Source organism: Panthera pardus, unplaced genomic scaffold (assembly GCF_024362965.1).
Source record: "Panthera pardus isolate Hobbes unplaced genomic scaffold, ASM2436296v1 HiC_scaffold_7, whole genome shotgun sequence".
In the NCBI taxonomy this organism is placed as follows: Eukaryota; Metazoa; Chordata; class Mammalia; order Carnivora; family Felidae; genus Panthera; species Panthera pardus.
The window spans coordinates 46,626,046-46,770,224 of record NW_026527002.1 but is presented as its reverse complement, the minus strand read 5'-3'; the positions used below and the strand labels follow the sequence as shown (position 1 = coordinate 46,770,224).

At 43.1% G+C, this 144,179-nt stretch overlaps 1 protein-coding gene and 2 long non-coding RNA genes across 8 annotated transcripts; 2 read left to right on the top strand and 1 right to left on the bottom strand.

The window, feature by feature from the left end:
- The first annotated feature begins 37,671 nt into the window (after window positions 1-37,671).
- On the top strand, window positions 37,672-123,194 carry LOC128775258 (uncharacterized). 5 transcript variants are annotated; one of them, XR_008419871.1, is made up of 8 exons: window positions 37,672-38,189; window positions 42,490-42,741; window positions 48,545-48,672; window positions 76,619-76,779; window positions 103,432-103,557; window positions 113,847-115,134; window positions 115,764-115,967; window positions 122,641-123,194. It is a non-coding gene; the product is annotated as an uncharacterized LOC128775258 (long non-coding RNA). The 5 variants fall into 5 exon arrangements; XR_008419874.1 differs by lacking the exon at window positions 42,490-42,741 and having other exon boundaries at window positions 114,592-115,134; XR_008419873.1 differs by lacking the exon at window positions 42,490-42,741 and having other exon boundaries at window positions 113,847-114,727.
- On the bottom strand, window positions 110,413-115,027 carry LOC109277993 (uncharacterized). Its single transcript, XR_002085445.2, has 4 exons — window positions 114,920-115,027; window positions 114,292-114,421; window positions 113,386-113,491; window positions 110,413-110,535 (listed from the first exon to the last, which is right to left on the bottom strand). It is a non-coding gene; the product is annotated as an uncharacterized LOC109277993 (long non-coding RNA).
- Window positions 123,195-124,670: 1,476 nt separating the features above from the next.
- On the top strand, window positions 124,671-132,022 carry ZNF706 (zinc finger protein 706). 2 transcript variants are annotated; one of them, XM_019467972.2, is made up of 4 exons: window positions 124,671-124,932; window positions 128,834-128,970; window positions 130,907-131,014; window positions 131,715-132,022. In XM_019467972.2, exons 2-3 carry the CDS (start codon window positions 128,836-128,838, stop codon window positions 131,000-131,002), a joined length of 231 nt encoding a protein of 76 aa, XP_019323517.1. In that variant the 5' UTR covers window positions 124,671-124,932; window positions 128,834-128,835; the 3' UTR covers window positions 131,003-131,014; window positions 131,715-132,022. The 2 variants fall into 2 exon arrangements, with proteins under 2 accessions (XP_019323517.1, XP_019323516.1); XM_019467971.2 differs by lacking the exon at window positions 124,671-124,932 and adding an exon at window positions 124,992-125,284.
- Window positions 132,023-144,179: the final 12,157 nt, after the last annotated feature.

The following is a 144,179-nucleotide window of genomic DNA, read 5'->3' as shown; positions in this document are numbered from 1 at the left end:
ATACCCATGTTTATAGCAGCATCATTCCCAATAGCCAAAAGGTGGGAGCAAGCCAAGTGCCCATCGATGGATGAATGGATACACAAAATGTGGTCTATCCATACTATGAAATACTATTCAGCTTAAAAAGAAAGACAATTCTGACACACACTACAACACAAATGAACCTTAAGGACGTTATACTAAGTCACAGAAAGACAAATACTGTTAATAATTCTACTTACATGAGGTACCTGGAGTCGTCAAATTCATAGAGGTAGAAAGCAGAGTGGGGATTGCCAGGGGCTGGGGGAGCAGGTAAATGAGGAAGTATTTACTAGGTATGAGTTTCAGTTTTGCAAGATGAAAAGAGATCTGGAGATCCCTTGCACAGCAATGTGAGTGTACTGAATACTACTGTGTACTTAAAAATGGTTAATACGGTAAATTTTATGTGTGTTTTAAAAAATGCATATGTTAAAAGAATACAGGTTGATGAATTTTCACAAAGTGAAGACACTTGTACAACCAGCACTCAGGTCAAGAAATTCAGTATTACCAGCACCCCTTTATACCTCTTCCATACCCCTCCCAGTCACAATCCCTTCCCCAAGAGTAATGATATCCCAACTTCTAATACCATATCCTAAGTGCCATTTAATGGATCTACGATTGTTTACAGGCACATCATATTTTATCTAACCGTTCCCCATTCATTTAATTAGACTTGGAAAATGCTTTTTAAAAGATGCCTGATGGGGCGCCTGGGTGGCTCAGTCGGTTGAGCGTCTGGCTTCGGCTCAGGTCATGATCTCACGGTCCATGAGTTCGAGCCCTGCGTCGGGCTCTGTGCTGACAGCTTGGAGCCTGCTTCAGATTCTGTCTCCCTCTCTCTCTGCCCCTCCCCAACTTGTGCTCTGTCTCTCTGTCTCTGTCTCTGTCTCTCTGTCAGGGATGAATAAACATTAAAAAAAAATTTTTTTTTAATGCTTGAGATGCTTTGTGCATATGTCTTTGTTCACATCTCTCTTTTCTTAGAGTAGATTGATTCCTAGAAGTGGAATTGCCCAGTTCAATGGTATGTAATTTTTAAAGGCTCTTGATTCTTCTGGGCATCAGTACTTTTAGAGGTTTCCAGGGAATCACGATGTGCAGCCACAGTGGAGAATCACCGCCTTGGTTTATGAAATGCTTCAGATTCATTCTCTAAGGAACATACCTTGAGCCACCACTGGTAGTTGGTTGGACTTGATCCCAATCAAAATTCTTCACAGATGCAACAGATACTGACATGACAGTTAGGATATCTTTAGTGCAAGGAACATTGGCCAATTGCACATCACTTTAACAACATTGCTTGTTCTCACCAAACAAGAAACCCCAGGTATGTGGATAAACAAAGAATTTGGTTAGGAAGAGAGTGAAGCAAACGATATGTATAAAGCATCCCCTTTTATTTTATTATTTATTTATTTTTTTAACGTTGATTTTATTGTTGAGAGACAGAGACAGCGTGAGCAGGGGAGGAGCAGAGAAAGAGGGAGACACCGAGTCTGAAGCAGGCCTCCAGGTTCTGAGCTGTCAGCACAGAGCCCGACGTGGGGCTCGAACTCAGAACGGCAAGTGAGACGCTTAACTAACTGATACCTGAGGCACCCAGATACCCCTAAAGCATCCCCTTTTAAATAGCTTTTAGAACAACAAGTGTATGTAGTAGCCAGGGAGAAGGGGACACGGAGTGGGAGAAGGAAGGAGTCTAAGTAAATAAATCATAATTTCTCAGGCCAGATGCCTGATGAAGTATTTATAATTTATTATTTCATTTAATTTGACACACACACACACACACACACAGACATACACACAAAATATGTAATAGCTATTGCTGTATTTTACATGAGGTCCAAGTCAGAGATTTGAATGATGTGTCCAGGATCTTACAGTTTAGCCAGCAACGGCCAGGGAACCAACATAGTCTCAATTCTAGTGCCTTGGGCACTTAGCCTGCCCAGGGACAGTTTAGAGACACTTGCATCCAATGATCTCAAAGATTTATTTTAGATTTTTTCATTGACTTGAGTGCCATTTTCCAGTTTTATGTTAATGATCTACTAGAAGCAGGACAAAAGAATAGATTTGAAACCAAGGACATCAGCCGTAGCTTCAGGAACCATACAGAGATTAAGGACACTTTAGCAAAAGCTTTGGCATTTAGCCCACTAAGGCAGACTGTGGGCCATGGGATCCAAAGCCCCATCATTGCATGACTCTCCCTGGATTCTGAGCCCTCCAGAGTCCTAAGGCCACCTTCTTCCAGTGGATGGGGCTGGCATAAAATTCAATTGCCATTAACTTGTTTCATGATAAAAACCATGTGGTTGCCCGTGGCCCTTTTGTTTTTTTTCTTTGTTTCTTAAATATGAAATTTATTGTCAGACTGGTTTCCATACAACACCCAGTGCTCATCCCAAAAGGTGCCTTCCTCAATACCCATCACCCACCCTCCCACCCCCCCATCAACCCTCAGATTGTTTTCAGTTTTTAAGTCTTTTATGGTTTGGCTCCCTCCCTCTCTAACTTTTTTTTTTCCTTCCCCTCCCCCATGGTCTTCTGTTAAGTTTCTCAGGATCCACATAAGAGTGAAAACATACAGTATCTGTCTTTCTCTGTGTGACTTATTTCACTTAGCATAACACTCTCCAGTTCCATCCATGTTGCTACAAAAGGCCATATTTCTTCTTTCTCATTGCCAGGTAGTACTCCATTGTGTATATAAACCACAATTTCTTTATCCATTCATCAGTTGATGGACATTTAGGCTCTTGCCATAATTTGGCTACTGTTGAAAGTGCTGCAATAAACATTGGGGTATAAGTGTCCCTATGCATCAGCACTCCTGTATCCCTTGGGTAAGTTCTAGCAGTGCTATTGCTGGGTCATAGGGTAGATATATTTTTAATTTTTTGAGGAACCTCCATCCTGTTTTCCAGAGTGGCTGCACCAGTTTGCATTCCCACCAACAGTGCAAGAGGGTTCCCATTTCTCCACATCCTCGCCAGCATCTATAGTCTCCTGATTTGTTCATTTTAGCCACTCTGACTGGTGTGAGGTGGTATCTGAGTGTGGTTTTGATTTGTATTCCCCTGAGGAGGAGTGACATTGAGCATCTTTTCATGTGCCTGTTGGCCATCTGGATGTCTTCTTTAGAGAAGTGTCTATTCATGTTTTCTGCCCATTTCTTCACTGGATTATTTGTTTTTCGGGTGTGGAGTTTGGTGAGCTCTTTATAGATTTTGGATACTAGCCCTTTGTCCGATATGTCATTTTCAAATATCTTTTCCCATTCTGCTGGTTGCCTTTTAGTTTTGTTGGTTGTTTCCTTTGCTGTGCAGAAGCTTTTTATCTTCATGAGGTCCCAATAGTTCATTTTTGCTTTTAATTCCCCTTACCTCTGGGGATGTGTCAAGTAAGAAATTGCTGCGGCTGAGGTCAGAGAGGTTTTTTCCTGCTTTCTCCTCTAGGGTTTTGATGGTTTCCTGTCTCACATTCAGGTCCTTTATCCATTTTGAGTTTATTTTTGTGAATGGTGTAAGAAAGTGGTCTAGTTTCATTCTTCTGCGTGTTGCTGTCCAGTTCTCCCAGCACCATTTGCTAAAGAGACTGTCTTTTTTCCATTGGATATTCTTTCGTGCTTTGTCAAAGATTTGTTGGCCATACTTTTCTGGGTCCAATTCTGGAGTCTCTATTCTATTCCATCGGTCTATGTGTCTTTTTTTGTGCCAATACCATGCTGTCTTGATGAATTCAGCAAAGTTGCAGGATACAAAATCAATGTACAGAAATCAGTTGCATTCTTATACACTAATAATGAAGCAACAGAAAGACAAATAAGAAAACTGATCCCATTCACAATTGCACCAAGAATCATAAAATACCTAGGAATAAACCTAACCAAAGATGTAAAAGATCTGTATGCTGAAAACTATAAAAAGCTTATGAAGGAAATTGAAGAAGATATAAAGAAATGGAAAAACATTCCATGCTCATGGATTCGAAGAATAAATATTGTTAAAATGTCAACACTACCCAAAGCTCTCTACACATTCAATGCAATCCCAATCAAAGTTGCACCAGCATTATTCTTGAAGCTAGAACAAGCAATCCTAAAATTTGTGTGGAACCACAGAAGACCCTGAATAGCCAAAGTAATATTGAGGACGAAAACCAAAGTGGGAGGCATCACAATCCCAGACTTTAGCCATGGCCCTTTTGAACTCAGCTCAGAGCTTTTCCAACAACATGTCTCTCCTCTTCATGCTTCCCAGCCATAGAGTCCATCCATTTTTCTTTCTTGTTCTATAGCACCAAGAAAGACTTTTCTGGGCCCAGGAAATGGAGGAATCTTGTAAGTTAATTAAGATGAGCTGACTCAACACCAGTCAGAAGGAGCTGCACTTTCCTGGTCTGTTAACAGTATTTTTATTAACATCAAAACGTCTTTTGAGAAGGGCAAATTAACATTGCCATGAGAACTTCAGACTTTTCTGACGTTTTAGAGTTGACATTTTTAGCCTCAGGCTTTTCTCAACAAGGTACTAAGCATTTAATAAATTCTGGGATTAGGAGCTTTCTTCTCCAGAGAGCAGAATTAGCTGTAGTCTACAAAGACAGCGGTTGCCTAAATGTTGAATAAACCTAGAACGTTTTCCCCAGATATTCAGAACACACTTAATTCAATGCTGCCTGTTTCTCACACACTTCCTACAGCTGTTAGTGTGGACTCTTCTTCGTACACGTTCACAAAGAAACAAAAGAATCTCCAGGCATTTCTGAAGTGGGAATTTTATGTAAATTTTTTTTAGTATTCACAATTTTAAATGTGAATAATTCAATTTTTAAATTTTATGTATTTATTTATTTTTTATGTTTTATTTATTTTTGAGGGAGAGAGCGAGACACAGAACACGAGTGGGGGAGGGACAGAGAGAGAGGGAGACACAGAATCCAAAGCAGGCTCTAGGCTCTGAGCGGTCAGCACAGACCCCGATGGGGGGCTAGAACTCATGAACTAAGAGATCATGACCTGAGCCGAAGTTAGAGGCTTAACTGACTGAGCCACCCAGGCGCCCCTTAGATGTGGATAAAAGTGATGTGATCAGAAACGTCAATTTTGGATTTAAAAAGAAATGGCAGTTTAATGAGTCTAAAAACTAGATGTTCTTAAAAGAATCAGATGAGTCTAGAAACTGGATATTCATCTTAAAAGAAGAAAAAGAAATTATTTCCTTTTTGCAGAGACAAAAACACGCTTCTGGGTATTACTTTGTCTATGTCATATTGCTAAGTGGATTCAATCCATCATCGTCTCTGTTTGGTTCAGATAATGTCAGCTGCATTGGGAGCAGCACACTTAGACTTCCCATCAACTGAGGCAACAGCAGTGAGGACAGACTATCCAATACACAATACACATGCAGCCCTGGAGTTTTCAGTGTTGACCATCCATCCATCCAAATTCACCAAGGGTGACAGTGCATTATCCTTCAGAATGGTTTCCATTTATACATTCTGCTAGGCTATATGAACAGATGCCAAGTCCTGCAGAAAGTTACCACTCTTATGTACAACATGGTAAAGACCTATAAAAAATGCTATGCAAGCCTTTTTCTCTATATCAATTCTTTTTTAAGAATTTTTTTGTTTATTTATTTATTTTGAGAGAGAGAGAGAGAGCAAGAGACAGAGTGAGAGTGCAGCAGAGAGAGAGAGGGAGAGAGAATCCCAAGTAGGTTCCGAGCTGTCAGTGCAGAACCTGATGTGGGGCTCGAACTCACAAGCTGTGAGATCATGACCCGGGCCAAAACTAAGAGTCGGACACTTGCCTGACTGAGCCACCCAGGCGCCCCTCTATATCGATTCTGATTAAGGTTTTCTTTTTCAAGTTAAAATTTAGTTCTTTATCTAATTTTTAAATTTTTAAATTCAAAACTAGTAATTAATATCAAAAGAGATCATGTGGTTTTCATTTAAAAAAAGCAAGGTGTCTATTTTTACTCTGGGACACGTAATGAAATCTTTTTAGTTCTCAACACTGGCCAGATCTGCATCTGGAAGAACAAGTGTTTCCCTGCTCCTAAACGAGTGGGTGGAAAACGAATGGCTATTTAACACACCTAGTTCACCCTTAGCCTATGAGGTCAGCCAAGCTGCTGGTCTGTGCTCTTGAGAACGGTCCTGCCAGATTGGTCCTTGTGTTGGAATTTTTCCTACAATGTGACCAACTAAATCATAAGTAAAGGGATGCAGCCCAGCCTTCCCAAGGCCCCTTACCTTACCCCTCACCTCCTAACGGGCTCTGAGTCTCAGCTCTCAGGGCTTCAGCCAGTGGTGTGCTGGTAAACATTTCAACAGCAAGCTTTCTAAACAGAAAAGCTTTGTATTTGCTAATTCTATTGGTGTAAATAAACCTGCCATGGCTGATTTCAGTCCACCAACGTGAGATCACTGAACACCGAATTAGAGAGAGACGTGTGTAGTTGGTTCTAGCAAGCTGGCATGAGCTGGCTCTAGCACGTCTCTGGCTTGAGCCCTGGAGACCAGCTCCCTGGTGACTGTGCCAGAGGCCCGAACCTTTTCTTCCTGGTGAGCAGGGCGGGGGGAGGGGCCGGGCCCACCACTGACTTGGCCAAGCAGGAAAGTCCTCAAGGCAGATAGCAACTTTCCCGGGCCCGGGTGCCTTGTTTAACAAGCTTAAGGACTCTTCCGTCCTGCTTCTTCCCCAGAGATGGGAAGCAACCAGCATCAGGGAAGATACAGCTCACGAGTGCCGTTAGCGTGGAATTCCGTCCACCATGTTACCACCGCCGGCAGTCATCACCCAGAGCGTGGTTCGCAAGTTAAATGTGGTAGAAGTCACATTCAAATCACACATCATGGGAACTGGCTTGTCCAATTTGATCTATATTAATAGGCAAGAATGATTAAATTGTCCCAGAAAAGAAGAAGGAGAAGAAGAAGAAGAAGAAGAAGAAGAAGAAGAAGAAGAAGAAGAAGAAGAAGAAGAAAAGAAAGGATCGAGAGCTCCACCAAATGTCAAGCAAATCAGGGGAAAAGGTGTCGATTAGTTAGAAGTGAAGAACTTTATCTCCCAACCTTATCTTAAACCTACAGGTGGAGTGTGATACAGATTTAGGACACCCTGGGCATCACACATTCATCTTTTCCACATACATTTTAGCCAAATGATAAACAGGCCTTTTTTTCATCGGTGGAAGATGCATTTATGTTGACTTGCCTGGTGAATTTCCTCTACATTTTTTTAGAAGAGGGAATTGTGAAATGAATCCTTGTTGTACTTTCACAGGGTTCAAGGACTGCGTGGAGGAAGGACTTTAAAGTAGTTTGCCTATTTCTAAACTGTCTTATCAGGACTCATACTCTCCAAGTTCACTGATCCAATCAGAAGAGTCTACTTGGAAGCATGTTAACAATCTAGTGATGTTTATGTATTGAAAAGTATGTTCAAAACAGGGTGTGTGTGTGTGTGTGTGTGTGTGTGTGTGTGTGTGTGGGTGGGTGTGGGTGGGTGTTTCTTTAGATCTTAGTTCGTGAACCATATGACAAACTCAGTCATAGTAATGATGTTATGTGTGAATTCAAGTGGCATTTTCCAGCAGTCATGAATCAGACTCATTGCCACATTACTTTTGGTAGCATCCAAAAATAAAATCCGTTTTCTATAAGAAAGACCGGCCTCACTGGAGTTATGGAAAAGAGGCTCCAGAAGCATTTTTACCTGTCTTTTTTCTCCTATTCTCTTCTTTTTGTAAACAGTATCACATATGCAGGAGAGCTGTGTAAGGAATAATAATAAAGCAAACATCTATATACTTAACCACCTAAGTTAATAAATAGAAACTTACCTAGGATCGGCTACATGATTATGGGGCCCAGGCAAGATGAAACTGAGGGGCCTCTGACTCAAGAAGCATAAATAAAGTGTTATTAAATGTACTAAAATGTAAAGCTTTTTCCGTTCTTCCATATTTCTCCTCTGCTCGCGTGCACACTCATTAGTCCATCAGACTTCACGTACAAAACACGCCTTCCAAGATAACATCATCAAGAGTTTCAAACCACCACATCAGGCCATTAAACCAAGTAATCTCTCTCTATTCATTCAACTATGGATTTAAATTAGAGGAGGTGGTGGTTTTATTTCATCCAGCATCTCTCAGCGTTTGTAATAGGAGGGGCATGCATATTAGCTTAATCCATTATATGGTCAGAGACAGACTTCCAATTCTATGCTCTTTGTGCTGAAATAAAGCAGTTTGCCACACAAGACTAACTAGGTTTTCATAATAAACAAAATTTAAGCACCCAGTCATCAAGGCTCATTAGAATCCCATCATGCTCCAGGTCCCAGGAGGATCCCCCAAACAAAATCAGGCCTAGATGCCTTTGGCTTTAGAATTTGGGGAATGGTTATTAAAGAGTCAGATGTGGAACTGCACCCCTCTGTGCTTTTTTCATTCGTTGTCTATTAATTTGCAAAGCTGAACCAACCAAGCCAGTACCATGGATTTTGTGAATGATAATAAGCCTGAGATTATTAAAACCCTACATAACAGCTTGTAAATTAATGGGATTTCTGCCTCCTGTTCAGATTCTGTAAGATGTTACCTTGAGTTCATTCAGGTCCAAGCAGGGGTCTCTCCTTCCTTTTGAGATTCTTCTCTCCAAAGAGGCAAGGATCCAGACCCAATATACAGGCCGTGACCAAGTATACATGAGAGGTGATGTAAATGTGCCTCTTTAGGAAGCAGTGTATCTATCAAGCAGAGTGTAAGATATGCTCTCCCCTAGCTGTGTTGCCCTGATTGACTCTATTTAAAAGGTAAACCCTAAAAATACATGGATGTGGACTTTGTGCTTGGGAGGAGGATGGTAATCATTGACATTTACCAGACTTTTACTGTGCCAGGCATTTTACAAGTATTATAGCATTTAATATTTGCCAAAACCTATGAGATAGAGATGATTATGGTCTCCATTTTACAGAAGGAACTGAGAAGGTAAGTAAATTGCCCAGTTAGTAAGGGAAAGGGACTGGATACAAATGCCCATCCTACTGGGTCTTTATCTGCCTTGACTCCAGAGACTTGAAGGCCTAGTTTAAACTTCCATCGTGGGGCGCCTGGGTGGCTCAGTTGGTTAAGCATCTGGCTGTTGGTTTCAGCTCAGGTCAAGATCTCACAGTTCATGGGCTTAAGCCCTACTTTGGGCTCTGCACTGAGAGCCGGGAGCCTGCTTGGGATTCTCTCTCTCTGCCCCTCTTCTGCTCGCTCTCTACTCTCCCCCCAACAAATAAGTAAACAAACATTAAAAAATAGATAAACTTCGGGGCGCCTGGGTGGCTCAGTCGGTTAAGCGGCCGACTTCGGCTCAGGTCATGATCTCATGGTCCGTGAGTTCGAGCCCCGCGTCGGGCTCTGTGCTGACAGCTCAGAGCCTGGAGACTGTTTCAGATTCTGTGTCTCCCTCTCTCTGACCCTCCCCCATTCATGCTTTGTCTCTCTCTGTCTCAAAAAGAAGTAAAATGTTAAAAAAATTAAAAAAAAAAAAATAGCAAATCCTTATAAAAAAAAAAAATAGATAAACTTCCATCTTTAGTTTCAGCACTTTCAGAATTCTTTCCCCTAACCCTGTGGCTGTGTTCACTCCTTCTACCGTGGCAGCCATCACATTGCTTTGTGGTTGTTTGTAACTTCCTCTCCTGATAGGTTCTGAGTACTTTGAGGACAGATACAGAATCATATTCATCTTTGTCTCTGAACACTGGGAATGGAACCAGGCACTCATTAAAGGAGCATTGTCCTTGGGGCGCCTGGGTGGCTCAGTTGGTTAAGTGGCCGACTTCGGCTCAGGTCACGATCTCACGGTCCGTGAGTTCGAGCCCCGCGTCGGGCTCTGTGCTGACAGCTCAGAGCCCGGAGCCTGCTTCCGATTCTGTGTCTCCCTCTCTCTCTGCTCCTCCCCTGTTCATGCTCTGTCTCTCTCTGTCTCAAAAATAAATAAACGTTAAAAAAAAAAAATTTAAAGGAGCATTGTCCTCATCAGGGCCGTTTTGATTGTAAGTGACCGAAATTCAGTTCAAGGTAGTTGAAGCAAAAGGGGCTATTTAGAGTTTATGTAACAAGGAAAGCTGTAGTTAAAGAAGACTGTCTTTCCACTCTCATTTTTTGCTTCTCTGTATTTATAAGCTCTTCTTTTCTTCCTCTAAAGGCAGATAGACTTATTCCACACAGAGGAATCATGGCTGCAGTATCCGCTCTCACATATCTTCCCAGCCTGGCCAAAGGAGATAGCAGAGCCCCTACCATCACCACCCAAAGACATTCAATCCCAAAAAGTTTCCTTAGGGTAGCGAAGGTGTCTCCTTAGCATGGCCTGGGTCCCATCCCTAGTTCTAATGTGAGCTGAGTGGGGCGTTCTGGTTGGCAGCCATGGATAGAACTGAACAGTTGAAGCAGGGAAGAGGATCAATTTCCCCAAAAGAGAGGAGAGAAATATGAAGTTTACTGGAAGCTACCAGGAGTGTTAGGCAAACAAAACAATGTATTACTGCCCCAGGGCTCCAGTTTGGTTTTGTTGAACTGAAATGGCATTGGAACTGTGCCAGCCCCACCAGGAGAACTTGGCCCTGTATTCTCTTCTATCTTCATAGATCCCTTGGTCTTACCTGATGCTTCATCTCAGGGGGACAATGGGAAACACCTAGGTGTGATTCTTGGAAACAGTGTGCCATGAGGGATAAGAAGAAATATATCAGGAAATGGGAGAAACACCACACAAAGATGTTGTGGGGGACCATTTTGCAGGTTTCCCTCAGGAGGAGGCTAGGTCCTGGTTAATCCTATGGCTGAGATTTTACTTGAATAAATAACTATTTTTAAATCTGCCACTTGAGCTTTTAGCCTTGCGGTGCTTAATAAATCAATGTGCAATTTAATAAGCCATTGCAAACAAGGAAAAAACTGCCTCAACATTTATGATTGGAAAGGTAAGTAAAGTTAGCTTAATCCCTGAGAATTATATTCTGGGCCAAGGTGCCAGGAACAGATGGGAAAAGACAAGACAGAAAGAATGCATCTGTGGTACAAGGAGTGTACTTTTTCTCCGACAGGAGAACGCTTCTATCCTGGTAATCCCTAGCTGGTGGAGCTGCTCCTTTTGGAGGTGTGAAAGCAGATTCCTTTACCTCCCTCCTTCTTTCTTCCCACTGTCCACTGAGCACCAGGGGAATACGACAAAGTAGCCTTGAAAAAAAATCTTGCAATTACTTGGAGGGACATGACCCCAGACATACACAGGTGAAAGGGCATGAGAGTATTTGTTTTTGTTTTTGTTTTTTAATGTTTTTGAGGGTACTTGTTGGGATGAGCACTGAGCGTTGTATGAAAGTGATGAATCATGGGAATCTACTCCCAAAGCCAAGAGCATACTGTATACATTGTATGTTAGCTAACTTGACAATAAATTATATAAATTTTTTAATGTTTATTTTTGAGAGAGAGAGAGGGAGAGAGAGAGAGTGAGCATGAGTGGGGGAGGGGCAGAAAGGAAAGGGGACAGAGGATCTGATGTGGGCTCTGTACTGACAACAGAGAGCCCAATATGGGACTCCAACTCACAAACCGTGAGATCCTGACCTGAGCTGAAGTTGGACGCTCAACCAACTGAGCCACCCAGGTGCCCCTGGTATGAGAGTATTTGTAAAGCAAAGATGTCATTGGGTGGAAAATGGTTTTCCTTGGAATGGAAGGAGTGATGTCCTGGGGGTCAGGAGACTGGGGCTCTGGCCCTAGCTAGAGGCCTTGGAAAGTTCTGGACCTTCCTGCACCTTTTTTTTTTCTATAAAGTGGATAATGTAAACATATTGAAAAACACATATGATTCAGTAAATGTAGCCAATGATGTATTCTTGCACTTGGCTCTGCATATCTTTATGAGGTACCATTTTAAAACTGGTATTTAAACCTAGTATTAAAGTCAACTGACTTCAGGCTCAAGTGTCGAAATAAGATTTTAAGATAGTAATAATAAAAATATACTACTAATAATGGACTTTTAGTTACACAACTTTCAGTAACTTGGTATTGTATAGATAGCTTAAATTATTGTTAAAATCTTATTTTCCCTCTTCTCTCATTCTTTAAAAATATCCCTTTTTGTGTATATTTTGTATCATACATAATATAATGGCATAGCTGTATATGTGCATGATTTTAAAATAACAAATGCAAAGGCATGGGCACAAATGTTTATTTCAGTATTACTAGCAAGAGACACAATACAAAAAGTTTAGCAACTACTGTTCCAATCCAGGTAGATGCAAGCCCCTGGCAGGCCCTTCCCAGTAAGGCTCCTTTGGCATTTGTAGAGTCACTTTGGTTTCACTCTCCTAGGACCTCTCCAAGGTCCTTGAAATATGCTTTCATGATGAGGCTTCACACAGAATACAGTTTCCTTTTTTTGTTTTTTAATTTTTTTTAATGTTCATTATTTTGTTTTTGAGAGAGGGAGACAGAGTGCGAGTGAGAAAGCGGCAGAGAGAGAGGGAGACACAATCCAAAGCAGGCTCCAGGCTCTGAGCTGTCAGCACAGAGCCCGACACGGGACTAGAACTCATGAACTGTGAGATCGTGACCTGAGCTGAAGTCGGCCACTTAACTGGCCAAGACACCCAAGTGCCCCCAGAATACGATTTTCAAATAAAGTCCTCATTTTGCTGCAGGGCAAAAGCAGCCAATGCTCTTTCAAAACTCCCAAACCACAGTTTGCACCTTGGAAAATTGCATGCCTTTGGCACTTAGAATACCCCGTTTTCAAGGTGCTTCTAAGTCACCAGAGTAATTTAACAATCGTTTAAAATTGTCATGTGATTCTTCACCTCAAATGAGCAATCTCTCCTCAGTGCTCTCTATGGGGACCCAGTGTGCATCCTGAAATGCAGATAGCCCAAATGTCTTGCTCTACTGGAAGAGAATAGAGAAAGGGAATTTTCAAGTGTTTCTTATTCTGCAAAGCATGTGTCAGGACACCTTCTCTATATTAAGTGCCCCATACAGTGCTTGGCATATGGTAATCCCTCCATAAATGGCAATTATCGTTATCACTCAGTGACCCATGAATCCAGAGGGTAGCAGAAAAACATTTTGGATTTTAAAAATATAAAAAGAATCTAACTGAGGAAGTCAAACGATCAGTCCAGAAATAGAAGAGAGGAAAAAAGACTTTTTTATGAGCTTGGGTCAGGGCCAGGGACAATATTTTGTACCAGGAGTGCAGGAAATCTTTAACAGATATAATCGTATACTGTTCCCCAAGTTGTATGCCATCTGTTTAGGAAATGACCTAAATACATGAGAAAAAGCAAAATGATAAAATAACTTAATAGCATCTAACAGCAGAAGAAATAGCCCCAAGCACCATGCGATTAATTACCAGATAAATCATCAGAAACCAAAGGTGGGGAGCTCCAAGGCATTGGCATGCTCCAGAGCTGGGTCCTGTTTTAGGTGATTGGTCTATTGTGGCCATTTAGAACTGGAGCCATGTCTCATGTGACCCTCAGACCAACCACACAACTGGCCCCATATCAAAATAAGACCTTTTGCTGTTCTATTCAGCTCTACAGACATTAAGTACTTACTATATGCCAAGACCTGGGGTGGATACCAGGAATTCAAGGATGAATACGACTTGGTCCTGTCCTCCAGGAGCTTGTGGTCTAGTCAAGAAAACCAAAGTCGTCATTTCATTACAACATGGTAGGCGGAGTGGAAAATCAGCCTTAGCAATGGTACACATATTCAAAATACTCTCCTTTCCATTATTCATTTGATTCTGGAAACAACACTGAGAGGTGACGAAGGCAACCACTCTCATTGTTTTTTTGTTTTTGGTTTTTAATGATTATTTATTTTGAGATAGAGAGAGAGAGTGTGAGCAGGGGAAGGGCCGAGAGAGAGAATCTCAAGCAGGTTCTGAGTGCTGTCAGCATGGAGCCCAATGTGGGGCTCAATCCCACAAACTGTGAGATCATGAGCTGAGCCAAAATCCAGAGTTGGATGCTTACTGGGCTGAGCCACCAGGCGCCCCTCCCCATTGTCATTGTTATTAAGATCTTCATGTTGTCCATAAAGTGTACTTTCCTAATTTCCAGGTGTACTCCCGTAAGTAACGTCAGTTAATTAGCTGTTGGGGGCCCTACTGCATGCAGGACTTCATACTGGGGATTGGGTGTACGTGGGGAAATGCAATTTGGTTCCAGAACTTTAAAAATATAAACTAGAGTTGGTAAAACAGACTATTCGAATAAACACTTATAAGGTAAAAATGTCAAACAGGAAATGAGTTATAGTTAGTAAGTGAAAAATGTATTACTGGGAATGACATAACAGGGCGGGACATAACTTGGCTAGGAGACAAGGAAGCTCAAATCTGGTCTCAGGTAGCTACTCTTTCCACATCATCCACCTCTACAGAGACTGAGAGAGACAGACACACCTGGTAAACAAAGAAAGACAACAAATACTTTATTACTGAGTGGGGCTTTGACACAGCTCCTGTGAGGTGACTGGCTCAGGGAGAATTCTCTCACCAAAGTTTAGTTTCCCAGCTTGGCCTAGAACAGAGGAAAGAGGGTCTGATCTTGATTCAATCACAGGTCTTCCCACACACCAAAGGGAAGCACAACATTAAAATCTGGAATACTCTCCCACTGTTGCTTAACAGAGTTCTGGAAGCACAGTCCAGTTCGAAAAAGGAACAAGAGATACAAATATTGGAAAGTAAAGTGACTGTGATTTATGGATGGTGTGGTTATATTTTTAGAGAGGTAAAGAGGCTCACCCCAAAACTTGGGAGCTAAAGAGAGTATCAAAAGGTGGTGATTCATTAAAGTATACAAATAAATAGTTTTAATATAAATAAACAATAGCCTGTTGGGAAATATAATAGAAAGAATATCTCCTTTTACCATAGCAAGTGAGGAAGTAAAATACTAAGAAATCAATTGTAGAAGAAATGTGGAAAACGTATACACAGAAAACTTTTAAATAACTGAGCAATATAGCAGAAGATTTCCCTCATTCTGGAAACAGAAAATAATATAAAATCAAACCTCTCTGAATTAGTGCATACATGTTGTTAACTTCAATAAAATAGTATCTCGGAAGAGAAGGAATTTTACAAAATGCTACCAGAATTCAAAGAAATGAATACAAAGAAAACTTGGTGGGGGTGGGGGGGGGGGGCGGGAAGGGATAGGAAGAATAAGTGGCCCTAACAGATATTAAAGCCTATGAGTGAATAAAATCCCATGTTCTTCTAGAGAGGAAATGGCCAGATAATTCAATGGAATGGAAAAGAGAATTCACAAAGAAAACCAAACACATAGACTTATTTAGTACCTTCTGAAGGTAGTAGCATTCCAAACCAGTTGGACAAGTTAGATCACTTAATAAATTATGAGAAAACTGACTAGCTGTTTGAAAAAAATACAAAGCTCTATTCCTGCCCAGCGCATTTACCAAAATAAATCCCAAATAGGGCAGAAACTTCAACATTAAAAAAGCAAACAAACTATAAAAGTAATGAAACAAAAGACGATCTCAGAGTGGTGTAGCAAAACACAGGATCCAGAGCCATAAGGCAAGTATTGATAAATTGCACAACAAGATAGTCAAACTATGTATGGTAAACATAATCAAATGACAAATGACAAGCTGGAAGGAAACTATATGCAACATATTTCTTGAATGTATAAGCTTCTTTAGTTTACAAAGGGTTTTAAATTTTTCTTACAAAACCAAAAACAATCTGGTAGAAAAATAAACTAAAAATAAGAGCAGGTAGATGCAAATGGTTCTCATAATTTTTTTAAAAATTTTATTTATTTATTTTGACAGAGTTGGGGGGAGGGGCAGAGAGAGGGAAGGAGAGAGAATCCCAAGTAGGCTCCACGCCAAGTGGAGCCTAACCCTAACCCTAACCCTCCACCAAGTGTGGAGCCTGACGCAGGGCTGGATCTCACAAGCGTGCGATCCCGACCTGAGCTGAAACCAAGAGCTGGACACTTAACCGACGGAGCCATACAGGCACCCTGGTTCTTAAAATTTTTTAAATATAAAAACAAACAAAAAGATAAAAATGTTGCACCTAGCCAATTTGCAAAAACTCAACACATTTGGTAATGTTCGTTGTTGATGAGAATCAGGTTGTCTGACGTGTGGTTGTTGAAAGCATAAATTGGTACAACCTCTGGAGAAAAATGTGATCAAAATCTCAAAAGCATGTGCCTTTTGATCTGGCACGTTGCCAGACATTTAACCCAAAATATATTTGCAAAAGGACAGCCAGATATATTCTTAGTCATTCTTGCATTGTTTAAGATAGCAAAGTCTGCCAACAACTTAAGATGCCCACCAATAAGAGACTGGTTAAATGAGGTATAATGCATTTATAGGATGGAATACTGTGTAGCCATTTCTAAAAATGATACAGATCCGCACAAGATCTGTGTAGGTATAGCAATAATAACCCAAACAAAATTTTACGTTTACAAAGCAAAGCATAGACCTGTGAACATAACATAAAATCCTTTTTACATTATAAACTATTATTATGCACATCTTACAGATGAAGGAACAGAGGCACCAGAAATTTATCAATTTACCCCAAATCACACAGGTACCATGGAGTGGAGGCAGTGTTTAAAACCAGGCCGTTTAGGGTTCAAACTAAGTTAGTGGGGGTGAGGGTGGTGGGATCATACAATGAAATTCTGTGCAACGATGAAAAGGAACAAACCACACCTAATATACCATGACAGCCCAAACATGACATTAGGCAAAAGATGCCAGCACAAAGGAACCATCCCTGCACTGCTCCATTTACATACAGATCAAAACCAGGCAAAAACAAATCCAGGGTTAAGTCAAGAAGGTAGTTGTTTTTGAAGAAGAAGGAATAGGCAGTAGCTGGGAGAAAGCGTAGAGATGGCTTTTGGGCACCGGCATAATTTTCTTTCTTGATAGGAGTGCCATTAAGTGAGTGCTCACTTTGTGAGAATTTTGTGTTGTATACTTAAACTGTGTGCATTTTCTCATATCTGTGTGCATTTTACACCAGGGAGTTTAGATAATAAAAAGATTCGTCATTCGCCCACTCACTGATCTATCAGTAAGGCTTTGGTGAGGGTCAGCTACAATATAATTTAACTGTCAGGGAGCTGCAGTATAAGTTTCTTTTTAAAAAAATTTTTTTAAGTGTTTTTTATTTATTTTTGAGAGAGAAAGAGAAACAGTGAGCAGGGGAGGGACAGAGAGAGAGGGGAGACACAGAATCCAAAGCAGGCTCCAGGCTCTGAGCTGTCAGCACAGAGCCCGATGTGGGGCTCGTACTCATGAACTGCGAGATCATGACCTGAGCACAAGTCTGATACTTAATCGACTGAGCCATCCAGGCGCCCCTACGGTGTAAGTTTATTATGTGAAAAAACAAATGTTCTTGTCTCTTTTGACCCCATGATGCTGTGCAGAACGCTAAATAAAAAGCAAGTGTTCTGGAACCATTTTGTCATGGCGAATGGATTAGTCTTCCCTCCCTCATAACTTGCTGGTGAGTTTAGCCAAACCAATTTGTCTCTCTGGACATGTGGTGATCTCTGGAGTAGATGATCTGAAGTAAATTGTCCTTCCTTCGGCTTTGAAATTCTACTTAATTCAGTTAATTTTAGCTGAGCACGTTTTGTCTGTGCTATTTGTTGTGCTCAGGACGGGGAGCCACAGAAGCAAGCAATCAAACAGAAATGTGGGCCGGCCCTCCAGAAGCTCATAGCCTTGGGGCCAGCTCAGCAAGGGGCCATTATGATACCGAGACAGGGCTTTGGTGAGATGTTTGCCCAGATGCTGAAAGCACAAGCGAGGAGTGGCTAACCCAGACTCCCAAAGGCAGGCGGCCCACAGCTGCGACACCTGGGCCCACGTGGCCTGGGCACGAAATGCTGCTATGTGGGAGTGTTAGCCAGGCTGAGCCAGCAAGCCTTCTCTGAGGCCAGGAAGCGGGAGGAAGCTTCTACCAGGCAGCGAGGCAGAGGAAAGACGATCTAAAATGAAGGCTTGAGCGAACAAAATAGAGCTTTTTTTCATGCTTATTTTTCAGATCGTAGCCAATCTAATTGTCTGTGCAATAGAATGGTGGGGGGCAATGTGCGGAGGAATAGGAGTCCAGAGTGTGGCAGGCCCAGGGCAAGAAGGGCCTTGATTGCCATGATACAAAACCACAAGTCAATATTTACGCACCAGAAAGAGCTCCGTCTCCTCCTCCTCTAGTTACAACTTCCGGGAGTTACCCGCTGGCCGCTGGCCAAGCGAGGCCAGGTGAAAGCAGGGTCCAAGTGGAGAGTTTGGGAGCACCTGGCTGCCAGAGGCCTGAGGATCTTGCTCCAAAAAGTAAAAATCTAAGGGCTCTTCCAAACCTCCAGGGAATGCAGGCCCCTTGGGAATGTGGGTAATTAGCACACACAGAGTCCTGAAGTTAGCTGCACTGAGGAAAGCACGCTACCCGCTACCCGAAACTAGGGGCCTGGGTAGAAGTCCTCACCTTGGCTTTGTCAAATCGGAAAGCAGCCAGCAGATCCCCCTCCGGCAAAGGATCTGTTGATCCTGCTCACGCAACTCTCCCAAAGGCTACCCATCCTTTGAAAGAATGAAGGCTTGCTTTGCATTTGGTCGGGTTCAGCAAATGTAGCCATTTGCATATAGGTAAATCTCCCCGTATAGACACAAAGATCTGGCAGGTCTTCAAATTATTAAATGTTAGGCAGATTGAAACCTAGAGCTTATCCAGCACCCATCAGTAAAATCAATATGTTTCAAGATTTATATCAGAGGGGCGCCTGGGTAAGCATCCCGACTCTTGGCTTCAGCTCAAGTCATCATCTTGAGGTTTGTGAGTTTGAGCCCTGCCTCAGGCTCTGTGCTGACAGCAAGGAGCCTGCTGGGGATTTTCTCTCTCTCCCTCTCTTTCTGCCCCTCCCCTGATTGTTCTCTCTCTCTCTCTCTCTCTCTCTGTCTCAAAATAAATAAATAAACCTAAAAAAACCCAGATTTATATCAGAAAAGCAAGATCTGTGGTTATTTTAAGGGAATGGGATACTCTTAAGAGATGGAACTGAGAAAACATTTCGGAGAAACCCATTTCAGCAAAGCCTAGCTGCTCGCAAGCACGCCCTGCAGCTCCTCCCGGAAGGCACCCCCCCCATCCCTTCTGGGGGATTGGGCTCTGGTTCCCAGGCCCAGTGCCCTGGCCTGTTCTGCTCTTTGGAGCTGCTCTCTGGTCCTCACTGATGAGGAGGCACTGCTGGCCTTTAGGGGGCAGGGCTGAGAGACACTTCACGATGTCTGATGTCTGGGACAGACCGGCCAGACGAAGGGTCATCCCGCCTCCTGCGTGACTTTTGAGCGTTCACTACAGTGAACACTTACAAATCACAACTGGGAGTTGCACCGGAATATTTAAATTAGGAGATAAGACATTTAAATGATGAGAAAGGAAATGTAGATCATTGCTAAAATATTGAAAATCCCTATAAAAAAATGAAGCCAGTTTCCAAAAGTCCAGTGTGGATATAATCTTTTCAGAATACCTGTGGGGATTAACGGTGCTAGGCTTTTTACCTTGAGGCATCGACTTGGGGTGTGTGTGTGTGTGTGTGTGTGTGTGTGTGTGTGTGTGTGATGGGTACACTTTCGGTGCTGAGGACTTTCAGCAGGTGGAGGTGATCTAATACACAGAGCCTGATGAGGCTGCAGTTGGGACGCTCATGGAGTGATGTCAACGTCCAAGGTAGATTACCAGGGAGGCAGCTAGGTTCGTGGATTGAATGTAAGAGTGTTGAGGGTGCTGGGGCTCCCCTAGTGGGACTCACAGGGTCCTGCTTTGGGAAAACTGTGTGGCATGAGGGCAGGGACCACAGTGTCTCCTATGGACAGCTCTGGAGATGCTGAAGATCTTTCCAGTCCATTCTTAGCATGCATGAACATGGCCTGGATTGCTGGAAGGCATTGGAACTGGGAAGAAAGAGGGGAGTGGGGAGGGGCAGGGTGAGTAGGTACCTCAAATGGACTCCTATAAGAGCCTGGGGAAACCCAAACTAAAGACTCCAGAGCCATCCTCCACAGCTCTCCCTCCACGTTCAGTGACCAGCAAGGCATGGGGGTGTGTACTGGGTGGAATGGTGGCCCCCAAAAGATATGGTACCTGCAAATGGGACCTTATTGGGAGAAAGGGTTTTGCAGATGTCATTAAGTATCTGGAGACAAAGTCATCCTGGGCTACCCTGATGGGCCCTATATCCAGTGACACATGTCTGTATAAGAGACACAAGAAGAGAAGGCACAGAAGGGTAGAAGGCCATGTGCAGGTCGGGGCAGAGACCGGAGTGTTGCAGCCACAGCTAAGTAATGTATGGAGCCCCTAGAAGCTGGAAGAGGCCAGGGACAATTCTCCTCTAGAGCCTGCAGAGGGAGCACAGCCTTGACGACACTTTGATTGCAGACCTCTGGTCTCCAAAACTGTGGAAGAATAAATTGCTGTTGACTTAAGTCACGCAGTTTGCGGTACTTTGTAACAGCAGCCACAAGAAACTAACATGGGGCGTGTCTGGGAACCAGGCACACCCCAGGTTCGACTTTGTAATGCAGTGTGGGAACCCTGAGCTGTCATCAAAGCCACCAGGCGCTAAAAATGCTTTCCTGGGGGAAGCAAGGAGGGGTGATAGGAGGGATGCGAATTTCACATAAGGAAAGGGACAGGGTCCAGCCAGTCAGGGACTCATCCTGAGGTCAGTGCTGTCCGCGAGGCCGGGCTCAGTCTCGCAACACTGGCTTTGCTGAGCCTCAGTTGAAAGAGAGGGTCACTATACTGTTGGGCCTCAGTGAGGACCTCGCTAGTGGGATGGAATAGCAGTGTCCAGGCACAAGGTGGAAGCAGCACTGAGAGTGGCCAAAAGTTCAGGGGGCAGAGTGGCCATATGGCCAGGGATCCCCAGCTATACAGGTGGGGTGGGACCAGTGGCCACGCTTTGCAGCAAACACAGAGAACAGTGTCCCGTAGGCTACAGCCAGAACCCCGGGCCCAGTTGCGGGAACCAGCCCAACACCTGCGCGGAAAAAGGGCAATCCAAGGCGTGGCTGTGGTCCTAGGGATCCCAACAGAGGTGGGGGTCATGACCACACATTTACACTTTGGCTTACCTGGCATAAAAAATGATAGCTGGGACTGATGTATGCTGGCTTGGGCTAAGGGCTTGGCACGCTCACCAAAACCCTCTAATTCCCATTGTACAGATGAGGAAAACAAGGCTTAGGGAGCATGAGCGCCTGCTGGTGCTCCCTCCACATGTCTCGGCTGGGATCTGTGTGCAGGTCTGTCGGCCTCCAGAGCCCAAGGGCTCACACTGCCTCTCCCTGGAGGAAGAGTTCACTTTCATAGTCACTGCAACCACTCTTTGCAGCAAACCATTTTTTCTCTTTCCCCACTTTGGTAGGAATCTCTTCATCTCTATCTCATTACACACTTACTTGCCTTATGAAATGGAGCATTGCAGATACAACCCTTGCTCAGATGGATGGCTCGGGGCCTTTATGACTGGGCTGAGCACTGTGCAGTGACACCTTGGGGCTGTCTGTCCTAGCCCTGCAGTCCCAGGCCTTCAAGTCTCACCTTCTGTTCTTTTCGTCTTCCTGTTCCCAGGCTTCCTACCCTGATGGATGAACTTGAGTTTGTCTTTGCACCTGCCCCCAGCGATTGTTCTCTCTTCCACCTCTGCTGTGTACCTGAAAACTAAGTAGCCACATTTGAATTCTGTCTGCATTAAGAGTAAACAGTTTCTAATAGGAGCTCAGTGTCTCTCTCAGGCATAAGTTACATGAATTTGTCTCTATGCATCCACTGTACAACCATTTTGTTGGTGTAAATGCTCCCCTCTCCCACCCTGATTCACTTTTAGAATGGCATTTTAACAACTGAAATTATTGGATCGGGGAATCTCTAAAGAAATGAGATATTGCTATAATCTCCATCGTCACTTTCTTTAAGTGAGGAACCTACCTTTCTGTTAAGTGACTCTGAGCCCTGTGACTAGCGCCTACTTTCAGGAGTCCAGAGGTCACCATCAGGGTCCAGTGGCTCTACTGCGAGAGGGTAAGAATGTGGGTCCCGTTCCTCACTGAGGTTCCAGGACAAGCACCCTGACGTCTACGCAACCCCCTCAAAGAAGCTGCCTGAAATATTTGTGTTACCTTCTTCATGGGAAGAAATAGGATTCAAGAGTTCAAATTGTAACCCATTATTTTATTGTAAAATACAGTTATATCCACGAAAGTAAAGTCACTGTTGACCTCATCGCTTAAGAACATTAAATGTTCCTTGCGACCCAATATTGCCACCTGCTGACCAAAGCAAAAACAGTGAAATTGGGCGCATTAAACAGTATGTGCAGAATGTGTAACAGCTATATCACCTTTAAAGTGGATACGGATTACAGCAATTTGTGTCTCAACGCAAAAAACAAAAACAAAAACAAAAACAAAAACCTATGGGATTTCCCAACTTCGCCCAGGCAAGCATCAACGTCAGATTCCTTTTCCTTTCTTGACTTCTTTAGAAATATGCTTCCATGTAAAATAAGAAACCACAAGGTTATTTCTTTTTTAATGTACTTTAGCCCTTACAGTTAATCAATAAGAACCGTAAAAAGAAAATAAGAACAGATGCACTATCTGGTGATGAGCGGAACTAGAGAAAGCATGGCGTGTGCTGAAGAGAGACCTGCTTTCACGGTTCCCCTCTCCCATGTATTAGCCGTGTTAACCTGAGCCCCGGTTTCTTCATCTGTAAAATGGAAATAAGAATACCTTAGTGTATAGTCCTGCAGAACAACCCGCATTTACATGGCTCGTAGCACAAGTACTTTAGTTCGTGTTGATTTAGTCTTCTTTTATTCAAGAAAAAAATCATTGTGTTAACTAGGCACCCATCCACCATCGCTCCTCTAGAACTCTCTTAAAAGAAATACAATTTTAAAGCATAAATCCCCTACAAGACTCTAAAAGTAAAAGGAGAACTCAGAAGGTAGAATAGATCTTTGGCCCTTTCTTTTTAAACTTCATGGTTCTTGGACAATGATTTTCACTGAAAACTTATCAAAAAATAAAACTTAGTGAAGTAAGATTATACTCTTAAAAACGTAGATTTTACTTCTAAAGTGAAGCCAAGACTTTGATCTGAGGAAGCAGACAGTGAAAGAGATCTGAGTGCCTGACGGCTCCATGAGCCGTCAAAATCAGCAAGCCTCCAAGAGGGGACTAGTATGTGGGTCTTCAAAAGAAAAATGTTGCCTTCGGAGAGCCAAGATGACTTCCTTGATATCTTTATCTGTTATCCTGACGTGAAGTACCTCCTACTAAAAGTATTATAATCATTTATTTTAATTTAACAGATCAGTATAGTCCCTATTAATAGTGCACCAGTTAAGAAGGTAGATATTGGAGTCAGATTGATAGGCTCAGATTCCAGTCTTGAGCAAGCTACCCAAATTCCCTCTACCTTCCTTGCAGGGTTATTACTAAGGTTAATAAATCAGTGCATGCGATTGCATGCAGCTGGAACAGTGCTGGGCCCAGAGCAAGTACTCAGAAATGTTGATTATGTAAAGATATTTTGTAACATGGGAGATGCCATTCTGAGATTACTTGGATGAAACAAGTTCCCAAATGAGAACTCACATGTGAAGTGCTCAATATATGTTAGCTACTGTCCTATTGATAGCAGTATTATAATAAATAATAAATTGAAATAAAGAATCACCTCCCAGGCTTGTGCTAAATGCACAAAGGTCTGGAGGGGAGAAATGAAAATACGCTATTGGAAGGTCTGTGTACTATATGTGAAGTGATATAGTATCGCTGGAAGGTAGACGGATAAATTAAATATATACTCCAACTCCTAACACAACCACTAATAAAAGAAAACAAAGAATCATAGTTGATCAGCCAATAAATGGAATCGCTAAAAATATTTAAGGAATCCAGGGGTGCCTGAGTGGCTCAGTGGGTTGAGCATCCAACTGTTATTTCAGCTCAGGTCATGATCCCAGGGTTGTGGGATCGAACCCTACATTGGGCTCTGTGCTGAGCCTGGAGCCTGTTTAAGATTCTCTCTCTCTCTCTCTCTCTCAATCTCTCTCTCTCTCTCTCTCTCTCTCTCCTTCCCCCCATCCCTCTCCCCAACTCATGCCTTCTCTCTTAAAAAAAAAATAAAATATAAAATATTTAAGGAATCCAAAAGAAGACAGAAAAAGAGAAAAGAAAGAAGACCAAATGGTAAAACTAGAGAACAAACAGTAAGATGGTCAATTTAAACAAGCTATACCGATCATCATGTTACATGTAAATGGTCTAAATACGTACAGAGACTGTCAGATTGCATTCGGAGGGAAGACCCAACTGTGTAGGGCCTTTCATAAATACGCTTAAAATAGAAAGGCACAGATGGGATAAAACTAAAGAGATGGGGAAAGCTAGACCATGCCAACACCAGTCAAAAGAAAGTTGAGTAGCTATATTAATATTAGAGTATATTTCAGAGCAAAGAAGATTACCAGGAATTTTAAAAAGGCAATTTCTTAATGGCAAACGGGTCAGCTCCTCAAGAGGACATAAAAATCCTAGATGCTTATGTGTCTAATAATAGAGATTCAAAATACACGAAGCCAAAACTGACTGAACTTTAAGGAGTAATAAATCCACAATTACAGTCTGAGATTTCAATGTGTCCCTCTCAATAACTGATAGGACAGGTAGTGAGCAAACCAGTGATGATAAAGAGAGTTTGAACAGCATTAGCAACCTGCTTGACCTGACATTCATAGAACACCACCAACAGCAGAATAGACGTTCTTTTCCAGTGCACACAGAACATTTACCAGAATAGACCATATTCTGGGCAACAAAATAAGACTCAAGTATAAAAAGACTCAAGTCACACACATTATGTTTCCTGACCATGATGAAATTAAATTAAAAATCAGTAATAAAAAGATCTCTGAAGTCCCAGGGATGTGGAAACGAAGTAAAATAATACACTTTGACTAACCCCTGAGTCAAGGAAGAAATCAAAAGGCAAAATAGAACTTAATGAAGATGAAAACACAAAATGTATGGGATTCTGCTAAAGAAATACTTAAAAGGAATCTCATAGCACCAAATATTCAGAAAGAAGAAAGCTGTCAAAGAAAGGACTTCAGCTTTTATTTCAAGAAACCAGAAAAAGAAGAGCCAATGAAATCCAAAGAAAGCTGAAGGGGAAAATAATAATAAAGATAAGAATAAAAATCAATGAAAGAAAAAAATCTAGAGAAGTAATAGAGAAAAATTGATGAAACCAAAAGCTTTGAGGAGATCAATGAAATTGATAAATCTCTAGCGAAACTGATCAGAAAGAAAAGAGAAAAAACACAAATTACCAATATCAGGAATGAGAGAGGTAGCATTGCTACAGATCCTGCAGATATTTTAAAAAATAATAATGGGATAATATGAACAATTTTTTGAACAACTTAGATGAAATGGACAAATTCCCTGAAAAATACAAACTAACAACTCGCTCGAGAAGACAGAGAACCTGAATAGCCCTAAATCTACTAAAGAAATTAAATATTTAGTTAAAAATCTTCCTACAAAGAAACTTCCTGGCCCAGATGCTTGTTTAGTGAATTCTCTCAAACAAACACTTAAGGAAGAAATAGTACCAAATCGACATCAAATCTTCCAGGAAATCCAAGGTCTAAGGCTTCCCAATTATTTTATGAAGCCAATATTACCCTGATTCCAAAATCCGACAAAGACTTTATAAGAAAACTACAGAGGAAAAAAAGACGAAAGGAAAGGAAAGGAAAGGAAGGGAAGGGAAGGGGAGGGGAGGGGAGGGGAGGGGAGGGGAGGGGAGGGGAGGGAAGGGAAGGGAAGGGAAGGGAAGGGAAGGGAAGGGAAGGGAAGGGAAGGGAAGGGAAGGGAGAAAAGAGAAGAAAAACTACAGACCAAAATCTATCATAAATACAGTTGTTAAAATTCTAAATAAAATTTTAGCCATTCAAATCCAACAATACATAAATCATGACCAAATGGGGTTTATCCCAGATGTGGAAGATGGGTTTAATATTCAAAAATCAATCAACATAATTCACTATATTAAGAAATTAACAAAGAAAAGCCATATAATCATCTCCAAAAAAAAAAAAAAAAAAGGATTAACAAAACTCCAGTATTCATTCCTGAAGTCTGGGTCACATGTTATGGCTTCAAAGTTTCCTTCCTCTCTGCTCCTGAGAACTACCCCCACTCCCACCCCATCAACCACCACGGTCATCCTTTCCTACTGGCCTCTGAGAGTCCCGGCCCCTCTCTCACTATCTGCCCCAAGTGCCCACAGGGGCTGAGGAACCTGTTACTGTGAAGAAGGCAAGAAGAAAGATTGGGGAACAACTGGCCATCTGACAGCCATACAGTGTTCTCTTTAGTGTTTGGGTGTCTGCCAGTGGAGATGCACCATTTCTTAGTCAATTCTGTATCCCCAGAATCTAGCCCAGTGCCGGCACATAAGGTGCTCAGTAAATGCTTACTGAATGAATGGGTCACAGAGCACAAACCTTCCATTGTAAACTCAGTAAAGATAAAGTAAAATGCATTTTATGTAAGTAGTGCATTGAGGATACTCATTACCTTCATTCTAATCTCAAAGTCTAAATGAGTTCTCATTTCTTTAACAATGGAAACCTTTGCATTAAAGCAATAGACAAGAGGCAGAAAACAAAAAGACTATACTTAAAGATGAGCTTAATCTCCCCTTCTGAGTTCTCATTTCACCCTCCTCCTTTACTCAAGACAACCACAAACCCCTAAAACCTTAGAAGGAACTTGTCTTTCCGTTGCCACCAGAGTAATAGGCATGATTGTCTGCCTGTCCCAGGCAAAGGGTAGCACCAATCAAGGAGAGGAGAGGGGGGATGGAGATGAGGTTAATTTTGGTTTTACAGTGTCCAGGAACATGGTATTAAAGAAAACACTGCTGGTAGGATAACAAAGCAGGGCTTGGAAAAGCTTCCCCCAGGCTCTGCCCAGCTCCCTCACTCTGGCTCTAACTCTGGCTGTGTTCTCTCCTTTGCTCCTCACAGAGTTCAGTCTAGTGAGAAGGGTGAACGATTACAATTCAGAAAGATGGGTAACGTCCTGGGGTGTGACCAAGATGTTCAGGGCACAGCCACAGGTGGAGTGGCTGGGGGGCTCCATGGAGCTGGTCAAGCTTCAGAAGAGATTGGAGCGCGAATGAGAATTAGCCAGCCGTGGGATGAAGGCAGGGGGTGGTTCTAGACTTAAAAACAGTTAAAGCAGGAGGCAGGAGAGCACTGGCATACACACCCAGGGAACTCCTGATGGTTCAGTGAGGCCCTTGTGGAAGCTGCCACGTGGGGCAGGAGCTAGGCTCACCATGCCAAGGAATTTGGATCTCATCTCTTGGTGATAGAGAGACACTGACAAGTTTTAAGAAAAGGAGTAACATCATTGGGTTGGGTCATGGAGGCATTCTGGTATGAATGGCATAGGGGATAAAAGAGGGAAGACTAGGGACGAAAAGACTAGTGTAATCATCCAAGAGAGATAAGTGAAGGACTGGCCAGGGCAGTAACAGAAAGGAATGGAGTGGGGAGGAGAGACTTGGGAACTGAGGGGGAATCTGACAGGCTTTGAACAGTGATGAGCTCTAAGAGAGTGAGAGAGGAAAAGTGGGCAAAGGTAGTTTTCAAATTTCTGACATGAGCCATTTCAAGCTTGATGGTGCCATCACATTTTAGGGGAGCACGGTTGGGGAGCAGAGAGACTTCCATAAGTGGTGAGTCTGATTTTGTCACACTGAGTTTAAAATATCTGAGAGACGACCAGGTGCAGGTGTCAGGTAGGCAGTTGGATCCTCTGTCTAGCTCAGGAGAGATCCATGCTGGTGAGAGATATCTAACACCTGATATCTGTCCAAGGTTCCCAGGAAGCAGGCCCTGAGATGAGAATTCATGTGCAAGTGGTTTGATCAAGGAAGTGCTCCCAGAAGACACCTGTAAGGGAGCGGGAAGTAGGACAGGAAAAGGTAGGAAGCCAAGGGCATTGGTTTCCCAGGGCTGCCCTAACAAAGTGCTGCCATCTGAATGGCTTGTACAGCAGAGATGTATTATCTCATGGTTCCAGAGGCTAGAAGTCCAAGGTCTTGGCAGGTTGGTTCCTTCCGGGGGCTGTGAGGGAGAATCTGTTACACGACTCTCTCTCAGCTTCTGGTAGTTTGCCGGCAATCTTCGGTCTTCCTTGGCTTGTAGATGCTTCACCCCAATCCCTGCCTTCACATTCCCCTGGTATTCTGCACATGTGTACGTCTTTATGTCCAAACTTCTCCTTTATACAAGGATGTAAATCATATTGGATTAGGGCCCACCCTTCTCCAGTATAACCTCATCTTAATTAATTATACCTGTAACTACTCTGTTTACAAATAAGTTCACATTCTAAGGTACTAGAGGTCAGGACTTTAATGTGTGAATTAGGTGGTGGGTGCAGGGGGGCACAATTCCACCCATAACACCAAGCAAGGGGGAGATCTCAGGCAGAAGGCTCTGCAAGGCTCAGCCTCAGCCTCAACCTGAGGGGAACCATGGGCATAAGGAATGCCTCACAGTTGTCCCAGCCTCAGCTGGGTGTTTGTGCTCCTTCTACAGTCAGTGGCTAATGGTCTTGAGACTATGGAGGAGGGGATGGGGAACCCCTGAGCACTTCCAGTGCTGTGTCTTTGTGTAGTTAAACAATAATTAAAAATAGTAATATTTTAGGGGACCCAAGAGGATCAGGAAGCATGACATTGTCTGCTACAATAATCATCAGGAGAAAAGGTCATCACAGTTTGCCAAAGGAAGGGCTGAAAGCCAAAGACTCACATTCCAGAAGCAGGAAGAACAAGAGGGACAAGGAACAGAGTAAGTGGAGTGAAGGAGCTAAGAATTTGGGTGATGAAAGCAAGCACTCTATTCTTACAGTGATTTGGGTTCCCAATCCAAAAATCGAGACAGCTGGCCAACTAGACATGGTTGGAGACAAAAGGATATTTTAGAAATCAGGACTGAAAAATCTGAAAATATCTATGATTGTCATGTCTGGGCTTGGCAGGTGCTGGGAACTTGCTGATGGAACCCACGAACCAGGATGAAGAACACGAAGCCTCCTATTCCAATCCGCTGATGTCATTTCATGATGGTCAACAGTGTAAGAAAGCACATTTTCTGAGGTTTGGATTCTAGCTATTGGGAGTTTGAATGATAAAACAGCACTGACTAGTCTGGTGGTGACTAAATTCAGTCGTATTTAAAATAACAATGAAAGAAAACCAAAAAGACCTGATTTGAAAAACATCACCTGAGATAAGAAACCGATTTGACGTGTGAACACACTCATCGTATTTCCAGGTCTGACCAGCACATTTCAATCAAACCACAAAAAAAAAAAAAAAAAAAATCTCTTCAAAGACAGAACCATCCAGGAGATGAAAGTTGCAAGAACAAGCATTGTTTTTACATACTTAAAAAAATAAATAAAAAGAGATGTGCTTCTCAAGTGCCTGGGTGGCTCAGTCAGTTAAGTGTCTGACTCTTGGTTTTGGCTCAGGTCATGATCTCAAGGTTCATGAGATCAAGCCCCATGACAGGCTCCAGGCTGACAGTGGGGGCCTGCTTGGGATCCAATCTCTCTCTCCCAAAATAGATAGATAGATAGATAGATAGATAGATAGATAGATAGATAGATAAAGAGGTGTGCTTCTCAGAATGATTTGCTAAATAAGTAATTATCCAAGGGACACCATCCTTACTCTAACCATTAGTCTGAGATGGGGAAAGGTCCCGGGGAACACCTGGCAGCTGCTGCCTCAGGAAGGGATATCGGATGCTAATTGGTAGGAACGATGGATGTCCAATGAAGGATTTGTGAGTAGAGACCTCCCCTAGAGACAGACTGAAGGGCGTATGGATCCAGAAGAGCAACTCGGTGGACGTCTCTCACAGCAGAACGGTTTATAAGGGGCTACCTTCGTCGTTCTTGTACCTGATAAGAAATACAAAAAAACCCCTGAAATATTGCTGGCAGTTACTATTTAAGAATTTACTTGTTAAGTTGCTAAGGAAGTTACAGAAAACAGATGGACCATACTACTCAGGAGATGAAATCTTAAGAGTTCCTGGGGGTTATGGGGCTCCGTTTCCATCCCTCCCTCACTCCATCTGGACTTTGATGTGGGCTGTGGCAAAAATACCACCACTTTCCTGCAGAACTGCAGAGTTTAAAATATGGCAATTTCATGCAGCTACATTGATGATATACCTCAGTTAGTGTCTTAGATGTCATACTTGTCTAAGGACCTTGCCTTTCGATTCCTTTCACGGTGGCTGGAAAGTAAACCTTTATTAAGTGAATAGAAGAAAATATGAACTAGTAAACAAGCAGTTGACACGTATACATCAAACTCTGGGTTAGATGCTTATACGTGTAATTTTAGTCTTCATGATAATCCTGAATTGATGATCGGAGACGTGTCTTCAAGAAACTATGGCTCTAGTTTGGGAAATAAAGCCAAAAAGAGAAAAATTAAATGATAAAAACAACAGGGTACAACAATACAAAATATTCATGTATTCATTCAATAAACGACATTGTGTTAGGTGCCTGCTACATGCCATGCACCGTCCTGGGTGCTGGAGAACCAATGGCGAGGAGCTCATGTTCTTTTTTTTTTCTAAACGTTTATTTATTTTTGAGAGAGAGAGAGAGAGACAGACAGAGCATGAGTGGGGCAAGGGCAGAGAGAGGGAGACACAGAATCTGAAGCCGGATCCAGGCTCTGAGCTGTCAGCACAGAGCCTGACGCAGGGCTCGAACTCTTGAACCATGAGATCATGACCTGAGCCAAGGTCGGACGCTTAACCGACTGAGCCATCCAGTTGCCCTGAGGAGCTTATGTTCCACTGCAGGAGAGATTTGATGGCAAGGTGAACAGAGAAAGTATGTGGGGACAAGTTAGATAGTCAAATTTCTCTGGAGAACCCAAGGCCACCTAGAGTATAATGTCAAATGAACTTCCATAAAGAGGAAGAGGAAGAGGTGGCCTGTGGCTGGGCCATCAAGAGGGAATTCCCACAGGAAGAGAACTTGAGTTTGTTCTCAAAGGATGAGTGAGGTGTAATTCAAAGTCACAAGGTTAGTAGCAGAGCTGCGATTTGAGTCCAGGCACTGTGATTTGCAGAGGGGTTGGCAAGCTATGGCCCATGGGCCAGATTTGTTCCACTGTCTGTTTTGGAAAATACAACTGTTTTTCTGAGAGTGAGAGAGAGGTCACAAGTGAGTGAGGGGCAGAGAGAGAGAATCTCAGGAGGGATGGGGCAGGGGGAGCGGGTGAAGAGAGAGAGGTGGGCCTCACCCAAAACGGGGCTTGTGCTCACCTGATGCAGGGTTGGAGCTCACCCACCGTAGGACTCGAACTCATGAACCATGAGATCATGACCTGAGCCCAAATCAGATGCTGAACTACTGAGCCACCCAGGCGCCCCTGAAAATACAATTTTACTGGAATATAACCAGGCCCATTTGTGTTGACTATGGCTGCTTTTGTGCTACAAGGGCAGAGAGACTGTGTCCCATAAAGCCTAAAATATTTACTATCTGTCCTTTACTGAAAAGTTTGTTGACCCCTGACCTTAACCATCTCACCCTAGTGCTCCTATGGGCTAGGTGGACACGAGGGAGACAATGATAAACTAAATGGACCCTTCCCTGAAGGAAATCACAGTCCAGTTAAAATAAGGATCCTCTCCAGTGCATCCTGCTCTCACTGGGTAACGTAAAAATAATAATTAACAAACAACAACGCGGCGGTAGTAACAATGATAATCATAGCAAACATTGATGAGGACTCACTGTCTGCCAGGTACAGTTTGTAGTTCCTTACACATATGAAGTCACTGCATCCCCCCAACAATCCTGCAAAACAGGCACTCTTATTATTGTCACTGTATGCAGGAAGAAGTTGAAGTACAGAGTTTAACAGCATTACTCACTAAAAGTTGGGATTATAAAGACACAAGCAGGCATCCTGGACAAGGAGAAGAATGCAGGGAAACAAGAAAGACAAGCACCAAATTATGGCAATGCAGGCTTCAACCTCCACACTAATGGGTCAGGGCAGTAGCTCCCTGGTCAATTATAATTAGAAATGTAGAAGATACATTTTACTGAAGGACCTGATCATTAGAAGAAATCTATTCTGACAAAGTCTGTGGCAGTAAATCTCACCAGGAAGTACCCTCCTTCACCATCAAACCTTAATTTCTCATAAATGGGAGTCTAAGCGGAGTCTCGTGAGGAAGAATGCCAGCATCTCTGAAATCACTGTTGTGGACAAAACTTTTGCTTTAGAATAGCAACTCACATCAACAGGCGCTCAGTAAATGCGTCTGGAATTGAAGTGTATTTCTAAAGCACAAAGATGGAATGTTCTTCTAACCATTCATTTCCTGTAGCATCAGGAATGACTCACGTGAGCTCGAATGGCTCAAATGGCTCACGTTGTTCCTGTACCATTTCAAAATGAGGAGAAGAAAAGGAGCTTATCTCTATTCAAGTGCCGAGTACTCTGCTAGGTGATTTACATCCCCAGCACATTACCAGGTTTAATACAAATTTTGAAAATATGAGGATTTTTGCTTCCGTCCAGGGGCCAGATTCACCCTCTTACCTTAAGCAACTGGATAAATGGACAAAATATACGAAATGATGTCTTTCAGACATTAAACAATAGGTACTACAGGGCAGTGATCACTGAGAGAACGGAAACAAAGGAGGTGAGTCCTATGAGTATCCGAGCTTGGGACTTGGAATAAGTTTACAGGCTGCAGTGCAGTGAAGATGGCCCCAAACAGAGTCTAGTAGTCTCACTGAGTTGAGAAGACTGAATTCAGAGCACAGGGGGGCAAAAATGATAAACTTTGCAGAGATAATGCTGGAGAAGACACATGCAGCGAGAGAGAGAGAGAGAGAGAACACTTCAAAGTTCTTCAGAGGGATCTCCTTGTAATCTTTGGTTGTGTCGTCCTGATCTCCATATGCATGTAAGGAAACCACTGAGCAGGGAGGGGGAATAATCCCTGGAATAGGGTAGATATAACAATTCCAAGAATTCTAACAAATCCTAGATGACTAGATTAGTTCATATACACTAGCCCAATTGGGAAATCTTCCCGTGGAGCACTGGATAGTCATCATAGGGAGTTCCTCGATAGTGGGGCCAAATAAGTTCTAGATAAAAGACTATTCTAACCATTCCTTCCTAACTAATCGTAAATCAAGCTTCGGAAGGATCAGGCTCTTCCGAAGTGACGTAACTGAATTCCAGAACAAAGCCCAACAATATTTAAAGAATATATCAATATATCCAGCATCCAAGAATGTAAAATTCTCAATATCTGGCATCTAATAAAAAATTACCAGACATCAGGGCACCTGGGTGGCTCAGTCAGTTAAGCAGCCGACTTTTTTTTTTTTAATTTTTTTTTTAACGTTTATTTATTTCTGAGACAGAGAGAGACAGAGCATGAACAGGGGAGGGGCAGAGAGAGAGGGAGACACAGAATCTGAAACAGGCTCCAGGCTCTGAGCTGTCAGCACAGAGCCCGACGCGGGGCTCGAATTCACGAACCGAGAGATCATGACCTGAGCCGAAGTCGGACGCTTAACCGACCAAGCCACCCAGGCGCCCCAAGCAGCCGACTTTTGATTTCAGCTCAGGTCATGATCTCAGGGTTCATGGGTTTGAGCCCTACATTGGGCTCTGTGCTGACAGTGAAGAGCCTGCTTGGGATTCTCTCTCTGTCTCCCTCTCTCTCTGCCCTCTTCCCTTGCCTCTCTCTCTCTAAATAAATAAACTAAAAAGAGAGAGAGAGATTATAGATCCACAAACTTTAAAAAAAATTACTAGACATGGAAAGAAGGAAAATACAACTCATAAACCAAAAAAAAGAACAATTATTAAGTGAAACATACACAGAAATAGCATAGATAGAACTGAATTAACAGATATGAGTGGTACATGAGCTATTAAAAATACAATCCATGTTTAAAAAGTCAGAGGAAAACATGATGTGACAAGGAGAGAAATGAGAGATGTAAAAAAGACCCAAATGGAATTTCTTTTTTTTTTTTTTAAGTGAATTCATTTATTTTAAGAGAGAGAGAGATTGAGTGTGCACATGAGTGGGGGAGGGGCAGACACAGAGGGAGAGAGAATCCCAAGCAGGCTCTGTCCTGTTTAGTGCAGGGCCAGACAGGGGGCTGGAACTCACAAACTGTGAGATAATGACCTGACCTGAGCTGAGATCAGGAGTCAGATGCTTAACCGACTGAACCAGCCAGGTGCCCCCCAAGTGGAATTTCTAATATAAAAAGTGCATAATCAGACATGGAAGAAGAAAATGTTAGCATATTTGAAAACAGAACAATTGAAACTATATGAAATGAAACACAGAGAGGAATAAAACTGAAAAAAAAAAGAGTGTAAGAACAGAGTGTCAGTAATCTGTAGAACAATATAAATTGGCCTATAAATTGAAGTTCCAAAAGAAGAGAGAGAGAATTATAAGTTAATTGTGACTGCCCTCCCCAATTCATATGTTCAAGTCCTACCCCCAGTACCTCAGAATGTGACATTATTTAGAGATAGTTTCTTTAAAGAGGTATTAAGTTAAAATGAGGTCATTAGGGTGAGTCATACTCCAATATGACTAGTGCCCTTATAGAAGAAGAGAAAATTTGGACATAGACATGCATAGTGAGAAAACCATGTGAAGATACAGGGAAGACATCCATTTACAAACCAAGGTGAGAGGCCTCAGAAGAAACCTGCTTTGGATTCTGTGTCTCCCTCTCTCTCTCCCCCTCCCCTGCTCATGCTCTGCCTCTCTCTGTCTCCCAAAAATAAGTAAGTTAAAAAAAAAATTTTTTAAGTAAATTTAAAGGCTCCTGGGTGGCTCAGTTCGTTAAGCTTTGACTTCGGCTCAGGTCATGATCTCACAGTTCATGCATTCGAGTCCTGCATCAGGCTCTGTGCTGCCAGCTCAGAGCCTGGAGCCTGTTTCAGATTCTGTGTCTCCCTCTCTCTGCCCCTCCCCCGCTTGCACTCTATCTCTCTCTCTCTCTCTAAAATAAATAAACATTTAAAAAATTCTTTTAAAAAGTGAATTTAGCAAGATCACAGCATACAACAATATAGACAAATTATTTGTATTATTAAATACAATCATAACTGAAATTATTAAAAATGCCATAGGCAATAACATTAAAATATTAAATTCTTTATTGGAAATTTCATAAAACATGTATAAGTCACGTACACTGAAAATCATGAACCATTACTGAGAAAAATTAAAGGCGGCTAGATATACCATATTCATGGTTCAGAAGACTCAATATTGTTGAGATGTCAATTCTCCCCAAATTTTGATATATAAATGCAACACAATTTCAGTCAAAATCCTGGCAGGCTTTTGTGGAAATTGACATGCTGGTTCTAGAGTATACATGGAAATGCAAAGGAGGTACCATATGCAAAGCAATTTTAAAACAGAAGAACATCTGAGTTATACTAGCTGATTTCAAGGTGTGTTCTAAGTGTACAGCGATGATCAAAAGTGGTGTTGATGTAGATAGGTATATAGATCCTAGAAAAGACTAGAGAATTCAGAAATAGAAATATGCATGGCTATTTGGATTTTGGCAAAGAAGCCAAGGCAATTCAATGGGGAAAGAATAATAATCTTTTCCACAGGTGGGGCTGAAATAGTTGACTATCCATATGTAAAAGAAAAAAAAAGAAAAGAAAAATGAATGTTGACCCTTATCATACACTATAGATAAAAATTAACCCTGAATGGATCCTGTGACCTAAGGGTAAGAAAACCTTCAAAGCTTTTCGAAGAGAACACAGGAAAAATTTTAGTGACCTGGGTTGGGGAAAGATTTCTTACCTTGGACACATGAAACATGAACTACAGAAGAGAAGGTTAATAAATTAGACTTCACCAAAATGAACAACTTTGGTTCTTCAAAACACATTGTTTAAAAATGAAAAGACAAGCCACAGAATGGGAGAAAATATGTGCGAATCATGTATCAGATAAAAGACTGTATCCAGAATATATATAAAGCAGTGTTACCACTCAATATAGTTCAGAAAAGGAACTACTCAATACAAAAAAAAAAAAAAATGGGCAAAATATTTGAACAGACACTACACCAAAGAAGACACATAAATGGCCACTAAGCACATAAAAAGTGTTACCAGAAAAACAAATGACAATCAAAACTACAATAAGTTACTACTGCAAACACATTAGAATGGCTAAAATTTTAAAAGACACATAACACCAAATGGTGGTGAAGATGTGGGGTAACTGGCACTCTCATACATTGCTGGTGAGAATGTAAAATGATATCACCATTTTGGAAAACATTTTTTATGGAGTTAAACGTACACCTGCCATATGGCCAGCACTCTCACCCTCAGGCACTTACATTGCAGAAGTGCAAATGTATGTCTGCCCAAAGACCTATATACAAATGCCTGTACTAGCTTTATTCATAATAGCCAAACACTGGAATTGAATGTCCATCGACTGGTGAACAGACAAATATATTGCATAATATTCACAAAATAGAAAACTACTTAGCAATAAAAAGGAATGAACTATTTATTTTATTTTTACTTCAGGCTAATCAAGTGAGGCAGCGGGCGGGGAGAAGAAAGAAAGAAACCTGTAACTGGTTGTGACAATTCATTATAAAGACCACTGTACTTGAACTGGCCGGGAAGAGACTCTTGATAATAGCAACAACGTGGGTGAATTTCAAAAGCATTACGCCAAGTCGGGGGGAAAAAAGAATAGAACACAAAGATTATAACACTGTATGTTCCTTGGGATCATGACTTGAGCCGAAGTCAGACGCTTAACTGACTGAGCCACTCAGGTGCCCCTCATGATTTATTTAAGTAACCGCTACACCCAATGTGGGGCTCGAACTCACAACCCCAAGATCAAGACTCTCATGCTCTTCTGAGTGAGCCAGCCAGGTGCCCCCGGGGGGAAACTTTTTAAGGTGATTATGCTCAACATCTTTACCGCAGTGGTGGTTGCACAATTATATGTGTAAAACAAACTTCATCAAATTGAACACTTAAAATTGGTAAGTTTTTGTTGTATGTAAATTATACCTTTCGTAAAAGTGACCTTGCCCCCAAATGAAGCATGTGTCACCTCCAGTCCACAGCTGAAGAAACTGAGGCATATAGAAGGTAAGGAACATGCCTAAGTCACAGAACTAGCCGGTAGTGGGGCTGGGATTCAAACACAGGTGTCCATTTGAGTCCGTAGCTCATCTTTTTTCTTCTGTGTTTCGCTTCCTCCCTTGCTATTCATTGTATAAATAATTATTAAAGGATTGTATTAAAAGCACTTAAAAACTAGCAGAACAGGACCTGTATTATGAAGGCCCCTTGCCCAAGAATGTCTGGTAGTCTTCCCCTTGTGATTCTTACTTCGAAACCCTACCCTCACCTGGCTTCGTTTGGAGGCAGTACACCCGCACAGGGCGTGTGTGTCCTCCCTCTGGGACTGTCGGGTTTCTCGAAGGCGCTGCCGTGCCCACACTGCCTGCCTCGCCCTCCACCTTCTCCTCAAATCCAAGTCTTAGCTTCCCTTACGCCAGCCTCGAATTCACCCCATCCCATGTTCAGCATTTACACTTGTATTTACCAGCTCCACGTGTTTGCTCTTATTTATCTTGTTCTTTCACCTGCAGGCCTATGGAGTCCCTAACTAAGCCAGAAGCGTTGTGGAACGCTGCTGATTGGGTCTGGGTGTCCCCGACTCCCACCTCACATTGCCCGAGACGACATCTTTGACACGCCTAGAGCTCCAATTTGGATCTTCTAAGCTCAATTTGGTTCAGGTGAGCCAACCTTTATTAGGTGTCCACTGGGTCTCAGGCCTGTGAAGCTGCCATTACCCATCAGCGCCGTGCGCGTGGTAACAGGAATGCGAGTAAGGCCCAGGCCACGACAGCAGACGGCGCTGTGGGGCGTGATAGAGGGTAGTGTGGGGAGGGAGCTGTCTTCACAGAAGAGGTGACGCCTGTGTTGGGTTTGAGTGACGGAGAGGAGATGTACAAATTCCTGGGAATATCCGCCCCAAACCATGGAAGCATGCATGAGTGCACGTTTCTAGCAGAGGCTGGTACTGTTGGGTACAGAGGCAAAGGGAGAGGGCAGGAGCTGAGGGCCAGAAGGTAGCAGGAGCCACACAAGGGCAGGCTCCTGACGCAAGAATCGGGAGCCAGGTGGGGTGCCTGGGTGGCTCAGTCAGTTAAGCGTCCAACTCCTGGTTTCGGCTCAGGTCATGATCTCAAGTTTTTGAGTTCGAGCCCTGCGTTGGGTTCTGTGCTGACAACCTGGAGCCTGCTTGGGATTCTCTGCCCTCCTTTTTCTCTCTGCCCCTCCCCAGCTCTATTTATTTCAGTTATAAATAAACTTAATAAAAAATATAAAAATAAAGGAATCAGGAGGCAGGTGTGCTGTTTCCAGGTGAGCTGTTACCAAAGAGGGGCAGACTCTGGCCCAGGTACAGGACGCAAAGTGATAAAGGGAGCATGTATGAGCTTTGACTCTGTGTTAGGCACTTGTAATCACTTGACGTGTGTTAGGTCACTAATCCTCACAATCCTATCAGGTAGTAAGACCATTGTTAGGCTCATTTTACAGATGAGAAAACAGAGGCCTAGAGAGGGTAAGTAATATGCCCACAATTTTTTTAAATTTTGTTTTTTTAACATTTATTCATCTTTGAGAGACAGAGAGAGAGAGAGAGAGAGAGAGTGTGAGTGGGGGAGGAACAGAGAGAGAGGGAGACACAGAATCTGAAGCAGGCTCCAGGCTCTGAGCTGTCGGCACAGAGCCGGATGCGGGACCTGAACTCACTGGCTTGCGAGATCATGACCTGAGCTGAAGTCAGAAGCTTAACCGACTGAGCCACCCAGGTGCCCCCACAATTTGTTTTTAAATTTTTTTTTTTTTTAACGTTTATTTATTTTTGAGACAGAGAGAGACAGAGCATGAACGGGGGAGGGGCAGAGAGAGAGGGAGACACAGAATCGGAAACAGGCTCCAGGCTCTGAGCCATCTGCCCAGAGCCCGACGCGGGGCTCGAACTCACGGACCGTGAGATCGTGACCTGAGCCGAAGTCGGATGCTTAACCGACTGAGCCACCCAGGCACCCCCACAATTTGTTTTTAAGATGCGAACCCAGGAAGCCTGACTCAAGAGCCCAACTTTAACTACTTTGCTACTCTTGTCCCAGAAATATTGGAAGGACTTCAGTTATTTATTTATTATTTATTTTTTATTTTTTAAAGCTCATGTATTTATTTTGAAAGAGACAGAGACAATGGCAGGGGAGGGGGAGAGAGAGAGAGGGAGAGAGAGAATCCTGAGCAGGCTCCGTGCTGTCAGTGCAGAGCCCGACGTGGGGCTTGAACTCACAAAACCATGAGATCGTGACCTGAGCTGAAACCAAGAGTCAGACGCTTAACCGACTGAGCCACCCAGGCGCCCCAGGACTTCAGTTTTTTAAATGCCTCCAAATAGCAGTAGGCCGATCAGAGGGAGCAACTAGAGTGTAGGCAAAAATTTTAAATAAGGGAAATAAACCAGTCTCAAAATACCAAGGCTGGAGGTATTCCCCACCCCCCACCCCGCCCCGAAAAATAGCAAGATATTTATAGACCTCTTAGTATCTGGAATAGAGGGTTATCATCTGTAGAAGATTGTAATTTACAAACATCATAAAGTAGAAATTCGTTGATGACCCTTTAAGGCAATGCTGCTCAGATTATGCCTTCCGAGCTGGGTTTCAAGCGTGTCTGGAGGGAGGTGGCATCTTCCTGGGCCACGGCTGCCTTTTCTCCCAGAGAGGACCCGGTGGTCTCCCCCGTGCCTGTACCCAGATGTTCAGGACACAGAGGGGACACCCATGAGACCAACACCCAGGCTCAGAATGTATGTGAGTCACAGCATTCCTTTTGACCACTGGCATCTTCAAGGTCATAATTAACATCCTGTTGCTCATGAACAAAGTCCGGATTCCTCAGTTTGGCCTTCGTGGTCACCCACAACTACCTTTCCCAGTTCACCGGTCCCCACCTAGCCCCACATATCTCTCCTCCAGGCCACACGACCCACTCTCCTAAATTTAGACCAGACTTGTGTATTCCTAGGTCTGGGTCTACATTCCCACTGTTGCCTTGGCCTGGTCACACCCCCTCATCTCCCTCTCAGCTGTCCTATCAAACAAAATCCGACCCATCTCTCCAGCCTCAGGTCAAGGACAACCTGGGCATGCCCATGAGAGGCAGCCTCTCCTGGGGGGGGTTAGTGCCTACTGGCCACATGCCTCGCTCCCAGGACTGGGTCATGCACAGGCTTGCATGCCCCCCAGGGACCAGGACTGGCCCTGACATAGACTGGGCACTCGTTAAATATTCGCTGAATGACTGCCGGGTTTACTTATTTTTTCATTTCCTCCAATTCCTGAGAATCTTCAATTCCAGAAATCTCAAATGAGTATCTGTCACTTATTGAAAAGACTCACAGAAGAGGTATTTCAGAGCTTCTCTCCATGACTTGGTCTAGAATATGGTATCTCACTGTTGGGAAGGTCATCCTGCTGTTTAATTCAGCTTCTCCAGCCACACCGTAGGCTGATTTTTGTTGTTCTTGTTCTTGTTATCACCTCTGTACTTTGGAGAACAGCTGGTGCCCATATTTGGCATAACAATTTTCGGTAGACCTTAGAATTCTGTCACATGATCTGCTATCACACAGGGTAGCGTGATGTCCCTGAACAGAACCCCATAACATGGAAGCCTCCACATGGCATGACGAGCGCACACGCATCATAGTCCTGTTTTTCTCTAATCAATGCCTCCTGTGCATTTGAAGGTTCTATTAAATTAACTTTCTCCTTCTTGGTTAAATAATCTCTGTTCCCCCCAGAGATTATTTCTGGCCTTATCCAATGTTTTCAAGTTGAAATAGAAATAAATATTCTTGTAAGGGTCTAAGGAAACTTCTAAGTATATTAAATCCTGTGTGTATCTGTATGGTGTGTGTGTGTGTGTGTGTGTGTGTGTGTGTGTGAGTGAGAGAGGGGTGTGTATGTGGGGTGTGTGTGTTTGTGATGGGTGTGTATGTGGGGTGTGTGTGTGTGTGTGAGGGGTGTGTATATGGGGGGGGTGTGGGTGTAAGTGAGGGGTATGTATGTGTCTGTCTGTCTGAGGGAGACTGAGAGATTATTGAACTGTCCTTCTAAAGATCAGGTTATGGTATAAAAATACTAAACTAGGGGCGCCTGGGTGGCTCAGTCGGTTAAGCGTCCGACTTCAGCTCAGGTCACGATCTCGCAGTCCGTGGGTTCGAGCCCTGCGTCGGGCTCTGGGCTGATGGCTCAGAGCCTGGAGCCTGCTTCCGATTCTGTGTCTCCCTCTCTCTCTGCCCCTCCCCCATTCATGCTCTGTCTCTCTCTGTCTCAAAAATAAATAAATTAAAAAAAAAAAAAATACTAAACTAGTCTGAAGTTTACCGAACATGCGGTAAGCATTTGGAAACCCGCTTAAGTACTTGGAATCTTCTAACAGCTGGGCCCTCTGTCATTTTAGCTCCAAGAAATTGATCAAAGACCATCAATTAGCCCTTTATGGGGTCACCTCAGTCTGGCCTCAGAGCAACAGATGTGGAAAGGGGCGAGAGAGCAGTGTTTCCCACAGAGTGTGAGCTTGGCATTTTTCACTTTTGAGAGCTACTTGAAGATTCCTAGGTGTGACTTTCCTGGCACGGACCCAGCGATTCTTCGCTGCCTGGATCAATCCTAAAGGAGTGGCGGGTTTTGGTTTTGCATTTGTGCTTTAGGTACAATCTTCATCATTGTCCACACATGCACACACACCCACAATTTCATCCACGGTAAAATCTCAATCATTGTCTCCATTCTCTCTCTCTCTCTCTCTCTCTCTCTCTCTCTCTCTCTCTCTCTCTCTCACACACACACACACACACACACACTCATCCATCGTGGTGCTTCACTCAAACTGGTGAATGGGCTGAGGATGAGGCTTGCCTTCTGCTCTCTTCCAAGGAGAGCCGCTTTGAAACAACCCACCAGGACATTAGAACAAACCCGCTTTTGTTTTATCCAGCAGATGGCGCTGTGCACCACACTCTGCTGGGCCATCTACCGGTAACGTCGAGGGACTCGACAACCTCAGGGAGGTTGTTCCTCCAAAGCCTGGAGTTAGGGCGAGGCTCCACTCTGATCCACTCTCCTCTCCTCTGCAGTCTTATAGACATTATGCATCCACCACAGCCGTCAATGGATCCTAAAACGTATAAAAACTGCTTCCTGCTAATACATTCATTCAGGAACCTTCCAGTGAGTGTCCCCTGTGTGACAGGTGCAGTTCTCAGAGCTGGGGGTATGGGGGTGAGCGAAGCAGATGACTAAATGATGCCCACTGCCCGTGAGACGATGAAAACATACAAATAAATCTGTCACATAACGTAATCTCAGTCATCAGTCATACTCGGAAGAGAAAATAAGCAGGTTCTTTCAGTGGGCTGGTCTGAGAAAGCCTTTCTGTGGGGTGACAGGTGAGCAGAGGCCTGAATGATTCACAAAATGTGTCTCCAACCTCCAGGGCACCTGAGAATGACCTGAGGAGCTTTTCAGCACCCCTGAGGTGTGCTGACCTAATTGGTCAGGGCCAGGGTCGGGGCGCTGGGGGTTTGAACTCTCCCAGGTGGTCTTAATGTCCAGCCGGCGTTGAGAACCATTGACTCTCAATACCTCAGCAGAAAATCATGCCCCTTGGTAGAGTATTTTCCTGTAACTGAATGAAAAGGGTTCCATGATAGGACTCAGAAAGGTGTCAGCGACTCTTCTCGCTGCTGCCTGACTGACATATGGCGGGCTGCATCCTGGAGGCCTTGGGTTGGGACTGGACCGGTGGTGACACTGTCCCAGGCGGCTCCCTGAAGTCCAGCCAAGCTGGGCGGCTGAGCTCGCTCGGCCAGCCAGAAAACACACCTGACCCTACCAGGCCTCCGGGCCCGGGAATCATCTTAGAAAGGATCCCTCTCCTACCCCTATGTGAGTACACTTGGGTGCCCTACCTGGGAGCAGAGGACTTTCCTACCACCTGTCTTAAGGTAGGGAGCACGCTTTCTGCTGTCCAGGTGACCACCTTAAGCTGCTTCTCCTACAACTGCACCTCTCTGACCTTGTACCTAACTCCCTGCCTCTCCGCCTTCTGCTCTGGAATTCATCAAGAGTCTCAGGCTAAACACAGAGGACAAACCAGTGGCTGCCAGAGGGGAAGGGCGTGGGGAGTGGGCAAAATGGGTGAAGGGGAGAGGGAGATACAGGCTTCCAGTTAGGGAATGAATGAGTCACAGGAATAAAAGGCACAGCATAGGGAGTAAAGCCAGTGACACTGTAAGAGCATTGTATAGTGACAGGTGGTAGCTACAGTTCGGGGAGCATAGCCTAACTTACAAACTTGTTGAATCACTATGTTATACACCCGAAACTAATGTAACTTTCGGGTCAACCACACTCAAATAAATAAATAAATGGGGAGGGGGAATCTTTAAGGGAAAGGGGCTCTCGGGACTAGATTCTGGAACTATTGAGTGGGCCCAGGTGTGCTCTGGGAGCCTCATGGACTCCAGCCCTCAGCTGCTGACCCTGATTCTGTCTCATTTGGGACACATGGGTCCCATCTCCACTGGTGCCCAACAGTGAGCTGTCTTGGAGAGCATTTCCTTGTTTCTCTTTCAGACAAGCTGGAGGTTGTCTTTCCCTCGTCTGAAATGCTGGCCAGGAATGGCTCGCCACATGCACCTTCCTGAGACTCGTGCTCCAGGGCAGATCTTGCCCTCAGACACTGAAGTGCTCAAGGAGGCGAGGGGAGGATCTAGGCTGAGAACAGACATACTAAAGAGAACCCTCGGGGCACCTGGGTGGCTCAGTCAGTTAAGCATCCGACTTCAGCCCGGGTCATGATCTCACGGCTCGTGGGTTTGAGCCCCGCTTCGGGCTCTGTGCTGACAGCTCAGAGCCTGGAGCCTGCTTCAGATTGTGTCTCCCTTTCTCTCTACCCCTGCCCATGCTCTCTCTCTCAAAAAATAAATAAACGTTAAAAAAAAGAGAGAGAGAAGAGAACCCTCTGTAATGAGATCTCCATGGTATTTGTCCTGGGGCCCAAGGTCACAGTTCTCTTTTTCCTTATTTTTAATCATAGAAAATTCAAAGCACACACAGGAGTAGAAAGAATTGTAAAGTGAAACCCCAGGGACCCCGTCATCCAGCTTCAACAGGTTGTCATCTGTCATTATAACTCTAGGAGCCGGGGATAGGGAAGTACAGTAGGTTTCAGATAACATGTCATGGTACCCATAAATATGTCAGAGGCACATCTTTAACAGATAGCATTTTCAACACGCTCACCATGCATTTATCACCTAATGCCACAGTAGTTCATATTCATATTTCCCTGTTGTCTTTTTTTGGTTTTTTTTCAACTTTTGAGTGGGGGTGTAGAGGGAAAGAGAGAGGGGAGACTCTTAAGCAGTTCCATGCTCAATTAGGAGCCCAACACAGGACTCACTCCCACGACCCTGGGATCATGACCTGACCCCAAATCAAGAGTCGGACGCTCAACTGACCGAGCCACCCAGGCGCCCCTCCCTATTGTCTTGAAGGTCAGTTTGCTTAAACTGAGACCAAATTGTTCCTTGATACGGGCAAATATCGTATTCATTTTCCATTTAACCCACTTCCAACTCCCCAGTTCTTGTTGGGTGAGGAGCAGGAAGTTAGGTAAGAACATTGACAGTGACTTGAGAGGTTTAGAGGAAGGCAAGTGGCTTATGACTTAGGGTGGGATCTGGATAAGCCTTCTCTTCCCTGCTCTCTGAGGGAAAGACAAGCTTACTTGTTATGAGCCTTAAAATTCACAGTGATCTGTTAAGTACTCATCAAAAGCAAATAAGCATTATTACATAAATCCCCAACAGTATTTCGCTATATAAAAAAAAAAAGATATTAGTTAAGCTCTATTCTCTGATGTGAAAAGTCAACTGAATCACTCAGATAATTCTTAAGAAATGCATTAAATGTTTAATGGCCTTGTTCTTAAAAGAGATACCCTCCCCCACCCAGTCAAACCACTCTTTTGAGTTTAGAAGTGTTATTTAACAAAAACAAAATCCACTGTTCTTCCTTCCCTCGGTCATTAGAAGATGGTCTTTAGCTCTTGGTTAGTTTTCATTCTTTTCCCTGGAAGACGTTCCCCTTAGAAAGGAAGGGAGAGTAAATCGAAGAGTGCAGTGCATTAACAGGGATCTAGTCGAGGGTAGAATGCTAAATTGTAACTTCTCTCTGGGCAGAAGAAGATTTTGCTATATTTTATTTATTAGGTTGACTCCTTTGTTGATACAAATCCCATGAGATGTTGTAATCTCTTAGCTATGCTTTAGAGGAAGGTTTTAGTCTCCTTCTGCTACTGTAACACATTGGTCAAACTCGGTGGCTTAAAACAACACACATTTATCACGGTATGGTTCTAGAGATCAGAAATTTAAAATGAATTTTACAGCACTAAAATCAAGATGTTGGCAGGCCTGGTACTTTCTAGAAGCTCTAGCCGAAAATGCGTTCCTTGCCTCTCCCAGCTCCTAGAGTCCGCCCACATTCCCTGGCTCGTGGTCCCTTCCTCACATCACTCAGACCACTTGCTTCTGCATCACATCTCCTGCTACCCGCCCTGGTCTCCTGCCTTCCTACTATCAGGATCCTTGTGATCATGTTGGGCACCCACAGGTCATTAGGATGATCTCTCCATCTCAAAATCTTTCATTTAAACACATCTGCAAGGTCTCTTTTTTTTGCCATATATAGTAACATTTACAGGTTCAGGGGATCAGGATTTGGGCATTGCTTAAGGGAAGGAACGAGCTGTTGAAAATCCAGGCCTCATAAACCACCCCAGAACTCTCTCTTCTTTTAGTCTTCTTGGGGGTGGCCAGTTGACAGTCACATACACTGTACTCTGGGAAATCCAAAGCTGGTCATTTGTTGAAGGGTAGAAATTTGTGGTCCCCGAAGCAGACAATATGCATTTTCTCCCTTGTGAATCAAAATTGCTCAAAACTGTGAGTATCCATAGACAACTATTGAGATATCATCATCAAATAGCTTCAGTCTTGGACTTGTGTGGTTTCTATGGGGTTGTGCAAACATTAGGTACATTTGCCATCCCTCTCAAATCAGGGCAGGGTCTGGTACTGCTTTGACCGTGTCCAGGCCTTAAGAGTCAGACAGCTTTCACTTCCTGTCTCCCAGAACACTGGATCTGGAGGCCTAATCTTCCAGGTAAGAAGTCCAACAACCTTGCTGGGGAGATTGCATGGAGAGGTCTGGAGGTTGCTGGGAGAGGAAGAAAGCCACAGCCTCCCAGCTATCCCTGCCAGGGCACCATTTATGTGAGCAAGCTGTCGTGGATCTTCCAGACCAGCTCACTCTGGCTGAATACCACCGAATGACTCAGTCTACACCACAGGCAGAAGAACCACCTTATCAAGTCCTCTCTGAATTCCTGATCTACAAAATTGTGACATACAAGAAAGAGGTTGTAGTGTTAAACCTCTAGGTTTAAGACTGTTCTGCAACAATTTGATGACCAGACAGAATTTGGTGGCCACTACTCACACACTGTGTGCTAGTCACTCTCTAGAGGGTCTAAGGGTAGAAACGGAGGGGGCAGCCATCCCCAAATCCCAATCCACAGTATCATCAGAGAGTGTAGATTTGGACCTTTCCTGTCTACATAGTGAGAAACTGATGGATTGACTCATCTCCGAAGTGAGGATCATGGCAACAAAGAGTCAGAGTTTTTTTGGAGTGACAAATGGAATAAGAAGAGTTTTGTAATCTGAGAAGGCCTATCCGGATGTCGTACTTAGTAGTGGTAGTTATAGTAACGGTGTTACAGGAGGATTAAATGGAGAATAGTCATTCTCTGCTTGTTTAATATTGTCTCCAAGGGTGGGTGTTGATAACAGGTTTAGAGCAATATGATTTTGCATCATAACTCATTTTCACTGTTGAGAAGGAAGAAAAGGACAAGGGAAGAGGAAAACAAGTTATTATTTTTTTCCTCCCAGAGAGTTTGGGACCTAGAGTGTTACTTGCTAATGTATTACGTAATTGTAGATTATGTAATTTGTGGACACATGTATTCTCTTCCTGTCCTGAGCTGACCCTCTCCTCTCTTGCTTTCTCTGATCCCCGTGCAATTTTCTGTGTATCCTGCCACTACAATAGAATGAAAATGTATTTTTTAGACCTCAGCTGAGCCTGTGACTGCTTATTTAAAACCAATTGCCCTTCAGAAGTTTGATCAAGCCTCGTATAAACAATGATTAAAGAGCTGGAGTGGAATAAGTCTGCCTCTCCAGGGAAGACAGTTCGTGCAATCAAGGCATGAACTTGAGCCCAGAAAAGAGCCAGCACATGTAGTGCCTTTGCAGACATTTCAAGTTTAGTCTGTCCATACTGAGGTCTGCAAAAGATTAGAAGCTGGAATTCTAGGCCTGTCAGGAACCAGAGCCACACAGCCTCTGGGACCAGAGGCCTTTGGTCACAAGATACGGGAGCCTCTTCTCAAGCAACTGAGACAGAACATGCAAACGTGTATTTCTGTCTTGTAGGGTAAGATTCCTGGGCCGGATGTCCGTTTTCAATTTTAAAAACTGGTTTAGAATTCTCCCTGTGTTCTTAGCCATAAGAAAGGCTTTGCTCACTGTTGACTAGCCTACCCTGATGGAAAACAAACAAAATGTTAGGTTTTGAAAACAATACAAATCAGACTTCCCTGCCGGACCACCCTGTTTAAGGACAGCAGGAGAGATCCAGGTGGCTTTTCTGTGCTTGAGGTTTTCACCTTTTCACTGTGAGAGTTGCTCTGAGTACGGTTAGCACAGCTCTTGTGAGGTCAGGGTGCCATCTTCCAAAGACAGGACCCCTTATTTTGAAAGAAACCGGCTGCATCCTAGGCCAGATATTGAAAGTCAGAGACCTGAGGGCATCCCACGGCCTGGAGCGAAGGGGAAATGGCCAATACTGTGTTTTCCCGGTGGTGAGCTGTGTTTGCTCAGGCTGAGAAAGGAATGAAAGTGTTCCTTTCTCCCGATAAGGTGAAATTTCTCCCGACCAAATTCCCTGACACCCAGTGATTATACCTCCGAAGCGGCCAAGCCCGCAGCACACAGGAAGGAACAGTGACGTGCCCTGGAGAAGACACAGGTGCTACTGAACGGAGACGGTGAGGGCGGAAGGAAGGGGTGGAAGCTCACCCCGGGGATCCAGCGGGAGCTGGGGACGCAGGGCTGCACACGGGCCAAAAGGAAGGGATTTGGGATGGGCACACTTGACTTTGCCATTGGCGTGTGCCTTTGGCAAGTCCTCTGACGACTCTAAATTACATTCCTCATTGGGAGAATGGGGATATCGTCTGTTTCATGGATTCTGGGTGAGAGTGCCTGTTGCAGGTCATGTTCACGGCACAGGACGAGGGAAGAGTGGGGCTGTTGAAACATAAGAAACCGGTGAGACTGAAGTCATCGATACAAGTCATTCCCAGCTTGGGGGCAAGGACGGGGCTTCTGTGCAAGGCTTAGGGCCTCAGTCGGGATTGCTCTGGGATCCAAGGAGCTGGTGGTGAGTGGTCCTGAGTCTCTGCGGGGTCATTAACCTCTTCAGCTGTGCCACGAGGCAGGCAGGGCCTGGGACTCCAGGCCATAACAGAGCTGACACCCACGGCAGGCTGTGCATACTCTCCGTTCTTTTTATTTTAAAAAATTGTTTTAATGTTTATTTATTTTTGAAAGAGAGACAGAGTATGAGATGGGGAGGGGCAAAGAGAGAGAGGGAGACACAGAATCTGAAGCAGGCTCCAGGCTCTGAGTTGTCACACAGGGTTTGAACTCATGAACCACAAGATCACGACCTAGGAGGAAGTTGGATGCTTAACTGACTGAGCCACCCAGCGGCCTCCATACCCTCAGTTCTTAATGAAGGCTTGTAGCAACCCAACTCGTCTCAATTGCAGGTTATGCCGCTTTCCCAATCTTCATGTACCCATCTGGCAAGCTTTCTTTTTTTTTTTTTAATTTAATTTTTTAAATTTACATCCAGGTTAGTTAGCGTATAGTGCAATAATGATTTTAGGAGTAGAAGCCAGTGATTCATCCCCCACATATAACACCTAGGGCTCATCCCAACAAGTGTCCTCCTTAATGCCCCTTGCCCATTTAGCCCAACCCCTCCAGCAACCCTTCCATCAACCCTCAGTTTGTTCTCTGCATTTAAGAGTCTCTTTATGTTTTGCCCCTCTCCCTGTTTTTATATTATTTTGCTTCCCTTCCCTTATTTTCATGTTTTGTATCTTCAACTCCACGTATGAATGAAGTCATATGATATTTGTCTTTCTCTGACTAATTTCGCTTAGCATAATACCCTCCATGTTGTTGCAAATGGCAAGATTGCATTCTTCTTGACTGCCAAGTAATAGTCCATTGTGTATATATATCACGTCTTCTTTATCCTTTCATCTGTCGATGGACATTTGGGGTCTTTCCATAATTTGGCTATTGTCAATAGTGCTGCTATAAACGTTGGGGTGCAGGTGCCCCTTCGAAACAGCATACCTGTCTGTATCCCTTGGATAAATACTTAGTAGTGCAATTGCTGGGTCCTAGGGTAGTTCTATTTTTAACTGTTTGAGGAACCTCCATACTGTTTTCCAGAGTGGCTGCACCAGTTTGCATTCCCACCAGCAATCCATCTGGCAAGGTTTCACCCATGAAGACTCACCCACTCTGATGAAAGTTGGACTTTAAATGAATATTTGGAAAGGGATTAGGTGGCAGGTCTTCATTTCCCATTCCTTTTTTGCAGCTGGTATTCCAAGTCACCAGTCACCAAAATAAACCTGCTTTTTTACTTTAAGCCAAAAATTTCTGTTGATAGACTGATGGTGTACAAATGGTGACCTTTCTGGATTTGCAGAATTCTTTGAATACATTATTTATTAGCTCACAGGTCCTGCATAGAGTTGTAAGATAGATGTCGAGAAGGCCAAAGAAGAAAATGCTAAAGGAAATTCTATTTGTGATAGGAGCTTCACAGGATTTCTAAATATGTTGTGAAACCTATATTTCGGCGTCTGCCTCCACAATGGTCATGGATGTTAGGGTAAACAACTTGGCTTCACTTTTATCATTTTGGGGGAAGTCTAGCTTATTCAGGGGGAAAAAGGGCAAATAGCAAGAAATAGTATCTTTGCAATAATGCCTTTTCCAAATGTTTTGCATTTGCTCACCCATGAGATAATCGTGACAACCTCGTGATGGAGCAGGAGTTAGGTATGGTGTCAACATTGACACCTGGCTGAACAAAGTCAGAGAGCTGTCTCTCTAGGGCCCTGGCAGAGGTCACAATGATAGTGACAGAGAAGGGTTGGAGCCAAGGTTTCCTGTCGGCCTATCTCTTACTGATGAAAGTTTTAAAAATGTTCTTTCTTTTATTATAAAAGTAATACAGGGGCGCCTGGGTGGCTCAGTCTGTTGGGCGTCCGACTTCAGCTCAGGTCATGATCTCACGGCTGATGGGTTCGAGCCCCGCATCGGGCTCTGTGCTGACAGCTCAGAGCCTGGAGCCGGCTTTGGATTCTGTGTCTCCCTCTCTCTCTGCCCCTCCCCTGCTCGCACTCTGTCTCTCTCTCTCTCTCTCTCTCAAAATAAATAAACATTAAAAAAAAATAAAATAAAAGTAATACGTACTCATGAAAAAATTAGAAAATAGAGAAAATTAGAGAACAAAAATTACTCCTAATTCTACCACTTCGACACCATTATTGTTAACATCTTTGATCCAGAAGATAAAGGACTTCTGTGTGCTCCCCTCTACACGCTCAGGTATGTCGTGAGTACCTGCTCTTAGCAATCTTACACTAATTGAACTGTCATACAGATCCTTGCTTGGCATTCAGAGAGACAAGTGGCTGTCCACCCAGTATGAGCTGAGCGGCACCAAAAGAGAGCCAGTTGTGCCCACTCCCTTCTTCTGGGACCATTATTAAGTCACTTCTTAGGCCAAGTAATCATGTCTCCAAAAAGCAGGTCCCTATTTGTTGCAACTAGGTCTTAGGAGATGAGTAACCCATTAGCATCCGTGAACAGAGACCAGTTTCTCAGATTAACTGGCTCAGAACAAGACTCTGATGGAAGGGAAGGATGGGTAATTGTTTGTTTTTTTAACAAATTAAATGCATTATTTACTTGTTTATTTTATTTTTATTTATTTTTATTTTTTAAATTTACATCCAAGTTAGTTAGCATATAGTGTAGCAATGATTTCAGGAGTAGATTCCTTAATGCCCCTTCCCCATTTAGCCCACCCCCCGTCCCACCACCCCTCCAGAAACCCTCTGTTTGTTCCATATTTAAATTTTTTTTTTCAACTTTTTTTTTATTTATTTTTGGGACAGAGAGAGAGAGACAGAGCATGAACGGGGGAGGGGCAGAGAGAGAGGGAGACAGAGAATCGGAAACAGGCTCCAGGCTCCGAGCCATCAGCCCGGAGCCTGACGCGGGGCTCGAACTCAGGGACCGCGAGATCGTGACCTGGCTGAAGTCGGACGCTTAACCGACTGCGCCACCCAGGTGCCCCTGTTTGTTCCATATTTAAGAGTCTCTTATGTTGTGTCCCCCTCCCTGTTTTTATATTGTTTTTGCTTCCATTCCCTTGTGTTCATCTGTTCTGTGTCTTAAAGTCCTCGAATGAGTGAAGTCATAGGATTTTTGTCTTCCTCTGACTGATTTCACTTAGCACGATACCCTCTAGTTCCATCCATGTAGTTGCAAATGGCAAGATTTCATTCTTTTTGATTGCCGAGTAATACTCCATTATACATATACCACATCCTCTTTATCCATTCTTCGGTCAATGGACATTTGGGCTCTTTCCATCCTTTGGCTATTGTCGATGGTGCTGCTATCAACATGGGGGTGCATGTGCCCCTTTGAAACAGCACACCTGTAGGATGGGTAATTGTTAAAACTAGTGTGAGGAGTGTTTTCAAAGCTATAACAGGGGCGGGTGGTCTCTCTGGTCGATGACACCTGACATTCTACTGCTGCTGTCATCCTCATATGACAGGACAGATGGTTTTCCAAAGATGGAGATATCTATCTCATACAGCATGTCCTTCTTACAGTGCGACTGACACCCAGTCACTGAGAGGTAGAGTCTGTTTTCCTTTCCCTTGAGTCTAGGCACGAGCCTGTGACTGTGCTGACTACTGGGGAATGGCGGAAGTGAAACTGTGTGACTTAGGCTGCTAGATCCCAAGAAGGGTAAAGCTTCCACTTGGTGCTTGTCTTCCTCTCTCTCCTTCCCTTCCCCGCCATCTTCTCAACGTTCACTTCTGGAATCCAGCCACCATGCAGTGAGGAAGCCAAGACTAGTCCAAGCAGAGGGATCACATGGAGAGGAACTGAGACCTTCGGCCAACAGGCAGCACCGACCACCAGACACGCAAGTGAACGAGCCTTCAGAGGATCCCAGCCCTCAGCCTTCAAGGCTTCCAGCTGAGGCCCAGCACTGCGGAGCAGACACAGCAAGTTATCTCCATTCTGCCTCGGCTGGATTTCTGACCCACAGAATCCATAAGCGTGATGGGTAGCTGTTTATGCCACCGAATTGAGGGGGTAACTGTTACATAGCCATAGTACTGGCACATGCATCTAAATGAAGAAAGACACCTACCCAAGAAATCAGATGCTCGCTTTGTAGAAACGTATCAGTGGCTTCTGACCCTCATGCTATAAACCCTGCAATCTAAGAGCGAAGACAAATGCCCCGCCCAAGTTCACCTTCCTTGCATCTTTACTTGACTAATTCTCCACTTCACCCCTTCCCCAGGTCAGAGGTGCTCTAGCCAAGGTTATCTGGGGACCATATGGTTCCTGTAGAATCCACCCTTTATCTCTCTTCTTCTAGTGTCTCCTCAGTGTGGAGGATGGTAGAAATTTGGAGGAATGGGACACATAGGCTTGTACGAGGGGCAGCATGTCAGAGGTTAAGATGTACAGTCTTTAGACACATGCTCCCAAGAGTGTGTGGTCGCTGTCATGTCTAATATTTGTAACCAGCCCAAAGTAGTGCATGTTCAAGATTTTTTAAAAAATCCAAGTCATGCAGAGAGTGAGAAGTAAACGTTTTCCTATCCCCTCTTCTCGCGCCAGCAGTGGGCGCAATTAGCCCTGGGTGGGACAGTGCTAGCCCTGGGAACCATACCCGCTCGCTTCGAATCCCTGCTTTGTGAGGGGACTAGCTACGTGACTTGGGCCCCAGTTCCCTCATGTGTACAATGGGGACAACTTATCCCCTAAGTCGTGAGTTGCTGTGAGAGTTACACGAGCTAATAGAAGTAAAGCACTTAGAACAGGGTCTGACGCACACAGTCCTACTCGGGATTAATCATCCCTACCATTACTGCTGCTGTTAGTATTATCATCATTCCTCGTAGGGTTTTCTGTGGCCTTAATGGGTTCAGGAGATGGAAGGTATTGGGAGGAACCTAGAGTTAGGGAGAAGGACTCCCAGACCATAGGGTGGCCGCTGTGGAATGTAGTGAACACCCTCCACGTCTCCTCACTGCAGCCCCTTCAAGGCTGGCTAAGCCCTGGACGCCTCCGCCCGGTGTCTCTAACCACACTTTCTAGTTGATGGTAGAGGAAGAGGCTAAAATGTTGCTACAGGAAAGGAGGGAGGCCCAAGCTGGCCCAATCCTGACAGTTTGGGAATCCTGAGAGGTTGTGAGATGAAAATGTATTCACCTGGCCCTTTTAAGCAAGGACTCCCTCCAGCTTTCATCTTTGGAATTCTGTGAGGTTGTCACACATCTGGTGCCTCCTGCCCCTACCCACATGGTTGTTGGAGGTGAGTGTTGCACGTGTAGGCATTTGGTAAATGTCGCCAAATGAATGTGCCTGTGATCTGTTCCCAAGTACCTGGCAGAGAGGGCAGAGTCTTCGGTTTTCTCCATGTAAGAGGCCTCAAGGGGCAGTCAGCCTGGGCCCACTGATAGATAAGTAATCTCATCTCTTGAGTGGAGCATGGTTCGGGACCCAGAAATTTTCTTTTCTGTATCAGTTTGGATGCTTTTGGTAGCAAACAATAGAAAAACCTGACCAAAAGTAACTTCAATATGAAGAAAAACTATTTCACCTGACCAGACGCAGAGGGAGGGAGGCCCTGGGTTGCTAGCTCTGGGACTGACAAGGGCATCAGGAACTCAGGAGATTTTTCACCAAGGAAAACTTTCCCATGGTGCATCCCCTTCCCTCCAATTTTATCTTACATCTCATTGGTCAGAGGTGTGTCACATGACTATGCCCAACCCAGTCATTGGCAAGAGGAGTGGAGTTACTATGATTGTCTTAGACTAATTGGCATTCATCTGAAGACCTGTCCAAACGGGCAGGCGTGGGGAAACGGGGCAGAAAGGCGTGCTGCAGACAAGTAGTGGATGACTTCGCTTTCTTATTCCAGAAAGCTCTCTTCAGTGGCACATGCAATTTAACGAGATAATATTCAACAGGATTAAGTGATGAGGATGGAAAAAACAAAAACGGAAACAAGGATACAGAAGACGAAGACTGAAATACCATCGAGTAAAAAAATGCATGCCACAACATCCTCTAGGCTTGCTAAGTGTAGGCCATGCATGTGGGTTCAGTAGTCAATGCCAGGAGGGTTTGCCTAAAGTTGCAAATGGCGGCTTGTGGGCCAAATGTGGCCCACTGATATGTTGTTTGGGTCCTTCCAGTACTATTTGTTCATGTTTCAGTTGGATGGTCGCCAACCTTAACAAATTGAGACATTTCATATTGTTCGAAAGCATTTCTGGCTTCTCTTTAAAAAAAACAATCAGAAGATATGGAAGGTACAACAATGCTGGGCCTGCCTTCCCAGATGGCAGCATCAGCTGGAGCTGACAGCTCCCCTCTGAAGGACACACGTGCTCTCAGTTGTCACGTGGCCCACCCAGCCCATGCTCCTCATGGGAAATGCCCCATGGGCCTTCAAGTGCGTGAGCCCAGAGTTCGTTGACAGGGTCCCTAGGATAGCAGCCAACCAGTTCCTCAGGAGAATGTGGGTATCCCAACCCTAAGCCTGGACCTCACACAGGGACCATTGGGATGGGATGAGCTCCCCCACCTCACCTCACTGCAGAGCCCTGGAAAACTCTCACAGACTGTTTCTTATTAAGGCTTTCTACACAAACCAGGGGGCAAAGATGGGGGTGGGGGGCACACGGACAGATAAGGAGAGGGGCAGGGACGCGTTCCACCACGTAGGGATAACTTTCCAAAAGAAAGCTTCCAAAGGTGCTTCCCGTTTGAAGAGGGCTGGACTGAGGGCAGAAGAAGAATCTGTCTCAATAGTTTTGAGATTAAAGGGAATAGGAAGTGGTTTGGCATGAAGACCGGATTTGGAGAATGATTCTCACTGTAGAACAGTTTTACAATCTGTCTCTATTTGGAACCTCTGATAGTTCCCTCCAGAGTTAAAGAGGCCTTAGATTGTAAGGCAAGAATTTTTCAGTCATGTTACTGCAAATGTGAAACTCTTTCTCCAGAAACAGGTAAAGAGGTCCCCGAGCAGATGCGCACACAGATGGGGCTTCTCTGATTTCCTGTCCATCCATGCCCACACACTGCAGGCTCTCTGGAAAGGTTAGATAATGACAGTGACTCAAGAAGCCAAGAATGTGAATTATGTGACATGCAGCCCGGATCTGGCCCATATATGGTTATTGTTCAACCCACCAGAGCAGCCTGGAAATGAGCCGCCATGTTGCTTTTTTTTTTTTTTTTTTTTTTTAGAGTTTATTTATTTTTGAGACAGAGAGAGACAGAGCATGAACGGGGGAGGGGCAGAGAGAGAGGGAGACACAGAATCGGAAGCAGGCTCCAGGCTCTGAGCCATCAGCCCAGAGCCCGACGCGGGGCTCGAACTCACGGACCGCGAGATCATGACCTGAGCCGAAGTCGGATGCTCAACCGACTGAGCCACCCAGGCGCCCCCATCTTGCTTTTAAAAAGGGGGAGTTTTGCAACACATTTGTGTCTGTGTAATAGTTTGTTGGAGACAGAGGCAGAGAGATAGAGACAGACAAGAGAGATTAGACCGAACCAAAAACCTGCTTTTGACTCCCTGCAGCATGCACACACCGCATTACCACTTACCCCCCAATCTGTGCTACCTGGTCTCCATCAGAATGGTAAAGGCCTGCAGTGGAACCAGAGCAGGAAACCAGAGCTAGGACGTTAGCTAAAGCAACTGGAAATCCATTATAGCATTATATGCTTCACTGAGCTCTTTAACCACAGAGAAGCAAGCACAGGATCTACCGCCATGATGTGACAAGTGGGGACAGCTGCTGTCCACCTAGACCTCGAGGGCAGGGAGACCAGGGCCTGAACTGCTGCTGGGATCTAGTGGGTCAAGGAGAGGAAAGAACAGAGACACTCAGAAGAGCTTAAGTGGATGTGGCCACACCCATTTTAGCAAGATTTGGCCAGGATTGAGCCCCTTGAGGAAGAGGAAAAGTTCACATCGTGTGGAGATAGCAGACGACCAGAGACCTGGGGCTCTGGAGAGAGACAGCTTGGCTTTGAAACATGGCTTTGCCCTGTATGATCTTGTACCACCCATTCGGCCACCCTTTGCCTCGGTTTCCCTACCTTTGAAATGGGTATGAGACTAGCCCCTTAGAGGAACAACGAAGAATTGTTATGAAGACAAAATGAGATTATATAGGTAAATCTGGACCCAGTGCTGGACACAGAGTACTCATATAATGTTGGTTTATTCCTAGCCCCCTCCCAAAAAATCTGACTGAAATTGCCATATAAAATACAAAATTTATCCCTGACTACATTCAGAAAAAAACAAGAGGTCAAATGAGGGAATACCCTTGACGTAGCTTGATAGACTGCAACTCAAATTTCAGAGTTCACTAATGCGATTTCAAAGAGGCCTAGCATTTTTCAGCAGAGGAGGGAAAAATCAAGTTAGAAAGTGTTCATTCCACTTCCACTATGTGCCTATCACTACAGGGGGAAAAGGGTAGAATAATAATTACACAATTAGTACCGATTTGCATACCAAGTACTGCCTACGAATGATCTGTGTTCTACGCTATCCTTCAAGCTCGAGATCATCCCTACTTTAAAAATGAGGAAATGGCGACACAGAGAGGTTAGGCAACTTGGCTAAGGTCACACGATCTGGGATTGGAACTCGGGTCTGCGGGCTGCCACTGGTGAGGGTGATGTTGATTACCGAGTGCCTTCTGGATGCCAGGCAATGTGCCGACCTCTCCTTCCATTGCTTCGTTTACTCTTTTCACACCGCTGCAGTGGGGCAGGTATTCGGGACAACTATTATGCCCATTGTACAGATGGGGAAAGATTAAGTGACGAAGGGTCACAGTCACATAGAGGAAGTGTCAGGTGTCTGCCCTAGGTCACGGTGGCCCAAAGCCCAAGCACTTACCTGTCGCCATACTGCATCCTCTGTCTCAACAACAGCAAGAGGCACAACCGGTCACAACACAAAACTCTGCATAATTACAAGGGCCCTCGGTTTGTGTGAACAGCCTGACTTTGGGAAGAGATTTTAATTTTTTTCTCAGCACTACAAATGGTTATTAGCAAACACTCTCTCCTAGGAAGATGTATTCAACGTGCCTGCCAAGGAGGTCGTTCTCAACCTCTCATGGTGACCTAATAAACTCAAGGTCATGGGAAACCTCGTCTCTAAGAACATGTGGCTGAAAGAACAGGAGGTACTAAAGTAGCTTGGATGTAGCTTGAACTTTACCGAGAGAACACTTGAGTGATTTTATATGAACTAATTACAAGACCTAAGAGCATCCTGAGGGGTGCCAGCCTTATTTATAATTAACGCAGGTAAGTCTATGATTTGTGAGTCCTATCTTTTATGGACAGCATCAGTGAATCATCCTCCAACTACACAACTTTTTTCCACAGACCCAGGGGAAAGGGAATTGTCAACAACCGGGGTTTTCACCCCACCTCTTCCACACCCCTTCTTCTTATCAATCCCCAACCCTTGTTTTTTAAGAAATCAAAACACTTTTTACTTCTATAAAGAGAAAGGTATGATTGACCCCTAATGTGTGCTCTCCGATATGATAGTCACAAGCTACATGTGGCTAGTAAAGTATAAGTTAGTTAAAATTGAGTAAACTTGAAAATTCAGCCTATCAGCCACACTAGCCACATTTCAAACGCTTCATAGCCATCCGTGGCCAGTGACGCTCGCTATGGACAGCGAAGATCTAGACCATTCACATCGCGAAGGAAGCTCTATTGAATAGTCCTGATCTACAAGCTCCAATGTAGGGCTTCTCCTCGGGTGACTGTTTTTGCTTGGGCTTCCCCGGAAGCAGACTGGGGGGCAAGTAGTTTATCTGAGAAGTACAGGGAGCGCCGGCAGGGAAGCGACCCAGAGAGAGGGGCAGGCAGCGAATCACCTGCTTAAATGTGTGGCGGAACTGAGAGATGGTGTAAAATAACACATCTCCAAATTATATTTTCCAAAGAGAGGGGGCTAGGGCATTTGTACACCACTCCAGAGAACTGCTTCCAAGGCTCAGAGTTTCCTAACGCTTTTTTTTTTTTTAAGGAAAAATTCCATAATGTTTGTTTCTTTTTGAGAGACAGAGAGAGCCAAAGCGTGAGTGGGGGAGGGGCAGACAGAGAAGGAGGCACAGAATCTGAGGCAGGCTCCAGGCTCTGAGCTGTCAGCACAGAGCCCGACATGGGGCTTGAACTCACAAACTGTGAGATCATAACTTGAGCTGAAGTCGCACGTTTAACTGACTGAGCCACCCAGAAGCCCCGTTTCCTAGCACTTCTGATCTACGTGCAGGTGGGCAGAGATTTCGGAGGTTGGGCAGGGGTGGGAGGTGAAGCCCCTAAGTTCAGAGGCAGAGACTTGCAGTGGATGTTAACAAGAGCCCCCAAATTCTGAGAGGTAATGGATGTGGCACAACACTGACTGCTATACGAATGCTTAAGGGTCACGTCCTTCCCAGAATTTTGCCTAGAACATTACATCCATGACACTTCCCTAATGTTGGCACTGAAGGTCTCACATCCTGGGAAATTCCTCAGTCCCAGGAAAACTGGGACAGTTGGTGCCTTAGTCCATTCAGGCTGCTCGAACAAAATACCACAGCCTGGGTGGCTTATACACAACAGAAACTTCTCATAATTTTATTTTTATTTTTTTAATTTTTTTTTCAAATGTATTTTGTTTTTTAATTTTTTTTTTTAATGTTTATTTATTTTAGAGACAGAGAGACAGAGCACAAGCAGGGTCAGGGCAGAGCGAGAGGGAGACAGAATCTGAAACAGGCTCCAGGCTCTGAGCTGTCAGCGCAGAGCCCGACGCGGGGCTCGAACTCATGAACCGTGAGATCATGACCTGAGCCGGAGTCGGACGCTCAACCGACTGAGCCACCCAGGCGCCCCAAACTTCTCATAATTTTAGAAGCTGAAAGCCCAAGACCAGGGTGGCAGCATGGTCAGGTGAGGGCCCTCTTCCAGGTCACAGACTTCTTGTATCCTCACATGGCACAAGGGGGCTTGGGAGCTCTCTCGTCGGGTCTCTTTCATAAGAACACTAGTTGCATTCGTGAGGGTGCTAGTCTCATGGCCTAAGTACCTCCCAAAGGCCCCACCTCCAAATACCATCTCACTGCAGATTAGGATTTCAACATATCAATTTGGGGGTAACACATCCTATCAGACCGTAGCACTTGGTCACCCCAAATTTAGCAGACGCGGTTGAATGGTGGCAGGGTGTTCAGGAAGAGGGGGGAATCAAGAATGAACGACCCGTTTCAGATCTGATTAATCGTGGGGGCTGCCAGCACCTGTGAAAAGGAACAAAGGGGAAGCTGGTTGTTTTTTTTTTAATTTTTTTTTTTAACTTTTATTTATTTTTGAGACAGAGAGAGACAGAGCATGAATGGGGGAGGGTCAGAGAGAGAGGGAGACACAGAATCCAAAACAGGCCCCGGGCTCTGAGCTGTCAGCACAGAGCCCGACGCGGGGCTTGAACTCACGGACAATGAGATCATGACCCGAGCTGAAGTCGGACGCTCAACCGACTGAGCCACCCAGGTGCCCCAGCTGGTTTTGAAGATATGATGGTGCCATCAGTTTGGGACAGATGGCATGGGAGGTGTCTTTGGGACATATAGGTAGAGGAAACTGGGTGTGGCGAACGTCACCCTGGGAAAGAAATAGCTCGCTCTGCTATGACCAGGAATCCTTCCTGATGAGCACTTTGTTTTCCTTTGATCCCAAACCACATATTTGTCTAGAATACCAATTTAAAACTTTGTGACTGTCGCCTGAAATGGTTTTGAAGGCCACTCTGGCACTCAGAAAGCAGTATGCCATGAATGTCTAAGATTTGTTCCTCGATGCAGCCGTCTGTCACCTAGCAGGGGACAGGCAGGGATCTGAGCGCAGGGAAGGTCTGATGGCCACTGTCAGTAAAGTGGCAAATACAAGTGTCCTTGCATGAGGGAACCACACCAGGTGGTGGGAGGTTGTACCCACGGCCAAAGGGTGGGATGGGAGCGGATACCTGGGAGGTGGGAGGAAGGCTCTACGAGCAGGGAGGGCTTGGAGAAAAAGAATGAAAATCGTTTGGTACCAAGCTTGGCAGGTATATGAGAGGCCTTAACACTCAAGCCCCCCCTTCACTGACTTGCCCAAGACAGACTCTGGTGGCTCTGGTTAACCTCCCCTCTCCCCCCGCCTGCCACCCCCTTTGCTTTGATACATTTTCTCCATGGTAACTGCTCCCGTTTTCTAACAACTCTGACATTCTTTGTTTGGCTTTCTGGGCACCCTTAAACCAGCCAGGGCGATACACTCATTTTTGTTAACACAGTAGATCACCTTCTACCACTTCACACTTACTACCTTGCTTGATCCCCACAGTCACCTGGCAGATGAGGACTTTCGTTGCCGTCTCCGTTTTTACGAAAGATGAAATTGAAGCACAGAGAGATTTACGCAACTTGCCAGAGTCACTTAGCTGGCAAGTGGTAGAGCTGGTGTGTGACCAACATGATGTCAGTGACTAGGCAGCTGGAGAGAGGTGTCCCAGCGCGGGCCCTCAGCCCTGCAGCCCTCTCCTTCCCAGCCTGCAGATCCCGGAGAACAGCCTCTGCCCTCCCACTGCACGGCTCCGCTTCCCTAGCTCTAGCTGATGCCCGCGGTCCCCTGCCTTTCCCACCGCTCTCCTGGGCTTCTTCTTCATCCCACATTTATTTTATTTTATTTTTATCTATTTGAGAGAGAGAGATACAGTGCCTGGGGGGGGGGGGAGGGGAAGGAGGGGCTTGGGCAGAGAGAAAGGGAGAGAGAGAATCCCAAGCAGGCTACACCCTGTCAGTGTAGAGCCCAATGTGAGGCTCAAACCTGTGAACCATGAGCTCACAGCCAGAGCCGAAATCAAGAGTCGGACGCTTAATCCCAGACGCACCTCACAATATCATATTAATGATTGAACAGATCAATACCTTTACTCCTCTCCTTCAGAAAGCATAGTCCTTTTTAGGCAGCTATGTACTGTGCTACATCCTAACCTGGGTTGGGAGTCAGGGACCTGAATTTGACACAAAGCATTGTCTTTTTTCTGTGTGTTTCTGGTTGCTTCCCATCATTGGGTCCCCCTGGCTTCCCACATCTAAACAATTAGTTGTTAACTTGGTTGGTGTTTTTCGGCACAGACAAAGGGATATCAGAACCATGGGGTGTAGGGGGTTCGGGACTGCTTCTAGCTGTGTCGTTCAGGCTGTCCTTGGTCACCTTTATCAAAATGTATCTGCCCTGTGTTGCCTTTCCCCCAGACCTCTGCCTTCTAGATGACAGAAAGCAAACCTGACAGGTACCTCCCCCAACCCTCTGTGATTCCAAATGTGACCCCCCCCCCACCCTACCCCCAGTTAGAATCACTGCTTTAGAAGGGTTCCTCCTCCTGATCGAAGTGTGTTTCATCCTGTTAGAGGGCTGGGTGGAAAAAAAGATTGTGAATCGCTCATGTTTCCAGATGATCTTTCAGATCCATGGCAGTGCTTACACTCCACGAGACTATGATTCTGATAAAACGCTAGTGTGAACACCTAAGTCACCTCCCTGTGGTTTATGCCGCAGAGCAGAGGAAAAGATAATTAGCCTCAAAACACAATGGAAGGGGTGGAGTAGTGGAGGCGGGGCCGATAAGCCAGTCGGTCACACTGTGAGGCACAGAAATGTTCGGCATAGTAGGTCATCAAGAACTGCCCTGGGTTGTCTGGGGGAGGTGGGGAGGCTCAGCCCTGTAGAGAGAGGTCTCAAGACTCACATGAGAACTCCAAGCTGCTCTGTCCTGGGAACTCTGCTCAGTTAAATCTCTGCAGAAGGGGCTGTCCACTCTATTCCTCACATCACTGATGAAATCTGTCTGTCCTGTTCTCAGTGCTATGGGTTAAGTCAACATAAGCATTTACTGAGCCTAGGATTGGGGCCAGATGGGGAGCAGGGGAGGAGGGGGCAAAACCCAAATAAGCTTTAGGCTCTGCTCTCAGGAGGTCTCAGTCCAGCCTCCTCCCTTAATAAGGGGAGAAGGGGAAGCTTGGGGAACGAACTAAAAATAAGGCCCTATCCTCATTTATTCATTCACAAGATTCTTCCGGGTGATGAGCACACCTGGAGTGCTGACAGTTTTCTGAAGGGAGTGAGGCCAGGGTGTTGTCCTCTGCCCCACGCCAGGCCTTCCCTGCTTCCCCCAGGCCTGGCGGATGGTCCATTCCAGTCCACCGGCCCAGGCGATGACCCAATTCCCGGGCGTTTGGACAGTTGTGCTCAGACCTGAATTCTTCCAGCTCCCCTGGAAACTCAGAATCTGGGCTGCCATCCCCACGAAAAGATAAACACACCAGCTTCACGCTTCTGCCTAAATGATATTTCTGCAAAATTTCTAACACAACAGGGTTTTTCTATTACCATAGTAACTCCTGCGTGTGAACAGCAGACTCCAGAGAGAAGAGAATAAAAATGCAGAGGAACCCAGGCTTCAAAATGGTACCTGGGGAAAGGGGCAGGCAGGTGAGGCTGGCCAGCCACAGGCCTGGCCCTGCGGGGGAGCCTGTGGTCTCCATCTGGCCTGATCCAGGCCGTCAGGGCCGGAGGGATCCGTGATTCCTTTTGCAGCTATTTTTGCCCATAAGTTACAGTATCTGGAGGCCCAAGGACACTGACATTGCCCTGGTTTTCATTTGGTTGACACAGGACTTTCTTCTTCTTTCTATTCTTTTCTTTTTCTTTTCGTTTCGTTTCTTTTCTCTTTTCTTGCTTGCTTGCTTTCTTGCTTGCGTTCTTTCTTTCTTAGGAGATCTAGGGGAAGATACTTTTGTTTGCACATGGTGTCATTCTGTGGCATAGTTTGAAAGAGACAGGATGCAAACAAGGCTGAACACGATATGGGTACGGAATCAAAGAGCCGGAAAGGAAGAGCTGCCATGCCCCAAAGCTGAAAGCGCTCTGTCCCCCCTCACCAGGGTGGCCGGCCCTTTGGTCTTTGTCCCTTCTGGGTCACAAGGCCATGGGTACAAAGAGCCTCCATTCAGGCTTCCCCAACAAGAGCGACAAGCCAGCAGTATCTCCCGTCTCCGAGTTAGGCAGGGTATTATAAGGTCCATCTGCCCATCAAACATTCCAGGTCTACAGGAAGTGGCCTACAGCCTGAGTTGAGGGGAAATGGATAAAGACAATGGCATAACTGACGTCATGCAGGCAAACTGCTGACCACAGTGCCTAGACTTGGAGCTAACAGGTTTGCCGCTTTAAAATATGCAGCGGGAGGATTGTTCCCAGGGTCCCTGCATCTGAGAAGCAGTGGGCTTCCTCCTAGGGTCACAGTTTGTGAAACAGGTCCTGATTCCTGAGACAAGAATTATCGTTGAACTTTTAGAGAATGTTGCCTCCACGCGCGTGTGTGTGTATGACTCAGATACACGGACACCAACTTTTCAAAACGCTTAAATCTCTAAGTGACGTAGATGGCGACACTCCTCTGTGTTACGCATTCCTCTAGACACCAGGGCGGGAAACACGTAAAGGACTTAAGTTTCAGTAACAACAAACCGCGGAGCACTAGGAAGGCGCCGTGTCTTATCGCCGGGCCTTCACAGGCGCTGGCCTCTCTTCCCAGATCCCTTCCCCACACTCTCCTGTGCATCTGTCAGTGGCACTCTGAACATCCTCTCGTGCTAAGGGCTTCCCTAACCTAGCTTGGTTAGGAGCTTAGCCTAAAGGAAGATGCGCCATTTCCTGCCTGCGATTTGACTAAGCTGCCACCGGGGCATGGAGGTACCTCTGCTAGAGCTTGGCAGACAGTGACGAGCAGACCAGAACAGCTGCAAAGGCGAAAACACCAACCATCATCCCTTATCAGACACTTCCTGGGGGCAGGGTCTCTGCCCCGGGCGAGGTGGTTTCATATCTCATTTAAATTCTCTCACGGGTGGGTGTCTTCGCGTGTCCAGCTTACAGATCAAGAAACTGAGGCTCAGAGAGGGTAAAAAAAAAAAAAAAAAAAAAAAAAAATCTTCCCTAAATGGGGATGGGACGTACAGCACAGTGAGTATAGTTAACAAGACTGTGTCACATATTTGAAAGCGACGAAGAGAGTAGAACTTAAAGGTTTTGGTCACAAGAAAAAAAAATGTGTGACTCTGTGAGGTGATGGATGTTAGCTTATTGTGGTGATCATGTTGCAGCATATACGTATCATTGGGTCATTACTTTGTACACCTGAAACTAATGTACTGTTATATGTCAATAACACCTCAATCAAACAGAGAGATCGGTACTCCTATTTAAATTGTAGTAGTGTAACAGTGAATGAAATAAAGTTGTATCACTTTTTAAAAAGATTTCTTAAGTAGGAGCGCCTGCCTGAGTGGCTCAGTCGGTTAGGCATCTGACTTCAGCTCAGGTCATGATCTGACAGTTTGTGAGTTCAAGCCCTGCATGGGGCTCTGTGCTGACGGCTCAGATTCTGTGTGTCCCTCTCTCTCTGCCCCTCCCCTGCTCGTGCTCTCTCTCTCTCTCACTCTCTCTCAAAAATAAATAAACACTAAAAACATTTTTTTAAATAAATAAATAATAAAAAGTTTCTTAAGTCAAACAACTATTAAAGGGCAAAGCAGGTGTTTAAACACAGGACTTGGGCCAGTGCCCATGATCTTTACCACCGTACTAAGTGGCTTCCCTTACACGTTCCCAGGCTTTCTGTGGTGCTTTCTTCACCCACGTGTGTAGACAAAGATTCTAAAACAAAGCAATGTGGCCATTTTGTGCCGATAGCTTCCTGCCTCCTTTGTAAGCCTTGGTCCGAATCCTGGCAGCAACAAATCAAGAGCTAAATTCTGAAGAAGCAATGCCCAGGCATCACTGGCCCATGCAAAGATCTGGGCAATTGGCCCAGGGAAGGTGTGTGCTTTGTTTGGGGTAGGTCAGCATTTCTATTCATGCTCCATTGATTTCTAGACAAAATTTATGTAAGTCCTAAAAGCTGGAAGCTCTGCCTTGGATTTAACCCCCACACAGTCTCTTCTTTCTGATTTGTTTTAAAGATATAAATAAATGTTTTTAATTTTATTTTTTAATTAAAAAAAATTTTTTTTTTGAGTTTACTGGCTTATTTGAAGCGAGAGAGAAAGAGAGAGAGAACACAAGCAGGGGAGGGGCAGAGAGAAGGAGAGACAGAATTCCAAGCAGGATCTGCACTGTCAGCACAGAGCCTGATGCGGGGCTCGAACCCACCAACCGCAAGATCATGACCTGAGCTGAGATCAAGTCGGACGCTTAACCAACTGAGTCACCCGGGTGCCCCAATTTTATTTTTTTATTAAGATTTTTATTTTAATTACAGTATTAACACGGTGTTATATTAGTTTCAGGTGTACAATATAGTAATTTAACAACTCCATATATTACTCAGTGCGCATGATCATAAGTGTACTGTTTAATCCTCATCACCTATTTCACCCATCCCCCTACCCACCTCCCCTCTGGCAACCATCAGTTTGTTGTCTATAGTTAAGGGTCTGTTTCTTGGTTTGTCTCTCTTTTTTCCCCCTTTTGCTCTTATGTTTTGTTTTTAAATTCCATGTATGAGTGAAATCATAAGGTATTGGTCTTTCTCTGACCTACTTTGCTTCACATTATACCCTAGCTCCATCCGTGCCATTACAAATGGCAAGATTTCATTACTTTTTATGGATGAATAATACTCCATTGTGTGTATATACGCCACATCTTCTTTATCCACTTATCAAATGATGGACGCTTGGGCTGCTTTCATAATTTGGAAATTGTAAATAATGCTGCAATAAAGACAGGGGTGCATGTATCCCTTTGAATTAGTGTTTTTGTATTTCTTGGGTAAATGCCCAATAGTGTAATTACTGGATCATAGAGTAGTTCTATTTTTAACTTTTTGAGGAAGCTCCATACCGTTTTCTAGAGTGGCTGCATCAGTTTACATTCCCACCAGTAGTGCACAAGGGTTCCTTTTTCTCCACATCTTCGGCAACACGATTTTTCTTCTATTTTTTTTTTTTTTTATTTTAGCCATTCTGACAGGTGTGAGGTGATATCTCATTGTAGTTTTGATTTGCATTTCCCTAATGATGAGTGATGTTGAGCATCTTTTCATGTGTCTGTTAGCCATCTGTATATCTTTTTTTGGAGGAATGTCTAGTCATGTCTTCTGCCCACTTTTAATTAGATTATTCATTTTGGGGGGTATTGAATTGTATCAGTTTTTATATATTTTGAATACTAACCCTTTATTGGATATGTCATTTGCAAATTCAGTAGGTTGCTTTTTGATTTTGTTGTTGACGTTTCCTTCACTGTGCAAAAACTTTTTATTTTGATGGAGTCCCTATAGTTTATTTTTGCTTTTATTTCCCTTGTTTCACAGACCTATCTAGAAAAATGTTGCTATGGCCAATGTCAACGACATTACTGCCAATGCCCCCTTCCAGGATTTTTATGGTTTGGGTCTCACATTTAGGTCTTCAATCCATTTCGAGTTTATTTTTGTGCTTGGTGTAAGAAAGTGGTCCAGTTGCATCATTTTGGATGTTGCTGTCCAGTTTTCCCAACACCATTTGTTGAAGAGACTGTTTTTCCCATTGTATATTCTTTCCTCCTTTGTCGAGGATTTATTGACCGTAAAATTGTGGCTTTATTTCTGGGTTTTCAATTCTATTTTATTCTTATTCCATTGCTCTATGTGTCTATTTTTGTGCCATTTTTTTACTAAGGATAAAATGCACTTTTTTGTAAAAAATGTAATGTTTATCATAGAAAATCAAACTAGGTTTAATCGAATGTATCAACAAGAGCATAATATACTGTCGTAAACAAGGATTTCCAACCTGCTGTGTAACTAAATAAGAAGTCAGTTAAACACTTGGTTTAGCGAAGGGCAAACACGAGTCACTGCCACCTCATCCCATACTTCCATGCTGGTTCTCATTTAAGGAAAACACACAGTGGTCTCCCTGGCTCTTCCTGTTAGAAATGCATTGGAAAGTGACAAGCCCAGGGAAGAAGAGAAGAAGCTGTATAGCAAGGTAGAGCTGAAGTCAAAACTCTACTTCCATTGCCTTGGGGGAAGTGGAAGGGACGTTTGTTATATGTTCACCAGGTCTACGTGGAAGACAGTTTGATCACAAAACAGCCCAGGGTTAAGATTTCATTTGTGGGGCATGGGAAACATGGCCATGTCCTAATTCTTTCTTGGGGTCTCAAAGTGTCTCTGGTCATGTACCCATGTTTAGGGGCGAAGGATATGTTAATGCTGTGCCCCAGGCCCTCCACAGATGCCACGGTGGCTCCTGCCTTGAGATGACTAAAAGGATGGCCCTCCTTTCCTTAGACAGACTGGCTCGGTGTCAGAAGTAGAGGCAGGGAGGTATTGTCAACTGCAATGAGTCGAGTCCACAGTTTATCCCACAATGGGTGCATTCGGCTTTTTTAGAACCTCAATGAGATTTTCAGTGATAGTCAATCACCTATGAGATATTTTCACCTCTAGGAGACGTTTCTTACAAGTCTCTCTTGGGTTTGACTCGGTTGAAAGCTTCTCTATTGTTCTTGAAGACAAATGCAGTTCCTTTTAAGTTATAAACCAGCACTTAGGTCCTATAGTTTAATATGTCTTCATACCACCCCCGTTTGGAGCCTCCATAGAGACGGATGCATTGCACTGCTGCATGGAATATTCCATCTCAACCAGTTGGCAGCCCCCAATACTCAGTCCGTGAAACACAATCATAAAGTTCCTGGGCAGTAGATTAGACACTTTTGTTTACCTCATACTTGATTGGGAAGTTATTGCGGTCTCAACATTTTGATAATTACTGGTAGAGGCCCAAATCCTTTCATGAACAGGAAGCGGGCTGAGAAGTCTTCTTTCTGATTTTTGAGGCTTAAAATTCTTCTTTCATTCAAATTTGTGTTTCTGATGAGGATGTGTCAAGGCCGATTTGAAAATGTCAGACGCTGTTCATCACAGAGAGAAGCCAAAGGAACCCATCTGAGGCACTGGATGTGTATAACTTTGGAAGATGGTGCCTTTTCTACCTAATGCAATGGAGGAATGTCATTCTGAGTGGTGCCTTTGTTGCTTCTCACCCCCAGGCCACCACACACATACTGGTGAAGGGACAGCCAGAGGTAATATGGCATGGTGGTGAAGAGCAGGGCTTTGAAAAGACTTGCCTCCCTAGCTTGCCACTTGTGTGAGCCTGAGTGCCTCCATTTCGAGTCTCAAATTCCTCATCTGTAAAATGGGGACACCAATGCTCCTCTCAAACAGATGTTGAGGGAATCAAATAACATCGTGTATATAAATCATTCAACAGCAATACCTAGAACACAATGAATACTATAGTTTGGCAAACAAATCTAATGGACTTCATATTGGCCAATGAGGGAGGTTTAGTTCTAGTCAGGTTCCTTTGATTCACTTCAAATTCCCTTTTGACAAGAAACTTCCTATGCCAAAATATGACTTACATTTTTCTAGAGGTAGGAACTACATAGAGATTAGGTCCCACATTAGTGCAGAGAGTTGGAGCAAAGGAGAGGAAAAGAGAATAATGGGTAGAGTGGTCAGAATTCCACATGGCCCCCAAGATTCCCACCCCCCTGGTATATATTCTCTGTCTAATCCCCTTCTCTTATATGAAGAGGACTTGGGAATGGGATGGGATAGTCATGCCTGTGATTCCTTTGTGTTACATACACCTTCCATCTTAGCTGGACTGGCAAGAAAGATTTGTCCCACTGGCCTCAAAGAGGGAAACAAATTGCCATGTTGAGAATTGCCTGCTTATGGGGGCACATGACAAGGACCCGGGGAGACCTCCAGGAGCTGAGAGCTTCTTTGGCTGATGGCTGGCAAGAAAGCAGAAACCCCCGTTCTAAAAGACCCAGTACTGATTTCTGCCAACTAACTGAACTTGGAAGTGGCCCCTGAGCTCCAGCTGAGATCACACGCAGCTGATGTCTTGATTTCAGCCTGGTGGGACCCTGAACAGAGAGCACATCTACACCTGGACTTCGGACCCTACTGGAGATTCTGAGATAATGAATGCGTGTGGCTGTAGGCTGCTATATTTGTGCTAGTTTGTTATGTAGCATTGAAATCTCTACAGAAAGAAAAGGCAACGATTAGAGAAATTTCTTCTTGCCCCTTCTGCTTCTCCCACAAGTAGAGAAGGACCTTAGAGAAGGCATGGAAGAGGTGCCCAAGGTTAAGAGTCTTCCAGCTTTTGGCACACAGGGCCCTCCACACCTCTGGTCCTTCTCTTGCATTTGGGCCTCCCTGCCTCCAGTCTCTAGTTCAGCTCCCATGTTTTTTCTAAAGTAGAAATCAGATCACATTACTTCCCCATAAACCCTTCAGCGGGTTCCCCATCGCCCACAAGTTGGAGCAACTCTCAAGGTCTGCAAGGCTTCTGGCTCCATTACTGAGGAACGATTTGGGCACTTACAGAACATCCAACTAACAGAGGCTTCCGCAAGCAAAGACCTTTCATGACCTCACCTAGGAGAGGTCTAGAAGCAGGCCATCAGAGTGGGAGCAACAGCTCACCCTTATCAAGACTCATTCTTCCACCTTCCCTCTACATCCTCCTGACTTAGCACGTGGGTTTGCCAGCTCGAAGGTGCACGCGTATTGCTGGCACTCGGCGTCTGCATTCCCGGAAGCAGCCAGAGCCAAGCAAGGCGCCCGAGCGGCCCGAACGGACTCCTGCCTCGGGGGGGGGGGCGGAGCACGTTTCTGCCGCAAAGCCCCACCCACACGAGCTTACGTGTCATTGGCCAGGACTGTCACGTGGTCCTCCCTGCTGCACAGGAAGGGGTGAAAGGCGGGCTTGGCTTCTCCAACCGCAGAAGAACGGCTAGGGACTGTCGCGTCGGTCCGGCAGCACCGGGGCCATCGTTGGTGGCCACTCCTGCTTTGCCCAGCCACCACCCCCCCGAGCAGCAGGCCCCTGGTGGATTCTGAGTCTGGAACATCCTCCCCGCCTCGGCCGCCTGGCGACCCCGACCCTGGTGCAGTGCCTTCCCCGCCCCAGGCCCCAGCCAGCCCTGGCTGCTCCGAGGCATCCGGGCGACTTCCCCGCGGCCTCATGCTGGGACAGCAGGCGCTCCCGCCACGAGGGCCCTCGTTAGCCGTGAGCTCTTTGAAGGCACGTATTTGCGTCTCGTTGTTATTGTCCCAGATTTCAGGCCTAAAACCGGAGTCATACCTCCTTTCCTTGTTTCCTCGTCCCGTATCTGATCCATAGCAAATCCTATTAGCTCCATCCTCAAAATATATCCGGACTTCCTATGCTCCCTACCACCTGGACACCCCCCCCCCGCCCCGCCTGCTCCCCAACATCGGTCTGTCACTCCTACTGCGGGGGCCTCCACGGATCTTCCTGCTTCTGCCTCCCCCGATCCCCCAGCCAGTCAGTTGTTACCCCAGCACATTATGTCCCTCCTCTGCCCTAAAACCTTCAAATGGCTCCCCGTTTCACTTTGAGAAGTCATAGTGCTTCTCACATCCTGTAAGGCCCATATGATCTGCCTCTACCTATTTCCCAATCTCACCTCCCGCTACTCTCCCCCTCATTAACGCAGTCCCAGCCACATTACTGGCGCCTCACCAGTCTTTCCAAACACTCTTGTGCCTCAGGCCCTTGGCATGGCTATTCCTCTGTCTACAGGGCTCTGCCCCACACATCTGTAGATGCTCATCATTACAGTGAGCCCTTCCCTAACCACCTTATTTTAATTTATTTAATTTTATTTTATTTTAGAGTGAGTGAGCAGGGAAGAGGGGCAGAGACAGAGAGAGAGAGAGAGAGACAGAGGGAGAATCTCAAGCAGGCTGCATGCTCAGCACAGAGCCCAACCTGGGGCTCCATCCCCCAACCCTGGGATCATGACCTGAGCTGAAATTGAGAATCAGTTGCTCAACCAACTCAGCCACCCAGGTGCCCCCTGGTGCTCCCCCCCGCCCTGCTCAGTTTTAAGTTTATCCAACACTTTATCTCTCTCCCAGGCGTATTTTTCTTGAGGCACTCACCTAACATGGTATATCATTTATATATGTAATTTGTAAATGTGTCTTTGCCACACTCCCCATAAATTATAAGCCCCATGAAGGCAGCTGTGTTTTCTGCTGTGTAACTGGCACCTAGAACACATAATAGTAGCCTAACAAATATTAATAATTAATGGGTCGAATGAATGGATCTTTGCATCCCAGCACAATGCCTGGTCCACGGTAAAAGATCAGTAAATGTGTCGAGCTCATGGACAAATAACTGACTGAACTCGGAAGTGCAGATCAGAGAGAAGAAATGTGCTGTGCAAAGTCTCTGTGAAGAAGCTGGCATTAGGACAGCGTGTCAGGAACCCAGCATCACAGCACTGGGAGCAGGAGTGTGGGGACGGGAAGAGGAGGGCAGTGACATTCAAGCCATTCATTCCATCCGGGATTAAGTTCAATTAACCCCTCAAAAGGCGACTCGATTCTGTTTCCTCTTTCATCCTTCAAGTTCAAGTTCTATTAGCAAAAGCTGCTGCCCACGGCATGAATCTTGATTTAGAGGGTAGGAGGAGGGCTGGTTTTTGTGCAGATGGAGGAAAAACACAAGAATAGGAAGCCCCGCTGACTACTGGGTGGGCCGTGGAACAAAGGTCCAATTGTGCTGGTGCGTAGCCTGGCCAAAGACAAAGTGCGGAGGAGAAAAAAGGGAGAAGAAAGGTCTTGGTGCAGTGCCCGAAATCTGGTCACTTTGGTCACACAAGCTGTGTTTGTGACCCATTTCAACTGCTGTTGGTTGTGTCGGTCATAGAGTCAAATCTGGGCAAATCTGGTGGCTGTTTTGGGAATCTGATTCAACTTGGATACATTTTGTACCGGGTTTCTCTCTGGTGTATCGTTTCTCCAGTAAGTGGGTTCATTACCTCAGACCTGGACTCCCGAAGAGACTGTGTCTCAACTGCTCAGGGTCGAAAATCCTTAACACCCGTCAGATGCAGGGAAGAGGCAGCTAGCCTTGTACGCACTTTGTGAGTTTTTGAATATTTGTGTAAATAGGTTTTACACAGGGCATCTCCGAAGTGGGAAGAAACTTAAGCCCCTGGGCACGAGGCTGCAAATGACACTAGGTGTGGTGGTGGGTAATTTACAATCTTTAAGATTAAGCAAGAACAAACGTGTATTTAAGGAGCCTCTGTATGTATGGTTCTGAGTTTAAATTTTGTTTGTTTGTTTTTTTATAGTCACCTCCAGAGAACGCAAATCTTATTTTTAAAAAAAACTATCATGCGACTCTATTTCGATTCCCTTTAAATCCATAAAACACTTATTAAATCTGAAGAATGTTTTCTCGTAAAATACTCCAGGTTAAGACACAGGGAGCTTGATTTTGTTGATGTTGTACAATAGGCAACTTAAAGCTGCTTAGTATTATATTTAAGGATAAATTGTCCCAAGAACAGCATAAAATGAGACAGTCAAGTAGCAGAAGCCTGTTTTCATATTTGTGTAATTGTAATTTTACAAGCAATGTAAAAATGTAATAAAATTATATTGCAATTAGGTTTTTATTAATTTTAAAACCTTTAAGAAATGATTTGGCTGCTGTGTTTCCATGTTTCTGGAGCATAGCTTTTTCAAATTAATGCTAAAACTTCACTATTTCTATTTGTCATGAAATAAAGTCCCTGGCACATTGTTGTCACCAGCTTTTCTTGTGAGGAGAGATCTGGTGGCAAAGAATTTATAATCTCATTCTTCAAAATTCTAGACATTTGCCTGACCTACATGTTTCTTAAATCCTTCTGAAACTTCCTTGAAAGGAAATCAGAAGAAAAAAACAACAATAACCCTGAAAACAAAGATAAAGTTTCCTTTAAAGGCTTTTTGTTTTTTTTAATGTTTATTTTTTATTTTTGAGAGAGACAGCACGAGCAGGGGAGGGGCAGAGAGAGAGAAGGGAGCAGAGGATCCGAAGCGGGCTCCATGCTGACAGCAGAGAGTCTGACGTGAGGTTCAAATTCACGAACCATGAGATCATGACCTGAGCAGAAGTCAGACGCTTAACCAATTGAGCCACGCAGGCGCCCCTCCTTTAAAAGTTTTGAAAGAAAAATGGATCATGACATTAACCGAAGATCACTTTTTTCCATGTTTGAACTGTTGACTTTACCAGTTTCCTAATCTGAATTTTTGAAAAGAGTATCGTTAATGATCAGAGTTCTGCGGTTCCTCTTAAATATTAATCCTGCCAGGTTTCTTAGAAGAAACCTGTAGTGATCAATTTCTATTAAACTTGATTTCAGTATTCACAAAAGGATTAATAGAAGTTGTTTATAAATCACCTTAATCTTCTTGAAAGAAAAAAAGAATGTGAATTTAAAAAAATAAGTAAGTGTGGCTTCAAACCTCATAGCATCGTCAATGCAGCCCCACTGGCCCCAACTTTCTGGGATAATCCTGATCCAAGTCATTTTATTTTTTCCACTGATGGCAATTGGTTACATGTATAACTAAATGAGATTTAAATCTGATGAGCTTTCTTTTTCATAAGACCAAGTTCTGAAATTAGCAAGAACCATTGGTGAGACCACATATCCTGTTTTTTAGTTCAGAAAATACTGTCACTGTGGCCATGAACTCTTTTTTTTTTTATAAGATTTTATTTCTTTAAGTAAGCTCTACACCCGACATGGGGCTCGAACTTACAACCCCGAGATCAAGAGTCTGCATAGTCTACTGTCTGAGCCATCCAGGCACCCTGACCATGAACTTCTGTATTGAGAACTTTAATACTAGAGCTTGTGGGGTTGTCTTTAACTTCTTCCAGTTTCTCTGAGAGAATGCCAAGTAAAATGGGTCTGCAAAATCTCCTTCAAAACTGAATGGCAAATTTGCCTTGTGCAGGACCACGTTCCCAGGTCATGGGGCTAAGAGATAGGGAGAGGAGGACCCCAGGCCACAAGCGCCGGGTCCACGCTACTAAGTGGGCTCATCAAAGTCCCTGTTTGCTCACTTGCAACATGGGCCGGATAAACTGTACCTTCCTCCTCCTTGGATTTTTGCAACATCGCATGAGATGTCTGTGGAACTGCCCTGGAAACCATCAAGGGCTGTCTGTCATGAGCCAAGCTAGAAGACAGGCACTCTGGATCCAACGGCCCATGGAGCCGTTCCTCCTTGCAGGAACCCAGCTGAGACGCTTGTGTGGCTGAGCTTGGCTGAGAGGCCACAACCCGAGTAGAGCTGGGCCCAGAGAAGCTTCCCCCCCATGGCAGGAGAGAGCAGGGAAGGCAGAGCAGGGCTGAGGCAACAAAAGACTGTGGGTTTGAGGGCCTGCTGCCTCTGCTCAGAGGAGTATCTGGGGTGAGCTATGTGTGTCCCTTGACTACCAGCTTGACCTTTGGCTGTCTTGGCGGAGATGATCTGTGGGACCACCCCAAAAAACACCCTGGGCTATGAACTGTAAAGGGCAAAGATGCACGGTCCTCTTCTTTTGTAAATTCACGTGACTGAATAAAAAGTAAATAATAACATTGACCCTCCCTTTCTATCAACTCTCGCCCCAGTTCTCACCCCTGCCTTTAAGAACCCACTTTCCTTACTCCTGGGAAGAAAGAAAGCAGCTCTTTCTGCTGATTGCAAATGATCCTAGTGATAACCCTGAGTTCTAGTTACACAAACGAAAGGGAATCTTGTGATCAGACCCAGATTCGCTGTGTCACTCGTATCCACCTGTATACAGTTAAAACCTCTCACCGAACTAGAGATCCATTTGTACATGTAGCAGTCGTCTGAGCACAGTGTAACCTTGGATACCAAGAAACCCAACTTTCTCAGTCTCGTTGCCAAGGCAACGGGACAGAGTGGGTGTGGGGGAGCCCAGCATGTCTATCTACATGCTGTGCTACCAGCAGGAGGAATGGGATGGAGAGATGGGGAGGGTCTTGGGCTGCCCACCTCTCCGAGGCCTTAACTGCAAAGGCCGCAGGGATAGTGTAATGTCCTCTGTCACTGATAGCCGGGGAACCTCTAAGTGAGACCCTCTTTTATACTCCTGGAGGGATGCACAGCAGACAGGGTAGGCTGGGAGGAAGGTAGACAGAGGTGGGGTGAAGGAGAAGGACGCTGGTGAGTTGAGAAGTGTGGGGTAGGGGGAGACAGCAGCCAGATGAAGCTTGGATCCTGATATTACCGGTATTGGTACTGTGCCAGCAAGAGTCTGGTATTTCTGCCACAGACCCGAACATAAGTGAATCTAGAACATAACCCTAGCCACAAAATTCACACCAGTGGATTATGCATGTTGGCCTGGTTAATCCTATAATGAACCACCAGGGAATGGTTGAAAAGTAAAGCTGAACGCTTTAGAATATTCTAAAGATCAGGTAAAAGGGGAGAAAGGTACTAAAACAAGAAAGAGTCTGCTTCTCCCACATTGCTCGTTTGACCCAAGACCCTGTGTTTACTCTGATCTACAGAGCCCAGTGCCCTTGGTCTCCTTCAGGACGCGGAGGGAGAAGAGGGTCCCTAATGCCATCTGGACCGTCGTGGAGAATCACTCTCATGTGCCTTCCATCCAGGCAGTGCCTCCAGGGCCAGGCCTTCACGACCCCGAGCCACCTGTATCCACCCTATTCAGGTATCATTTGTAACTCTTACTATTTTGTTAGAATAATTTGTAGCTTGTTTAAAATATAGGGAAATTCACCAAGATACAGAGGCAATAGAACATTAATCACTGAGTGAAAAATTCATCAAATTTTGGAGGGAGGACAAGGTCAGTCAAGGAGCAGATAGGAATGCTTATGTTGGCTCAGCGACCGGACCCAGCCAGAGCCAGTGAGATTCAGTGGTGACCACTGCAGGGACTTCTGGGGAAGAGACCGCTGTATCTGCCGGGCGTGGGGGGCCACAGCCATCTGGCCAAGCTGTGGAGCTCGAGTACGGAGCCAGCCAGCACACAGAAGAGTGGAGCCAAAAGATGCAGCAGAGAGACCTGTGTCCTCATGACCTTGACCCAGGCCCCCTCACGCTGCTCACGCTGGGCCTGAGCCCAGACTCCTCTTCAGCTCTTCAGTGCGATGCATCAATACATTTGTTCGTTTGTTGCCACAGGCAAGTGAAATAGCCCTAAACTAAGGGATATATCCTGTCTGAGGTTGGGATGAGACAGAGGTGGTGGGGGGAAGTCGGTGGCCAAGGACAGAGGCCTCACGAGCAGGAGTAGCATGACTGATACGTAGAGAGGGAGGGAGAGAAGTATGAGTCACTCAGGTGTAGTGGTTATAAGTCTAAGTGAGGCAAACCCGAAGCACTCCTAGTTTTCTTTTTTTTTTTCCCATGTGGTCGAAGAAGTTGTGATTTTTGTATACTGTTGCAGAAATACACGGTTGGACCTTTTATTTAATAATCACTGGCACTGGCTTAGTTCCTTTGCGTAATTCTACCATATTTCCAAAAAGCTGAAGAGAGGAATGCACTCCCCCCAACATACCCCACACCATTCTCCGCTGCCCTCTACCATGCCATGTTTATGTAGCATATGTTCTTTTTAGGGCATGTTTGATTTTCCCCTTCGGTGACAACTGTCCGGGGCAAAAGAGCTCTTTACATAGGTGCTGCTTTGTCCCCAAAATCTACTGCCCCAGTTTGGTAGAGGACTAACCACTACCCTCCCTTTCCTCTTAAATTCCTGTTGTCTGGCAACAGAAGGACAGGTTCTCTGGTTATCTTCAAGTATATCATTCTCAGCCTCACTTCTATTTCTAGAACAGTCGTTAAATGTGATCTTCCTTGGATTTGTATCTGTTTTCCAAAGTGGGTCGAGAAGAATGCACGTCCTCCGAGATGTTCCTCAAAAACAGAGCTTGAAGTCCAATTTGGAAAATATCACACACCATAACCCCCATTGGAGATTTCAGTGTGCACTTTTCATCTTGTGGCCTTGAGAGAGTCCTACAATTTAAATTTTGCTTAGCCCACCTTTTCCCATGTTCTGCTAGCAAGGGATTTTCTTTAATGTTGTGTTGCTAACATTCTTCTGAACAGGTATTCTATAGAGCATGCTTTGTGAACATCTGGCTTAAGATAGAGTGAATTGTACACAATCTTTTATTAACTCTATTGTTATAAGAATGTAACTTTAAATAACCTGAAGCAGATTAGGAATGTTCTTTCACCTTCTGCTTTGATGAAAGCAGAGGTTTTTTCTAATGTGCAAATGGGTATGAATTCATCATTTTCATTATTTTTCTTCAATCCTGCAACTCCAACCGTTGTTCGCACTGTAGCCGTGCAGGAGGCCAAGTGAGAGGAAGAACAAGGAATGCCTCTGGGTTTTCTCTAGGGGAAAATGCATGATATAAGCAGGAACAAAGGTAGTAGCCAAAAACAGGCAGCTGAGACAGAGCTTGGATCTGTGATGATGGCATGGAGAGTGTTAGGAGAGGTGGTGTGGTCTCCTTCGTTGTTACCTTCCGCTTCCCAAAGGTTCAGAGGAATACGGAGCCCAGGGAATGGAGAGGCAGAGCTGTTTGAGGTTCAAGACAGGGGTCTTGAAAGGACATCTTTTCCCTTCTTGTTCCCAGTGTGAAGCTGCGTATACAATTATGTTTTGAACACAATATGTGCCGAGCACAGGGCGAAGAGTTTAATATACAGTGTCTCATTTAATACCCACAGAGGCCCCGAGAATGTAATTTTTTACCGATTTGCAGATGAGGAAACAGATGTAGAAGCTGACCTCAGGTCATCAACGTAAACTGGCAGAGTCCCTGTATCTCTTTACCAGGACACCACAAAGTCGCACATCACGTGGGCAGCTCACCCCCCTTCATCCCAAAGAGATGACATGGGAGTGTGGCAGGTGTGTCCAAGGCCTCAGGCCCACAGCCTGATAAGACTGATCTGTGTTAACTGACAGCCCTAAGTTGGGACGTGGGCACCTGAGCACCAGTCTGGGAGGAGACCGGAAGCCAGTTGACTGTCTCCAAAGACTTGTGAGCGGTTTTCAAAGTACCTGGAAAGCTACTAAAAGGAGAGAGATGTAATTGGTGTATTTGACTCATATTTTCATTTTGCAGTAGCATGAAAATGAATTACTTTTATAATTAAGCGAGGCTTCTTGGTTTGAATAAAAATACAAGGGGAGTAGATAGGGAAAAAAAACCTAGTCTTTCTTGGGTAATAGTTATTACCCAAATCAACAACTTGTAATAATCAACGACTCAAGAACAAGTAGGAATCTTAACACCTTCTGAGTTTTTTTATGAACCAGGGAATTTTGATGAAAATGACATGAGGAAGTTCTGGACGATCCGCAGCACCGTCTTCGGTGAGGAAGGGATGCCCACACTGAGTTGGGGGGTGCCTGGCGGTGGAAAAGAAACGAGGGAGAAATGTCTTTGAGGAGTATTATCTGCCAGGCTACGTATGTTTTCACCTTCACCTGCCGTCCGAAAGCCGGGGCTGGGTCACCCTAGCTAAGGCACACATTTACCTTGCATAGCCATCTGTTTAACTTACCTAGTACCTAACTTTGCCTGGTAGTATCGTTAACTGTTATGTGTCTGATGCCCCCGCTATTTCATACTTCGACATTCCGCTTAACATAAGCAACGATAAGAGTGAGAAGCTGAAATCAGACTGATCTGGGTTCCAATGCTGGCTTTGCAAATTGGACAAATTACTTTAATTCGTTTTTTTTCCCCTATGAAATGGGGATAATAAGAGTCCCTTTCAGAACAGTGAATAATACTGAATTAACTTTGTAAGGTGACAGACAGTAGCTAGACTTATTGTGGTGATCAGTTTTCAGTGTTTACAAAAGTCAAATCACTGTGTTATACACACACGCAACTAACAGAATATTGTATGTCAGTTATATTTCAATAAAAAATAGTCCCTTTCTGAAAGAGTTGTTACGAAGTTTAAAAAGCATGATGCATGGGAAGTTCTTAGTATAGTGCCCAGCACATAGGAAGCACCCAAAACATAATAGTTTCCCTTCTTAAGAGGAAAGCTCTTTGATAATAGGTAAAAATTTAATAACTATTTGTAAAGTATTTTTATGCATATTATCCTGATCCTTATACAGGGCCTTGCAGTTAGGAAGTAGGTTATTGGGGAGAAATTGGCATTCTTTTGCAATTACGGCGGAAGAGTAATTGATCCAAATCTTTCTGGAAGGCAACATGGTAACAGATCAAAGACGTATCCTCGATGCTTTGAGACACGTATACAAACAGGCATATGCAGAAAGGTTCATCATAGGGGCACTTGGCTGGCTCAGTCAGTGGAGCGTGTGACTCTTAATCACAGAGTTGTAAATTTGAGTCCCATGTTTGGTGTAGAGATTACTTAAAAATAAAATCTTTTTTTTTTTTTAATTTTATTATTATTTTTTTAATTTTTTTTAACGTTTATTTATTTTTGAGACAGAGAGAGACAGAGCATGAACGGGGGAGGGTCAGAGAGAGGGAGGCACAGAATCTGAAACAGGCTCCAGGCTCTGAGCTGTCAGCACAGAGTCCGATGCGGGGCTCGAACTCATGGACCACGAGATCACTACCTGAGCCGAAGTCGGACGCTTAACTGACTGAGCCACCCAGGCGCCCCAGTAAAATCTTTTTTGAAAAGGTTCATCATAGGGGCGCCTGGGTGGCTCGGTCAGTTAAGCGTCTGACTTCAGCTCAGGTCATATTCTCGCAGTCAGTGAGTTTGAGTCCCACATCAGGCTCTGTGCTGACGCAGCTCAGAGCCTGGAGCCTGCTTCAGATTCTGTGTTTCCCTCTCTCTCTGCTCCTCCCCCACTCACGCTGTGTCTCTCTCTGTCATCTCAAGGATGAATAAATATTAAAAAATTAAATAAATAAATAAAACAAAAGGTTCATCATAATCTTATCATTAATAGTGAAATTTTAGAAACAACCTAAATGTCCAACAATATTAGATTGGTTAATAAATTCTGCTACATCCATGTAACATGTATGAGGAAACTTTTAGTTGCAAGTTACATATCATTGCTCATGCTAGCTTCTGTCAAAAGGGGATTTACTGGCTCAATCAGGAGAGGCAGGCCTAGCTCAGATGCTACTGCTCTGTCAGCCTTCTCTGACCCACCAGGCAGGATATATAGATTTTTTTTGTATCCTTTTATGCATAAGTCCTAAAACAGTGCCTACTCTAGGCTGGGAGCTTAAATTAGCAAACAAATAAATCAATGGTTTTAAGTGAGGGATCACAAGGAAATCAGTGTGGCCTGGAGGAAAGAGGCTTGGAGGCAGAGAGACTCAGTACAGGACCTACCTCCTCGGCTTTTTAGCTGTGCGACCTTGGTCAAGTCAACCAATCCGAGCCTCAGGTTCCTCATGTAAAATCATAGGAGCCGCTTGAACGGATAACTGTAGAGGACTGAAGAAGCCATCTATCTCTTTAAAAATATTTGGATATATATTTTTCTAATTATCAAAGCAAGGGAATGAAATAACATCTTTTGATGCCCCCTGTGTAACTTCAAGATTTTAGCCTACTTTTGTTATCTATATTCCTTCTTTACTCGCTTGCAGGTCTATATAAATATAAGCCGGGATTTTAGGTGTTTCTTAAAGTAACGTTCTTTCATTCATTCATTCAATGAACACAATATACATCAGGCGCTGTATACAAGTTCTGACAGAGAAAGAGATTTTTAGAGAAATAATAGCAAGGCTATGTGGAAAGGGCTGTCAAAGAGGTGTGATTAAGAAGTCTGCTGGCCAGCTCAGTCAGAAGAGCATGAGACTTTCGATCTCAGAATCATGAGTTTGAGCCCCACGTTGGGTGTAGAGATTACTTAAAAGTAGGTAAGGACACTGCTATGGAAACACATAGGGGTTGGGGGGCTAGAATTCTAGGGCAGATGGAGGAGAGTGAGTCCTGCCCCCAAATCACTGCCATATGAAGCTTGGAGTTTGCCGAAGATGTGGGGTTTTTCTTCAAGTGCGGAGGTGATGGTCTTCCAGTGATGTCATGCGGTGGCAAAAAGGGCAGAGAAGAGGTGCCTTTGATGGGATGACCGGACTTATGGTTTCTTCCCATGAGGTAGGAGTGATAGGACTGATCCCTTGCACTGGGGAAGCCCCCAGGGCTCTGGGATTCCATGACCTGATGAGGGACGGTGTGGACTTCCTGCTAATGGAGGCGTGAGGGGCCTCCACTCCAGGGGCGGGAGGTTGTTGTACCCACCTGGTAGAGCAAGAGACCTTGGTTACATTAGAAAACCGTGTTCCGTGCTGTAAGCTGGCATCCCCACTTGCCAAGATTCTATCTCCGGTTCCAATTACAAGCAGGAGCAAAGGCAGAGTTAGCCGGCAGATGTGTCTGGGGCCCCTAGTCTAATTCCATTCCATTCCATGTCTGTTGTCTTCTAGTGTCTTCAGCTTCCAAGGTCCCAGATTTCTGAAGCCCTAGGGCTGCCTGTCTTGGTGGCCACCACATGGGCATTCTAGCTCCCATCACCTTGCCAGGAAGGGTAAGGAAACACCCAGGCTTCAAACATAGGAGCCCTGGCTCTGGGTGCCCCATCCTGATTGTCCCCAGTGCACCTCCTTTTTTCTGGTTTTCCCATTGTCCTAGACCCACACCTATTTCTTCCTTTCAACTGCTAACACCCTCTCCTCTGTCATTCTGTTGAGAACAGTGAGAACCTCCAAGTGCTCCCTGGTGCTGAGGCCTACAAGAAAAGGTTGGATGGGGTGCATTTTGAGCTGATCCCCCTTCTGCCCACTTGCCCTGTAAACAGGAGCCACCTGCCATTCCTCCTTCATCTCACAGCTTGGAACGTGAACCATGCACCAGGGAAATGGAATCTGCAGAGATGCATTTCCTGCACCTTAGGCCATCCCTGCATCCCTTCAATCTCAGGATTCTCCATCATCTCCTGCTGGGTGCTCTGAGGACACAGCCTGTGCAGAAACAGAACCAGGCAACACTACCCAGGAGCATTTGGTGGGTGCTGGGGAAGTACTTCCCCACGATGCTAATGATGGCAACTTGGCGCTGAGAAGCTCGTTAGCAAAAGCATTGAAGACGCCTGCCATAGCTTTCAAATGCTGACAATCCGTAAATTGAAATTAACAACGAATAAAAAGATAAGGAAAGCGCACATTCTCCCTCACTCCAGCTTCCGTGGATGTTCTTAGTTACCAAAAGAGAACTGAAGCAGGAGGGAGAAAGATCCCGGCTGCGTTCCCCTTGCCACCCTTCTTCCCGCAGGTTTTGCCTTTTCCCGACCGCCTGGCGTGTGTGCATATGTGTGTGTGTGTGTGTGTGTGTGTGTGTGTGTGTGTGTGCATGCGCAGAACCTCCCTTCTGTTCAGCTTGCCCCCTTGCCACTCCCCATTTTGCGAGATTTCAGCTCACAGTCAAAATGGGGAGATGGCCAAATTGTAAAAGCAACTGCAGGCTGCTGCCGCCCGCACTCAGTGGGGGTGTCTCGATGCCTCGTCACCACGTCCTGAGCAGGCCAGTGGGTGCGCGTGTCCATGCGTTTCCTTCTGCACTGCACCAAAATACTGTCACTGGAAGGTAGATGGAGCCGTAATTACAGCTAACCGTTTGCTATTCAAAGGCTGTCCTTTTTGGCAGCTTCTACCTTCTGGAAGAAAACGAAGGGAGTTGACAGCAGGGTCAGATCTTTGCTTTGCGAGGATGGTTCTGGAAGCTATGTGGAAAACAGATCTGAAGGGTGCGTTAGCTCAGGAGGTTGGTGGCTGCTGCAGGCAACTGGGAGAGAGATGATGTGGTTGTTCTCTAGTGACCGAGGATTTCCTGTGTTCACACCCTTTTGTGATGTGGCATCACCACTCCTCTGAGGAAGAGGTGTTTATCCTTCACACCTTTGAATTTGCCCTCGTCTTGTCACAGGGTTTTATCAGTAGAGTGCATCAGTAGACATCAGTAGACATGACCTTATGTGACTTTCAAGCCTAGGCCTCAAGAGGCCATGCAGCTTCAGGTTCTTCCTCTTGGAACTCTGAGACCACCATGCTACCCAGAAGTCAGGCAAGCCGACTGGATGATGAGAGACAAGGTGGAGAACTGAGCATCCCAGTCAGATAGTCATTCCAGCAACCCTCCGCCTACAACTGCTAAGTGAGCCCTGGCAAGACCAGCCCACGAACCACCCATCAGAATAATAAATGAGTGTTGCTTTAGGGTAGGTTTGTGAAGCAGCCCAGATAACTGAAATAGACAGTGTTAGTGGGATTCATTCATTCAACAAATATGTTGTGGCACCTATTCTGTGGCAGGCTCAATTGCAGGTACCAGGAATCTTGCAGGTGAACAAAATGGATGCACGAGCCTGCACTCTAGTGGGGGGTGGACTGGAGAAGGGGTAAGTGTGAGAAATATTTAGGGCCTCATGACTGACTGAAAATGGAGGGTGCAGGGGAAAGGAATAAAGTATGGCTTCTTGGGTTTCCAGTGTGAGCAGTGAGGGCAATGGTTGGGCCATCCCGAGATAGCAAAGCAGACTGGGAGTGGTCCAGTTTTGAACACATGCGCACCCATGGAACAGCAAGATGGCAGATGTAAGGAGGCGTCTGAAGCTTAGGAGGGGTATCAAGATAAATATTTTGGAGTCGTCTTATACCGTACAATTCAGCAAATATTTATTGACTGACAACCATGTCAATCATTCTGAGGCACCAGGAAATACAATGACAAACAAGAGATGGTTTAGTGAAAAAGATGAAAACATTCGCTGTAGCAAGTGGTTTAACAGAGACAATGCAGAGCTCTGACACAGACACGGAGAACCGAGAAATTGAATATAGACTGTGGTTGAAATCGTGACACTGAGTAAGGTTATCCTTGGACTGCACAAAAGAAGAACAGTGGATGGGCCAAGGACAAAATCCTGGGAAATATCAACATTCATTTTTGTGCTTAGCAGTAAGGGAGAAGACATACAAGAAAGGGTAGGAGATACTGGGGGCCAGGGAGGGGCAGGAAGAAGACGGGACCAGGGAGAGGAAGAGAAAACAAGTTGCTTTTTTGTCACTGACCAAGGATTTTAGGGGCAAGAGGCTGGTGAGAAAGTAATAGGCTAAGCATGTTCAAATTGTTTCGGGGTTGTTGGTCGAAACTGTTGCAAATAGGTTCTGATTTCGCCTAGATGTGCTGTGGGCTCTCAGAAGCTTTATGGTGGGGGGTGGGGGGGCACTGATGGCTGGTCTGCTTCCAAGAGTGCCCAGGAGAAGCTTTCCTTCTGCAAGTCCCTAAGGGGCTCTGAGCCCTGCTGCTACTGTAACATCGACTGCTTTGTTTTCTCACACTCAACCCTGGATTCCCTTTTAAATGGCTGATATATATTAATTTTGCTCTTACTCTTTGTTTCTTAATATCAGGGAGTCATCTCATCTGGGGCCCCAGGTTTCGTGAAGCTGCCCCCAGCTATAGCCTATCATTCCCCACAGGAAGATGCTCTCCTTCATGAAGGCAGGACACAGAGATAACCCCACAGCCAGCTCTTATTGTCTGCCTGAGGAGGACACGCTAGCCCAAAGAATTCTGTTAGGAGTTGAATTGTGCCCCCCAAGAAGTTATGTTGGGGTACTAACCTTCAGTACCTCAGAACGTGACCTTATTTGGACATAGGATCTTTACAGAGGTAATCAAGCTGAAGTGAGGTCATTTGGGTGGGCCCCAATCCAATATAGTTGGTGTCCTTATAAAAAGAGAAAATTTGGACACAGAGACAGATATGCACACAGGGAGAACACCATGTGAGGATTGGAATACGCTGCTACCAGTCAAGGAACTACCAGAAACTAAGAAAGAGATTTAGAACAGATTCTTTGCGGGGCGCCTGGGTGGCTCAGTCGGTTAAACGTCCGACTTCGGCTCAGGTCACGATCTCGCGGTCCGTGAGTTTGAGCCCCGCGTCGGGCTCTGGGCTGATGGCTCAGAGCCTGGAGCCTGCTTCCGATTCTGTGTCTCCCTCTCTCTCTGCCCCTCCCCCGTTCATGCTCTGTCTCTCTCTGTCTCAAAAATAAATAAAACGTTAAAAAAAATTAAAAAAAAAAAATAGAACAGATTCTTTGCTAGTGCCCTCAGAGGGAGCATAGCCCTGCAGACATCCTGATCGCCGACGGCTAGCCTCCAAAAGCTTGAGACGATATATTTCCAAGTCATTCAGTTGTGATGCTTTGTTGTGGCAGCCCTCACAAAGTGATACACACAAAGTAACTTCCAGGTCTTGAATATCCCAGAATTATTTGATTGAATCTTTGAAATGTATCAGAATAGAATTTTTATTCAATGGGATTCAACTGGATCAGGAATTAGGATGAATTCAGAAGAGCACTGAGTAAATTTTATCTCCGTCTGCTGAATGAGTAGCATAAAAGAGGAAGCATACACTACTCGAAGAAAACAAATTGTTTTCAAACTCTCATTTGGTTTAGAAGTACTATTTACATATAACTGAGGCACTAACTAAATGTGGTTTCTTATTTATTTACTGCAGTGATCACCCTCCCCGCGCCCCCCCCCCCCCCCCCCCCCCCCCCCCCCGGCCCAGGGAACATTACTGATTCCCATGCTGGGTCTCATAGGCTAGTTGGTAGTTTAGATGTCTCTTTAACTTAGATTGACTAGTTGTCTCCTCAGCTAGTCAGAACAGGTAAGATTTTATTTTGTTGTTGTTGTTGTTGTTGTTGTTGTTGTTGTTAGAGCATGCATGGGGGAGAGGGACAGAGGGGGAGAGAGAGACAGAGAAAATCTTAAGCAGGCTCCATGCTGAGCATGGAGCCCAATGTAGGGCTCCATCCCGTGACCTTGGGATCACAACGCTAGCCAAAATTAAGAGTCAGACACTCAATTGACTGAGCCACCCAGGCGCCCCTAAACAGGTGAGAGTTTAATGCTAGCTCTCCTGGGTAGTTTCTGCTTGTCTGTCCCTCCTATTTTAAGCCCTGGAAGGCTGACCCATGTGGACTGTAAAAACAGGTTCCCTTCTAGTTGGGTTCAGCTGAAAGGAGGTACTGGTGGGAATCGAGGGAGGGGGAAGGAGGAGAGACAAGGAGCAGCATTTGTTCCCCAGGGTGTGGTGTTCCCTCCCTTCAGATCACGTGGGCTGGCTGTATTCCTTTGGGGAAAGCCACAGCTCTGGCTGGTCAGGGAGGCGATCCCTGCAGCCCTTTCTGGGTTCAGCGAACCACTCCCTGCCCTGGCCCTAACTCACTGAGGGCTTTTACCTTCAGTGTCCCCACATTACTGCAGTATCCCTTGTCCTTAACCCTCATAATGCTGTCCATACCTTTGTAAATTCCTGTAGACCCTTTATTAAACCCTCCTGGGATTATTTAGTCTGAACGTGCCATCTGGTTCCTGCCAGAGCCCTGATGAATTTGCTAGTGAAGTGTACCAATGCTTCCCATATGTCTGAGGCTGTGCTAAGGACTTCATGTGCATTCACTCATTTAATCCTACCAGCAAGCCTTACAACATTTAATCTTGCTAACAACAGACTCACCTTCACACCGTGTTTTACTCAGGCTAATATTAAAAAGTGCTTGCATTACCTGAACAGCCATGACAGATACCAGAAGAACTTGGGAATCCACAGGGGCACAGGAAATGTCATGCTGGGTTAGATATTTACCACAAAGATGGGAGGAAAAGATATTCAACTATGAGTAATCAAAATGTACCTTTTGTAAAAAGAAGTTGGCTCTCTAAATAACGAGGCCTGGTACGGATGGGAGTGGGGAGAGAAAGGGTATCTGGAGAGGTGGCTTTCAGCCAGGGGCAGGAATTCCTTTGCAGCCAGGTAGCAGCTAGTGGCAGTGTGCCCTCTATCCCTCGCCCCCCGCCCCCCATCGCCCTCTGTCTTTTACACATTAATAGTTCTTTATAAATATTGATGCCTGAGATGGCCTCATTAATATTTATTAGCCCACGCCATCCTTCTTCACCCGGGGTTTAAGGAGTGAGCCATCAATTTGGTGCTGTCAGAGGTGACGTGTGCAAGGTTCCCTGGTGAGAAGCAATTAGATGGTCTCCCCTCCAAAAAGTATTCTGATATTCTTAAAGCACCAATATTTGCTGGGGGGCCTTCAATAACATCTTTAGATTTTTCATTTTGTTTGACTCCTACTTACATTTTCAAGCTCAGAAAACTCCCTAACCAGCCTGGTGGCTTTTAAGGTGACTGAATTGCAAACCCTTCATCCCCAGGGGTTCCCCAGTGGCTAAGGCAGAAGCCATTCATGCTCTGCTGCAGGAAAAAAAAAAAAAATTTGAAAGGCAAATTCCTCCAGGACTTTGAGTCTGTAGGTCTGTGGGTGAGCAGAATTACAAAGGCCACACGCGCCTTAGCACCACCCCTCTATGTCCCAGTCCCTGTGCCAGGGCTAACATCCTGAAATTGAAGCTCAGTGTTCTTTCTGAAACAGTGGCTAAAACAGGCTTTCAGAGTCAGTGATCCTACCAGGCTAGTGCCCCAAATCCTGTTTGCCTAAACACAAAGAAACCCTGGTTAATTAGCAAATGTACTTTGCTGCTCATGTTCTTGCTGCTGAAATGAATAGTAGTAACATGTGACTTTACGGACAGTTCTGTATCTAGATAGCCGGTTCTCTACTAAATTTAAACTTTCAGAAGTCACCGAGGAATTTCAATAACAACTATATGGGAAAAATAGATCAGAGAGTTACCGATCTTTGGAGCGGAGCAGAGCTGAAATTCTTGTTTTTATAGGAGACAGAAGGTCTAAAGTCATTTACCCAAAACCACACGGCAGTGTTTCACAGCAAAGGGTCCACCAAGAACTCTTGATTTCAAGTGCGGTGCTCTTTTCACAATGTTCATTATACGAATAGTGAGATGCTCTGGTGGTCCATTGAAAACATCACCGGAAGTCCCAAGGTCTGCTCTTTCATTCTTGCAGTTCATTCATAATCCAACTCTGACTACCCACATAATCTGCATCTCTCTCTATGTATCAAAGAGCTTGGCCAGAAAATAACATAATTTTTAGGAGTGTGTTTGATGATATAACAAAATTCGAAAATTGCAATAATGCAGAATATACAAAGAATATAATATGAACCACACTTTTGTGGCCCAGATATTTTGTTCATTCTATTAGTGTTTAGATAGAATGCATGAATCACGGGGGCAGGGACTATATTGGTCTTCTTCATGTTTTCCTCAGAGTGCCTAGAATATAGTTAGTACTCAATAAATATCGCTGAGTATGGGACTGTTATGAAATATTGGTACAAAAATTAGAAATGTATAGGTCATATCACGCAAAAGATATTAGGATATTCTTAAGATGACATCATGATTGTCAGATTTTTTCTTCTTGTCTTCAGATGCCTTTATATCTCATTGCTGACCTAGGGATATTATTTGCTTCTGACATTAACTATTGTTTTTACACAATATTACAATTTCCATGAGGTTAAGAACTATCTCTATATTATTCAACTCTGTACCTCTATAACTGAACCCCAAGCTTGGCACGGAGTAAGCACTCCATAAATACTGGTTGTTGTGTTTCTTTTTTACAACTCAATAAGAGCGTTTGCTGAGTCGCCATTTTGTGGTTGTCAACAAGATTTGCAGCTCTTCCCTCAGAACACTGGCCGATTTCAGGACTCTGTAGCTAGCTTTAACTCTTAAATGGCAACGAAAGACAACAAGCTGCCTAACTTTGGGCCAGATGAGCTCTTAGCATTTATAAACACAGTCATAAAGTGCCAATGAGAGTACCAGACAGTTCGGCTGTGGGATGGAAGAAGTAAGAGTCCCATAAGCCTTCAAAGGACCAACAAACCTCCTTCTTACCGACAGGAAAAAACAACTGGCAGCTCTCTTCACCAACTCTGCTTTCTCACCCAAGGGGAACGTTTCCTAAAGTATTCGCTCTTTTGAGAGCTTACAGACGGCAATGACTTCAATGCCTCTTTAATACTAGTAACACACCGCCTGATCCTCACCAAATTCCAAATGGCACCAATTGACTAGATTTGCAAAGTCAGATGCTCACAAGAGTCCATGCCAAATGTCTGTCAATTACATTCTGAACTAGTAGGCAAAGATGTGGAGGAAAAAGACATTTCAGATAAGGGTATGACATGGAGGAAAGTATGGTGATAGGAGAAGAACAAAGAGTGGTTGACATGACGTACACCAGTGTAAATAAAGCCGTTTCTGAACAAAAGATAAGATGAAGCATATGGGTCGCGCTCATGAATTCCTATTCAAAGTTCTCAAATTCCACGTGACTTAGCTGTTGCCGCATAACAGACCATCATAAAATCCACTGGCTTAAAATAATAAATATTTAATGTTATTGCCCACAGTAATAATATCTTGGGCAGTTCTTTGGGTCTTCTCCGGACTTCTGCAGCCTGCTGTGGTGTGGGTAGACAGCCCTGCTGATGTTGGCTGATTCCTCTCACATGTTACATGATTGGCCGGCCGTCGGCTTGTCCAGGAGAAAGTTAACATTGTAGGCTGATGCTGCTCTTTAGAAAGACCTGCTTGCAGAGATGACCCTTGGCTGGTATCTGGGAACTTAAGTTTTGGAATGTTCTCTATGTTATTAACTGCTGATGTAACAAGTTGCCACAAATTTAGTGGCTTAAACTAACACAGGTTCATTATGTTACAGTTCTGGAGATAAGAAGTCCTTGCCTTTTCAAGCTTCTAAAGGTCATCTGCATTCCTTAGCTCATCACCCTTTCCTCCATCTTCAAAACCAGGACCATAGCAACTTCAAGTCAGTCTCTCTTTCTCTCTCTCTCTCTCTCTCTCTCTCTCTCTAACCTCTGCTTTTGTCATCACCTTTCTTTCACTCTGATCCTAGATAATCCAGGAAAATCTTCCCATCTCAAGATCCTTCAGTTATTCACATCCTCAGTGTCACCCTTGCCATGTAATGTGCCATATTAATAGGTTCTGGGCATTAGGACATAGGCATATTTGCGTGTTTCAGGTTCACTAACTGATGATGGAGAATACAGTGGGTTAACAAGCTGGAAATTTAGAGATAAAGCCATTAGAAGGTTATGGGAAATTGTTCAGGATGCAATAATCAGTGATTGGAGGTACTAGTCAGAAAAACAAGTTATTTACTTGAAACTGGTAAACAAACAAACAAACCAACCAACAACAAAACCTGTGTTAATCAAGACCAGTTTGGGTAGAGCTTGTGGTATTTATATTTATTCATTCAAATATTTATTGAGTGTGTACTATGTGCTGAGACTACAGGAGGAATAAAGTAGACATGTTTATATCTCCATAGAGCTTACCTTCCAGTTGGATGTTTCTAAGAAGGTTTAGGCTGATCCCTAAAGAATAGAAAGAGGCAGTTCCACACAAAAAAAATAAGGGGTTCCAAGGAGGGAAATGGCACGTGCAAAGCCCTGGGGTTGGAAAGAATGTTACCCTCTGTAAGTGTAATCAAAGTTCTAGGAGACTGAAGAATAGAGAATGAGGGGGAAGGATGTACCTAAGGTGGCAAGGAAGGTAAACAGATGCCAGTTCATGAAGCAGGGGCCTTATGGCCACAAGAAGGAGACTAGATTTCATTCTTAGCGTAACTAGAGTCACTGAAAGGTCTTGTTTTTCAAAATGATAACTTTACTGTTGAGGGACAAGAGTTGTAGTGGGAAAATCAGTTAGTGCCTTACTACTCAGTGTGATCCGTAGACCAGCAGCATCAGAATATTAGTCCTTCCCCAAATCTAGAAATAGAATCTGCATTCTAACAAGATCCCCAAATGATTCATTTGCACTTTAAACTTTGAGAAGCACTAAGCTGGAAGATCATGGTAGCTTGACCCAACAGAGTGACTGGGGAGGTGGGAGAGTAGAGGGAATGTCTTAAAGATAGTCATAGGCATACAGAATTTGAGTTGGGATTTAAAGCTGGTATAGGGAGGACAATGTTTAAAACACAGATATTAGTTAGATGCAGGCATGGAACACTAGTCTTTGGTGTCAGAGATGTTTTCAGGCAGAAGTCCAGTACCCTGGAGAGCTCCCCTAAACCAATAGGTTTTTGGAACTGAAGTCTAAGGATCCACAGAGATGCCTTTTTAGACTCAAAACTTTGAAGTCATCCTTGACTGTATTCTCTTGATAAAGCTCTGATGATCACTGGGTTAAATCCTATGATTACTGTAAATCATCTTCAATACCCAAAGAACTTTCTGTTCCACCTGATAGAATGGCCATGGTATCTGCTCTGACTTGCACACTCTAGTGTGTCCTAAAGGAGGCCAATAGGCTGAGACGAGGTGAAGGTAAGACCTTTTCTTCCTGACACTATTTGCCCTCAAGGATGTCTTCTTTTCTGGAACAGGAGCTAGAATTTGACCTAGGTTCAAGGGCTCAATCCCAGAATAAAAACTGTCAGAACATTAAATACAATGATAACTCTGAAATGGAAAAGGGTCTAGAAAATGGGGGAGATTATGAAGGAAATATCAGCAAAACTTGGTGAAGTATAGGGAGAAGGCAAGTGTGGAATTCCAGAACACCTAACTGATGCCAGGATCCTCCTATCGCCCTCATCTGTCCTGCCTAGAAGTGTGTGTAGGAAGTATAGAGAATTCCATTAAAATCCCACTGACCCTGTCCGATACCAGCAATATCATTCCCAGTAATCCGATTAAACTGAAAAACAAGTATAAGTGAGGGTATGAAGCAATTCATACATTATTGGTGGGAATGTAAAATGGTACGACCATTATGGGAAAAAGATCTGACAGTTTCTTAGGAAGTTAAATATATACCTACTGTGTGACCCAGCAGTTGCACTTGTAGATAAAACATACATCCACAAAGACTTTTTAAGAATCTTTATAGTATCTTTATTCATAATAGCCAAAACCTAGAAACAACCCAAATGTTTCTTAACTAGAGGAGAGGTAAACAAATTATGGTGTATTTGTATAATAGAATATTACTCAGCAGTAAAAAATAATGAGAGGCTCATACACTCAATAATGAGAATAAGTATCAAAAACATTATGGATAAACAAATTGTAGTATATTCATATAATGAAATATTAGCAATTAAAAAAATCAGTTACAAATGCATGCAACAAGGATATATCTCAAAAACGAGAATCCAGGCACAGAAAAGTAGACCAAAAAACAGCATACTGTATGATTCCATTTATAAGAAATTGTAGAAAAGGCAACTAATTCATGCCAATGGAAGACAGAAAAATTGTTGCCTACTGGTTGGGCAAGGATTAAAAGGAAGTGGACAGAAGACAACTTTCTAGGATGACAGAAATGTTCTACATCTTGACTGGGGGGATTGGTTACTTAGGTATATACTTTTGAAAGAATTCATCCAGTTGTAGTCTTAAGATCTCTGAGTAGTATTGAATATAAATTTGACCTCAATAAAAATAAGTTTTTGAGGCACCCGGGTGGCTCAGTCAGTTACGTGTCCAACTCTTGATTTCAGCTCAGGTCATGATCTCACTGTTGGTGAGATCGAGCCCCACATCGGGATCTGAACTGACAGTGTGGAGCCTATTTGGGATTCTCTCTCTCCCTCTCTTTCTCTATGCTCTTCCCCCTCCTTGCCACCTCTCAAAATAAATACATAAATAAACATTAAAAATAAGTTTTTAATTAACAATAAAAAAAATCCCATTGATCTCTGCTTCATTCCAAGGGCACATGTACCTATATATTGCTGGCTTATTTCACTCTAGAAAAATTTGTGATGGATACTCAGTCTTTCTGGTCTGGAAAGAATGTGGCAGAAGGGCTGGCAGTTTGCCCAAGTTGATGCAAAACTTGAGGCAGCTGGGCTTAGCAAAAGCTTTCACCCAACCTCTGAACAATGCTTGTAACCACAAATTGTAACATCCCCACTGGAGCCTGTGTGTCAATAGAAATCTAATTTAGAGTGGGCTCCCAGTCCTTCTAAGCCACAAGAACCTGATGAATTGCTCAGCTGTTCTTTCAGGCTGTTCCAGTGTCAATGGCAACCAGAGAGGAAGAAAACCCAGGTTTTCAGTGTTGCAAAAATTCAGTCTAGTATAAAGGGCCCTGAAAGAGGAGCCAAAGAACAAGACAACAGAATGAGACCCCATGCTCCTAGATCTGCTCCTCTTTTTTCCCCATCACCAATTTAGTCCCAATGCTTTAGTTCCCACCCAAAGTGGATTACTTCAACCAACATGTTGTATTTACTATGACCCAGGTGCTATGCCATGTACTTAGAATGCAGGTAAAAGATCCCAGTCCTTTAGAAACTGTCTGGTGGAATTACCTGCTATCACATCCGGCATCTAATTTGATCCTTACAACCTCTCTGAAAGGTAAGTAAAGCAAGAATAATTACAACCCCTGTTTTGCAAATGAGGAAATTGAGGCTCAGGAGAAATGAAATCATTTGCCCAAGGCTACATAGCAAGTAGTAAACTTAGGATTTGAATTCAGGTGTTCTTGTGCTCAGTCCCATGTTCTTTCTAATGCATATTAAAGATGTATGTAAAACAGGTATGTGTCCTTTATCTAGTCTAAATTCATTGAAGTCTTGAGTCTGAAGAATACTGGGACTCATAAGCACAGAACTGATGGGGAGAAAAGGAATTGGGACCAGTCAGTGCTTAGCCCTCCAGGGGTAATCCAAGATATTACTTGTGCATTGTCTGAATAGACACAGAGGGAACAGGCTTTGCTCATTCAGGCTTTGCTCATCCACATCCACAGTGATGTGATCCGATGGAGGAATCTGATGAGGGATGGTGAATGTTTAACCAGCTAAGTAGCTGGTAGGTTAACTAATTTCATTCATTGTCCATCAGTGTCATTCATTAGTCTCTGATCTATGGGTGAGAGGCACAAGAGGCCCAATGAGGTAGGTGGAGCACCAAAGTCCCAATCTAGTAGGAGGCAACTCAGAGCAGCTTTTCACATCTCTGTCCAAGTTCTTGGTAGAAAGCCACAAATTTGGACTCTAACTCCCTTTAACAAAAATAATCTATTAAGAATACAGGTGGAGACGCCTGGGTGGCTTAGTTGTTTGAACTTCCAACTCTTCATTTCAGCTCAGGTCATGATCCCAGGGTTGTGGGATCAAGCCCTATGTCTGGCTGTGCTGAGTAAGGAAACTGCTTGGGATTCTCTCTCTCTCTCTGCACTCCCCTTCAAAATAAATAAACAGTAAAGAAGAAAGAATATAGGTGGCTCACAAATCTATAGAAAACTTGAACATCCAGCCCTCAGGACAAGAACTAGATTGATTCTGAGGATTCAGGTAACAAGGACAAAGGGAAAATCTCTTCTTAGTGCCAACTTCAGCAGTTTTCTGTCCTTTCTTCTTTTCAATCAAGATTCATTATCCAAGGGGAGACAGCCTGATTGGCTTAATATGGGCCATCTGCCATTACTTTGGCAGTCCCCAGAAAATTGCACAACAGTCTCCAGAAAATTGTATGCACTATGTGAAGACTTGGTTCCTCAAAGGAAAATCAGAATCCCATTAATTCTGTTTCCAGAAGAAGCAATGCTGAGAAGGCAAAAAACTTGGATGTCCACTATAGGATTCATAGGAAACTGAAAGGCTAGGAAGGGAAAGCAGTAAGGAGACCGGGTCAGAGAATTAAACAGCAAGAAAAAGTGAGAGCTCCTTGTAGCCCAGAACTTACCACCATGCACCAACCCCAGGTAAAGAGCAGTAGTGAGTCTTAAGCTAAGGCTCATGAGATCTTTATTGCCTTACTCAGAACAGGCTCAGGAATTGGAAGAATTTGAGACTGCAGATATAATAATAACAACATTACGTATAACATCTTGAAGAAGCTAAAAAAAAAAAAAAAATCAGGGGCTAGCTGGAAGGAAGGAAGGAAGTATTAAGCTCACTGTATTTTGTGGATAGTAAACAATAAGAATCAAATTACTTGGATTTAAATGATGAAAATGCATTACAGATATAGGAAACAAAAACAGCTGAAGATGTCTTAGCATTAGATACACTTCATCAGAGAAAAACAGTCCATTGGTTTGAAGTTTGTGCCATGATGCACCATTCAGAATGCTTAGGTTGTAAGCCATAGTAAAGCTTTACTTACTCTGGCTTAAACAAAGGAAGAAAGTTAGTTTGTTCAAAACAAGATACACAGAGCTAGGGCAAATTCTAGTAACAGTAAAATTACTAATTCAATGATACCATTACAGCTTAGACCCAGTTTGAGTAGTTCTCAAAACTATTGGTCTCAGGACACTGTTGATGTGGGTTATATCTATCAACATTTGTTGCAGTAAGAACTAAAACTGAGAAATACTCAATGTTGTTTTGGTTTCAAGTATATGAAAAAAATCGGTCTTATACAGATAACGTAGTTAGAAAAGAAAGGAGCATTTTAATAGTCTTTTCAGATATTGTAGATATTCTTCTTTGATACTATACTCAAACCCAAGATTAGTTTCCTGAAGATTGGTTATAATGTGGATCTGAAACCCTATCAGTGAAGTTTTTATGTTCTGTTACATCCATTGATCTATCTTGCATGGATCTTTAACTCTTGCATAATTTTGTAAAGTCAAGCATTGGTCATTTGGAAAATATTAGTTCAATGAGTTATGCAGATCTTTTAAATATTGACACATTTCATTATACAATATCACAGTAATCTAATTAATTAGTATCACCACTGATCTTATCAGAAAAGTCTTTAGGGGCGCCTGGGTGGCTCAGTCGGTTGAGCATCCGACTTCAGCTCAGGTCATGATCTCGCAGTTTGTGGGTTCGAGCCCCGCGTTGGGCTCTGTGCCGACAGCTCAGAGCCTGGAGCCTGCTTCGGATTCTGTGTCTCCTTCTCTCTCTGCCCCTCCCCCACTTGTGCTCTGTCTCTCTCTGTCTCTCAAAAATAAATAAATATAAAAAAAAATTTTTTTTTATAAAAAAAAGTCTTTAAATATTGGGAAGCTATCAGTAAATATAGGAAAGCTATCAAGCTCACAGAGACAAATACAAATTTTCCAAAATTCTAATTTTGCTCAAAAGCTTGCCCTTTATCACTGGTAACAAATACTGTCCATTGTTTTCTCTGAAGTGACTCACTTTGTCCAAATTTGAGATAATGTCTACCAAATACTCAAATTTAAGTAACCATAGTTGATCAGTCCTTCTTTCAAGTAAAAAAGGAGCTAAACCGCAACCCCACAATCACATGTCTGCTTTCCCTCAAGACAATTATCATATTTTTCAATATGCAGAGAAGAAATTTATGAAAACTTGCCATTTTTAAAAGTACAGATATCAAAAATGCATATTCAAGGGTCAAAATTTAATGAATTAAATTTTTTTCTTCATCATCAAAGACATTAAGTAAAACTAGTTGGGGTGTTTTTTTCTGCAAGTGCATGGTGCAGTGCAAGAATACAATGATACTACTACAGTGTGTATGATATGTGCCAATGACTCGATTCATGCTGATGCTCCGACAGTGCTTTTGCATCATGAGTGCAAATGTCAGCTACAGAGGAAAGGGCAAATAATATCTTAGTATTATTATGGAGATAGTTTTGATCCCATAAAACTCCTGAAAGGGCCTGGGGAACCATACTGTGAGAACAGCAGACTTAGGCTTAGCAAGATCTGGAGTACAGGGTGGGATCACTTTACCCTGAATCATAGAGGAGAGAAGTAGGTACTAAACAAAACTAGGATTCTGTTAGGAAGAAAGAGGGAATAATGGATACAGGTAGACAATCAGCAGTGTCCACTGCACATGGGCACGATACATGGAAAGTGTAGCACAGTTAATATGGCTAGCTGCTGTGGAATTAAACCAACAGTTATAAGCACCTTCCTAAGTATTGTCAAGATAACTGGGTATATACCTGCAAAGTATGAAGTTGGACCTCCACCTCAGACCGTATACAAAAATTAACTCAAAATTGGTCAAAGACCTACATGTAAGAACTAAAACTATAAAGCTCTGAGAAGAAAACCAAAGGGTAACTTTTCGTGACCTTGGATTTGGCAGTGTTTTCTTAGATATGACACCAAAAACACAATGAAAGAAAAAAAAATAGATGAGTTGAATTTCATCAAAAATAAAACTTCTGTAAATCAAAGAATTAAGTAAGTGAAAGGACAATCCACAGAATGGGAGAAATATATGCAAATCATACATCTGATAAGGACCTACTATCCAGAATATATAAAGAACTCTTAAAACTCAACAACAGAAAGACAATCCAATGAAAAAAATGGGCAAAAGATTTTAATAGATAGGTATACAAATGGCCAACCAGCACATGGAACGATAATCAACATCACTAGTCATTGGGAAAATACAAACCCAAACCACAGGGGGATATTACTTCACACCCACTAGGATGGCTATAATAAAGGAATAAAGAAATAACAAGTGTTAGTGAGGATGCAGAGAAATTGGAACCCTCACTCGTTGCTGGTAGGAATGTGAAATGGTTCAGCTGCTCCTCATAAGGGTAAACATAGAATTGTCACATGACTCAGAAATTCCTCCCCTAGGTACATACCCAAAAGAATTGAAAACAGGTGTTCAAACAAAAACTTGTACACAAACATTCATAACAGCACTACTCACAGTTGCCAAAAGTTGAAAACAATTCAAATGTCCGTCAACGGACGCATTGATAAGCAAAATGTGGTATATGGATATAGTGGAATATTATTCAGCCATAAAAAGGAATGAAGTGCTCACACACACGCACATATATATATGTTCATATATACGACATAGATGAACCTTGAAAACGTTATGCTAAGTGAAAAAGCCAAACACAAAAGGACACATGTTGTATGATCCCATTTATGTGAAAATTTAGAATAGGCAAATCCATAGAGCCAGAAAGCAGGTTACTGGTTGCCAGGGGTTGGGGGAGGGGGAAATGAAGAATAACTGCATAATGAGTACAGGGTTTCCTTGGGGGATCATGAAAACATTCTGGAACTTGATAGGGGTGATGGTTGCACAACATTGTGAGTGTACTAAAAGCTACTAAATTGTACACTTAAAAATGGCTACAATGGTGAATTTATATTATGTGATTTTTTTACCACCACTTAAAGAAAGCAAAACCAAAACCAAAAGACCCTGAGGCTGTGAGTGTGAGGCCAACATAGCTGTCTCAGTGGCAATACATAAACGCATTGATTGAATATACCACCCTGGAAAAGGAGACCTGGCTATGGATGTCACAGTTAAAACAGACCTTGAGGGGCACCTGGGTGCCTCAGTCGATTAAGTGTCTGACTTCGGCTCAGGTCATGATCTCACAGTCCTTGGGTTCGAGCCCTGCATCGGGCTCTGTGCTGACAGCTCAGAGCTGGGAGCCTGCTTCGGATTCTGTGTCTCCCTCTCTCTCTGCTCCTCTCCTGCTCACACACTGTCTTTCTCTCTCTCAGAAATAAATAAAGATTAAAAAAAAAAAAGTAAAAAAAACCCAGACCTTGAAAATATTCTCATTAAATATGTAAAACATGTTTCAGAAATTTCAGGAAAGTCATGACATGCTTAGGGAAACATAGCTGGTTAGTGGAAGAACCTGGTCCAAGAGAACCAATGTGTCCTGCCTCTTTCTACCACAGGATCTTCAGAGTTGGAGAAATTCCATAAACCTCTTTCAGAATAGTTACAGTCTGAGTGTTTAAGCCAGGGACTATATTTCCCCTACACATCCCCTGAAATATGTGCTCAAAGATAAACCTGCTATCTACACTTCTAAAATAGCTCTTACCTGTGTGCTCTAAGTCTTGGTTTATGCCACACCCAAGTTAGAGAGCTGGCTTATCTGGGACCATCCCCCTACTTCACCCAGAAGCCAGTCACCAAACCTGCCAATTCTCATGTTGGCAACGGAGAGGATCTGGACACTCTCCTGTTCTCATCATGATTCCCTAATCTTTGGCTCGGACTGTTTCATACACATCTTAAATGCTCAGTGTTACCTGTGGCTCTATCTCACATGGACGCAAGAGGCACGTGAACTGTGGATAGGAACTTAGAGAGTTCCAATCTCTATGTATGACACTTCTGGTAGGTGGGATTGGATCTGGGTGGAGCAGTGTTCTCCTCCTTGGGCCTGGTTCCAGGTTAACAGTGAAAATAAGCTGTAAATTAGTTTACAAGACTGACCTCAACAATGCCAATTGAGACAAAGTCTTGATAATTGATTCCTTCAGAGGCACAGAGAAAGCGATCTTGACTTAGTGGTACCAACACTGGATTGTCAGGTTTCCTTAGCAACCTGCAGTCCTGCCCTTGGTGACAAATTGGGAGCTCCAATTTCCTTCTAGCTCTAAAAATTCTCATTCTATGAATATCTGTGGCTTTAGAGAGCTTACTAAAGGGAGAGTGGTACAAAAGAAAGACTATTAAACTTGACTATTAAACATGGACTGTTGAAATAGAAGCAGGGACACAGATGGCTGGCTAGGAGGTAATGTGATGGAAGTCAGAGAAGCAACAGGCTATGTTTCGTTCACCCATGGGCCAAGTATGATATCAGGAGCATCCAATGGCAATTCTAAATTAACACAAGTTTAAGCTTGCTCCAGCCCACTCTGTTAACAAGGCAGGGTAATGAGTACATATTGTTGAAAGCTTTCTTTTTAAAATGGCTATACACTAGGAACTTCAGGAATTCAGTTGTCACATTTTAGAGAAGATGTCATTATCCAGAACTATTCTCTGCTAACACACGCCGAGCTATTACTATGTTGTACCATTAGAAGCACCGGTTTTAAGTCCAGACGTTCAGACCCAAGGGCAGAGGTTCATGTTTGATCTGATCCTGCGGCATCTGGAGGGACAAGGAGAGAAGTAGGAAAACTGTCAAATGGGGCCTGAACTTCCCAGTTCAGGACCTGCAGTGATACAGGTTATCCGTCTTACAGGAACAAAGTACATAATAGATTGCAATCAGTATTCTTGAGCAAGATAAACTAAGGGTGGCTGTTCCCTTTTCTGTAAAATATGTGTGGTTTGGGACAGGGAATCTGAATAACATCCACCAGTCCCTTGCTTGTGGTCCCTTTTGTTTACTGTTCCTGTTAGTTTCTCTTTTGATGCAAATATCTCCATGAAGAGTTTGGGAGAAACTTGTCCACATATATCACAAAGAAGCCAAAAAGACAGTCAGGGATGTCACCAGGAGCCCCAAGGGAATGACAGAGCAGGCCAGGACATCTTCTTCCTCTGCTGGAGGCCAAGGCTTGCCTGCAGAAGGCTGGCTGCCCATAGCATTTTCTAGGCCCGCCAGGGATCCAGGAAGAGCAAGTCCCCAAGTTCTGGACAGAAGAGGTAGCAGAGAGCTAACAAAATTCCACCTTTGCTGCCAGTGAAAGCTAGGTCAGGGAGCATACCTCAGGGTCATTGCCCAAATGGGTCTGCTAACCCCAGTCAAAGGTCAGCCTCCACCCAAGGGAAGGTAGAATCTGTAAAGTAAACACATTTGCAGGGGGCAGCCTCTGGTTGGCCTGGAAGGAAAATGAAGGAGAAGAATAAAGTCAACTCATCCTTGCTGAGGAGCTATGGCCAGTCACTCTGCCCCGGCAACAAACTTGACCAATGACTGTCAGCCACCACCCAAGGTCTTACCCACCTAAGACCGCAGAGGAAGCAATGTGGTAAGAGGGCAGCTGTATGGAGGGAAATCCTTCACAGCACCCCTAAGACAAATGGATATTCATGGAGGCTAGGAAACCTTATTAAATCTCGCCAGTTTAGAAAATAGGAATATCTCAAATATTCATCCCCTTCCTGCTGAGCTTTGGATTCTAAAGGCTGTTTGTTCACTTGTAAGATCTATTTTGCCAAGGCCTTGAACCTGAAAGTCTGGCAGAGGGGGGGTAGGGGCAACAAGTGGCTTCCATACCTGGGGCTCAGTGTGTGCTTGAGGACAGGGTGGCTGCCCCCTCCCCTGCTGCCAGTATCTATGGGAGCCTTGAGCTGCCTGCATTCTATTAAATACCACTTGGATGTGCCAGGGACACTGGTCATCTGCCCAGAGCTCTGTTCCCCCTCCAGCTCCCTCTGAGAGAAGACCTGGCCTTGAACCTCTTCCCAGTTGGCTGCAGGCTCTTCCCCCCCTCAGTCTGGTTCCTGCTAGCTCTTTTCCTGCCTAGATTTCACCTCCTCTCACATTGCCCAGATGCTTCTAGGATACCCGCAAATCCCTGAGAACTATTGGCACTGCCCTTCCCTTGTTCCCTCCCTCCCTTCCTCCTCCCTTCTTGGATCAAATATTGGCTTGAGAATAGCTGGCACTCAATCCAGAGAGGCAAAGAGAACTGGCAGGAAATGGGCAACCTCCTCTCAGTGGGCATTTGCCCAGCATGGCACAGTGAGATCAACGTAAGAACCTGCCAGGCCCCTGGTCCTATGCCCCCCTCTCCCTCCATATTCCTCAGCATCCTCTCGCTTATACTCTTACCCTCTTCTTTCTCTGGCTCTTTTTCGTCGTTCTGCCTTATTGGCTATGTTCCTTCTCTTCTTCTTTCTATCTCTAGGTGTTAATTTGGGTTTTTTTTTTCCAGCCTCCTCCCCAGCCCCCTTTCACTTCTTCCAGCTACTTAGCCTCTCCCACACATAACTGTAATCTGGTTGCCTGGATTTGTACAATAGCCTCCTAAAAATCCCTCTGTGGATGCAGCCTCCACCTCTAATTCTTTCTCCAGTTTAGACAGAGTGACTACTTTATGTCACTCTCTGATTCAAGACCCTGCATTGACTTCCCAGTAGCCACAGAACTGAGTCCAAACTCCAATATGGCAGACAATGTCCTTCATATGTGCCTTTCTTCCGTCCACTCAAGTGTTTATTCGTTTAGCAAACAAATTAGTTTAGCCAGTGAGTGCCTACCATGAGCAGATATTGTACCAGGAGCTGAAGATAAAATAAATACACAAATATTTTCAAATAAAACCATGTCTGGGATTTGCCTCAAAATAATCCAAGGAGTAGGGGAGGAGAGTTGGTCAAATGGAAGAGGTATAGAGAAAACAAGACTGACCATGAATCGATAGTCACTGAAGCAGGCTGATGGAGATGGGACTTCATTCTGTTATTCTCTCTGCCTCAGTGTAGGTTTGAAAATGTTCTGTTAGAAAAATGATGGGTAAAGAGAACTGGCAAGTCCTTGGCTTCCCTTTTCTCATGACTCTCCCTGTGCCCTATGCTCAGAATCCCTGAAGCAGCTTATTATCGCATGATTACAATTTGTTGTAATTGCTTGTTTAATTGTCTGCCTTTTCTACTAGGCTACAAGCTCTGTGTGCACAGGGTGTGCAGTAGGCACTCAGGAAATGTCCACTGAATGAATGAGTCCGACCAACTCTGGAGGCAGTAGCAGAAGCACCGGCACAGCAGAGTCTGGTGGAGGACAGGTGAGGCAGAGGACGGGCTAAGTTGGCACGCTGGCTGGGCACCACAGTTAGGCGTTTGCACCCTGGTCTAGCAGCTTTGGGGCAGGATCCACTTAGAGTCGTGTCCTAGACATTTTCCGGACAGAAAAATGTTGAAGCTCATTTTGTAACGTCTGCATTAATGATCTGGTAATGCTTTTCCTGGCTTTTCAATAAATTGTGAAGTGAGTCAAGAATGACATTTCTTGAAAGCTCCTTCTCAATAATACACCACCTGCCTCCTGCCATACTTGAACGCAGAGCAGATAAATAGGAGTTGTATGAAATGACATGATTTATTATTCAATAGAAGTGTCAAGTGCGGGACACTTCCACCCGGTGGACATACATAGCTGGTCATCAGGCCTTTCCTGAACTGTCCCGGAAGCGGCCACTCCAGTCTTGCTGTCTCCTGTTATCTTGTAAATAGCATCAATCACCGCCCACAGTCATGCGTAGTGTCCTGATTGGTTGTCTGCCTCCCTGCCTTAGAGTGTAAGCAACCTATAAACAAGGGCTCTGTCTACTGTTAACTGGGCACAAGGTAGGTGTTCAGTGAATGCATGAATGAAGCTGGTATTTATTACCGAGCAGAGCCCCTCTGCAATAACAGAAGCAAACGTTTTTTATATAGGTTTTTGTTTTTTTTTTTTTTTTTTGGTCTCTGCATCCATGCAAGACTTTATAAAAGCACTCTTTTAGTAAAGCATACAAAGGTAATAAAACATTTTAACAACATGAATGAAATGAGCAAAAGAAAGACCTCTCTTATCCCATGATCTCTCTCTGCGATGAAAAGAAGTTCTGAGTAACAGAGGGCTTCTGATATAAAATGTTGACAGTGTAATCTCCTTTTATTTTTTTCCAGTGGAGTTCTTACATAAGTACTGTCTAACCAAAGAACAGTCTCTAGTACTTACAGAAACGAAACCATATTTACAACCCTTTGGGATTTCTTCCATGATAGGATTTTTAATGACTACATGTTTTGTTGTATGGATTTCCTTATTATTGTGCCTTTCAGTTAATAGTAATTTTCATTATTTTAAGTGCTGTTGCTATTCAAATGTTTGTATTAATAGTTACATCCTGTGCTAAATAATTACTTCTATGGAATCAATTCCCTATAAACAAATTGTTAAACTGAAGGATATAAATATTATCAAAACTTAGGCTAGCTTTCCTTATTTCCAAGTTCTTGATCTATAAAACTGAGTAGATTCTTAACTCCTCCCTGGAACTAGAGTCCTGCTTTTTGTCCCTCTCAGTGGCTGGGAGATTGGCTCTCATATATCGGCCTCCCAGATGTCTATTTTATATCACAGGCGTACCTCTCTGTCATGGCTCCCTTTCCAGATTTCCAGATTCTCTGCCCCACTGTTCTGTCTTCTGAGGCACGCCATTTTTCTGAACCATATTAGACATTACCAGACCCTTGCACAGGGTCACCCTTGCCCTGGTGGGTGTCCGGAGTCAGGTGCTGCCTTCTCCTAATGCCCTCTCTATCTCGTGTGTAAACATACACAATAGTCTTAAGCCGTGACAACTATTACAACATCTTGGCTTTTATGGCATATTTCTGGTCATCTCTGAAACTTACACATTCCTGCTTCCTTGCTCATGTACTCCCAAATGTAACTCTCGATTATAACTTTATTCCTTTAATAAAATATGATCTTCTTTATAATGATCAACTATGTGGCATGGGTTCTGGGATGCCTCATGGGAAAACCACATGACAATTACTGACAGCCCATTAAGAGTAATGACTCTAATTATCTTAATCATAAAAGAATGATATTTAACGTGTTTTAAAATGTGTTTTATTACAGTAAGATACATACAACATGATGTTTACCATTTTAACCATTTTTAAGTGTATGATTCAGTGAGATTCATTCATAATGTTGTGTGACCATCACCATAATCCATTTCCAAAACTCTTGCATCACCCTAAACAGAAATTCTATAACCATTAAGCAATAATTTCGTATTCCCCTCTCTCCCAGCCCTGGAAACTTGTATTCTACTTTCTGTCTCTGTGAATTTGTCTCCGCCCCCCCCCCCCCCCAGCCCCACCATGAGAGAGAGAGATCATGAGCAGGGGCCAGGGGCAGAGGGAGAGAGACAGACAGAGACAGAGAGAGAATCTTAAGCAGGCTCCATGCTCAGCAGGGAGCCCAATGTGGGGCTCGATCTCACAACTGTGAGCCAAAATCAAGAGTCAGACGCTCAGCTGACTGAGTCACCTATGCACCCCCAATTTTTCTATTCTTGATATCTCACATAAGTGGAACCATACAGTGTTTGTCTTTTTGTGTCTGACTTATTTCACTTAGCATAATGTTTCCAAGGCTTATCCATGTGTCAGAATCTCATTCCCTCTTTATAGCTGAATTATATTCTGTCCCATGTGTTTATCACAGTTTGTTTATCCAGGCCTCTGTTGATGGACACTTGGGTTGTTTCCACCATTTGGCTATTGTGAATAACGCTGGTTAACAAGTCTACTTACTCTGATTGGACAACAACAATATTTAACCTGTTCTTGTGTTCCGTCTCTGTTCCCCCCCCCCCCATATACACCACTAGTGACTTTCTCTTTTAATATCAATGTTTTAAACAGTATACTAAACTAGCTTAATTTCATTTTTAACTTCAGTCCAGGAATTATTTGAAGAAGTTACAAAATACAAAAGGGTCAAAATAGGTAAAGAGGGAGGTAAAAAGCATACTAAAGATTGTAGGGCTACCTGGGTGGCTCAGTCGGTTAAGCGTCTGACTTCAGCTCAGGTCATGATCTTACAGTTCATGAGTTTGAGCCCCACATAGGGCTCTGTGCTCTCCAGCTCAGAGCCTGGAGCCTGCTTCAGATTCTGGGTCTCCCTCTCTCTCTGCCCCTCCTCTGTTGTGCTCTGAATCTCTTTCTCAAAAAGCAGTAAACACAAAAAATTAAAAAAATAAAAACTCCAAAAGAAATTAGAGACCTTAACCAAGACAATAACCTAAAGTCATGACCATTCCATTTCTTCAGAGAAATGGGCCTAAGTAAAAATAATTGAACAGTAACAATTTTAGAGTGTCTTAAAATAGACCTAGATATCCCTGAAATTTATATTATTATCCAATGATGTGTTTTTAAAATGTTTATTAACAGTGTCTATCAAACACTTGGAAAAACTCAAATGAGATAAATCATAAAACATCATCAGCTGACATGTTCAACTCAGGACATTATTACTGAAGTTTTAAGTAAAATCCACCAGGTGGCAGAAGAAAGGACTCAACAGAAAACATGCACATTTCTAATTTACATGAATAATGGCAAATAGCTGATTACTTCTGTTAATAGAAAAGACCTGCAGACCTTTAACATGAAATTCACTCTACGAGACATAGAACTAAATGGGTGATTTAAATCCGATTTAAATCTGAACGCCAATCTTTGCCTGAGGATATTTGCTACTAGAAAAAAAAATGGTGCTTATTCTGATTTGCCTTTGCACAATTTCCTTCTTCTGGGAGAGAGACTTTGCAGTTCTCCCCTCTCACTGTTCACAGGATGCACCAAGTGCACCATCTCCCACCCCCACTGGGCTCACGGTGGCCACAACCTCCCCACTCCCACCAGTGTCCAGCAGCTATGGAGCTTCCCCATGCTTCACCACTAGTAACAGATTTTTTTAAAACTCAATTTATTTAAGGGGCGCCTGGGTGGCTCAGTCGGTTAAGCGTCCGACTTCGGCTCAGGTCACGATCTCACGCTCCGTGAGTTCGAGCCCCGCGTCAGGCTCTGGGCTGATGGCTCAGAGCCCGGAGTCTGCTTCCAATTCTGTGTCTCCCTCTCTCTCTGCCCCTCCCCCGTTCATGCTCTGTCTCAAAAATAAATAAAACGTTAAAAAAAAAATTAAAAAAAAAAACAACTCAATTTACTTAAGCTAAAAAACCTCACAAAACAGTTCATCCATTGCTCCCACCCCCAACCTTCTCCCACCCCCTCTTGTGCAACCACCAATCTGTTTTCCATAGCTGTGAGCTTGAGATATATATATTATATATATATGTATATGTTATATATATAATATATATATATATTTATAATATATACGTTAGATATATGTATTAGATTCCGCATATAAGAAAGATCATATATTATTTGCCTTTCTCTGTCTAATTTATTTCACTTGGTGTAATTCCCTCAAGATTCATCCATATTGTCACAAATGGCAAGATCTTATTCTTTATTATAGCGGGGTAATAGTCCATCGTATATATATACTACAGCTTTATCCATTCATCCATCCACTGATGGACATTTAGGTTGTTTCCATATCTTGGCTTTTGTAAATACTGCTGCGATGAACATGGGGATGCGCATATCTTTTCCAATCAGTGTTTTTGTTTTCTTCAGGTAAATACCCAAAAGTGGAATTGATGGATCATATGTTAGTTCTATTTTTAAGTTTTTGAGGAAACTCCATGCTGTTTTCCATAGTGTATGGTTGCAGAGCTTACATTCAGATCTTTAATCCATTTTGAGCTAATTTTTGTATATGGCATAAGGTGGTGGTCAATTTTCATTCTTTTGCACATGGCTGTCCAGTTTTCCCAATACCATTTATTGAAGAGACTGTCATTCCCCCATTGTACATTCTTGACTGCTTTGTCATAAATTAATTGACTAAATGCATGGATTTATTTCTGGGCTCTCTAGTCCTTTCCATTGATCTATGTGTCTGTTTTTATGCCCATATGACACTGTTTTAATTACTATAGCTTTTTAATATAGTTTGAAACCAGGGAGCATGATGCCTTCAGCTTTGTTCTTCTTTCTCATGATTGCTTTGGCTATTTGGACGTCTTTGATGGTTTCCTGCAAACTTTAGGACTCTTCTATTTCTAAATTCCTTCCTAACAGATCCTTAAATATTACTCTTTTTATGGAAAAAGCATTAAGGAAATGCTTTACCTGCTGTGAAGGCAAATTCAAAGTAACAGAAGTAAATGATGTAAAGAGAAAAAGAAAAAATATTCCCTATAATTACAAAGAGGCCAATAAGTAAGCAGATTAGATATTTTGAGTTATTCATAGAAATCAACATGTTTTTTATATAGGATCAGTCTCATGATTATTTCATTTGAGCAGTCCTTGATTTGTTTTCCATAAATTTCCAGAGGGATTCCCAATTAGTCTGCACACTGAATTAAGACAGTCCCTCTACATTTCCCCTCTCTGACACATACTTTGGGATGGCAATGAAGCAGGAATGATGTAAGAAATTTTCAACAGTTGTCTAGCTTATTTTTTGTTTGGAAGGAGGAAGAAGATGAATAAGAAAATAAAACTCACATTTGTGGAGCCAGAATTCCTTTTAGCAAATAGATTGATCATATGTTTAGAGGGTGGAAAATGACTGTCCATTAGTAATTCTGCAGGTGCATCATGGTACAGGGACACTTGAGGTTTTGGTGTGAGGGAGTCAGTGACATGGCATGTGAAGTATTCAGCTGGAAAATGCAGAACATCAGTCAGCTGCTCTCAGAAACGAACTCCACTGATAATACCAAAGCCCTGCTCTGACATTAGAACCCTATGGCCCGTTTTGTCTTATTGAAAAACACAGTGCTTGGCAATTTTTTTTAAGCTGGCAAACATCATCCTATGGGAGCAGAAGGTGAGAGCTGTCCCCTAGTTTCAGAACCTCATGTTAGTCTCGGTTGGACTTGTCTAGCGAGTCGACTCATCCATTTCCCAACGAGGCAGCAACCAGATATATTGGCATTATTCAGGATCACGCCCTGCTGTAAATGCTTATTCAGCTGCATTTCCAATAGTTTGGACCTGCTACTTTCATTCCCATTTCAATACATGTTTATGACCTGAATTTTTAACTCTGCCGCTTTTTTGATCACAAATCAGACTAAGCATTTATATTATGAAAAAAAAAAAAATGCTGGGCCAGCTGAAAAGTACACTCTAATTACAATAATAATGTAACAGCAAAAGAGACTTTATCTGATAATTAAAGAACTCTGGAGCATCATATTATAGCAAATTTTATGGGATGCTGCATTTTATTGATGAGTAAGAAAAACAGGGGTTGGAATAGATATGTTTCCTCAAAAAGTTTTGACTCAAAAACAGGAAAAATTCTCTTCCTATTTCTTTCAATTTCTTTCCTTTTCTTTTCCCCATATTGAATTTCCTCCAAACTGAAAAAGTTCTTTTAAAAAAAAGCCAGTGTTCAACTTAGTTATAATTAGGTTTTAATCAATGCAACTGTTTTTAACATTGTATACTGTCTTTCTCTCCAGTTAATTGGATTATCTTGTAAGCCAGTTAACAGCCTGCAGTCAACATATTGTATGGGGCAAAATATTGGCTTCCATTAAGTGTCACGGAGGTGTTATTATCTCTGGGGGAAAAAAATGTGGAGACGGAGACACAAAGAAGTAGCATGCATGGCCCAGCTGATGTGAAAATGTCACATTTCCTGAACTGATTGGTGAGAATAGTTGGCTATGCTTTGGGTCCAATCCCCTGGTGGGCCAGATAATAATATACTATCCTGGTCACAGATTCTGGTGAGCCAAACGTCTGACCTGTGTAAGCCACATGTCAAAATATAGATCAGGCACAAGAAGAATCTGTGTATATACCTGTCCTCACGGGCAGAAAGACCGCCGGAAGCACAAGCCCTGCTGAGACGGACGAGTAGTGAAATTAAACACTAAGGTTGACGCATACACACACATACACCTTGCAAATGTGAACTATGCCAGGTATGCTGAAGTATTCTGATGACTATGTTGGAGGAACCCACATGTCACGCTGCATTTGTCCCAAATGACACATCACTTGTTTATTAAAGACATCCTTCTCTTATTTGTCCTTTAAATTCCAGGCCACTAAAGATAGCTCTCTTTAAGGTTAACCAATTCATGTTCTTTGTTGACTTTCTGAAATTATAAGAAAGAAAAAAAAAAAGTTAAAATGTCAGCTAAATAAAGTGAACACTTGGGTATTTGGGTACTCCAAACCTACTTTGGAAATAAGAAGGCTATGAAATATAAATTTCTCATACATCAGATGTAGCAAAGTTACCAGCGTATTTTAAGAATCCAAGTTGTGGGGCGCCTGGGTGGCTCAGTCGGTTAAGCGTCCGACTTCGGCTCAGGTCATGATCTCGCGGTTTGTGGGTTCGAGCCACGCGTCGGGCTCTGTGCTGACAGCTCAGAGCCTGGAGCCTGTTTCGGATTCTGTGTCTCTCTCTCTCTGACCCTCCCCCGTTCATGCTCTGTCTCTCTCTGTCTCAAAAATAAATAAACGTTAAAAAAAAAAAAAAAAGAATCCAAGTTGTTATCATAAAAGACAGCTGTCTACTCCAAATCCCTTGTTTTTTCAGATTAAGAAACAAGAGCCAGACATGATAAGAGATATCCCTGTGGCACCCAAAAGAGCAGCAGGGCATAGTCGTGGCAACAGAGAGAAGCTTGCTGCCCATGTTAACCACTATTTAAGTCTGATGCAGGGCATCAGCAGTTCACAGGCATAGAAATTCTCCACGCTGGAATGCATTCCTGAGGCAGTGTGGTGTGGGGGAAAGAAGGCAGGGTTTAGAATCAGCTTTCCATTCTCAGTTCTGGCTCTTTTACTTACTAGCTCCCCACCCTGTAGCTGTGTGACAGTGACAAAAGTAACCTCTTGGAGCCTCAGTTTTTCATCAAAAAATTGGGGATAATCAGACCTAACTGTGAAGGTCTGATGTGAGGATTAGAGACACACAGTAGGTGGCCAAATTATAGCTATTATCATCAATAAGAGGCTTGACGTAATCGTGAATTCAGTTTCTTATTTATTTTTTAGTGTTTAGTTTCCATGCAAGTTAGTTAGCATACAATGCAATAATGATTTCAGGAGTAGATTCCAGTGATTCATCCCCTTTGTATAATACCCAGTGCTCATCCCAACAAGTGTCTTCCTTAATGCCTCTGACCCATTTAGCCCATCCCCCCACCCACAACCCCTCCAGCAACCCTCAGTTTGTTCTCTGTATTTAAGAGTCTCTTATGTTTTGTCCCACTCCCTGTTTTTACATTATTTTTGCTTCCCTTCCCTTATGATCATCTGTTTTGTATCTTAAATTCCATATATGAGGGAAGTCATATGATATGTGTCTTTCTCTGGCTAATTTCGCTTAGCACAATACCCTCTAATTCCCTCCACCTTGTAGCAGATGGCAAGATTTCATTCTTTTTGATTGCCGAGTAATACTCCACTGTATATATATACCACATCTTTATCCATTCATCCGTCGATGGACATTTGGGCTCTTTCCATACTTTGGCTATTGTTGATAGTGCTGCTGTAAACATGGGGGTGCATGTGCCCCTTCGAAAGAGCACACCTGTATCCCTTGGATAAATACCTAGCAGTGCAGTTTCTGGGTCGTAGGGTAGTTCTATTTTTAATTTTTTGAGGAACCTCCATACTGTTTTCCAGAGTGGCTGCACCAGTTTGCATTCCCACCAGCAGCACAAAAGAGACCCTCTTTCTCCGCATCCTCGCCAACGTCTGTTGCTGCCTGAGTTGTTAATGTTAGCCATTCTGACAGGTGTGAGGTGGTATCTCGTTGTGCTTTTGATTTGTATTTCCCTGATGATGAGTGATGTTGAGCATTTTTTCATGTGTCTGCTAGCCATCTGGATGTCTTCTTTAAGAATTCTTAAGAATTCTTTTAAGAATTGTATTAAGAACAATACTAGGGACCTAGCTTCAGTAGGGCATGTCCTATGACTAATGGTTCCAAAATAACAAGCTGAAGTGATTATCTGTCATTCTCCACCTCTATCCCCACATGCCTGTCACATTATACTTTAAGATAAAACATTTATTTTGAGAATTTGACCCAGTCTCGGGGTTGGATGCATGATCGTGAAATGCTATAAAGCGACATGGCCTGCGTGGGGACTGAGTTAGAAGTCTGGATTATCATTTGTAAGGTGTCCTAAGCAGGTGAGCCAACCATACCTACAAAGAACATGGAGGCCAGGGAATTCTCCCAGTTTCCACACTCAACAAACACTGAATGTAGATCATTGTCTCATCTGTACCCATGGGATTTTAATTTATGGAAGTAATGGAATGACGATATGGCGAGGTCAATGCCATTGAAAAAAGAGTTTATTACTTACATTACCACAGAGAAGGGGGCCCACCACACCACGCAGGGTCACGGCGGGGGGGGGGGTACCAGGTTGTAGTTAGGACACAGAAGCAGAAGCCAGGGGAAAGCCTAGGCCAGCGCCTTTATCGGGGTTTGTGTGGGAAGGTCAAGGCTGGGCAGAGCAAACATTTTAGAATTAGCCAGTTTGAATAATTCAGGCCAGTTTGGGGCTATAGGGATGATCTCTGATTGACTGGTACCTGGCCCTGGGATGACTTAGGTCGGGGTTAACACTGGTGTGCTGTCGGAGAGTCAGGGAGAGTGTTGAGGGGATACACACGAGACTATACGTGCATACAGAAGGCATAGTTCTAGGCAGGTTGCCATTATCCCCAGGAAGTAGCTAGCACCGGGAGGGGCAGTCTCTCCCTGGGGCTGGAAGGCCTCCCAAATATTAAAACACCATAAGACACGGGAAACAAAAAACATGATGAACACAGTGACATTAGTTTCAAACAAGTGTTTCCTTCTTCACACTATTTTCTACCCATCCCTCAAACACTTAGAGTTCTCCTATAGTATGCAGAAACTACATTGTCATCTTCTATGTAAATAGTGAGCACCCTTGGTTTCAAATCTGTACCTGGGTGGGGCACCTGTGTGGCTCAGTTGGTTAAGCATCCAGGTCTTGATCTCAGGGTTATGAGTTCAAGCCCTGCATTGGGCTCTGCACTGGGTGTGAAGCATACCTTAAAAAAAAAAAAAAAAAAAAATGCAGCTGGATGGAGTTTGGAGTGGTTTTAATTCTGCCTTTCATAAATAGAGTTCTTTTAAAAGACCATGAAGTTCATGTTGAGTCATCAAGTCATAGAAGTTCAAGGACTAGAGGGGTCTGGGAAGTCACTCAAACCCCCTTTCATTTTATATCTGGGGAATCAACCATTAAACATTCTCCGGAGTCTCAATGGCTTAACTACTATTAAAATCAAACACAGAATATAATTAAGCATGTAATTAGAAACATTAATAACCATACTCAGCCAAAAAGTAGTTACATTTCAGAGTGCAACTAAATGCTTTTTTCTTGTCTTCTCTCCTCCAAAGTAATGGTTCAAAGTGGAGACGTTAGAAAAATGTCTCTGCAGATCAGCAGAAGTCAGGCGAAACCACAGGAGTCATTTTCAGGACAGATTTCTCCGTATGGAATCAGCCTGCCACCACCAATGCAATCAGTGGACTTTGGACAAAATCAAAGCCATCAGCTAGACCAAGACAGCTCTCTGGTTAAGATCACGGCAAAGGCCCTCACCCAGTAGACATCTGTATGAATTGCTGTCTGGGGAAGAATGAAACACTCCATTCTTGACTTTTCTGTTTTGTCTTGGTGTTTCCACCTGTTTAAGACTAATAATGTAAAGGCAGCAAGGACAGGCACATTACATTTTGGATACTTTTCCCCCTAGCTCATTCAGCTGCCTGAGTCTAAAGATAAAGACGGTATGCCGAGAACTAGAAAAATGGAACAGGGGAAGCCAAGGCATGTCCTTACCTGGAATGAGAAGCAGAGACTAACTGCAGGGAGATGCCAAGGTGCTAATAAAACCTGGACTCATTATAATACCCGGAATTGTTCATCCGTCTTTCTGAAGCACCGAGCACTATGAAGACATACATACTGCCTGGAAACAGATACGGTTAGAAAATGATTAGAAACGCAGACTAGTTTGCTCAGTTAGTTTTTGTTTTGTCACAGTAATGCACGCGCACAGTTAAAACACCCTACTAGTCCTAGCAGGCTAGTTGGGAAAAACAGTTTCAGTTTCCTGCCTGCCGTTTTCTCTCTTTTCAGCCACAGCTGTGTACAATCCTGTCCGTCAATTCTTTTGGTATTTACCTCTACACTTCTGCAAAACATTCTTATACTACCATTTCCTGCAAGTTTTTCTCAGTGTTACGCATCATCCAAGGACTTCCCACTGTGGCAAGTAAGAATTTAGCTCGCTTTCAGTGCTCTTCCCACCTCCTTGGCCCCGTCCTGCCTCGACTTCGCACCCCTGCATCCTCCCAATTAAGTTATATTTGTAGTTATAATTGTGGTTAGATCCATATCTACATTATTACCGCTGTGTAAATGCTATTACAGCATGCTCTGTGATACTCAGAGGAGGACTTCTCACCTAGTATGGAGGGATCATTCAGGTGTATCTTCATTTGACAAGTGTTTATTGATGCTTACACCCTGCCAAGCACTGTGCTCAATGCTGGTTACATAGGGGTAACCAAGGAGCTATGGGCCTTCCGTTGTGGTGTAGAACAGTCAGCCCAGGCTCTGGAACCAGACTGCCGGGGTCAAATATTTTCCACCTTCGGCGTGCCTGGGTGGCTCAGTTGGGTAAGTGTCCGACTTCCACTGGGATCACGATCTCTTCGTTGGTGGGTTTGGGTCCCACATCGGGCCTGCATTGGGCTCTGCGCTGGTGGGATTCTCTCTCTCTCTCTCTCTCTCTCTCTCTCTGCCCTACCTCCACTCCCGCTCTCTCACGCGATCTCTCTCAAAAATAAATAAATAAACTTAAAAAAAAATCTTTTCCACTTTCTAGTCATGTAATCTTGGGTAACTTACTTAACCATTTTATACCTCAGTTACCTAAGTATTGTTGACACAATTACATGAATGAAAATGTGTGAAGTACTATCAAGTATGAGTAATAGTACCTGGTAGAGAGTAGGCAACACAGAAATGTTACATATTATTGTTTTAGGAGTCAAATGGAAAGGAAAAATTTACATATATTCCACGAACTTACATATATGATTATATATGGTTGTATATGTATATACATACGTGTTTATGTATATGTGAATATGATGTCTATATTTATAATAAATTACTAAGAATGAAAAGTACAGAGTGCTAAACCAGACGGATCCTTGTTTGTCTGTTTGTTAACACTTTAAGTATATTCAGTTTATTGTGTGTCAGTTACACCTCAGCAAAGCTCTTTTTATTATTTTTTTAAGTTTGTTTATTTATTTTGAGGGACCAAGAGAGAAAGCATGAGGAAGAGAGGGGCAGAGAGAGAGGAGAGAGCGAGAATCCCAAGTGGGCTCCGTGATCTGAGTGTGGGGCTTGCACTCATGAACCCTGAGATCGTGGCTGGAGCTGGAGTGGGACGCTTTAACCGACTGAGCCACCCAGGTGCCCCAACGGAGCTCTTTGTAAAAGTAAATACCTGAAGGTTTTCCTGCATTCATTAGCCACCCTTAAAGGAATCAATAACCTTGACGCCATCCACTCAAATACTGTTCCACACCCCACTCCATCATAGCTTTTCTGTTCTTTGCTATTCAATATTTTTACTTTCATGAGCATAGTCGACAGTATAAAATGCTTCCCTTTCTTAGAATTGCCTTTTGTATTTGTGTTTCTCTCTTTTTTTAAATTTTCTTATTTGAGTATAATTGACAATGTTACATCAGTTTCAGATGTGCAACATAGTGATTTGACAGGTTTACACGTTATGCTATATTCACCACACGTGTAGTCACCGTATATTGCTGTTACAATATTATTGACTATATTCCCTCTGCTGTGCGTCTTATTCTTATGACGTATTTACTCCATAACTGGAAGTCTGTATCTCCCTCTTTCCTTCGCCCATTTTGCTCATCTCACCATTTCCCTCTGGCAACCATCAGCTTGTTATCTGTATGTATAGGTCTGATTTTGCTTTTCGATTATTTATTTTTGTTTTAGATTCCACATATGAGTGAAATCATGTGGTATCTGTCTCTCTCACTCTGACTTATTTCACGTAGCATAATACCCTCTGGGTCCATCCATGTTGTCTCAAAAGGCACGATCGCGTCCATTTTCATGACTGTGTGATATTCCAATGTGCGTGCACACTCGTGTGTGCGTGTGTGTGTACCACATCTCCCTTATCCACTCATCTATCAGTGGACACTTAGGTTGCTTACACATCTTCGCTATTGTAAATAATGCTGCAATAAACATAGGAATGCATATGTCTTTTTGAATTAGTGTTTTTGTTTTCTTTGGGTAAGTACCGAATAGTGGAATTATTCGATCATATGGTATCTCTATTTTTAATTTTTTGAGGAACCTCCACACTGTTTTCCACAATGGCTGTCCAGTTTACATTCCCACCAACAGTGTACGAGAGTTCCATTTTCTCCACACAGAGGAATCCTCATTTAGATGGGGGCTCAAGGAAGGAAGGCTTTTCTGAGAATGTGATATTTTAGCTGGAATTTGAAGAAGGAATATAAAGTAGACATACTGGAAGGGAGGGCAGGGCATACAAGAGAGAGGAGGGCATATAGCAAGGCCCCATGGTAGGGGGGTGGCTCGGTCAGTTAAGCATCCGACTTCGGCTCAGGTCATGATCTCGCGGTTTGTGAATTCAAGCCCCACGTGGGGTTCTGTGCTGACAACTCGAAGCCTGGAGCCTGCTTTGGATTCTGTGTCTCCCTCTCTCTGTCTCTCCCCGACTCACACTCTGTCTCTGTCTCTGAAAAATAAATAAGCATTAAAAAAAATTTTTTTTTTTATTTAAAAAAATTTTTTTTTTTTTAACGTTTATTTATTTTTGAGACAGAGAGAGACAGAGCATGAACGGGGGAGGGTCAGAGAGAGGGAGACACAGAATCCGAAACAGGCTCCAGGCTCTGAGCTGTCAGCACAGAGCCCGACGCGGGGCTCGAACTCACGGACCGCAAGATCATGACCTGAGCCAAAGTCGGCCGCTTAACCGACTGAGCCACCCAGGCGCCCCTAAAAAAATTTTTTTAATATAACAGTTTTCATTGGGATATAATTCACATAAGATACAAATCACTCATTTAAAGTACACAATTCAGTAGTTTGCAGTATATTCAGAGTGGTGCAATCATCACCACAGTCAATTTTAAAACATTTTCATCATCCCAAAAGAAAGTCTGTACCCATTACCATATACTTCCCATCTCCTTCCAATTCTCCCAGCCCTAGGCAACTACTAATCTACTTCATGTTTAAAGACTTGCCTATTTTTGACATTTCAGATAAATTAAATCACCCAATATATGATCTTCTGTGACTGGTTTCTTTCACTTAGCATAGTGTTTTCAATATTTGGCCATGTTGTAATATGTCTCAGTGCTTCATGCATTTTTATGGGTGTATAATATTCCATTTAGGGATTTTTTTTTTTAAATATATATATTCCTTAAATGGATATTATATATATTCCATATTATATATATAAATATTATTATATTACATAAATTATATAATATAAAAATATTATAATATATATAATTATTATATATATAATGTGTATATATATGGTGTGTGTGTATATATATATGGTGTGTGTGTGTGTGTGTGTGTGTGTGTGTGTATATATATATATGTATCTACCACTTTATCAACTCATCAGTTGATGAAAATTTGGGTTGTTTCTACTTTTTGCCTATTACAAATAGCCAAAATGCTATTTTGAGCATTCATGTACAAGCTATTGAGTAGATGTATGTTTTCCTTTCTCTCAGATATAGATCTAGAATAGGAATTCCTGAATCGTATGGCAGCCCTATATTTAACCTTTTGGGGAACTGCCAGAATATTTTCCAAAGAGGCTGCACCATTTTACATTGCAAGCATGGGGGTCCCATTTTTTCCACATCCACTCCAACGCGTAATTCCTGTCTTTTTTTATTACATCCACCATTTTAGTAGGTGTGAAATACTATCTCAGTATTTTGATTTGTATTTCCATGATGGCTAATAACAGTGAGCACATTTTCTTGTATACATTGGCCATTTGTATATCTTCTTTGAAGAAATATCTACTCAGATTTGTTACCCATTATTTAAATAGGTTACTTCTTTTGTCATGAATGCTTTTGGTGTCATATCTAAGAAAGCTTTGCTTAACTGAAAGTCATGCAGATTTATTCCTATATTTTCTTCCTAAGAATTTTATACTCTAGCATTTACACCTAGGTCTGTGATCCATTTTGATTAATTTTTGTGTACGGCATAAGATAAGGATTCAATTTCATTCTTTTGCATGTGGATATCCAAGTGTTCCCCCACCATTTGTTGATAGGACTATTCTTTCCCTGTTGAATTTTTTTGGCATCTGTGTTGAAATCAGTGTGAATATTTCTGGGTTCTCAAGTCTATCTGATTGACCAAATGCTTGGGTTTTAAAAAAAATTTTTTTTAAGTTTTTATTTATTTATTTTTGTGAGAGAGTGTGTGTGCAAGCAGGAGAGGGGGAGAAAGAGAGGGGGACAGAGGATCTGAAGCAGGCTCCGCGTGGACAGTAGGGAGCCTGATGTGGGGCTTGAAATCATGAACAGCGAGATCATGACCTGAGCCGAAGGCAGATGCTTAACTGACTGAGCCACCCAGGTGCCCCCCAAATGTCTGTTCTTCTCCAAGTACCATAGTCTTAATTACTGTAGCTTTACAGCCAAGCTTTTGAAATTGGGAAGGGTAAGTCGTCCAACTTGGGTCCTCTTTTCAACGTTGTTTTGGCTATTCTGATGTAAAGAGAGAGCAGACTCCTCCTCCCCGTGTCTCCTCTACTCCCAATACTTCAGAACAACACTACTTCACTTCTGACACCAGACATGTAGGTTTTCCGAACATCAAACAATTTTGCAACATCAGCTGGGTGTCCTACAGTTTAACTCAATTCTGACACTATCTACCCGGGGATATCATCAGGTCTCACAGGTTAACAGCTCAGTCCTACAAGACAGTGCCCTCTGCCACCACCCCCGCCCTTCAGATGTCAGTAGCAAGTTCAGGCTGTTACCTGTGCTTGTGACTAACCTGCTATAAATTAGAGGTCCCCATGATCACCTCCTTAGGTTTGATTAATTTGCTAGAACAGCTCACAAAACTCAGAGAAACATTTACTTATGTTTAAACTGTTATTATAAAAGACATTATAAAGGGTACAGATGTGCAGCCTGATAAAGAGGTACATAGGGCAAAGTTCAGAAGGGTCCCAGGTGCAGAGGCTTCTGTCCCCATGGAACTGGGGTGTGCCACCTTCCCAGCATGTGGATGAGTTTGCCAACCTGGAAGCTCATCTAATCTTGCTCAATAGTTTTTATAGAACTTCATCTCCAGCCCCCTCCCTTTGCCTTCCTAGAGCTTGGTGGTTAGGGCTGAAAGGTTTTTTTTTTTTTCTTCCAAATTTTTATTTAAATTCTAGTTAAGATATAGTGTTAACATTGGTTTCAGGAGAATTTAGTGATTCATTACTTACATATAGCCCCCAGTGCTCGTCGTAACATGTGCCCTCCTTAATACCCATCACCCATTTAGCCCATCCCCCACTTCCCTACCTCCATCAACCCTCAGTTTGTTCTCTATTGTCAAGAGTCTCTTATGGTTTGCTTCCCTTTCCCCTTTTTTTCTTCCCATATGTTCATCTGTTTTAATTTCTAAATTCCACAGATGAGTGAAATCAAATGGCATTTGCCATTCTCTGACTTATTTCACTTAGCATAATACACTCTAGGTCCATCCACGTCATTGCAAATGGCAAGATTTCATTCTTTTTGATGACTGAGTAATATTCCATTACATATATAATGGAATGTAATGGAATATATAATATATATAATGGAATACATATATAATATATATAATGGAATATATATCTGTGTGTGTATATATATATATATGTATATAAAATATCTTCTTTTTTTAATGTTTGTTTTTGAGAAAGAGAGTGTGAGCAGGGGAAGGAGGAGAGAGAGGGAGACATAGAATCCAAAGCAGGCTCCAGGCTCTGAGCTGTTAGCACAGAGCCCAACACTGGGCTCCAACTCACAAACCACAAGATCAAGACCTGAGCTGAAGTCTGAGGCTTAACCCACTGAGCCACCCAGGTGCCCCTATATACCACATCTTCTTTATCCATTCATCTGTTGATGGACTCTTGGGCTCTTTTCAATAGTCTGGCTATTGTTGATGAAAGTTTTAATCCTTGGGGCTTCTGGGTGGCTCAGTTGATTAAGCTCAAAGCCTGGAGCCTGCTTCAGATTCTTTGTCTCCCTCTCTCTCACCCCCTCCCACCCCTCCCTCAAAAAGAAATAAACATTAAAAAAAAAAAAAAGACAGTTTTAATCCTCACTCCCTTGTTTGATATGTTCACCAGTCCTATCTGGAGACCATTTAGGAGCCCCACCCTAAGCCACGCATTAGCATAAATTCAGGTAAGCTCAAAAGGAGCTCCTTATCAATGACAAAAGACACTCCTATCACTCAGGAAATTCCAAGGGTTTAGGAGCTTTGTGCTGGGAATGGGGTTGAAGACCAAATCTATTTCTTATTTTACCCTAACTGAGTTCCTTGGAATTTCCAGGTGAATCTCAAAATAAGCTTGTTGATTTATGCAAAAATGACAGCTGAGATTTTGATAGGGGAAGCACTGAATCTGCAGATAAATTTGGGGAATATTGCTAGTTTATAATATTACATTTTTTGATCCATGTACATGGAATGCCTTTCCATTTATTTAGGTTTTCTTTAAGTTCTTTCAACAATGTTTTGTAGCATTTAGAATATAAGTTTTGCACTTCTTTGTAAAGTTATTCCTAAGTATTTTATTCTTTTTGATGCTATTCTAATAAATTGCGGTATTTTAAAAACCAATTCTAACATCTCTGAAATTGAGATATACTGTACAATCAAGGGTATCTTAGCATTATGCCATAGTACAAGTGGCAGTAATTTTTTTTTTTATCTTGGTGGAGATACATGTGATTTACCATCAATAGCTTCTTTGATTCAAGACCATATGGTATTAAATGTGAAATGTCTATAAAACATTAAAGTGGAAATGGAAAATAGGCATTTGGATATATCGATTTAGAAATCAGAAGAGAGTTGAACTAGAAGATAGATGTAGGGTCATCTGAAGTTCATTATTTTATTATTAAAAAAATTTTTTTTAATGCTTATTTATTTTTGAGAGAGAAAGAGACAGAGCACAAGCAGGGGAGGGGCAGAGAGAGGAGACACAGAATCCAAAGCAGGCGCCAGGCTCTGAGCTGTCAGCACAAAACCTGACACAGGGCTCAAACTCACAAACCACGAGATCATGACCTGAGCTGAAGTCAGATGCTCAACCGACTGAGCCACTCGGGCACCCCCGAAGTTCATTAATTTAAAGCCACAGCAATGAGTGAGATTTTTTGGGAAAACAGAGGTTCCTGCCCTGAGAAATCACAATAAGAAGTCGATTAGAAGAATAAGATCTAGAAAAGGGAACATTTTTGTTTTGAGTTATTGCTGTCATTATTGCTATTATTATGCATCACTAAGTGGAAGGACCTATGGGGCCAGGACCTTGCCTCTTTTATACTCGAACGAACCTCTCTAAGCTAAGCACTTTCCTATATTTAGCTATTAACCTACATATCACAGATAAATTGGGAAAAGTGATTCAGAATAATCCGTTCATTTGAGAAATAATATATTGATTAACCATCAGCTCTCTCAGCCCTGAAAATCAGACATGAATACAAATAAATCAGTCTTTTCAAGTCTCCAGAGAAGCATTTTAATCTGATTGTGATTTTGGATTGAAAATAGGCACATGCTTATTGCATATTGACCTAGAGTAATTTTCGAAAGGTAGAAGAAGAAAACCAGTCGGTAGAAATACTGCAGCATTCACAATTAAAAGCAGAAATGTGTATAAAAATCCTTCCAAGGCGTTCGTATCCCATTTGCTGCCACATTTCTATAGAATAAGTAGGACACCAGCTGGTAGTAATGCTAATTCATCCGCCTTTCCTTTACTGTTTGTCACTTCTCAGATGCTGAATCTTCTCCATTCCTTTTTTCCCTTTTTCCCTTCAGATTTCAAATGCCCTAACCAACATATAGTTACTATAATACCACACCCTCTATGCAGTAGTTCTCAACCAAGGGAGTTTTTTGACCCCCAGAAGACATGTGGAAAGGTATGGAGACATTTTTCTTTTGTCAGAACTGGAGATAGGGTGCTACTGACTTCAAAAGGGTACAGGACAGGGATGTTGCCTCACATCTTACAATCCCCAGGGCAGCCCCTCATAACAATGAATTATCTAGCCCAAAGCGTCAGTAGTGCCAAGGTTGAGAAACTGTACCAATGGGGCTGAGTTTTTAGGTATATGAACTTTCCGGGAGCACTCTCCTTAGCTTTTACCAAATTCTCAAAGGTGGTATAACGCAGAATTTTAAGGAACACTGGCTTAAATGGATGTTTCACCTAGGCCTTGGTAACAAGTGGCATATTAATACTATTTCACAGCAAAAATCACCTCTCTAGTTAAGACGACTTATCTTAGCTGGCCAAATTTCGCTGTCCCTTTCCACTGCCCACTCTGATTCATGGCCAAACACAACTCTTTGGATTTCCTGTCTCTAGGTTCTCCAAATACCACAATCCCCTTCTAGTAGACAGGTTAATACAGTTATCATGGTTATGGTGAATATTGATTAAGCTAGAGCTTCATGATATGCCAGGGTTTGGTTTCTCTAGACACCTCCAGTTCCTTTGGGTCAGTATCTATTTGGGCATGTGGTGATGAAAATTAGCTTACAACTGAAAACTAAAGATATTTAAAAAAAATTTTTTTAAACATTTATTATTGAGAGACAGAGAGAGACAGAGCAAGAGCATGGGAGGGGCAGAGAGAGGAGGAGACACAGAATACCAAGCAGGCTACAACCTCTGAGCTGTCAGCACAAAGCCTGATGAAGGGCTGGAACTTACAAACTGGGGGATCATGACCTCAGCTCAAGTCGGAGGCTTAAGCGACTGAGCCACCCAGGCGCCCCTTTCCTGGTTAAACAGTTCAGCTGTAATATCTGTATCCCAGTCCAGCTAACCTGGGATGTAGTTATATTAAACTAGCAACTCCTGCGCACTTACAGGCAAATTTGGGAGAGTGGAGGCTATGGGCAAGGTGACTGGGTCAAATGCAAAAGCCTCCCTTTTCCTTGTTACGAATAAATCAAATTAGAAACCAACAAGGGGGGGGGGGTGGGTGCACGAGAGAATAAAGCCAATGTCTAAAATGCCCTTTCCAGATAATCAGCAGATACAATAATCGTTACAATCGCAATCGCTCTTAATCAGATACTGGAAGTTGGCTGTTGTGGCCTATAAATCAAGAGAAACCAAACCAACCCAACTTAGCCATTTCCCCAAATGTTAGCAACTCTGTATAGTTAGTAGTCCGCTAATCCGATCAGGGAGCCCTAGCCAGCAACACTGAGGCTGGAATCCTGAACTCCCTAAAAACCCCAGATTGGTAAAATAAATAAATAACCGGGGTTTCCGTGGGAACGCGGTAAAGGGAGGCCGATGAGAGAACAAAGGCCGCGTCCCTATTAGGGGCTGGCACTGGGGGCGAGGGCGGCGGTGCGTCCGGGTGGCGGGCTGCCCGGTGTCCCACGCCGCCGCGGCGCTGGCGCACCTCTCCCGGCCAGTCCCCGGAGCCACAGCATAGCAGGGCGCCGGCGAGGCGGGAGGCGAGTGCGAAGGGCCGCGGGGGCCGAGGCTGGCCGCCGCCCGAGTGAGTGTGCTAGCGAGCGACTTGTGAAACACGCCGCGGGCCGTCACCCAGCAGGACAGCGAACACGCGGCGCGGCGCCGGCTGAAGCCGCCTAGATAGCGCACGCGGGAGAGGAGGGGCGCCGGGGACAGAGGGCGACGTCCCCTGCAGTTCCCGTCTCGCAGGGGTCGCCGGCGCCGCCAGGCCCCGCCCCCTGGCGCTTATGTAATAGGGGCGCACTGCCATTGGCCTGCGCGACCGGAAAGGGCGCAGGCGTGCGAGCAGAGGAGGGGCGGGGGAGGTGGCCGCAGCAGGAAGGCGAGTGGGCGGCGAAAAGCGGGCGGGCGCTGGGGCGACTGGGAGAGCTGCGCGGCGTGCGCGGGCACGAGCGTAGTGGCCTCCCCCGAGGCTGAGGCGGCGGCGGGCGCGCGCGGCGGCGGGTTCGAGGCGCGGGCTGTTGTGCTCTCCGCTCTCCTCTTTCCCTTCCTTGGCGGGTGGAGGAGGCCGAAGCGGTGCTGGGCGCGCTCCCCCTTGCTCTCCCTCCGGCCACCTCCCCCGGCCCTCTCGCGCTGCGCGGTCTCTCCGACGCAAGACTGTCCCGGCCCGGGTGAGCGGCAGTGGGGGCGGCGCTGACGCCGCAGGACGTCCGGGAGCCGGGGTGGGGGCCCGGCGGCGGGGTCGCCGCGGGTCGCGAGGGGCCGCCGGCCTCCCCGTCTCCCAGGCGGCGGCCCGTCCTGTCCCAGCGCGGGCCGCGGGCAGGAGGGAGAGCTCGGGCGCCTGCCAGGCCCTGCAGGTGGCCGGGTTGCAGGCCGCGGAGCGGAGCGGTAACCTTACCCCTTGGCGACAGCAGCTGGTCGGTTTCTCGAGGCCCGGGCTCCCCGTGGCCGAAGGGGCCGGGTTTGGGGCGGCCAAAGCCTCGGGGAGGCGCGTCTCGGGCCGGAATCTGTGCGGAGTGGCGGGTAGGTGGGGGCTGTGTGGCCGGACCGGGGAAGGAGCTCCCCGAGGCGGGAGAGGCCGGTTGGGAAGGAAGGTGGGCCGGGCTGCAGCTGGGGTCGGTCAAGTGTTGGGTGAGATAGACCTTACTCCTGGTGCTTTTCTCTACCCTCGGTGAACGGATGTAGTTAAAACGTGGGGGTCAGGATGTTGATCACTGCCTGGGCCTCTTCGTTTCAGATGGTTATGGAGAATGATCCTACTTCCTGGATCGAAAAATCTTTTCTTAGTTGTTTGGGTTTTGAGAGGATCTTAGGGGGCACTCCTTACTTGTTGCCTCCTGTAAAAGCTCTTCATTTTAGAACAACTCTTTATTCGTTCTACTTCCCTCTTTGCAGCCCTCTCGGAAAATTACAGTAAATAAGAGTAACATTAAAAATCTGCGTTTAAGGTATTTGTAAGTGACTTGTTGCCCCTGAGTTTGTCGTATGTAATTAAGAAGTTGTGCTTAAGATTTTGTAGAAAATTCGATTTGGCTTGAGAGCATTTCTTAAGTTGAGCTGTCCAAAAGCAGGTGGCTTGTTCGTTTGCATTTCTGCTTTCAGAAAGGAAATTAATGCAGTGAGTTGTTGGAAGTTAGGGGCCTACCCCACGCATTTAGACTGTTGATTCGATTTCCTTTACGGGGTGTTCAGTTTTCTGTTTTAAAAATAAGAACAAGCTACAACAGTCTTTACTTATCAAAGCTTTTATGGTTTTATTTACTACTTTAGATGACAGTGGAAAATAGGTTAAATCTATTGTGTAATGTTATATTTTAGGAGAAGTCCTAGGTGGAAAAGTTAAAAATAATATTCATCTCATGACATTGTACAGAGCGCTGCCTGAAAGTGGTATCAGAATAGCTAATATCTTGTAATTATCAAAGAAATTTCTGGAATTAGTGGCATTAAAACAATTGAGGTTACCCGCAAAATCAGTGTTAGCATGCGTGGCAGACATTGTGTAGAAGAGTTCAGAAGCCTGAGAGGACTGAAGTATTGTAACATAAGGTACTGATACAAGATGTTATAATAGACTGGGATACATAAAGATTGCGTACCTATTACCATCCACATCATACTCAAGTATCTAAAACTGTTTCTGTGGGAACAGGTTTGATATGCTGCCATAACATTTGTACTTAAATATACTTAAAATCATTCCGTTTGGCTTGGAAATGATAAATATTTGGCTTTTGAAAAGCGAAAATGGAAGTTTGGTGTTCAAGGACTAACACATCTGGTAATATTTACCATTATATGGGAACGGGGTTCTTACATTCGGCTAGCATACTAAAAATTTTTGTAGTTTGTTAAAATAGCTGGCTTTTTAGAAAAGCATTGGGTCTCTTCTATATTTTACTTGACTTTCAGTTCAGTGTTAAATACTAGTGGGAACTTGTCCAAGCAGTGTATTTATGTATTGTTTCCCTTTTTCCTTTTTTGGGGAGAACCTCATGTGCTTCTATGAAATGCTTTGATTTTATATCCATTAACTAATTAAGATCCCAGTCAGAAAAAAGCCAGTACTGTTTTCTGGTTAAAGGTGATGTAGGTCCATGTTATGTTCACGCCCTGCAGTGATTTAGAAGTTTAAAACTTAATTGCAGTGCTAGTCAAAGCTATACATAGGAATTCTACTTAGGACCCAATTTCAATATATTTAAAAGGTAGCTGGGGCTCATAGGCCCTTTATGAGCACGTTTAACATGTGTTGTCCAATAGAAGACTTTAATGTTTTTTATTAAGTTTTTATTTTAATTCCAGTAGAGTTAACATGTAGTGTTACATTAATTTCAGGTGTACAATATTAGTGATTCAATAATTCTATACATTACTCAATGCTCATAATGATGAGTGTATTTCTTAATCCCCATCACCTATTTCACCCATCCCCCTACCCACCTCTGATAACCATCAGGTCTTTATAGTTAAGAGTCTGTTTCTTGGTTTGAGAAGCCTTTAATTTTTTTTTTAAGTTTCTGCAGTTCTTCCTTTTTTTTTTTTTTGTTTTTTGTTTTTGTTTTATAAGTTTATTTGAAGAGCGAGCAAGAGCAGGGGAGGGAGAGAGAGAATCCCAAGCAGGCTCTGTACTGACAGTGTGGGGCTTGAACTCAATAACCGTGAGATTATGACCTGAGCTGAAATCAAGAATCAACCAACAGCCACCCAGGTGCTCCACGAAGACTTAAATTTAATGAAAAAGTAAAAGTAACTTTTTCAGTGACATTTATTTTTAACCCATTTAGCTTCATTTCAGACTATCAGTAGTAAAAAGTGGTACCTTTCATTTTTGTAAAGGTACCTTTACCCTTTTTACAAGGTTTATTCTCTCAATTGGGAACTAATTTAATCTTATTTAGTAATTTCTCCAGCAATCCTGCAAAGATCAGTTGTTTAGAAAGATTTAGAACAGCATAGTGGTTTTATGTAACCTGAGTATTTAGGAGAACAGTTCCCACTGCTCTTAGGATCTCCTTCAGAACCTTTAGATGACAGCTCTAAATTTCTCTTAAATTGTAAGAATCTTAATTCATGACAGTTAATACTAGAAAGGGAAAGTACCTTTGCAAAGTGATCAAGCAATTGCTTGGGGAAGAGTGCTAAACTTTTTTGGTAAAGTTTTGAAGGTTATGTATGGCAAAGTGTACAGATCTTAGATGTACAGCTCAGTGAGTTTTTACAAGTGAACACACCTATATAACCATTACCCTGATGAAGAGATAGAACACATCAACTGCCCCCCATGCCCTTTTTTCCCAGTCACCACCTCCTAGATTAGCTTTGCCTGTTTTGAACTGTATACAACCCGTGTGTTGTGTCTGGCTTCTTTCCTTTAACACTGGATACAACCCTGTTGTTACTTGTAACCATAGTTTTTTTCTTTTTGAATGCAGGTAGTATTCCATTGATAAGTATACCACAAATTATCCATTTTATTATTATTTTTTTTTTCAACGTTTTTTATTTATTTTTGGGACAGAGACAGACAGAGCATGAACGGGGGAGGGTCAGAGAGAGAGGGAGACGCAGAATCGGAAACAGGCTCCAGGCTCCGAGCCATCAGCCCAGAGCCTGACGCGGGGCTCGAACTCACGGACCGCGAGATCGTGACCTGGCTGAAGTCGGACGCTTAACCGACTGCGCCACCCAGGCGCCCCTATCCATTTTATTATTAATTGGAATTTGCATTGTTTCCAGTTTTGGAAACAAGTACTCTGGACATTCTCGTATTGCCTTTGGGTGGATGTGTACATTTGCATTTCTGTTGGGAAATGCAACATTTCTGTTGGGTGTATATGTACATTTGCATTTATATCGGGAGTGGAATTATTAGGTTTATAGAGTACACCAAAACAGTTTTCGACAGTGGTTGTACTAATTTATTCTCTAGTAGCATTGTATGTGAGAATTTGAAAACCCATACATTTTGACTGACAGCTCTATAGAACTTAAGTCTTCAACTCTTGAGAGCATTACCATACTTCGATTACTCGGTATTAATCACTCTAATGCCTCAACTTCTGTTTTTAGATATGGCTCGTGGACAGCAGAAGATTCAGTCGCAGCAGAAAAATGCCAAAAAGCAAGCTGGACAAAAGAAGAAACAAGGACATGACCAAAAGGCTGCTGCCAAAGCTGCCTTAATATATACCTGCACTGTCTGTAGGGTAAGGGGAGTGGGATGGCATAACCCTCCTGTGGACAGTTCTTTGCTTAGATGTTGCTGTATCGAGGTTAAAGTTTTGCAGCCATGGCAAAATAAATAGATCGGAGAGCTGCTTATTTTAGGTTTCCATCTTCAGTTGTCTCTTCCATAAATATTTTCTTGAATGGCTCCTGTGGCCAGGCACAGTTCTCTAGGTGTTGGGGGAAGGGAGTGAACAAAGCAAAGTCCTTTTCCTCATGAAGAATAAAGATGTCTTCTTCAGGGCAGATACTACACTTTGAACTTTGTAAGAAGTCAGATCTACATTCTTAGTTTAGAGCTGTACGAGACACAAGTATACCCCTGGTTATATAATTGTCTTTTTTCTTCACTAAATTCTTAGGAGGTCTGCAAAACTCTACAGAGTATTTTTACGTTAGGGCCTTTCCTAGAATTAATATGTTTTATTAGATTTGAAGAGTAGTCATAACAACTACTATTGAGTGCATATCTGGTGTTCTACACGTATGAGCCCATTAATCCCCACAATCACCCTATGAGATAAAGGACTTTTATTCTCATTTTACAGAAAAGTAAACTGAGCCATGGGGATTAAATAACTTGTGCAGGGTCACCCAGCTAGTACAGAGAAGAGCTGGGATCTGAAGCTGGGCAGTCTAGTTCCTGAGCCCACCCTCCAGGCCACCATACCACACTTCCTTTCAAAGAAGTTTTTCTTCAGTTCCAAGCCAGTTTCTTTCTTGCTTTTTTGTAAGCTCAGCACCTTTGAAGTTCGTGAATAGAAGTGCCAAAGGAAAAATACATAGTGACGGTGGTCCAGTACATATGCATGTATACATATGTATATGTATTTTTTTCCAAAGCCCCACACCTTGGTAGGGTTGTGGGAAGGGATCTTGGTAAGACACGATTCCAAAACTAAAGTTTATCATCTGAAGGCATTACTGATGAAATTGAAGTTTCTAACTACATGAAAGTTCTTGTTAAGAGAGGAAACCTATTACATTAAGTATCTGGTTCATACTGAGCTTTGAGACACTCAAAATAATGCAATTGAGCAACTTTAAATTCTCTTTGGAAAGAGACAGGGTAAAAGTAAATTTCATTAAATTACTGATGAGTAAATGCTTCGATTTGAAAGTACTAGAGTAGGGGTGCCTGTGTGGCTCAAACATCTGACTCTTGATCTCCGCTCCTGAGTGGGATTGAGCCCTGCAGTGGGCTCTCTGCTGACAGCACAGAGCCTGCTTGGAATTCTCTCTCTGCCCCTACCCTGATTGCATGCACCCCTCCCTCCCTCCCCCCCCCCCATACATACATACACACACACACACACACACACACACACTAAATAAGTAAATCAAGTTTTAAAAAATAATAAAAGACCTAGAGTAGTTCACCTCTTTAAACTCCCAAAAATAGCCAAAACTTGTATTTCATGTTTTGTTTAACTGCCTGCGCAAGAGGATCAATTACTGAAGGTCCTTGCCTAGGGAAGTTGGTGTAGTGTAACATTTGAGAACTGAAGTACAGTATGAGGTTGAAACAGGTCTTGGACAAATTACACCCTAGGTTTTAGTTTCTTACGTGAAATGAGGAATAATAGTAGGAACTAATTTAAGGTTAGTGGGAAGGTCCTATGAGAATTCAGGTAACCTGCTTAACATAATGTGTTAAGTAAATGTTATCTCTTGTTTCCTGTTAAACAAGCGGAATCCTTTATGTAACCCACCTATTCTCCATATGTGAAATACAGTCACACGTTAGGAATTTCTTTGTTACAAGGTCCTTTTTCATATGCCAGCCACTAGTTGCAGGAACTTAAAAGTATTTTGAGATGATTGTCTATCGTGAGCCGGCTCAGGATTTGAAAAGTTAACACATTTTTATTTCATGAATAAGGTCTAACTCTTTTTTTGCACATTTTTTAAAATTAGACACAAATGCCAGACCCTAAGACCTTCAAGCAGCACTTTGAAAGCAAGCATCCTAAGACTCCACTTCCTCCAGAATTGGCTGATGTTCAGGCATAAAGTTGTTTACAGGTAGTTGACCTTTTGTCTTTTCATTTGTTAATGTCAAGGTTGTATACGAGAGCCAAATTATCTTCTGTTACTGAAATTAATGTCTACCTTTTTTCTAGCTGAGATTTTATTGCTTCCCCTTTTTTAAGTTAGTGTTTACCTTCACAACTGTTAAAAACCCATTTTCCCAAACCAGATCTTCTCAATGCCTTTGAAACACCCAAGTTTTTACTACTGTAGCCCAAAATGGGGGGCTGAGGTGATGCTGGCCAGCTCTGGTCCAAGAATGGAAGAGACTTACCAGCCTAAAGAAAGTAACTATTATAAAGGCATTTGAGGGTCTTGCTCCCAGAAATGATGCAGAACAATGTTCCTGAGTGCCTTGTTGCAGGTATTTTAGAGTGTTTAACAGAGCTTCTGAATGCATTGAAATATGTAGCAAAATGTGGGCTTACACTGTATAAACTTTATAGTTGCTTGAAAATAATCAGTTTACATTTTTTGTGTGGTTTTTGTTTTCCCTGAGTGGTGGTGATGGTGTGAGATAACTTCCTTTTTAAAGTAAATTTATCAAAGATTTGTGTATAAAATCATTGACAGATCCATCAGAATGACTTGGTACCTTATGCATGTGGTGCGTTTTTCTTAGACATTTGAAATGCATATAAGTGGTATTTGTGCAATGCTTGCATTCACTGAAAATTCCGTTTATGTTTTATAGGTGAATTCACGACACCTTTGGCTCTTCTACTGTCTCAGACCTTAGGTAACAAACCTGCAGCTGCTTTTCTAACAAACTGTTGATCAGCAAAAATAAAGGGGCTACAGAAACACTCATTTTTATGCTGTTCCCTTTTGGGCTTCATGCAAAGACAATTCTGTGTAAATGTACAGTTGACTCTGATTTGGAAATCTGAAAATCAGTCCATCCTTGTTATAAAAAATTTTTTTACAATTGTAATTATATTGATGTTCATATTGTGTAAAATAACTCATTTAATAAAGTAGTACTTTGATTTTACAACATCACAGGATAAATGGTTCTAGAAATTCTGTTCTAACCTTCCACATTATTTGCCTTATAAAAATCTAATGAATTCGTCAGCTAGAATTGCAAGCGCAGTTCCTATCTCCCTTTCTCAGCTCAGTGGCAGGTTCGCTAGTTACATTGGAGCAGACTCATTCATAGTTTTACTGGCAGCTGCTGGTCTAGGTGAAGAATGACTTACCTGCTGCCTTAGTATATTACCACCATGTGTCATTTCCCCCTCTGATCATTTCCTGTGTTTGAGGTTGGAATATTTTAGCCTGCTGTGTGACCTGGCTGTAGCTGCCAGCCAGGTATACCCTCTAGATAACTGACAAATTCCTAATGTGGTTGGATTTTCAGTGAGCCCTTCTGAAAGAATAGGTTCTGAAGTATATGCCGTAGCGAAATAATCCAGCTTTCGTTTAATACAAACCTGATGGATGACGTGTGAACTGGTAAAGATCTGTCTTATATAAGTTACACCTATGGATTCTTTCACAGTTCTTCAAGTTCATTAATTTGAGATTACAACTCCACATTTGATGGAATTTATTAGTAATTTGGCCAATTTTATGAGTGGTTTTCCTTAATAGGAAGATTGGAATGACTTGCTGCTGGGTTAATTCCCAGAACCTTCTCCCTCCTTTCGTTTGTAAGTGAATGGTTGGTTTTAGAAGTTTACTTTGTACTGGTTCCTGAAATCAAAGACTGTACAGTATGATTTGTCTGAACTAGAAAAGTATTAAAATGGGCCAATTTGTCCACATTCTTTTGGCTCTAAGGATGGGGAAGTGGGTTGGTTCCGATGGATGAGGTATATCCCATCCAGTTAAGGAAGACTAATTTTAGGGTCCTCCTAATTTGCTTTTGTCAGCTATCAGCTTTACTAGTGAAACTGCTTTAACTCGGTTTAAAATTTGAAGTTAATATAATAGGAAGAACACTCAACTATTTACTGGTAATTGCTTAGAGCCACGAATCTGATCCAGTGGGTCACAAAGCGCGTTCCCTCTTTCTGCTGTAATTCATCACTGCATTTGTTTCATAGCTGTGCGTATTCTGCCCACCTTGTTTGACTTCACTGTAAGTTTAAAATAAGATATTTACGAGGAAAAGCTTCAGTGGTGATAGTTTCTTAGCAACTTCTGTTACGTTCTTACTTTAAAATAGTCTTTTTTTTCCGTGTAATTTCCTAAGTTCAGATTTAATATCTGTTATTTCCTAATATGTTGGTTACCAGAACATTAGAATTTGCCTGATTGCTTGTGGTGGGTATTACAGAAGTTCTGGTTAAATTACAATTTAAAGGTTTTTAAAAGTGCTTTGACCATATGTATGTTTACATTTAGTAACAAATCATTTAAAAACCATTCACAAGTTTTGGTTTTATTTTTTTTTTCATTTGTTTTACTGGCTGTAATTCAGAATAAAAGCTTTTTGTTCTTGTATTTAACCCTTTTTTATAAGCAGCTGAAGACACCATATTTAACTTTATATCTCAGTGAAGGAAAATAGCTGCATTGGTCTTGCATAAGACATTGATTCTCATACTTCATGTAAGGATTATTAGGATTATCCCTTCTTTATTATGTTTGAGTTAAATTTGCTCTAAGGGGAAAATTAAAATTCTTAAGCATCCTCATTATTTAATTTGAAGATTCTATAACAGACCACAGCAAAGTTCATTATAAAACTTATGGTGTCTTCAAAGACTTTATAAAATCTGAGACACTGAGAGAGAATTGGTCCGTTTGTATTCTGTATTTCCACTAATTGCCAAAAGGAATGGGGTTAAGGTTAAATTTGTTTCATTCTACTTCATATGGATCTACATCCCCATGTTTAACTGACACACTGGGGGCTCAGTTGTGTGCTGTAATGTCTTATTAAAGAAGATATTAAAGAAAACTAAACTAGTCTAATTTCTTCTACATTCTAGGAGATTTTTATATTGCCTCTTCCCATTTTTTTTTTTTTTTTTTTTTTTTTTTTTTTTTAATTTCTCAACTCAGAGTTGCCTCTTAAGTGTAGAGCTCAGTCATTCCAAAGGCAGCAAGAGATTTCTTTCATTTCTCATTGTTTTTCCTGAAGTTCGGTCTATTTTAGGCGTACAGAATACTTAACAAGGGAAAAGGAAAAGGTTGTCATTCTGAAGCCTTCCTGTATAGAGTTAAGTGTAAGTTGTTGGAAGGGAGAAGTAATTGGCTATTAATATAAAAATAATACTCAAGTGAAAAATGTTTAGGTCAATAAATTGAATGGGTAAGTCCTTTAGGACACAGACTCCAATTTGAGGTAACACTTTGGTTTTATGTTAAGGCTACTGCATAGCTAGTTAATCACATCATAATGCAAACTTGAGCTATCTGTAGCATGAATAAAATAGAATTTCCAATGTTAATATTTTGGCGAAAAGAATTCTTGTGTTTCATTTTTATTAGTATGTGGAATATGCTCTGTTTTAAAATGCAGTTAATATCGAAGCCTTTTTCTAAAATACAGTGATAGCCACAGCCCAAACTATAACTAAAATACCATATTTAAATTTAATCTGAATAATTTATTTGTGCTAGAATTTTCATTTTGGGGAGTTTTTGGTTTGGTTTGATTTTAGTCAGACATACACTTTTTTGAGTGTATAGAAATGAAGATTAACACTAGGGGTTGTGTTTACTGGAATCTTTCGGGCTTCCCTAATTTTATCTGTTGTAAATGTTTCAGAAAAACCTTAGCCCTTCCTATGTATAGATTTAATAAAACATCTATATACTTTATTGAGAAAATTGATGTTTTATTAGTGAAAGTTCAACCTGTCATTAGTTGCAGATTACCATATTGAACTGAAATGTCTTCTATTTTAAATGTTCTTTGGGTAAGCTTTTTACTGAGTTACCATCTTTTTGGATTTTTTAATTTTTGGTTTTGAATAGGCATTCTCCAATTTTTTGTACATAGTAGGGCTCCAAATTTAAAATCTGCATGTATGGAGCCAGACTTTAATCATTTGTGTCCATATGGGCATATCTGCAATGTGAAGTAATTATGTTAAAATCCTATTACTTTCTCATCATTTTTTATGTATACACCATCATTGTTTTTATAGGTGATATCATTAGTAAGCTTAGGTTTTTGTAGACCAGATAAGTACCTTACTTTGTCACTGTCTTCAGTCTTATAAAATTCTAAGTGTGACTTGCTTTTTGGATTCCGTATTATTAAAATTTTAATTAGTAAGTAGGCCATCATAATATTTCCTCTACAAGAATATAACGGTGTTTCTCAAAATTAGATTTACAGTTAGGGTGACCATGCATCCTGGTTTGCCAAAGATAGTCTTGGTTTAAATATTGATTTAGTACTAAATATCAAATTTAAACTAGATATTAAGGTTCTTCATTATAAATCTTAATATTACCTCCTTTTACTTACACATGTTGAGCAGTTCATTGGTCACTTGTCAAACAACCAAGGTCTTTTTTTTAAAAAATGTACATTTTTGGGGTACCTCAGTCGGTCGAGTGTCCGACTTTGGCTCAGGTCATGATCTTGCGGTCCATGAGTTCGAGCCCTGCATCAGGCTCTGTGCTGACAGCTCGGAGCCTGGAGCCTGCTTTGGATTCTGTGTCTTCTTCTCTCTCTGCCCCTCCCCCGCTCGCACTCTGTCTCTCAAGCATAAATAAACATCAAAAAAAAGGTTTTTTTAATGTACATTTTTTTAAAAACCTTATGGCACCCATACTGCTTAGGTTTTGTCTTTTAAAGTCTTTCCATCTATTTTTATTTAAGTTTGTTGGTTGTTGGTTGGTTGGTTTTTTAAATCCTACTGAGACTTAAATATCTGGTCAAATGAACTAGATTCCAAAACCTTGAAATGCCTTTATTCACAAGCATTCATATGAACTTAATATTGTTTGTGCTGAGTTGTTCAGACTTTCTTTATTTTTTTTAGTGTTTCTTTTTGAGAGAGAGACACAGCACGAGCAAGGGAGGGGCAGAGAGAGAGGGAGACACAGAATCCGAAACAGGCTCCAGGTTCTGCACTGTCAGCCCAGAGCCCGACGCAGGGCTTGAATCCATGAACCGTGAGATCACGACCTGAGCCGAAGTCGGACACTTAACCGACTGGGCCACCCAGGCGCCCCACAGACTTATTTTCTGATCATCTTTTCACCCAAAGGACTTAGGGAAACTGTCCAGTTGGGATTAGAGGTACTGCCGCTTAGTACAGAACATTTTTACTGAGGAGGGAAGGGAGACCTGCAGTCCTGGCTGCAGGTTAGGTGTCCCCTGGGCTAATAATAGCAGTGAACACTTGAGGCAAAGCTTGTGATTTTTGATACAGGAAGTTTTAAAGGTGTAGTATAAAGGCATTCTCCTATCCCCGTGCCCAGTATCAGTTTATCCTACTGTTAACAATCTTAAACATTACTGTGGTGTGTTTATCACAACTAAGAAACCAGCATCGGTATTTTACCATTTATATTACCATTACCAGTTTGTCTATTAATTTTTTTTTTTTTTTCTTAAAAGATCCAGTCCAGAATACCACATTGCACTTAGTTGGCATTCCTCCTTGGTCTCTTGTGGTCTACAATGGATTCTCAGTCTTCTCTTTGTTTTTCATGACCTTGACACTTGAGGTGTGTGGCAGCATGTTGTATAATGTTCCCGGTTTGGATTTGTTTTTCTCACGATTGCATTAGGGTACCAGGTTTTAGTGAGGAAGACCACAGATAAAGTGCCCTTCTCGTTGCATCCTGGGGGAAGATGACCCCCACATGACATCATGGGTGATGTTAGCCTTCATGGTTTGGTGAAGGTGCTGTCTGCTAGGTTTCTCCACTGGAAAGTAACATTTTTTTTTATTCCCCCTTTTTTCAAAGTCCAGCCCTTAACTTAAGGTGAGTGGGGATTTGGCTCCACCTCCTGGAAGGGAGTATCTATGTGTATTATTTGGAATTCTTCTATATGAAAGATTTGTTTTTCCTGTTATTTATCCATATGCACTCTTGATATTGTTTATTTTGTTATTCAAATTAGTTCAGCTTTGGCCAGTGAGAGCTCTTTCAGATTGGCACCTGTATCCCTTTCATATGCCCCCTCTTTTTTTGATCATTTCCTTACTTTTTACTATAAGAATTGCATGCTCATCTTGTATTTTCTCTGCCCTGGTCCTCAAATGAGCCATTTCTCCAGAGTCCTGAGTCCTTTTATTAGAGAATGGTGTTTAAAAACCGAGATCTGGGGGCACCTGAGTGGCTCAGTTGATAAAGTGTCCAACTTTGATTTCAGCCCAGGTCATGATCTAACAGTGGGATCAATCCCGGCATCAGGCTCTGCACTGAGCCTGCTCGCACTCTCTCAAAATAAAGAAATAAACTTTAAAAATAAATAAAGACCAAGATGTGGCCACTAGATAGGAGGTTGTTTTAAGTCACCAGGATATTTACTGAGAATAATACATGTGAAATTGCTTTATAAACTGTAAAGCATAATATAGAAGTAATTCATTATCATGAAAGAAATAAGCAAAGATCAAAAAAAAAAACAAAAAACAAAGGTCCTTTATCTTTAGAAATTAAAATGCATTTTACATAATTTTAGGCTATGGGGTTAAGTGGTGGGTTTTATAAATAATAACTTCTACAGGAATATATACAAGGGAGAAGACTTGTGGGTTAGAGAGGTTGATTTGTGCCTGGAAGGCGGGGAGTCAGCTGGGGAGGAGTGGGAGTAAATGGGGGGAGTCCAAATGAGGGTGGCTGAGTGAGCAAAAGCTCAGTTTAAGTACATAAAGTTTCTTTGAAAGAAAGTGAGTAGGCCAGCCAGAGCATAAGGCTTGAGAATGAGAGCCTTTGAGCCCATGGGTGGGAGTAGGGAGCAGTCATTAGAATGGGGCCAGACTGCAATGTGTGCACATCATAATAAATAGTTCAAATTACTCCCAACGCTGTCAGGACACTTTCAGGGTTTGGGGGCAGGAGGGTGACACGATGGTAGGAAGAGTCATATTTACCAAATATTCTGTTGGTGCTTTTTATTTTTAATAGAGATCTTTTTACAACTTTTTGGACTTTTTTTTTTTAACAGTATACTCTCTGTGGTTTCACTCTTGATTATTCAGGTTCATTATGTATGCAGATTTACAGGCAAAAATTTTGTTCTGCTATAATGCAATGATACAGCTGGGCCCAAAGAGCTGTATTTTGAGATGTTTGCTTGGCCCTAAATGGTCCCAGACTATTTACATGATCCTTTTTGTGTTCTGCTCATTACAAAAATAACATCTTCAGTGCGTACAGAAATTGGAAGAATATAGTAAAGTTGGGTTTTTTGTAGTTGCTTTTTGTACATTATGTTTTCCATGTCACTTAATATTATAACAGGTGGGGTCTTTTCATGTTACAAAGTTTGTATAAGCCATTTTTGTGGCTGTTTAATGATCCATGCAGTAGATTTGCTATAGTCGGTGTTTTTTCTTATGTTTTTAGATTCCACTAAGTTTGTACATTAGGTCAATTCAGGAAGTTGCAGTAAGAAAACAACCTTTCATGTTTCTAGAGCTTATTTCTGATCCGCATTTTGTTAAGTTCTGTTATTTCATATTTCTGTATATGTATATGGATTTTCATAGTAACAAAAGAGATTGTATTTAAGTCTTGTTTTGAATAGCCAGGAATATTTCTAATAGGAACGGTTTCTCAACTAGGATAGGAGGTTGTAAAACATTTAAGGTGGTAGTTGAATGACCAGTAAGAAAAATGGCAGCATTAAGGTTCAAATTCGCCTCTGCTTTTTCCCAGCTGAGTGAATGTGGACAGGTTACTTCACCCTTCCGAGCTACCATATCTTGTCACATTAGGAAACACAGAACCCAATCTCTACCTCAAAGGATGGTTCTAATTTAAAGAGGAAATGACATACAAGTTCTTACGCAGTCAGTTGGTGCTCAAGAACTTAGCTCTCTTCCCACTATCTTCCTTCTGCTAAAAGTTAGTACGTAATATGTCTCACACACGCCCTTCTTATTTTTTCCCATTTCTGCTTGTGTTTTTTCTTACTGAAATAGCTTTTTTTCCCTCTAACTCCAGTCTCTTCCTGTGGAAATGCAACCCATTCTTCAGGGTTCAACTCAACTGCTGATATTTTTCTGAAAAGTTTCTAGGTTTCTGAAAAGCAGTAAAAAGGAGTGGGTGTTGGAGAGCACTACCTCAGCAATGTCTATTTACTTGCTATGTATTTTGTAAAAGGGAAACAAACCCAATATGATGGAGCCCTGAAGGGGAACAGGATTTCCCTGGGTCTTCACTTGGCCCTGGTCAATCACAACTCAGAAGGCTGTAGGAATTTGCAGTTTGCCAGTAAGTCTGAAGCACTGTCATTCTTAATTTTTTTTTTTTTTTAACATTTATTCATTTTTTGAGAGACAGAGTGAGACACAGAGTATGAGCCGGGGAGGGGCAGAGAGAGGGAGACACAGAATCTGAAGCAGGCTCTAGGCTCTGAGCTGTCCACACAGAGCCCGATGGGGGGCTCGAATTCGCAGACTGTGAGAACATGACCTGAACCAAAGTCCGACGCTTAACCGACTGAGCCACCCAGGCGCCCCTGAAGCACTGTCATTCTAGGAAAGTAATACCAATGAGAAGCTATTCTAAAAAATATAGATAGGTAATCCGTCTTGATTTTCATAAAGCACAAAAGAGGATATCAAAGAAAGGACAGGATTTTAAATTTTCTCATAGTCTCTAGGTAATTAATTGCGTGCATTAGCTTTTAATTGTGGATCCCCTTTTCCTCACCTGCACTGGTTTTTGTGTGTAGCTTTCTAATCTCTTCCCCCAACTACATTTACTTTCCCTGCAATAAGAACCTCTCTGGAAGCACAGTTCAAGCCACATCCCCGCCTCTGAAGCTGTCGGGTGTTCCCACCACATGAATATACCCCCGTGCTGTGGGACTGACCAGTCGTCTGCAGTCTGGTCACTGTGCACTTCCTGCCAGCCCCTTCTGCTGCCCTGTCTGATCCCATGCTGTTCCTTGAGTAACTCTCACTACCCTTTCCCTGCGTCCACATGATTTTTCTGCCTCTTAACTAGTGTGCCATCTTTCTCTTCCATTCTTTCAAGTCCTAACTCTAACTTTTCCTGACGCCTAGGATCACTCTTTCTAGCTCTCCAGTCTCCTAGGATCACTCTTTCTAGCTCTCAGCCACTTGGAATAGTCTTTTATTTTTCCAGCTTGATGTATACTGTCCCTATTTAGGATTCTTAGGAACCAGGAATTGTCTCGTTATGTGCCTACTTGAATGTTTATGATGGAGTATGCAACTGTCCATTACCTTTAAGTGGAATATTCCCTGAATTGTAAGAAGTCGTTCTTGTTGCTTTTGTGGATTACTTTTAAAATTTTTTGGATTTCCTTTTTTTAGATTCCTAAAGTCATACCGAATGCTTGTTACAGGCAGTGCCATACAGGTGGAATACTTCATGGTTTTCAAAGTAGTTTTTCTTTTTTGAAATGCACACAAAACATGAAGTCAAGGGACAGCTTGATAATACATCTTAATTTCAGCAGGGCAGAGTAATGTAATATAAGTGGACTCAAGCTAATTTTGGACTTCTGTACTGATACGTTTAATAGATGTTGTCAAACTATCAACTTCCATAAACCTCTGTCTTGTTCAGTTTAACGTGTGTGTGTGTGTGTGTGTGTGTGTAGTAGCAGTTTGCAGGTACCACAAAATATGGAGGGAAGCCAGTAGAGAATTACAGTTCGGCAAGATTTTAGGCTGAAACACTAAAGTGACACCAACAAGAATTAGTTTAAATGGAATAAACGTTAAGTCCAATTAGGATTAATAAAAATCGTATTGTATGAGCCTAAAATATGGACAGAAATCTGTCTTTTATTTTCTTTCTCTTTTTTTTTTTTTTTTTTTTTTTTTTTTTTTGATGTGAGGGCCAATGTGTTTGTTATAGGCACATTTTGAGTCATATTTTGATTCAAATAGGATTTCCTTGCTTTAAAAGGTGGGAATGCAGCCTTACTTTAGGAAAATACACATAATTACACACAGTGTTCTTCATTCATTAATAGCCAGTTTTCATGTGAAATTGGTGTTTGATTCTTGGTGTCTTTGTTTTCGTTGTTTTCAAATGGAACACTGCTTGGCTAAATTCCATTCGGTGGGAGAAGAGGTTTAGTATGTTGAGTAGACTTGAAGCTATGTTTGCAAGGGAGACACTTGGAAAGTTGTTGATTGTTCTAGGGGCTGGTCTGGAAGATCATGGAAGTCATTACCTGACTGTAAGAAGCGTCGTCACAATGCTGGATCTGGCCCAGGAGCAGAATGACTGGTTATGGACTGAGCTTCCCTTCCCTCAAGTTCTTAGCAAGGCAGCTGTCTGTCTGATCATGTCTGGGACAGCGCAGCAGGGCTTTCTAGCACGTGGAGGGAGGTAAAGTAAGTCAATTCCAAGATCCCTTCTTATTCAATAATCCTATGATACCAGGGCATGCACAGTGCAGGAGCTATGTAGGTAGTTCTGTACTTTGAGCAAGTTTTGTCAAGAGAGAAATAGAAAAAGTAGCGGGAAGAACTACTCTTACATTGACGTATTTTAACATAAAAACCACTTGATCTTTAATTTGTTCTCATCTTTCTCAGATGTTTATAAGCTTTACATGGGGAGAATGTTGAGTCAGGATAGGTGTCCGTATGTCTTTATCACATTTGGGCTTGACATGTACATCCAACTATAGGGTATATTTGTGTTCAGTATTTTAATAGGCTCTTAGATCTCAAACTTAGTTTAGAAGTGCTTCTTTCGGGGGCACCTGGGTAGGTTAAGTGTCCAGCTCTTGAATTTGGCTCAGGTCATGATCTCATGGTTCATGAGTTCAAGCCCCACATCGGGCTCCGCACTGAAGATGTGGAGCCTGCTTGGGATTCTTTCTCTCCCTCTCTCTCCTTCCTTTCCCCACTCACTCACTCTCTCAAAATAAGTAAACTTTTTTAAAAAAATGCTTATTTTTGTCACCTGGTGAATGGTATATAATAATATATATATAGTTTAAGTCAGGACTATTCTTCATGTCTGTGGACTCCAAATTTCAATTATAAAATTATGTGAGTAAAAAAATTCTTGACTGGGGCACCTGGGTGGCTCAGTCACTTGAGCATCCAACTTCAGCTCAGGTCATGATCTCACAGTTTGTGAGTTCGAGCCTCACGTCAGGCTCTCTGCTGTCAGCCTGTCAGCATAGAGTCTGCTTCAGATCCTCTGCCCCCGTCTCTACCATTCCCCTGCTTGTGCTCTCCCAAAAAGTACATAAATATTTTTAAAAATTCTTGAATATACACTACTAATGTATTTATCAATTATATACATGTGTGTTCATTATAATTATAACGCAACACAAAAATAGACCTTAAATTAGGATGAGATGAAAAAATTCTTTTTCTTTTCTGTTTTTTAATTGTGGTAAAAGACACATGACATAAAATTTACAATCTTAATCATTTTTTAAATTTACTTATTTTTTAATTTATATCCAAGTTAGCATGTAGTGCTAAAATGATTTCAGGAGTAGATTCCAGTGATTCATCCCCTACATATAATACCCAGTGCTCATCCCAACAAGTATCCTCCCTAATGCCCCTTACCCATTTAAGCTCATCCCCTCATCCACAATCCCTCCCGCAACCCTCAGTTTGTTCTCTGTACTTAAGAGTCTCTTACGTTTTGTCCCCCTCCTTGCTTTTATATTATTTTTGCTTCCCTTCCCTTGTGTTCATCTGCTTGGTATGTTAAAGTCCTCATATGAGTGAAGTCATAACGATACTTGTCTTTCTCAGACTGGCTAATTTCGCTTAGCTTAATACCCTCTAGTTCCATCCACGTAGTTGCAAATGGCAAGATTTCATTCTTTTTGATTGCCGAGTAATACTCCATTGTATATATATATACCACACCTTTATCCATTCATCCGTTGGTGGACAATTGGGCTCTTTCCATACTTTGGCTATTGTTGGTAGTGCTGCTATAAACATTGGGGTATGTGTGCCCCTTCGAAACCTGTATCCCTTGGAGAAATACATAGTAGTGCAATTGCTGGGTCGTAGGTTAGTTCTGTTTTTAATTTTTCAAGGAACCTCCATACTGTTTTCCACAGTGGCTGCACCAGCTTGCATTCCCACCAACAATGCAAAAGAGATCCTCTTACTCCGCATCCTTGCCAACATCTGTTGTTGCCTGAGTTGTTTATTTTAGCCATTCTGACTGGTGTGAGGTGGTATCTCGCTGTGGTTTTAGAAAGAACATTTTAATAATTTTTTTCCAACATCCCACTGAATCGTATTAGTAGCTGGAACACACACACCTCACTTTTTTTTTTTTCAATATATGAAGTTTATTGTCAAATTGGTTTCCATACGACACCCAGTGCTCATCCCAAAAGTTGCCCTCCTCAATAGCCATCACCCACCCTCCCCTCCCTCCCACCCCCCATCAACCCTCAGTTTGTTCTCAGTTTTTAAGAGTCTCTTATGCTTTGGCTCTCTCCCACTCAAACCTCTTTTTTTTTTTTTTTTTCCCTTCCCCTCCCCCATGGGTTTCTGTTAAGTTTCTCAGGATCCACATAAGAGTGAAGCCATATGGTATCTGTCTTTCTCTGTATGGCATATTTCACTTAGCATAACACTCTCCAGTTCCATCCATGTTGCTACAAAGGGCCATATTTCATTCTTGTTGCCACGTAGTACTCCATTGTGTCTATAAACCACAATTTTTGTTTATCCATTCATCAGTTGATGGACATTTAGGCTCTTTCCATAATTTGGCTATTGTTGAGAGTGCTGCTATAAACATTGGGGTACAAGTGCCCCTATGCATCAATACTCCTGTAGCCCTTGGGTAAATTCCTAGCAGTGCTATTGCTGGGTCATAGGGTAGCTCTATTTTTAATTTTCTGAGGAACCTCCACAGAGTGGCTGCACCAATTTGCATTCCCACCAACAGTGCAAGAGGGTTCCCATTTCTCCACATACTCTCCAGCATCTATAGTCTCCTGATTTGTTCATTTCATTTGTTCATTTCACTCTGACTGGCATGAGGTGATATCTGAGTGTGGTTTTGATTTGTATTTCCCTGA

Excerpts from the sequence above, each read along its gene's own strand:
- ZNF706 (XM_019467972.2), top strand. The coding sequence starts at position 128,836 with ATGGCTCGTGGACAGCAGAAGATTCAGTCGCAGCAGAAAAATGCCAAA. Across the intron at positions 128,971-130,906 it reads ATACCTGCACTGTCTGTAGG|ACACAAATGCCAGACCCTAA; the intron begins GTAAGGGGAGTG and ends TTTTAAAATTAG.